Here is a 144,179-nt window from a genome sequence, read left to right as displayed (position 1 = left end):
GTCTGTCCCAGGTGGCAGCCGGGTGAGGGTGAGCGTGTTGGGGGTGGGGTGGGGGGTGGGGGGTGGGGGGGTTGATGCTGAGGGTGGGTAACCTGGAGGTGTGGATGACGTTGGAGAGGCTGTGTGGGTGGGAGAAGGCTGCGGGCATGGGGGAGCCTGATGAGCCTGGGGGTGATGCAGGTGAGAGAGGGGACAGGGCAGAGGCCAGCTGGACGTGCAGCGGGCAGGGGGAAGCTTAAGCCTGGGTGGGTGGAGGTGGATCCAGGGCGGGCAGGGAGAGGTGAGACCTGGGCTGGGCTGGGCTGCTCGTCAGCGGCGCGCCACAGGCAGCTGATGGCGGTGTGGAGGACCATCAGTCTCCAGCAGGTGATGGCGGGGTGGAGGAGCAGGAGTGCCCAGCAGGTGTTGGCGGGGTGGAGGAGCAGGAGTACCCAGCAGGTGATGGCGGGGTGGAGGAGCAACCGTGTTCAGCAGGTGATGGCGGGGTGGAGGAGCAGCCGTGCCCAGCAGCTGAAGGCGGGGAGGAGGAGTAGCAGGCTCAAGCAGGTGATGGCGGGGTGGAGGAGCAGCCGTGCCCAGCAGGTGATGGTGGGGTGGAGGAGCAGCTGTGCCCAGCAGGTGACGGCGGGGTGGAGGAGCAGCCTCCAGCTGGTGATGGCGGGGTGGAGGAGCAGCAGCCTCCAGCAGGTGGAGGCGGGGAGGAGGAGTAGCCGTGCCCAGCAGGTGATGGCGGGGTGGAGGGTGAACCGAACCAGGAGACACGGATGCCAGGGAGGCCAAGGTTGTCTAAGGGTCTCTGCAGCTCTCTGGGCACCACGCCTCACTCAGCTGTCACCGATGATCCAAATGGCTATGGAGAAAAAAATAACAGGTTTGGCCTAGCTGTTTCAAGTACAAAATCATACATGAAGTGGTCAAGACAGGTATTTGGAACTTACACTTGCTGCGTTGTGTAGCTGATGTTGAAGACACAGGCTGCCATGGTGACCTTTTAACAGATCTAAGAAAAAAATTTAATAAAAGAATTAAACTTAAAAACTCCCAGACCTCATTTCATGATTGCTAATCAGCTATGGCTGATTTATTGTTTGTATCACAGTGAGTTAAACTAATTAATATATTTTTATTTCTATTACACATGCATACTTTTTAACTGTTATTTTCACATGACTGTTATCAGGCTGTCTTGTTCTGGTTCTCATGAAAATAATTAAGCCCGAGCAGTGAAGCGCTGCGAAGGCCTATTGTATCTGCTCTGTTTCTTTTTCTTTCTTTCTTCCTTTCTTTTTCTTCCGCGTCTTTGGATGGCCTTTAGGGGGTCTTAGCATATCCAAAAACTCACCAAATTCTGGCCCAATATAGAAAGTGCGTGAAATTTACATATTTCACTGGCAACGTGAAAGTTGGTAAAAAAATGTTTCGACAGCGCCCCCTGGAAAATTTAAAATACCCCTCCGCTTTGACCTTTTTTCATAGTAGAGTGATGAAATTTGGTACACTTGTAGAACTCAACAATACGCACAGAAAAGCCTCTTGCACCCATGGTCAATATCAAACAGGAAGTCGGCCATTTTGGACTAAAGTGGCCATTTTGACCCCGTTTTGGCCATTTCTAGGGTCTATATTTGGTTGAACAGTTTGGTCATTTTTCGCACGATCGTCTCAAAAATAGTGTGCGATCGAACAGAAGCGATGGACGATTAAATTGAGACAATAAAATTGACTTTTCGTAAATACTGAAGGGGCGGGACCTGGCCTCAAAGTTCGAGCACTCGCCAAAAAAATTCAAATTGCTATCATTTCATAAATGAAAGAATTACAGTTAAAGAAATGTTCTATGGACAATCGTCATCGCCCTCCGAAGACAAATGAATGGTCGATTGATGATGTCACATAAGCTCCACCCCCTCAGGACTTAAAAGGTCAAGTTTTACTGGGAAATTTTCCAAAATTCGCCCTTTCAAATAATCACCCCATATTTGTAGCAGGTAACTGAAGACAAGTTGGGGTTGCTTGGCGTCACTTTTTGGGAGTTTTCTGCAGAAGGCGGGGCTGTGGCGGCGCGGCAAAGTCAGGCGTACGGACGTGGCCTTACGTTTGCCTCCCATTTCGTCATTTCTAGAGATATTGCCACGAAACTTCTTGGGAGTGATCCTAGTCCTGCCCCCCAAAAAATGTGATGTGAACATCCGGTGGGCGTGGCCTATTTTCTGAAATAGCGCCCCCTAGGACCATTAAACTGCCAGCCCCAAGCCATGCTTTGACTGAGGAGTACGGAATTTGGTACACTAATGTGGTGTTTCAGGCCCTACAAAAAAGTCTCTTGGAGCCAAGTGCAAAGTCGCACAGGAAGTCGGCCATTTTGGTCCAAGTACTCGATTTAGTGGTTTTTGCACACGTTGTTTGGAGAAGGATTCTCCATCACCCTTTTCAACAATCTTCTTCAAACATCTGCTATACACTCTTAAGACATAGATGAAAAAATTCAACCGTCGGATTTTAAATAAGTATAAAGGTGTGGGCGTGGCTAAGCCTCAAACTTTCACCTGTCGCCACGCCACTCTTTTTTCACAGCTCCCTATTGGACTCCTTTTAACCAATCACCAGCAATCACTGGCAAATAGCAGCAGACAAGTTGAGGTCACTTGGTCTATAGTACTGGCAGGTTTCGAATAAAGGCGGGGCTTTGGGAGCATGGCGAAATTCGCCATCACGCCATGGAAATACGTTTGTCTCTCATTTCTTCAGTCATTGTGACATTCCCACACAATTTCTGATGAGTGATCCTACTCTGACCCCTAATAGAATTGGACAGCTGAAGTTTGTGGGCGTGGTTTATTTTCTGAAACAGCGCCCCCGAGGACCATTAAAACAGTCAGCCCCAAGCCATGCTTTGACTGAGGATCACAAAATTTGGCACACTAATGTAGTGTCTCAGGACCTACAAAAAAGTCTCTTGGAGCCAAGCGCAATGTCGCACAGGAGGTCGGCCATTTTGGTCCAAGTACTCGATTTAGTGGTTTTCGCACACGTTATTAGGAGAATGATGTCTCGTCGTCCTTTCCACCCATCACCTTCAAACTTCTGCTATATACTCTTAAGACATAGAGGAAAAAATTCAACTGTCGGATTTTAAATAAGTATAAAGGTGTGGGCGTGGCTAAGCCTCAAACTTTGACCAGTCGCCATTACGTTATATGACTTAATAACTCCCATGTGCATGATCAGATCAATTTCAAACTTTGTCTGTGTGATCACTGACCACATCTGAAGACAGTGACAATGTGGACAGCTGACATCACCTAAGCCCCGCCCCCTGACTACAGGAAGTCTACTGTTTTATGGTGAAATGCCCATATTTGTCCCCTCTAATTTAGTCAACATGACACTAAGGTCATGCACTGTCTTCATGATGTTGTAATGACCAGTCAGATCTGATAGCTTTTCAGAAAGGGAGGGGCTTTGATGCCATGGCGATTTCTGGCGTGACGCTGTGACCTTACGTTTGACTGTAACTTCCACAAACAGCCTCCAATTTGCCCGAGACTGAACATCACATCACCAGTGTGGTAAAGATAGAGTGTATCCTAGTGGTGAGACGTGTAATGGTGGGCTCAGAGGGGATGCTGAGTCGGGGTGAGGTGTGGACGAGGAGGCCGTTCACGGTTTCTGGTGTCGGGGTGGTTGACTTTCTGTTCCGCCAGACGTGCCCTGGTGCCCTCGGCTGCCGGCCAGGATGGAGAAGCATGGAGCTGGGTTTGGAGAGCGTCGGGGATGGAGCGGAGGGGGTGCGGAAGGAGGGCGAGCAGCTTCGCTGCGAGGGCCGAACGACGCTGCTTGCAGCTTTAATTCTGTTTCTTCCTGTAAGTTATCTTGTGCTTACTTCATCTGTATAATGTCTCTTTACTTTTGGTGAATTGTACTGAGTCCAGAATAAATGCTACTTGGCTGTACAAGATACAAACAAGGATTACGTTTTGGAAATATATGAAAGGTATTTAGCTTGCTAATTTATCTCAAATACTAGTAACTACCGTACATTCTGGACTATAAATTGCACTTTTTTTCATAGTCTGGCCGGTCCTGCTACTCCGGAGCAACTTATATAACAAAATATGTAGGCTACACCGCGCTGCTGCGGGCCGACTCCGACCCAAGAATGAGTTCCCCTGTCCCGCTGGGAGGTTTCAAACACCGCCTTCCTCTGCTGGAGACCGTGGCGCGCTGCTGCGGCGCATTATTCGGTTATTGTTACCAGTACTTGTCTTGCAATGTCAAACGCTTTGTCTCAGATTTTGTAAGAAAAATAAAATTTCCCCCCAAAATACGACTTATATATGTTTTTTTCTTCATTATACATTTAATGGCTGGTGCGACTCAGGAGTCTTGAAAATACGGTACGTGATAAATAGTGAAAACTTGCTCAAAGCAAAATATATTTTCATTACGGAAATAACTTATAAACTTACCGATTTAATATTTTTTATTCACAGAAGGGTACTTCTCATGAAAAAGCGCCGCAAACCTCCACCTGAACTCCATGCGGTCGATGGGTGTTCCGCAGAGTTAGCTCCGGTTGTAGCTAGGTGGCTACATCCGTTAGCTCGGCTTCCACCTCCGCGTTAGCTTTGGGTTAGCCAGGGTTAGCTTCAGGTTAGCTTGTAGCTTCGACCGGGTGTCGTCAGTTGATCCCAGTCTTACAGCCCCACCCTCAGCTCCTCCTCTCTTCCCTTTTATGGAATTGTCTTGGACAGAACCTGTGACACGGTCAAAATGGCGGTGGTGGCCACCTCCCATTTTAGTACAAAAACTTGTTATTGGAGTCTATGGAAACCCATTGTCCATATATTAATGTCGATGGTCGTCCCCTACTTTATGAAGCTTATGAGACTGACTTCCCCTGGCTTGGTGCAGGTTACCGGGAAGAAAGTAAGATAGGAGGTGACACCTGTTCTTCCCACCATCCGCCGTCTGACCCCTCTGAAAACTGCTCATACAGCCAAATCACACCAATGAGAGCAGAGTTGGAGGATGTACAACGTGAAAAGTTCCTGTTACAGCAATCACATGACCAGATGAGAGCTGGGCTGGCTGATTTCCAGGCACTTCATGCTAGTTTGCTGCAGCTGTTGGACCGTGCGGAGAGTCTGCAGCTCAATCCACCGACCAGAAGCCCTGCTGTTCATCTCTAGCCACCCCCTACTGAGGAGGAAGAGGACTGGCCTCTACCCCCTCCTCCGTTTGCATTCACGGAGGAACCTGTCCCCAGTCCAAGCCCAGTCACAGACCGCATCAACACGATGATGAAAAAGCTTCAGGCTCAGAAGAGGGAGTCTATGACTGCACAGGCGGGTCGGATCATTCCCCCACCTGAATCTAAGCCGAGGTTCACGTCTCCTCAGCTAAGGCCCACCTACCCTCCAGTGCCGCTGTTGGGTATTTTTATAATTGTACCTTTTTGAGGCCTAAAAGATGCCCATTTTGTGTTATTAACGCTTCATGAATCTCTTGTGTTTGTCAACTGTGGCTGTTTATGAAAGGTTGAGCAGAGAAGCTTGTTTGCAGTCAAGGATGTTGATTGTAGATTTCCAAGGAAACCTCTGTACCTCTGTAACCTGAGAAGGCCCGCCTTCTCCTCCATCCTTTGTGAATAAAGCCCCTGACGAACTGGGAGCACATGGGAGTGACGGGGAAAAGCCTCGGAGGAGGTTTTTCCCTGCGTTACCTCTCCATTATTTTGGGGACTCAGGGTAAAACGTCTTCCTTGTTGTCATGTGTGTTGATTTTAGGTTTCAGGGTTATCGAGATTAAATATCACTTAAAATTTAATTACCTAACATTTGGTGGAGATGCCGGGGCATGCAGAGCTGGTGACCTGAAGGCTTTCCCCAGGAACAGAGGGGGGCTGGTTAGCACCATGGAGGGGTTTCTGCGCCCAGCTCTCGCATTACGATTCATGGACATTACAAATAATCTCTCTTTCTCTGTGTCGTCCGTTAAGGTAATATGGGATAAATCTAAAATTACCTATCAAATGGTGGACCGTACGGGGACGCAGAGCCTAGCGGTGGAAGATTGTCTCCAGGGAGCCGCGTGGCGCCACTTCATCATAAGTCCGGGGGACTGCAAATTGTCTCATCGGCCGGCTACATAGCTCTGCAGACAAACTTTCATCAACAGGCTCTCGCGCTCGGAACTCAGGACGAATTTACAACGTGGAGGAGAGTAAGTTAATTAATTAATTCGTTAAGTTAATTCATTAATTTGCGTCTGTTTCTTTAACCACTCTCAGTGTGGTTTAAGTTGATTGAGGTGGGCCAGTTGCGGCCGTGTGTGTGTGTGAACCTCTTGAGTGTGTGAGAAAGTTTGGTTGATGACCGGAAAAAGACGTGTGAGATTGTTTGGCTAAAGTCGTTTTGAGCCTGTTTCTGATAAGGCAGACGATGGAGCAGCTCTGGTGGAAAAGCTCCGGACCGGAGAGCAGACGGCCAGCTGAATAGCACGCCGGGCAAGGGCGTCAGTTTGTTTTCAGAATTGCTGGGGACAATAACCATACACTTGAGTGGGGTTTAAAAATTGCTGGGGACAATAAAGTAGGCTAGCACAGGGGTCGGCAACCCGCGGCTCTGGAGCCGCATGCGGCTCCTCCATCCATCTGATGCGGCTCTCTGTGCTTGTAAAATAATGAATGGATATTTAAATAAAATGCTTTATATTTTACTGCATTAATTTTACATCTGTATGCCAATTCTAAATGTAAAGATTGTCTGCGTAAACCTGAACAGTTCCAACCCGGTCTTACTGTGAGACCGGGTTGACGCGTCACGCTTGTGCGTAATCATATGCGCTTCTGAGCTGCTTTCTGACCTTCCCCACCTACAAAGTTTAATTACAACAATCAAACGTGACAGAGCCTGGATTTGTATTCTGAACAGTCTAAACATGTTTTAAAAAGAAACGTATGACAAAAGTGGCACCTGCTCAGTAAAACCACCAACAGGGTGAAAAATATCAAATATTGTAGGCAGAGACGGGCTACAACTTCTGGATCCATTTTATATAAATCATTTTATTGATTATCTTCTTATGAAAGATAACTTTGACGTACACGAGCGACCAGGCGCGTTGCAAACTTTTCAAAAGTGTGGGGGATGTTGTCTGTGCCTAAAATAATTTTATGTTATTCACCTTGTTAGTTTAATTTCCGTAATAGCGGAGCAGGTGCGAATTTTTGACGCGTCACACATGTCTCTGTTTTAAACATGTTTAAACTGTTCAGAATACAAATCCAGGCTCTGTCTCGTTGGATTGGTGTAACTAAAGTTTGTACTGAATGAAACTTTATATTAAACCATGTTGAAAAGAAAAGGATCCATCAAATCGTTTTTCCCTCATTTACAGTCACGGAGTACAGCACAGTGCGCATGGCTCTGGGGTTAATCAAGTTTAATTGTTTCTCTTTTCAACAATCTTCACAAGAAGGCAAAACAGTTAAATGGTAGGTTACAGATATTTCCATTTGACTGTTTATTTTGACGGATAAACTCAAGGATGTTGGTTGTTTTCCTCCCACTGAAGCGGTCTGGAAACCCGGTCTCTCTGAGGGATGTGTCACTTGGAAAAATGTTATTTTTATGAAATTATGAAACTTTGGCTGAACAGCGCTTGTTCCCGTCTCTAATATGGAGACGCATGACGCATCCAGTCTGAGGCAGAATAGCCTCTTCACCTCAGAAAGCACCTGTAGAGACATTTGATCACGCACAAAGTTTTTGTGGAGCAGAAGCGGTCGGGCCACGGCAGGTGGAATGTTCCTAGCCTACATGAAGTGAAACATTAATATGTTACTGGACACGCTGGTCTGGTTGGTTAGACCAGTGTTTGAAGTGGAAAACACACACACACACACACACACACACACACACACACCAATTAAAATAATGCTGATAGCGTGGACTAGAAGACAGGTGATGGTTTACGTATTTAAATGATGATCAGGCTTCTGTAAAATGTAATCTCCATCCACATCCAGACAGAATTATCCTCTAATTGCTCTGCTCTTGTCTGGGCTGATCAGCTGACGGTGTGCACGGCGCGCCTAACTAGCGGCTGATGCACATTTTACGCATTTGGAGAGATGGGCTGGATGCTTTGCTTTTACTGGAAGATGGTCCACTTAACGCACGGGTGTAGACTACATATTAATGACAAATGAATGAAAATTAAATTATGAGTTTTTACTTCATATTTTAGAAATAAAAATGATGGGGGGAAACATTTATGATGTCTTTTTAAACTAAATTTTCTAGCGCGACCTGCCTGCTTCACTTAAGTCACTGCTTATTAAGGTCCGTCCAGAATTACCGTGGCCCACCGAAAAAGGAAAACCTGGCAGCAGGGCTGTTATAAACCTCTGCAAATTGTTGTTCTTCACTTTATGAAAATCAGACTTTGTACAGCTAATGTCAAGATGTAAAATTATGAATTCAGTCAAGCTCTTCCGTCCCTCCCTCTCCTGCTCTCCTGGAAACCGGAGATCAGCTGTCAGAAGCGGGAGGTGAAGAAGGAGATGAGGCAAACAGAGTGAGTGCGACGTAAAGAAACCAGACTGGTGTGGAGGTGAGCAAAACAGCTGGAAAAGTGTGGGTGCTGAGTCCCCCACGGGTGCAACGCCCATGCGAGCGACCGGTACCGGCTGCTGTCACCTGGTTGTGAGCAGCTCTCTGCTGTCTGAGGGTAGGCCCCGCCTACAACGCCGCGGCTGCTGCGGTGTTTTCTTTACTGTGGGAAATGGGTAATAATGGCTCTTTGATGGGAACAGGTTGCCGACCCCTGGTAGAAGATCTGAGCTGGTAAAACAAAAATCCTCATCAGCAGGCTTTTTTGAAAGTGGGGGGGACACAGCTGCCAATCACAAATATTGCCGGGGACATGTCCCCGGCGTCCCCGGTTAAAATGACGCCTATGACGCCGGGAGAGTAACTAAATTAATTGCACCTTTTTCCTAGTGACTGGACGACAGTGATTTTACGCTGGAAGTGATGTTTGCAATCCACGCATGAAAGACGTTTCATGCCCCGGCTGAAAAGCTGGTCTGAGAGCTGCTGGACCTTGTCCTGCACTCCGTTTACCTCAGTTAAAGCGCTATGATAAAGCAGCCGACCGCAGTTTGGCACAGGCACACACCCCCTTTTGCAGTTGCCGACAGGTGGGCTGTTTAGATCTGTCTACATGGAAGTGCATTGAGATGTTTTCGCAGCGAGTCTCGGCCTGCGCACCCCGCTCGTTTTGGGGTTACTGAACATGTATGTGAAATGTGTACTGGCTTGGCAGCATGCCTGCGGCACTGGGGGAGAGGTGATGTGTAGCCCCGGTAAAGCGGATTGCAATCTGAGAGAGGAGAGGCGAACGGGGTGAGGTTGTAATCCAGTCTTTTGTCTGCGTACATAAGACATCCCACGACGGAATGTGGGTGGTAATAGGGTTGGATTATGCAAAATCACTTATGTAAACTCATTGTTTTTCAGTGCTACAAAAATAATCCAAATTAATCACCGTATTTGGCTTAAAGATCTCAAGTCGGTCTAAATTCCCGGTCTGTGTTATGTGTGACATGGGGCTGCGTTCCCTTTTTGTGGGTGGGCTTGCCGTTTTCCATGTTGTGTATTGTTTAAGTTGTTGCTGGTGACTGGCATGCTTTCTGTATTTGTGTTGGATGTCGCTTTGTGGTTATTAATTTGTGTGTCAAAGCTCTGAATGGTGTGAGTGAAAGCCTGCAGGTTCGTTTCTGTTTGTGTATGACTGAAACTTTGAGCCAGTATGTTCTGTGTGACACCTGCTATAGGTTCTGTGTTGTCCCGGTCGGTCCTGGTCTGTTCCGTTCTGTCTGTCTGTGTGTGTGTGTGTTTATGGGATATAGGAACAAAGGGTAAGAAGTGAAGAGACAGCGAAGTGTTAGTTTATTGCGGTGGGGGATTTGGTAAGGCTGCAATCAGATAAGGAAAGAGTGTGAGAGGTTAGAAGAAAGGCGAATGGAAGAAGGAAATATTGGACAGGTGAGGAAGGAAAGGATAGATGGAGAGGAAAGAAAGGCAGAAAGGGAGGCAAAGGAGACAGGTGGAGAAAAAAGAGAAGGCAATAGGAAGTTTAAAGAAATGTTTGAGGAAGTGAGAGGGCATTAGAACGTAGGGAAAGAAATGTTCGGTTCTGAAATCTTTATTTTACATTTAATTTCTAAGATCTTTATGGTCAAAATTCTAATTAGAAATGAGCAAAAAGTTCGTGAGTGAGTGAGTGAGTGTGTGACAGACAGAAAGGAGGTGTGATGATTAGCTAAATACTATCTGAAAAAGTCATTGCTCTTATCTGCATGATAACTCTTACTAAACTAGTAAACAAAATGACTTACATAGACAGAATGTTAAGGAAATACAGTTAAGCAGGGATAAATACATCCATCCTCTAACTCCTTCAGCTTCACCGGTTGAAATGGATGGCCAAATATGATGGAAATGATTCACACGATTGCCTCAAATTAAATTAGATATTCTGGTCTACAGGCCTTTTATTATTTTATTAAAATAAATTAATACCCTTTCTAAAAAATCATGTAGTTTATTAGAAAAAACAAATCACGTAGGTTTTAGACCTAAGTAGGCCCCTAATCTTTTATGGATTTGACCCCAAGTTACAGAATTAGAAGGGAAAATTCATGATTTTGTGTTTAAGAGGTACATAACCTTATAACTAGCTTTTGCCATTTTAGCATGACAGACTCTTTTACCATTCCAGCACAGCTCTGGTTTTGTCAGACGGAAACAGATTAGCTGTGAAGCAGCTAATCTGGGTCCGAAGATACCTTTTTATAAACCTTAAAAACTTCCCGTTAAATGTGTCTTGTTGTGTCTTGTCAACCATTGATAGATTAAGTTACTGGTGTTACTGGGTCAACTTAATGACATGAAATGGTGATTGAATCAACACAGTGTTAGACTTTGCCTGTATGTTATTCCTATGCAAATCTTGTTTGAAATGTAAATATCAACTCAGCCCCTGCAGACCATAACTGCTAATCGTAATCCCAAGAATTTTATTTTATTTTACTCAACAGTAAGGCTGTTTAGTAACTATTTCAACATTTGAGCTATTATTCCATCATTTATTTTCTGTTTGGGTTATAAGGTTTAATTGACAAATTGGTTACACTACAAATTTGAGTGACTTCCCTTTGATTAACTTAGATCCTGTAAATGTGTGAGAAGCCTACCTCCACAGGAGGGGGTGGTGTAACTGATAAAGTGGCGTTTGAACCCTTTGATTACCCTACAATTGTGTTGTAACACTCCTGTGAAAAAGTTGGAGATGGGCTGATTCTCCACAGCCATTATTTACATTTAAATTAGAATGCCTCCTGCCTGAATGCAAATGTTTCCTGAGCAGCTAAATCAAGGCTAGACTAGAAGACTCCGTGGTCCTGCTTTGAAGCCTCTGTGACGTGATTGGTTTAGCTCTGCCTTGGTGTGATAGTGTGATAGAATCTCTATGATTAAACTCCTTTTGAGAGAAGCTAGTTTTAAAGAATTTGTATGTGTTTTATTTCATTTGTGATAAATTATGGCAAACCTTACCAATTTTAACCAGACATAAATTTTGCTTAAGAATAAGATGTTGTTTATTGGGGAAAATTGTTGGGGTCATCCTTCAGTGGCTGCCCCCTACCGTAAGATTATTGGATTCATTTTTCACTTTGTGAAGTACTAATGAAACTTGATTAACAGGAAGAAGACCTGAGCGCACCCTGAAAACAAGGAACTATGAGCCCATTGAACTCAGGAAAATAACACAAGTGTTATGAGTACACCTTCATGTGCTGTGTGCAGCTAACTGACAGACCTTGATTGACAGATGATAAGGATCACTGGCTGGTCTGCAGTAGTTTCTGCAGAGAACATCAATCAATCAATCAATCAATCAAAGCTTTATTTATAAAGCGCCTTCCGCAACCCTGTCAGGAAGCCCAAAGCGCTGAACAAAGGACACGGACAAGAAACGTTGTGCCCCAATGACATCACCCTCAACAACCAGGAAGGTATTTGATTCCAACACAAGATGGTTGCTATGTCATGCCTTGCTACTCTCCGAATGCAGGAATGGCTCAGACTCAGGAGGAAAGTGTCGATGACAAGACTTCAGAGGATCTGAGCTCCTTTGTACAGGCAGCTGTGGAAGTTGATGCAAATTGATCTGTCTGTGGCACCCTGCTGTGGTTTTGTGACTTGTAGGTGTGTTCAGAAGGAGGTGGAAACCTGCAGACCAAGATGGAGGGGGCCAGTGACTGAGCTGCTAACTTGCAATCCAAGATGGAGGAGGCACAAAAAACATGGGTGAGCTAATGTTACACCAAGAGCCAAGTGGGTCAGTTAGCTCAAACTGATACCAACCTGTGAGCTGATGTAAAACCACAAACAACCCTGCTGTGGGCCAGTCAGCTCTTAGGAAGTGACCCAACTCCATCCTGCGTCAACACGTCAGCAGGATGACGCAAAGCTGAGAGCACAGTCTGTGACTGAGATATCACACCTGAACTGGAGATGAGGTGCAGAGGTCAGACACAAAGTTCGGAGGAAACCAGTACCACGTGTCAGCCAGCCACTGAATATGCAGATCCTGTGACACCTGTTCAGTCCTACAAGACAGCACAGGAGGTAACGACAGATGTGGAGCAGAAGATCCACCAGTGTCCAGCTCCTCACCTTGAGATTTACATGCATTTTTCATGACATGTGTCATGTCCTCTTGCTCTGGGTTTTGTTGACGGGATAATGTATTTAATTTTTATTGTTATTACTCAAAGGTAGCATTCAGGGGGAATAAATTAATAAAGCTAGAAATACAGGATAAAATTGGGTTTGATGTCTGGTTTAATTTTGAACTAAGATTCGATTAATTAATTGGTCATTTCAAATTCCAGGTTGGTAAGGTGTGTCCTAATTTCATGATAATGTGTTTTATTGGTTTCATCTTTTCTTGCTCAAAAAGTCACATCAGGAGGGAATGTTGGGTATTTTTATAATTGTACCTTTTTGAGGCCTAAAAGATGCCCATTTTGTGTTATTAACACTTCATGAATCTCTTGTGTTTGCCAACTGTGGCTGTTTATGAAAGGTTGAGCAGAGAAGCTTGTTTGCAGTCAAGGATGTTGTGGATTTCCAGGATGTTGATTGTAGATTTCCAAGGAAACCTCTGTACCTCTGTAACATGAGAAGGCCCGCCTTCTCCTCCATCCTTTGTGAATAAAGCCCCTGACGAACTGGGAGCACATGGGAGTGACGGGGAAAAGCCTCGGAGGAGGTTTTTCCCTGCGTTACCTCTCCATTATTTTGGGGACTCAGGGTAAAACGTCTTCCTTGTTGTCATGTGTGTTGATTTTAGGTTTCAGGGTTATGGACATTAAATATCACTTAACATTTAATTACCTAACATTTGGTGGAGATGCCGGGGCATGCAGAGCTGGTGACCTGAAGGCTTTCCCCAGGAACAGAGGGGGGCTGGTTAGCACCATGGAGGGGTTTCTGCGCCCAGCTCTCGCATGACGATTCATGGACATTACAAATAATCTCTCTCTCTCTCTCTGTGTGTCATCCTTTAAGGTAATATGGGATAAATCTAAAATTACCTATCAGCCGCCTCCAAGTGGACACCTCCCTCCACTGCAACCACTGCCAGCTCCGACTCCGTCCCCATCCACTCCTTTCTCCGCCTCCCAAATGCATAGACCCTTTGGCTTGGCTGCCGCCCCGGATATGAACTACAGGGGGCCTCGTCCAAGCATTCCCAAGCTCACACGTCGTGATCCAGGAGAATTTGCCCGACTGAACATGGCGCTAGAGAACTTACTGCCCTCGGAGAGTTCAGAGCTCTTCAAGTACCAGGTCTTGTTAGATCACCTCCACTTAGAGGAAGCAAAGTTTTTTTTTTTTTTTACCGTGTCCTGTCTGGCTGTGAAGCAAGCAGAATTGATGTCTGAATGCTGGTAACAAGCCTTACAGATTTACTCTCAGGTGGAGCATTAAAGCGTTTGCTTTTAATGTCACGCCTGATACTTAAATCTTTATTGTTATTGTTGTTGAATGCTTTGTAATTCCGACCAGACACGGAGACAGAGGTGAAAGAGAAAGGAAAAGAAAAGGTGGGGAGGGGGGGGGGGGGTTTCCACAAAAATAAACAATAACGAACAAGATTCTGCTTCTAGACCTGCAGAAAAAGACAAAAAAAAAACAAAGGGACACAAAAAAAGGGACACAACAACAATACAACAAGATCTACCTATCACTGCGTCAACTTGATGAAAAGAAAAAAAAAATATATATATAATCAACATTGCTTAACTGAAGAATCACGATAATAAATCACAACGCATTAAGTGCCCACCATAGTCTTAAGACCTGTGTTTAACGTGCCCAAGCCCATACTTTTGAGAGCACCATGTGAGCACCTGTGTGTGTACACGCGCTTGTTTATTTAAGGTTTCTCTATAGGAGCGTCCAACAGAGAGTGTGAGGGACCACAGATCCGCCCCCCAAAGATGCGCAGGAGACAGGGGGAGCTCCAAGTCCCAGAGATCCAGGCGCTGCCCCAGAATGCAGGAACCCCAAGGAGACTGCAACCAGGAAGGCCCCCGCCCCCCTCGAGAGGCTCAGAGGATCGCCCCGGGGGGCCACAACCAGCAGCCGGCAGAGTCCCTGGAGATATCAGCGGCAAGCCCACAGGCCCACCCGCAGCCTCCCACCCCCTAGCCGGCCGAGCCCGGGACCCAGCGACCTGGGACCCAGGGGCGACCACCCCCGCCGGGGACCCAGCAGAGCCCAGGGACCCAGACCCCACCAGGCAGCCACCGGGATCTAACAGGCAGATGCCAAAATCTTAAACCCCCAGACCCGGTTGCCACGAACACTCAGGCAGACCAAGGCACAAGCCCCCACACTAGGTGTGGCAGGGGGAGGGGGGACAGAGATCTATATCATCAAGAGAAGTTCCAGGAGAGGGGAGGACCCAACGGCCCCACCTGACATATACAGTCATACACAAACACAGTCACACGCTCCCTCCCTCATGCTCACACATGCACATACAACCCAAGACTTACAAAAATGCACGCCGGACACCCACTCATGCTCCCCATACACACCCTATTCACTCTGGTCCCGGTACTGCTGCACATTGGGTACAACTATCACCGGTAACCAGAGTTTGACCCTTTCTGCTGGGGTGCTGATGAGCAGGCTCCCCCGCCCAACGCTGAGCACAGCAACCCACCACCCCAGGCCCCAACCAGACGGCCAGATCTCCCTCCTAGCCTCCAGCCCCAGGAAGCCTAGCAACAACAGAGGTGGCTAAGACCCCTAGTCTCCCTCCGCCTGCTCCAATATAGTGTTGTGTGATCATGAGGTGTATTCCATGGCTGTGGTGAGTGGGCAGTGCGGGCATCATCCGGCATATGCCAGCTGATGCCACCGCACCACCCACTTAAGTAGAGGAAGCGAAGTTGATAGCGGACGCTTATCTCCATTCTGCCACGCCCTTCAGTGACACCATGCATGCTCTTAATGACCGGCTTGGACAGCCCCATCAGCTCGCCCTACGGAGTATTGCTGCTGTCAAGGACTCACCTGACATCTGCCCAGGGGATGCAGTCACCTTCGAGCAATTCTCTCTCCACATCCAGTCGCTCGTGGGCATGCGTAAGACTTTGGCCACGGATGGGGAGGTCGAACTCCAGTGTGGCTCTGTAATGATCTGAAGTTGTATATTTATACACTGTAATTAGATCTAAGTAATTAATCAGAAGTGGTTGTTTTTATCATCAGGGAGTTTACTTAAACACTCTGTATTGACTGAGAGACAAGAAAAGAGAGAGAGTTGGGATCTTTTAAGAATCTTTAATTTCTATAATTATAAATTCTTACAATCTACCAGGACTATCTCAATGATGAATGAATATGGATTTAGATGTTTCGTGTTGGTGTGTGTGGGTGTGTGTTGTTCAGAATCTCTAGGCTGACGTAGCGAATCTGGTTGTTATGACTAGGCTACCACGAGGCTTCAGAAGCTGATGACATGAGCCGCCATTTTGTGCCGTGACTACTGTTGTTCAAACGACAGAAATTTCCAGCTTGACAGTTCTCAGCTTAAAGTAGAAAGTACAGCTGGCCAGCCTGTAACTTCCTTAATGATGACGATGGAAATCCTTAGGACCTCCACATGAACGGAACTGAGGTTAACATGGAACTGAGTATAAAATGGCGTTGCTTTGTTTTATATCCCCTAATTGTTTACCAATCTTAGTAAACCGGATTGGACACATTAAGTAAACATCCCAGATTCTCTCTACGACAGACGAAAGTTCTGATTGGTTGAAAACAATGTATCATGCGTTTCCATGGTAATGTAGATCAGTCTGTCTGGTGCAGCCCTGTTTATTCATTAAACACATAACATCTTTATTTCACAGATCATTCACCTGATTAATGATCAACATATGCTTTGATTAGCTTATCACAAATAAAGTACTTTGATTAATTAATGAAAAGCGTTGTTCTTCTCTTCTTCTGTCTCTTCTCCTGGAATGTAAACATACTGAACCAAGTGTCCGACCTTGGTGATGTTACTGTGTGAAGGGGCAGCTGTTAAGGGCAGACCATTATAAGATTCATAACGCTACAGCTCCCATGTGGCTCGACTCCTGGGTAAACTCCCTCCAGAACAAAGAGCTGATTTCCGTCGGTGCATGTACAGCCATTCTGGTCAGGCATACACTCTGATCGACCTGTCTACCTGGTTAAAGTACGAATCCTGGTGTTAGGGCTATGACGGTTCGCCCACTCCTATGATCACCAAGGAGAAACGTGATGTCAGACCAAGTAGGCGCCCTGTTGCGGTTCTTCACGGTGCAGAGACCTCACCCAGGTCAGTAGGTACCACTCCAAACAAAGCTAGGCAGCAGCCCTACTGCGACTTCTGTGATAACCATGCTCATCACCTGAGTCAGTGTCCAGAGATTGTTAAGCTGAGTCAAGAACAGCTCACACACTGGATAAAGACCAACAAGAGGTGCTGGCGTTGCACTCGCTCCCATCAGGACGCCCAGTGCACCCTCAAGAAACCCTGCTGCCTGTGTCAGGGTCGTCATTTGCAGGTCCTTCACGATGTTAATTCCAAGCCATTACAGACCCTAAGCCCAGCGTCTGCTCCCCCATGAGAAAGTGAGAATCCTACAGGCGTCCTGTACCTCGGGCGTCCTGTACCTCGACCGTCCTACAGAGAGCAGCCAAGTTCTGTTAAAGGTTATCCCAGTCATTCTGCACCATAATGGCAAGACCTTGAGCACTCACGCAGTTTTGGATGATGGGTCAGAGAGGACTGTGCTGCTGCCCACTGCTGCCCAGATCCTTGATCTTCAAGGCATTTGCGCACTATCAGACAAGATGTGCAAATTCTGCAAGGCTCATGTGTCTCATTCGAGATCTCTGCGGGTGGCAAACCTAAGCTCAGGTACAAGGTCCGCAACGCCTTCACCGCTACCCGTATCGACGTAGCCGAGCACAGCTATCCGGTGGAGTCCTTGCAGCGGAAGTACAGACACCTCAGAGGCCTGCCTCTCCAGGCCTTTAAGAAGGTCAAACCCCTCCTTCTCATTGGCAGTGACCACCCACAGCTCATCACTCCAACTGAAGCTGTTCGTCTCGGTCCACCGGGTGGTCCCGCTGCTATGCGCACCAGGTTAGGGTGGACACTACAGGGCCCCTCCAGCCTTATCGGTTCCTTTTCGCTGCCACAACAGTGCCTATTCACGACCGCCATCCCTCGTCAGATGAGTGAGTTACTCAAACATGTGGAGAAGTTATGGCAGGTAGATGCCGTCCCAGTACCAGAAGGCAAAGTGGTTACTCGGTCAAGAGAAGATAACTATGTAGTTAACCTGCTGGAGCAGAAGACAGTTTGTGTGGATGTTGAGGGCATCCACCGCTATGCCACCCCCTCCTTCGCCACCAGAACATGGCACACCTTAAAGCTAGCCCTAATGTAGTCGTTCCCAGTTTGAGGAGTGTGGAGAAAAGGCTCCAGAAAGATCCAGAGCGGGATAAGATCTACGGCGCGGAAATAGAGAAGTTGGTCCAGGCCGGTTCGGTGGTTAAGGTGGCCCCCTCTGAGGTTGCTCCAGCAGATGAGTCATGGTACATCCCTCACCACCTTGTTAATCACAATGGCAAAGATCACCTTGTGTTCAACTGTGTTCCAGTTCCAAGGCCAAGCCCTCAACAACCATCTTCTACCTGGGCTGACCCTGAGCGCCTCGCTCCTTGGTGTCCTCCTTCACTTTCGTGAGCATGCCGTAGCCATTAGTGGTGACATAAAGGGTATGTTCCACCAGATTCGCCTCCTTCCCGAAGACCGTTCCCTTCTGCGGTTTGTGTGGCGGGATCTACACCCTGAGGCACCTGTGGCTGTCTATGAATGGCAGGTCCTCCCCTTCGGTACAACCTGCAGCCCATGCTGTGCAACCTTCGCTCTGCAGCGCCACGTCAGGGATCACACTGACAGAGATGATCCAATACGTCACTCTGTGGGACAGTGTTTCTATGTTGATAACCTCCTTCAGAGTGTACCAACCCCTGAAGAAGCTTGGGACCTAGTGGACCGGCTAAGAGCCCTCCTGTCTTCTGCTGGATTTGCCTTTCGCCAGTGGGCCAGTAATGAACCCAGCACCATTAGCCACCTACCTGAAGACCTCAGATCCACAAGTGCAGGACTTTGGCTCACTCAAGACAAATCAGACACCTCCGAGCCAACTCTGGGCCTTAGCTGGCACTTCCCCACGGACACTTTGGGGTACAAGCACCGCAAAGTCAGTTATGGCGCCCCCACTATGCGGAACATTTATAAGGTTCTCGCAAGTCAGTATGACCCACTTGGCTTCATCCTACCGTACACTACCCGAGCCTAGATGCTGGTGAGGCGCCTTTGGGATCAACAGAGGGGGTGGGATGACCCGCAGCTTCTGCCAGAACTGCTACAGCAGTGGGAAACCTGGGAAGAGGAGTTGTCATTTCTTGCAAAAGTCCTGCTTACTCGCCCTTATCTCCCAAAGCACATCACGGAGTCAGTCAGTGAGACAGATTCACATATTCTGTGATGCGTCGGAACAGGCTTATGGTGCAGTTGCCTATATGAGAACAGTGACGGGTGATGGCAGCTCCCATCTGGCCTTCCTGATGGCCCGTTCCCGTGTTGCCCCTAAACGCATTCTCTCCATACCCAGACTCGAACTGTGTGGTGCCCTCTCTGGAGCGCACCTCTCCCGTCTCCTTAGAAATGAGCTCACCCTGGACATGGAGAGAATAGTGCTGTGGTCTGACTCCACCACTGTACTCACCTGGTTGATGTCCGAGTCATGCCACTTCAAGGTCTTTGTTGGCACCCGCGTGGCTGAGATCCAGGAAGTAACTCAAGCGCACACCTGGCGCTATGTGGATTCAGCCCAGAACCCCGCAGATGATATAACCCGTGGGAAGGCCCTTTTGGAACTGGCCAGACCCAACAGATGGAGTCAAGGGCCTCCTTTCCTGCTCCTAAGTCCAGAGCAGTGGCCTCCAGAGCCAAGCGGCACCCTGGCTGAGCCACCAGGCTCATTTGAGCTCTGCAAAGAGACCTTTTGTGGAGTTTCTACCACCTTTGACCCCGCCACCTCGAACTTCAGCGGATATGACACCTGGGCGAAGCTGCTGGAGGCGGTTATTACGCAGTTGCATGGGGCGGCCAGAGGCGGGGGAACTTCATCAGCTCAGGACTATATTCAAGCAGAGAAGCACGTTTTGAGAGAAGCTCAAAGGGAGAGCTTTCCTGAGGAGTATCAGCTTCTTAAAGAGCAAGTAACATCTAAATTAACTTTTTTTTGCTGATGAACTGTATACATGAGTGTCTAATAGTGTTTTAAATGTGTGTATTCATTATTTTAGCATTTTGGTGCATTTTCTTTAAAAATTAAAAATTCTGCCTAAATACCACAGTATAGCTCCACCTTCAGCTTAAAACATAGAATTTGACTCATTTTGAATAAATTTTAGCCAATGGCTAAAGAGTAAGATACTACGTAAACCAGTAGAGTACTACGTAGCAGCTCTGTGGCAACGTTATAAAAGCATCGGGAGTCTCGGCCACGCCTTGTGGCGAGTTGGGAGTTGGATTTGCATGTGAGTGTAGGAGGTTAGCCGTAGTTCAGCATTAGCATATAGCATTAGCATATCCTAGTCTTTAGCATAGCTTTTAGTGTTATACATGCTTATTTAGTGTTAGCTTGGCTGTTGGATATTGTAGTTTAGTTACTGTTTGGCTGTTAGTGTAATTAGGAAAGTAGTTCAGGTTTAGTGCTCCATATCGTGTTAGCATGGTGAGATGGTGTAGTGTAGTATGGTTGCGGAGCTCTGTCGGGTTGCACTCCTTTCCGCTGGACTTAGAAATTAGGCGCCAGTGGTTGCGTGTCTGGAAAAGATTCAGCTCCCGCCTGGTGCTGTAGTTTGCAACCAGCATTTTACCCGCGATTCTGCACGTCTCCGTTCCAAGAGGGAGGCTGTGCCCACCGTGGCTCTTCCGCGATTTAGATACAGCCCACCGACTCTGCTCCCCCACCATGACGGGCTACAGTCTGAGGTGAGTAAGCTAAATAAAAGTTTTAACATCTTCTAAAGACAATTCCCTTCCTAAATGCAAAGTTTGAGAGACGTGGTTCACTCCATTTAGCTAATATCAGCCTGCACTGCCTTCGGGCTGATTCATCAAGTTCACAAAATAAGGAACGGGATGTAAGGTTAGAATCAGCGGCGAATCGGAACATATCTCGAAGCCCTGGCCGACAAAACGGTCCACATGACTGTCAGGCTCAGAGAAAATTCGGGTTGTTTTTGTGTCAGTCGGTAATTCTGCAACAGTGACTCTAGCTAATGCAGCACTAGTTGACAGACAGCATTACAGCGTGAAATCCAGCACAGCGTGACCCGGGTCCGTGAGGAATTCTGTTCAGGAGGTCGCATTTCAAGCTCTCCACATCATATGTGACTGACTTTTAAGTTATAATAACATCACACACTAGGAATGTTATAAAGCGCCTATATGGGACAATTTCTTTTGTATTTTATTTGACTTTATAAACATCAATGTGCTTCTATTTTTTTTTTTCAGGATAAATCTACCCAAGACACTGGCTGTCAGACTGATTTAGTAATCTGCAAGAATGCACTTGTCCAGGCTGACGTGGTGTTACCCGTAGCAAAGGTGAATTATTTTTAATAATCTTCTATGTAAACATTTTATTACCTTCTAGTTTTAATTTGTTTTACAGATTGTTACACGTGATTTTGTGCTCTTTTAAACGTTTATAAATGTGCTGTTTCTTTGTTTTTTATAGAGCTCACAGCCTCAGTGTCTTGTGACACAAGGAAATTCATCTTCCAGAAGGTCCCAGAGCAGCATCCACACCTCCTGAAAAGACCAAGATGTGAGGTGTCTGCTGTTGATTCCAGCTTCCACCTCAGTGACAGTGCAAGCTCAGTGAACTGTTCAAGGTAAAAAAAATTAAAACATTTCTGAATTTTTAAGATATTAACAATTAAATAAGTATGTGATTACATCATGACATCATGAAGGAGGCTACTGATTCTGGCCCTGTGACACTTGGTGGTGACGTGTGAGCTGATTCACCTGGTAAATAACTTTTAAATTAAATATTTTGTTTTTGCTATCAAAAGTAAATTAACTAATAACCTGCATTACTGCAGGACACTCAGCAAAATATGGACTCTACACCATGAGGCAGGCACACGTTAATAACTCTATAAGAGCACATAAGGTGAGCAACACCACATATTATTTTTATTACTGTACACTGTCCTGGATTTGTTTTCTTTCTGCATGATTTGTTTTATTTCTGCATCTCATCATTAGCCTGGCTGATCACCTGATAACTCCTGTCATCTGGTTATGACAGCATGAGGATGTCCTCACACACCTGTCATCTGGTTATGACAGCATGAGGATGTCCTCACACACCTGTAACCTATCAGCTCATCTGGCAGAATAGAGAGAGAAGAGACAACACCACATCTCATGTTCCTGGAAAGCCTTCAGCCTTCCTTCGATGACTGAGAACCTCCATCAGCTCTGTCTCCTGTCTGCCTACAATTATTATAATAAATATTGTGTTTGACACGTTTTTTGTGCTGCCAAATATCTCATTTTGATTCCAGTTTTGATATTTTAATGGATATTTATAAATTACATTAATTGAATTATCACACTGTCGCATGTTTAACTAGCTCTATTGTGATGAATTAAACTAGCACCTCACTGTTAAAAGCTCGTTTTAATTTCAAGCATGTTTAAGTATTTATGGACATGAACAAAAACAGGAAATATATAAATTGAGATTTATTTAATTAATATAACAAATAAGGGGGAAAGAGTCATTGAAAGGCACGTTCTTCTGGAAGCTCCTGATCCTGACGACACCAGCAGGAGACCAGCTGCAGACACCAGAGGACCACCTGCAACCAAGAGCAGCTAGTATCAGTAAATAAATAATGAAATCAGGGCAGTTTTAGTGGGCTGAACACATTACAGAATCATTTTCTCATGGGGTAGTTTCATAACTTTATGCAGCAGACTGTAACTTGAGCCCAGAGCTGCTATCCAGCACGTTTCTGTGGTTTTCCTGCTTTAACGGGTTAGATTAGCTGTTAAGCAGCTCAGCTATTTGCTGCTGATTAAAACCAGGTGTGTTGAAGCAGATAAATCTCTTAAACATGCTGAATACTAGCTCTAGGGCCGTGGAGTCAAACCTTGCAGCTAATCCAATGCTATGGCTAACGGCTACTTACCATTCAAAGATGGTTCTGTTGGGTCGGTTCTGGTAATTTCAGGCAACTCACAAGCTCAAAACAATAAGGCTCAGGTCCGCTTGTCTCCTCCAAATAGACTTGGTCCCTTTCTTCTCGAGTGTCTGTGTAAGGAGGGGGAGAAACGTCCTCCACTTCTAATGACTGCTCAGAGTGAAGGGAGTTAGCATCGTCTAGTTAGCCGTCGTCTTCGTCACTGCCGCGGCTCCGCCCTCTCGGTCCTCCAGGCAACGCCTACCAATGTTGCAGTTTTTAAAATTGATACGTGGGTGGGGTAAGACTCTGAGGCACACTTGACATGCACTTTAAGCAGGGGAAGTCTGTCCATCGCAGTAGTCATCTCCTCGCACTGTCCCCTGAGTCTGACCGTGAAGATGAGGTTATCCGTGTAGGGGGATGTCTCCGCCGCTCTGAAGATCTTGCATTTACCAACTCGCACCCCTTAGTTTTGGATCCGACACATCCGGTCACCAGCTTGCTCATTCAGGATGTCGACAGTCGTTTGCATCATCCAGGACCAGAGAGAGTTTTTGCGGGGATTCGGCGCACTCATTGGATCCTGAGAGGCAGGGAAGCGGTTAGGCGTTTCCATTGGACCTGTCTTGAGTGTCGCAGATGGAAAGCCCGACCAGCGGTACCCAAGATGGCTGACCTGCCAGTGGCGCGCCTTCGCCTTTACAAACCTGCCTGTTATTCGACAGGTATGGACTGTTATGGACCCTTTGAGATCAAAATCGGGCGCCGTGTGGAGAAAAGGTGGAGCATCATTTTTAAGTGCCTTACTATCAGAGCGGTCCACCTTGATGTCCTGACCTCCATCGACACAGATGCCTTCCTAATGGCACTTCGTCAGTTCGTTGCCAGGAGAGGGACCTCAGCTGAGTTGTACTCAGACCAGGGAACCAACTTCCGTGGAGGAGAAAGGGAACTCCAAGTTGTTGGGTATTTTTATAATTGTACCTTTTTGAGGCCCAAAAGCTGCCCATTTTGTGTTATTAACACTTCATGAATCTCTGTGTTTGCCAACTGTGGCTGGTCATGAAAGGTTGGACAAGGATGTTGATTGTGAAAACTGTACCTCTGTAACCTGAGAAGGCCCCGCCTCCTCCTCCATCCTTTGAATAAAGCTCCTGACGAAGTGGGAACACATGGGAGTGACATGGGGAAGTCTCGGAGGAGGCTTCCTCTGCGTTGACTCTCCATTGGTTTGGGTTCTCAGGGTAAAATGTCTCCCTTGTTGTCATGAGTGTTTATTTCAGGTTCCAGGATTATGGAGATTAAATATTACCCAACGTTTTGGTGGAGAATGCAAGCATGCAGAGCTGGTGGGCTGAAGGCTGAGGCTGGAGCAGAATGGGGGCTGGGATTTCTGCGACCAGCATCTCACATGTTGATTCGCGCTCATGGACATTACGAATGATTAATCTACTCTCTCTCTATGTGTGTGTCGTCCTTTAAGGTAATATGGGATAAATCTAAAATTACCTATCACAAGTAGCTTTCACGGCCATGACCGCTGACCTGCAGAAGCTCCTGGCTCCCCAGAAGATCGTCTTCCACTTCAATCCACCAGCGGCTCCTCATTTTGGGGGAGTGTGGGAGCGGGAGATTACATCTGTCAAGACGGCGCTCTACACTACAGTAGGATCTCAACCCCTACAAGAGGAGGTCCTCCGTACGGTCCTTGTGGAGGTGGAGGGCATCTTAAACTCCAAACCACTAGGTTATGTCCCGTCCGACATCAGTGATCCTGATCCAGTGACCCCCAACTGTTTTCTGATGGGGCGGCCTGATGGGGCACTTCCTCAAGTTATTTACCCTAAAGAAGAGCTCCTGAGTCGCCGCAGATGGAAACACTCTCAGGTGCTGGCTGACTACTTCTGGTCTCGATTCATCCGACTGTACCTTCTGAGCCTACAGCTTCGCCCGAAACGGCTGTCATCCCCCGCAGATATCACAGAAGGTTTGGTGGTGATGATCATAGATCCTCAGCTACCCTGCACTTCCTGGCTCCTGGGTCGCATCTCCAAGGTCCACCCCAGTCCCGATGGGCACATCAGGTCTGCTGACGTCAAGGTGGGAGACAGGACCTTCACCCGACCACTGGCGAGGCTGGTGGTATTGACTGCCCTCCCGGACGAAGACAAAGGACAATCACAGTGACTTTATGAGAGAAAATACCTTTTGTTGTGAGCAAATGTACTTCATACATTTGGGGGCGGCTGTACAAAAGGCCCCATAGTTGTGAGTTCTCCTTTCTATTCTGTTCAGTTGTTGACCTGTAGTTGCTTAGAGTGACCTGTAGAGGTCACCCCACCAATTTGGATGGGAGAGGTTTTTGGACAGGTGGATACATGGGTGAGATCTATATGAGTGTGTTCGCTCCCGCTTACCAGCAGAGAAGTGGTCATTTCATGAGAAGTGTGCATTACTGAGCAACGTAAGTCTGTGATGTGTGAGGATGTGCGGATAAAATGTGTTTGTGACTGTAATCAAAGTTAGAGGGAAATGACGATGTTTCTGTTTGTGTCGCTAGCGAGTGCTAAGGGAAACTAAGCTAAGTTAGGCTAGCTCTCCTGCCATGTGATTGGGGATAATTGGGTGCTGAGTTAGATCAGTGGGTTTATATAAGAGATGTGGGTAATATCTGGTTTATGGTAGCAAAGGGGACGTTGGTTTATTTCCTACCTGTGTTTCTGCTGATGTACTATCAGTTACTATTTTGAACATTTTAGTGATGTACTATTTTCTTTCTGTTCATTTCAGAGACCACACACACACACCTGTACCTAATCTTGTATGTAACACCTGCTCCTCCGACGAGCCTGTTACCTTTGACTGTGTGGAGGCAATACAAGCATTTAAACCATCCTGGGTGTCTTCGGTGTCTTTTTCCTGAATCGCCATCCGGGCCTAGAGTAGTGTTCTGGCCGACACTCCGGGGAGTGGCAGCTGCAAACCGGAATCAACACCTTACAGTCCTCCCCTTCCGTGTTATCTACCTAACATGTGCATCTGCACTTTATGTTGTCATTGTCTACACATGGGCAGTGTTGGGAGTAACGCCGTTTAAGTCTAACGGCGTTCTTTTATAGGTAACAGAATAATCTAATTAATTACTTTTCCCGCCGTTACAACGCCGTTACCGTTACTGGGGACGGAAGGTTGTGCGTTACTATGTGCTTGTCGAACGTTGAGCAACAGGCTTTCTGACCGCCACACTTCAGCTGCAGCAGGGAGAGAGAGGTGTCGGCGCGCTAGGATGATGTCGATGCCAAAACAACCAAAACAAAGTGGAGACTCACCTCTCACATCAGGAAGAATCTGCGTGTTTCGAGCGTTATCCGTTCTTTCATAATCTGTTGTTGAATTGTGATCGGCAGAAGCTTTTCCGGTTCGCGCCTCACTTTTTACAGCAGCGGCCCACGTCTTCTTTAATCAAGACGTCGTTTCTGTTACTGATAAGGAAATGCGTGCATTAAGCAGCGCGGTGTGTAGAAGCTGTCATCAGCTGATCAGGAGCTAGAGGTAGATGTTTTCATCCAAGCGCATCACGGCCCGTGAAGAACGAGGAAGACGTGATGAATATCTACGGCTGCAGACCCGCAGATTCGCTGCTGCAGGTGGGAATCTGCAGCAGCGAATCTGCGGGTCTGCAGCCATGCCCTTCTTGGCGTGACAGCGGGACATCCCGAAGGTCTGCTCACCTGTTCACCGCTCAGATGTCCTGATCTTCTGCCTTCCTAGATCATCCAGCTGTAACCTGTTTCTGATCATGTCTTTAGCCCCGCTGTAACACTGATGCATCAGTCTCAAACGACATGGAGCTCAGGTGTTATTAGATCTACCTGTGTGTGTTTACCACCCAGCTTCAGCTCTTCTGTTGTTGGGTCTGACCCACGTTAGTACATTTAAGTTCTCCATCAGATTTGTGCCTCTTCTAGTGTCATTTTAAAGGATATTTATTTATTTATTTAACCATTACTAGATTACCAGCAACAGAAATGCTACTAAAAACACAGAATAATGTGAAGCTGGAAAAATTAGAATACTGTGCAAAATTACATTTATTTCTGTAATTTAACTAGACTGAGAGACCGTTTAAAGGCTCGGGAACCTTTACAGGTGTTTCTACTTGCAATTTTAAATTTTAGCTGATTGGGGTCTTGTTAAATATCACACAGTGACCTTTTAATAGTCTAGATTAGTGTAATGTTCCTATTAGTAGTTCCTCCTGTTAAGTGCTTATTTATTGAAATTATTCAGGTTTATAAAAACATTTGGACATACATTTTATTATGTTCCAGTCAATAGTCATTTATATTTCACTATTGTAGTAATTCTTGCATTCTTTAATGAAAAAAGTAACTAAGTAGTTATTTTTGTTGGTAATTAGTTACTTTTATGATCTTGTAACTCAGTTAGTAACTGAGTTACTTTTTTGATAAAGTAATCAGTAACTATAACTAATTACTTTTTTAAAGTAACGTTCCCAACACTGCACATGGGACAGTGTGAAACGTAATTTCAATTCCTTTGTATGACAAGCACATTTGAAGAAATTGACAAATAAAGTTTTCTATTCTATTCTATTCTATTCTATTCTATTCTATTGTCTTCCTCATGTGTTCCCAGATCTACAGCCCTTCAGATCATCTCTCCCAGGTCCTGTGTTCCTTCAGTCTTCCCCAGTCACCCCTATGCAGTTTTTATAGTTTCAGCTTTTCATTTTATTAGTCTCTTTAGCGTGTTTTTTCCCACCGGTGTTTGTAGTTTTCCTTCCCCTTAGAATATTAGTTAAGTGGTTGCTTTTCTTGTCTTTAGGTTTTACACTTAGGTCATATTAGTTTCCTCCCTGATTAGTTAATTGCTTTCACCTGGTTCTCTCTCCACTCACCTGCAGCTCATCTGCCTCCCATCATGCCCCAGTGTATAAAGCCCTGTCCTTGTCTAAGTGTCTTGTCGGTCCATTGTGTTTGTGTCAGCGTTGTTTTGTGCTCTATGTGAGCTTTGCGTCTCATCTCCAGGTTTTGTGCTCTAAGTGAGTTTTTGTTCTAGTCTCCAGGTTTTGTGCTCTAAGTGAGCTTTTGTTCTCCTGTTGTTCAGGACTTTGGGTTTTTGGCTTCCTGCCCTTTTTGGATTTTTTTTGTTCATCATCCTAATAAAAGGATTTACTTTTAAAGCGCTCCTGCCTTGTGTCATCTGGGGTAATCTGCATCTTTGGTCCTAACAACCTCCTCCTAACCTTCAACATGACAGAATGGACCGACCACCCATGTTACGTACAGTGCCCCTTTTCGGCCACAAGATGGCCTCAGTAGCATCTGCCTCTGTCTCCCGGTGCCCAGCTGTAGGCAATCTGACAATCACCTAGTTCAGCTGTCAAAAGCTTCGCTCTTGCTCTCTGTGAAGGAGAAGGTACAGGGAAGTGTAGACACGGAGGTGTTCTCTCTACTCTCTTCTCCTCGGGTGCTTGAGCTTGTGTGGTTGCTTCATGGTAATTTGGTAAATTCGTGGTTTAGACTCTAGATAATTAGGATTTCTAATATTTTGACTTTGGACTGGCCTTTGACTCCCCCTTTTGGATTCCCCCTGAGCGTCTCTTGTTAACAGGACATCTCTTGTTTAGTAATTGTAAATATATTGAGATTAGTGTTTTGTTTAGTGTTTAGTGTACAGATATTGAATACTTTAGTTAAACATATTTTTTTTCCTCCCAGCCCTTTTTGGCTTGGTGCTTTATGTTTAACCTTTTTCCCTTTTATAGGCGCTTTGTGTTAATAAAAATCCTTTGTTTGAGACACAAATTACTCTGTTTATTATTTACCTACACACCGCATATCTTTCTCCCTCTACCACATCACTCCTGGCGAGCTGGGGGACGTAACAACCCAGGACCCAGCAATGACCCAGATGTACCGTTATTATGGTGAGCCTGAGAACTGCTGGACATTTATCCAGGATATTGCCAGCTGTGTGGACTTGAACGCATCTGAGTTTAATAAGGTTTCAAACCTGGTGCTCTGCCTGGGAGGCAGAGCCCTGCGGTAGGCCGGCCAATATTTCGACATCCATCCCATAGAACTGGGACGTAATTTTGGGGGGGGACGGGTGGGACATGTCCCCCCCACGTTTTCAAAAGGCAGTTTTGGTCCCCTGCACTTTTTTCCGTCCAAAAACAATGTTACGCTCCATTAAATGGATTTGGTTGAGCACTAGGACCGACACGGAAACCGGTTTACTATTAGACCCGCCCAAAAGCTAATCTATTGGCTCTGCTGATACTTGCTAACGTATTATTGGCTGTTGCTGCTGTCACTCCAAGTTGGAAACAGTCAGAACGTGCTCACGTTGTTTTGCTAGTTTGGAGCCGCTAGGGAACACCGGTACTGAGTCACATCGTCAACTAGACGCTGTGTAATATCAGAGCTCAGCTCAGCTTCCATTACATAACATTTGAATAAGTGTTCATTTGTGAGTCTTTGGTAGTTAGGCACAGCCAGGAGGCAGCATGTCAAGAAAACGAAAAGTGGATATAAGAGACTTCTTTCAAAGTCAAAACGTAAGTTGGACATGTGACACCCCTGCATTAAGCTCACTCACCTCCTCCTTCACACACATACTCAAAACTAACTTTTACAAACTCATCTCCTCCACATAACTGACTCCTCAGACACATTTTGTTCGTATTATTATAATAATTATTTTTTTATTGTTACTATTATCATCATAATTATTATTACTAGTAGTAGTAGAAGTGTAACTTCAAAACTTTTATCATTTAACTTTATTGTAAACTTATCTATTGCAATGTATATTTTCACATTAAAAAGCTCTGAAAAATGAACAGTATCATCATCGTCAACAGATTTTTTTAAGCTTAATGCAAAGATGTACACTTTTCATTAGATTTATCTTATTTTTTCCATTTATTTTTTGTGTGTTGAAATGCAACAACTGTTTAAACACTTTTAAGGGAAAAAACATATTTAATATGTTTTTATACACTCAAATGTTAGGGTGATGATCATGTGTAAAACATTAGTTCAGCATGTCCTCTAACACAGCAAATGAACTAACGGCCAGATCTCAGGAGGGACCGTTTATGTATAAATCATTTTTATACTTTTGACTAGGCCTGGGAATGTAACAAATTTTGCTGGACGATATTTTGTCCAACAAATTGTTGATGATAAACGATATTGTCAACATTATCTAGACCAAAATAACCACTAATATAATGTTAATATATCATAATAATGCAAGTACACCCTTTAAAATGCAACAAATAAACCTTCATTTAACATTGAAATGTCCAGAACCAGAACTTCTAAATGAATAAAAATAACAAACAAAAATTGAATAAAAAAGGAATCTCACTCCCTGTTAGAAAATGTTGCACCAAAAACAATAAAAAAGACCCAAAACAATAAATACAATGGCCTATCCATTGTCAACAGCCAAAACTGCACTTCAATAATGAATGAATGAATGAATGAATGAATGAATGAATGAATGATCAATTTATTCAGTCAGTTATCTTAAGATAATGTACATTAACATGTCATACAATTAGATACAAATACCATTTCTCACTAACATATGCCTTGTTTTTTATATGGTGTCTATTTGGTATATCATGACTGAATAGGTTTAGGCAGAAGCAATAGCTTATATAATTGCCTAACCTACTTACAAAACATTTTTTTAATTTCCCGCAATGAACCAACAACCCAAATAAAAGTAAAACACAAATCCATCCATCAACATCAAATTAATACTCTTCAAAAATATTTTTACAGATAAGTTTTTTAAGAACTGAAAGAGAAGTTGCTAATTTTAATTCTATTTTAGCCTCATTCCAAAATTTTACTCCCATTAGAGATACATCTCCTTTTCATGCCCTTTTTGGCTTTTTGTAGAACAAACATACATACACCTCTTAAATCATATTTACTTTCCCTCTTTACAAAGAACATTAGTATATTTTTTGGCAGAGCTGTTAATTTTACTCTAAACATAAATTGCATTATTTTATAATAATATAGATCTTCTAATTTCATAATCTGTGATTTTAAAAACAACGGGTCAGTATGAGCATAATAATTGCTCTTGTTCATAACTCGAATAGATTTCTTTTGTATAGTTTTTATTTCATGTATATACGTTTTAAAAGTTGAACCCCATATTTCTATACAATATGCCATGTATGGTTGTATTAGTGAACAGTATATTAGACGTAAGGCCTTATGGTTTAGTATGTCCTTCAGCTTATATAATAGACCCAAAGATTTGGCAATTTTTCCTTTTATGTAATTTTAATGATGCTTCCAGGATAAGTTAGAGTCAATCACAACACCAAGAAATTTTATTTCAGACACTCTTTCACTTTCAGTATCTGAAATTGTTAATTTAAAGTCCCCATTTTTTACCTTCTTATTTCCAAAAATCATAAATTTAGTCTTTTTTATATTCAGTGATAGTTTATTTACATCAAACCAAGATTTGAGGATATTTAACTCTTTTTCGGCCTTCTTTAAAAGTTCTTTTATATCTTTACCTGAACAAACTAAATTTGTATCATCTGCAAACATTATAAATTTGAAAAAATCTGCCACGTTACATATGTCATTTATATATAAAGTAAATAATATAGGACCTATTACTGAACCTTGTGGAACTCCACAACTTATTTCTCTAAATCCAGATTTTATATCTTTAATTTGTACATACTGTTGTCTGTCTTGTAAGTAACTCTCTATCCAGGACTTCGCTATTCCTCGTAGGCCATAATTTTCCATCTTTTTCAATAATCTCCTGTGGTCAATGGTGTCAAAAGCCTTCTTTAAATCAACAAATATGCTAATAGAGAGTTCTTCGCTTTCACTTGCTTGGGCTATTTCTTCTACCATCTGCATTATCGCATAGGTAGTGGTTCTGTTTTTTCTAAATCCATATTGACTGTCACTTAATAATTTATTTTTAGTAATATATACGTCTAGCTGGTTCACAAATAATTTCTCGAGTATTTTTGAAAATTGTGGAATAATTGCTATTGGCCTATAGTTTTCCATAGAATGCTTATTTCCAGTTTTAAATGTTGGGATCACTTTTGTTATCTTCATAGTTTTAGGAAAATGACCTTTTTGTAGTGATAGGTTATATATATATGTCAATGGTCTCACAATAGAGAATATAACTTCTTTTATAATTCCCATATCAATTTCATTTATATCTGTGGATTTTTTGTTTTTAAATTTTCTTACTGTATTCACAACGTCAGTCTCACTTATCTCATGTAGAAACATTGAGTTGATATTACTATTTATCAGATTATTAAATGTATCTGCATCAGGTGGGACTGCTATCTCATTTGCTAATGAGGGCCCGACGCTTACAAAAAATTTGTTAAATTCTTCCACTATATTTATTAGATCATTTACTTTATGATTTGAACTATTTAGAAAGTAGTTTGGCCATTCCAAAGTTGTCATCCTTTTTTGAATTATATTATTTAATATTTTCCACGTCCTACGAGTATCGTTTCTGTTTTTATCTAAAATTTCATCATAATATTGCTTCTTTCTGATCCTAATAGCTGTAGTTAATTTATTCTTATATTTTTTGTAATTGTCTTCATTTTCACTTGTCCTATGTTTGATGAATTTTTCATATAATACCATTTTCTTTTTACATGCCTTTAACAGACCTTCTGTCATCCACAGCTTTCTTTTATAATTTTTCTTTGATAATAAATAAAAATAATAATAGAGTTGTACATTTTTTAACTTTGATATATATATATATATATATATATATATATATATAGAGAGAGAGAGAGAGAGAGAGAGAGAGAGAGAGAGAGAGAGAGAGAGAGAGAGTGAGAGAGAGAGAGAGAGAGAGAGAGGATGGAAAAATTATTGAGATGGGCACGTGACGTGTCAAGGGGTCTTTACATAACACCCCCCACCCCAAATCCGCACAAGCCTGCTGTGTCCCCCCCACTTCTGAAATCAAAATTTCGTCCCTGCCATAGAAGAAGTTTCATTTTGGCCATTCGCTAAAGAGCTGCTGGCGACCTTCGGCTACAGACCACCACCACCATCCATACGTATCTCCACAACACTGATGTGCCAAGTCTTCACACCCTCGCCTGTTCCTGGCAGCGCCACCTCCCCGTCTCCGGTGGGCCGTCACTCCTCACCTCCCTCTGTTCCAGCTGGCACCATCGCGGCATCTCAGATGGGCCAAGTCACCTCACCTTCACCTGGTCCGGACAGCGCCACCTCCCCATCTCTGGTGGGCTGTCACATCTCGTCACCCTCTGCTTCAGCTGGCACCATCGTGGCACCTCCGATGGGCCGAGCTTCCACTCCATCACCGGTTCCTGACAGCGCCACCTCACCGTCTCCGGTGGGCTGTTACATCTCTTCACCCTCTGCTTCAGCTGACACCATCGTGGCACCTCCGATGGGCCGAGCTTCCACACCATCACCACACACATCCAGACAGCGCTGCCGCATCCTCTCTGGTGGGCTGTCATTCCTCCTCATCCTCAGTTCCTGCCGACGTCATCCCCGCACCTCCGAGGCGACGCACTCATCGTAAACGTCACCAGCAGTCTCCTGAGGCCAAAGTTGTGCTGCCTGACCAAGAGGTCCGTCTGGTCCAGCCTGTCCACGAGGCTCCGGTCCAGTCCGTCCACGAGGCTCCGGTCCAGTCCATCCACGAGGCTCCGGTTCAGTCCGTCCACGAGGCTCCGGTCCAGCCCGTCCACGAGGCTCCGGTCCGGGGGGGGGGTTTCCTTTTTGCTGCTTATCGCGGCTGCTGCTGCTGCTGCTGCTGACATGTGGACGTGTGGAGAGTCCCAAACCCTACCACCCCACCAAGTGGACACTTAAGCCTGGCTTATGCTTCTCCGTCAGCTCCGCAACGGACAGACACACATGGATTGATGGAAGCGTTTTTGCTCTTTTACTTCTGCGTCTCCTGAGTGTTGCAAAGCAATTGCCCGGCAGGACCAAAGAGGGCGTAGCGCTGTTCTGTGGTATCCTGTCATGTATCCGGTCCAAGATCGTTTGTTTATATTGTGTTTTTTGTGTATATAAGAGACTTTTAACACGGACATATTTGTCTCTCATTCTCCCACCGCTTCATGCGCTCCCCACCTCTAAACCCACGTTTCCTGTCATTTCCGTCCACAAATAAAATGCTTGCTGCGCATCTTTTCACTCCTCCAGTCACGGGAGGATGAAACGTTCATATTTTTAGAGTTTGTTCGTGAGGCATTCTTCAAGCTTCTCCGTATCTGCCGCTAGTTAAACTCGGCTCTCTTTGCAATGGCGGCGGCGCTGTAAACAACAGCGGCACCCTGACCAATCACAAGCTTGCGTAATCTGTTTCGTTTGACGGATGTTTAAAAAAGTGGGCTCGACTCCGTACGTACTTGCGTGCCTGCCGGATCCCTATGCAAGGATGGATAATGGCGTTGCGTGTGCTCCGCACTGACGCAGATGGAGAAGCATAAATCAGGCTTTACAGTGGTGTGAAAAACTATTTGCCCCCTTCCTGATTTCTTATTCTTTTGCATGTTGTCACACAAAATGTTTCTGATCATCAAACACATTAAACCATTAGTCAAAGATAACACAAGTAAACACAAAATGCAGTTTTGAAATGATGGTTTTTATTATTTAGGGAGAGAACAAAATCCAAACCTACATTTCCCTGTGTGAAAAAGTAATTGCCCCCCTTGTTAAAAAATAACCCAACTGTGGTGTTTCACACCTGAGTTCAATTTCTGTAGCCACCCCCAAGCCTGATTACTGCCACACCTGTTTCAATCAAGAAATCTCTTAAATATGAGCTGCCTAACACAGAGAAGTAGACCAAAACCACCTCAAAAGCTAGACATCATGCTAAGATCCAAAGAAATTCAAGAACAAATGAGAACAAAAGTAATTGAGATCTATCAGTCTGGTAAAGGCTTTGGGACTGCAATGAACCACAGTGAGAGCCATTATCCACAAATGGCTGCAACATGGAACAGTGGTGAACTTTCCCAGGAGTGGGCGGCTGACCAAAATTACCCCAAGAGCGCAGAGACAACTCATCCGAGAGGTCACAAAAGACCCCAGGACAACAAGAACTGCAGGCCTCACTTGCCTCAATTAAGGTCATTGTTCACGACTCCACCATAAGAAAGAGACTGGGCAAAAATGGCCTGCATGGCAGATTTCCAAGACGCAAACCACTGTTAAGCAAAAAGAACATTAGGGCTCATCTCAATGTTGCTAAGAAACATCTCAATGATTGTCAAGACTTTTGGGAAAATACCTTGTGGACTGATAAAACAAAAGTTGAACTTTTTGGAAGGCAAATGTCCCGTTACATCTGGCATAGAAGTAACACAGCATTTCAGACAAAGAACATCATACCAACAGTAGAATATCGTGGTGGCAGTGTGATAGTCTGGGGTTGTTTTGCTGCTTCAGGAACTGGAAGGCTTGCTGTGATAGATGGAACCATGAATTCTACTGTCTACCAAAACATCCTTAAGGAGAATGCCCGGCCATCTGTTTGTCAACTAAAGCTGAAGCGATCTTGGGTGCTGCAGCAGGACAATGACCCAAAACACACCAGCAAATCCACCTCTGAATGGACGAAGAACAACAAAATGAAGACTCTGGAGTGGCCTAGTCAAAGTCCTGACCTGAATCCTATTGAGATGCTATGGCATGACCTTAAAAATGTGGTTCAAGCTAGAAAACCCTCAAATAAAGCTGAACTACAACAATTTTGCAAGGATGAGTGGGCCAAAATTCCTCCAGAGCGCTGTAAAAGACTCGTAGCAAGTTATCGCAAACACTTGATTGCAGTTATTGCTGCTAAGGGAGGCCCAACCAGTTATTAGGTTCAGGGGGCAATTACTTTTTCACACAGGGCAATGTAGGTTTGGATTTTGTTCTCTAAATACTAAAAACCATCATTTCGAAACTGCATTTTGTGTTTACTTGTGTTATCTTTGACTAATGGTTAAATGTGTTTGATGATCAGAAACATTTTGTGTGACAAACATGCAAAAGAATAAGAAATCAGGAAGAGGGCAAATTGTTTTTCACACCACAGTATGTTGTGTAATGTCGGAAGTCTGTTGCATTTCTGTCTGAGGTGTTTTTTTGCATAGCAAAACCTCCCCTCCCTGTGGAGGGTAATGTCATGGCTCGAGGTAAGTGTCTAACCCAAGACATGCAGAATCAGCACACGTAGTCCAAAGCAGTAAAGTAAAATGTCTTTATTATAAAAATGGGAACTGAAACCGCACAGGGAAGTCCTGTGGGATGAGCAATACGGCTCGAGTCTCTGAGGTGCTCAGGTTAATCAGGAGAGGAGGGGAAGCCGGTGAGGACGCTGGGCAGAGGATGAGAGATCCAGGAGGGGTGAGGTAGCAGAGGGAAAGCCAAACAGAAACAGCGGAGGAGGATGGGACGTGATGAGTATGTTCCAGAAAACGAAGACAGCGAGGGTGAGTAGATGATGAGATGATCCTGAGCGAGACAAAAACAGGCGTAAGGGATAATCCAATTCCAAATACAAAATACAATCCAAGGTCATAAATCCACTAGTCGAAGGCGAGTCAAAACACGAATTAACAAGATCAAAGTTCAGAGTCGAGTGGCTGGTGCTACCTAAACTGGTGCAATCATCCGGCAAAGTGATGTGTCTCCATCCTCCTTTTGAACCCACGTCCCTGATTGGGAAATCTCCTGCAGCTGCCGCTCCCCCTGCTCCTCAACTGTGGAGAATTAGCTCAGAGTCTGGTGAGAGGAGAAGGTGTGACTCACCTCTGCCCAGGAACATGACAGTGCCCCCCCCTCAACGGACGCCCCCCGGCGTCCTAGCACCGGATCTGGAGGCCTCGAAGTCCGAGATGAGAGAGGGGTCCTCGATGTTGGACCGGGGAATCCAGGAGCGTTCCTCCGGGCCGTACCCCTCCCAGTCCACCAAATATTGAAGACCCCGACCACAGGGGCGAGAGTCGAGGATGCGCCGCACCTTGTATACCAGCCCCCCTTTGTAGAGCTGAGCAGGAGGAGGCGGAGCCGGAACCGGGCACAGAGGGCTGGAAACGACGGGTTTGATCAGGGAGACATGGAACACAGGATGGATCCGAAGAGACGACGGGAGTTCCAACCGCACGGTCGTCGGACTAGGGACTGCCGCGACCTTGAAGGGACCAAGGAACCTAGGAGAGAACTTCCTGGTGGTCGCCTTCAGCGGGACATCCTTGGACGACAACCAGACCATTTGACCGGGAGAGTAGGTGGGAGCAGGACGACGGTGTCGGTCAGCCAGTCGCTGATTCCTTTCTGCGGTCCGCTGAAGAGCCGACCTCGTGGTGATCCAAGTGCGGCGGGCCCGACGAAGGAACTGAGGAGTGGTGATGGTGGCATCTGTATGAAGGGGGAACAGAGAGGGCTGATATCCGAGGGAGGACTCGAAGGGAGACTGACCTGTGGCGGAGGAGACATGGCTATTATGGGCATATTCGACCCAAGCCAAATGCTCACTCCAGGTGGATGGGTTGGTGGCGCAGACGCAGCGAAGCATGGCACCCAACTCTTGGTTCATCCGCTCGCATTGTCCGTTGGTCTGCGGATGAAACCCCGAGGTCAGAGCCACCTGGGCTCCCAAGGCGGTGGCAAACTCCCTCCAGACACGAGACACGAACTGGGGGCCTCGGTCAGAGAGGATCTCTGTTGGGATCCCATGCAGACGAAAGACATGTTTAATTAAAAGCTGGGCCGTGACGGCAGATGTAGGGAGAGCCTTTAACGGCACCAGATGACAGGCTTTGGAGAACCTGTCCACAACAGTTAAAATGACACTAAAACCATGCGAAGGTGGCAACCCACAAACAAAGTCCAAGGCAATATGGGACCAAGGACGGGACGGCACTGGTAGGGAACAGAGTAGGCCTGCTGGAGACTGATTGGTACCTTTTTGTTGGGCACAGACATGGCAGGCCGACACATACTCCTTCACGTCTCTGTAGAGGGAGGGCCACCAGAAAGATCGCCTGATCAGAGCCACAGTACGTCCTACTCCAGGGTGGATTGAGAACCTCCCGGTGTGAGCCCAGTGAATAACCTTTCCTCGTTGTGCCTGGGGAACAAACAGTCTGTTGGAGGGTCCGTTACCTGGGCCAGGATCCACCTTAAGGCCCTCCAGGACCTGGTCTCTTATGGGCCATGTTACTCCAGCAACGATGCAGGAGGCAGGCAAGATGGTGCTAGGAGCCGTCTCATCTTAAGAGGAGTGCTGGCGAGACAGAGCGTCAGGCTTTGTGTTCTTTGATCCTGGTCTATAGGACAAAACAAAGTTAAAGCGGGAGAAGAACAAAGACCACCTATACTGTCGAGGGTTCAGTCTCTTTGCCTCCTTGAGATAGATCAGGTTTTTATGATCAGTCCAAATGATAAATGGTAGTTCAGCCCCCTCCAGCCAATGTCTCCACTCCTCCAAAGCCAGTTTTACTGCCAGTAACTCCCTGTCCCCCACGTCATACCTGCTCTCGGTGGGTGTCAAGCGCCGTGAGAAGAAGGCACACGGATGAAGTTTGTGGTCTTCTGGGGATACCTGAGAGAGGACTGCGCCAACCCCGGTGTCAGAGGCGTCCACCTCCACAGTGAACTGCTGCTTGGGGTCTGGTCTGGAGAGGACTGGGGCCTCGGTGAACCTCCTCTTCAGAGTCCTAAATGCAGCTTCGGCTTCTGGAGACCAGGAAAAGGGCTTAACAACAGAGGTTAGAGCTGTCAGAGGGGCTGCGGTCTGGCTGTAATTGCGGATAAACCGTCTGTAAAAGTTTGCAAAGCCAAGAAACCGCTGCAGTTGTTTCCTGGTGGCAGGGGTAGGCCACTCAGTCACTGCTTGGACCTTGTCTGGGTCCGCCCTCAGCCGTCCACTTTCTAAAACAAAACCAAGAAACTTAACTACTGAAACATGAAATTCACATTTCTCGGCTTTTACAAATAGTCTGTTCTCCAACAGCCGTTGGAGTACCATCCGAACATGTTTCTGGTGTTGATCAATGGACCTAGAAAAAAATCAAAATATCATCAAGATATACAGATACAAAGTCATTAATGTAGTCCCCCAACACTGAGTTCACGAGTCTCTGAAACACCGCTGGAGCATTAGTGAGGCCAAAGGGCATCACCAAATATTCAAAGTGCCCCAGGGGTGTCTTAAAAGCTGTCTTCCATTCGTCACCTTGGCGGACTCTGACCAGGTGATATGCATTGCGGAGATCCAACCGCGTAAAAACAGTGGCATCTTGCACAGGTTCAAAGGTTGATGAGAGTAGAGGGAGCGGGTACCTGTCCTTAACCGTTATTTGATTTAAGCCCCTGTAATCAATACAAGGGCGAAGCGACCCGTCCTTCTTGGCCACGAAGAAAAACCCAGCTCTCAGAGGCGAGGTGGATGGCCTGATTATGCCATTGGCTAGGGCCTCTGTAATGTATTTCCTCATACTGTCCTGTTCAGGTTTGGACAGACTGTAGAGGCGGCTGGTTGGGAGCGGAGCTCCTGGCAACAGGTCTATTCCAATGTCAAATGGACGGTGAGGTGGCTACGTGGCTGCTTGATCTCTACTGAACACTTGCTGTAAGTCATGGTACTCACTTGGTACCTGGGTGAGATCGGGCGGCTCCACAAGAGTCTTTTCAGAGTCCTTGGATCCAGAGGAAGCAGAGGTCAGGCAGGTAAGATGACACTCCAGACTCCAGGTCTCCACACGGCTTGATCTCCAGTCCAAACACGGGTTGTGTACCCTAAGCCAGGAATGGCCTAGAACTACTTGGTTCTGCGGGGAGGGAAACACAAATAATGAGATCATCTCCGTGTGGTTACCTGAGACCTGGAGCTGGAGTGGTTGGGTCCGGTGGGTGATTGTGGCCAGGGGCCTCCCATCCAGGGAGGACACTGTTAAAGGTTCCGGCAGTGGAACAGTAGACAGTCCCCAATCCCGCACCAGTTGAGGGTCCACCAAAGACTGTTCACATCCTGAGTCTACTAGAGCAGTCGTCCGGTGGCGACGACTGTTAACAGTCAAAGCACAGTCAATAAGAAAACGGGAGGTTTCTTTACCTGAATGACTGCCCACCAGAACTCCCGGAACTACTGGTGGGCATGCCCTTTTGACGCCGCAGGGCAAGTGTGCACCATGTGTCCTGGTTTTCCACAGTAAAGGCACAACCCTTTATTGTAACGATGTTGGCGCTCCTCTGGAGTAAGGTGGGTACGTCCCACCTGCATGGGCTCCTCGGGTGAGTCCAGAGGAGGAGACCTATGGGATGGACGATGTGCTACAGGTGGTGACAGATCCCTGAATGGTGTCTTCTGAAGCTCCCTGTGTCTCTTGTCGATAGAGATGCATAATGAGATCAGTCCGTCCAGGGTTGATGGCTCGGGGCACAGAGCCAGCTGGTTCCTTATCCGATCGTTCAGCGCTTCGATGAATGCTGCTTTAAGGGCATCGTCTCCCCATGATGTCATTGCAGCCAAGGTCCTAAACTCCAGAGACATGTCAGCCACTGACCTTCTTCCCTGCGAGAGGTGCAACAGTCTTTTTCTGATGTCAGTGGTGGTCTCGGAACTGCAAAACGTCAGTTTAAAATCCTCCAGAAAGTCTGGGTAAGAACCAGACAGGAAATTAGGATTTCTGCTCTTAGCCTCCGCCCACCGAAGCGCCTTGCCTCTAAGTAGTCCAACAATAAACGAGATCTTCATTGAGTCAGTAGGAAAAGACCTCGGGGAGTCTTCAAACGCTAGGCGGCACTGTAGCAGAAACCCAAAGCAATCCTCGAATTCACCGGAGAAGGTCGGACATTGCCGAGGAGGAGCCGAATGGAAGTGGGTGATTTCCGGAGAGCCGAGCGCCTCCGGTCCAGGTGAAACCACACCTCCCGAGGCGTGTGCGTGTCGTTCTGTTCCGAACGCTGGAGCGGCGGCTGTCGCTGGAGCGGGGACGGAACCCGAGGCTGTAGAGGAGAGCTGCTCCTGAAGCTGCTGCAGGACGGTCTCCAAACGTTGATAACGTTGGTTGGTGATATTCAGCTGCTCCATGAGGACGGGAAGTGTCTGCTCTTGTTGGGACATCCGGGTAGCCAGATCCGAGAGTGCTGATTCCGCTGGATTAGATGTGTGGCCGGATGATTCTGTCATGGGTCGAGGTAAGTGTCTAACCCAAGACATGCAGAATCAGCACACGTAGTCCAAAGCAGTAAAGTAAAATGTCTTTATTATAAAAACGGGAACTGAAACCGCACAGGGAAGTCCTGTGGGATGAGCAATACGGCTCGAGTCTCTGAGGTGCTCAGGTTAATCAGGAGAGGAGGGGAAGCCGGTGAGGACGCTGGGCAGAGGATGAGAGATCCAGGAGGGGTGAGGTAGCAGAGGGAAAGCCAAACAGGAACGGCGGAGGAGGATGGGACGTGATGAGTATGTTCCAGAAAACGAAGACAGCGAGGGTGAGTAGATGATGAGATGATCCTGAGCGAGACAAAAACAGGCGTAAGGGATAATCCAATTCCAAATACAAAATACAATCCAAGGTCATAAATCCACTAGTCGAAGGCGAGTCAAAACACGAATTAACAAGATCAAAGTTCAGAGTCGAGTGGCTGGTGCTACCTAAACTGGTGCAATCATCCGGCAAAGTGATGTGTCTCCATCCTCCTTTTGAACCCGCGTCCCTGATTGGGAAATCTCCTGCAGCTGCCGCTCCCCCTGCTCCTCACCTGTGGAGAATTAGCTCAGAGTCTGGTGAGAGGAGAAGGTGTGACTCACCTCTGCCCAGGAACATGACAGGTAACTCTGAAGTGCCTTTTTTTCCTCCACCTGATCCAATCATCACGTAACCCCTCTGTTCTCTATTAAGGAAGCGCAACTCAGGTTGTGAATGACCACTGTCACCAATTCCTGTCATGTGTCTTTGCCTATGTATGTCTGGTCTCTGAATAAAAATCTCCTTCTGGGATTAATAAAGTCTCTTTGAACTGAAATGCCTTGAAACAGCCCTGGGTGTGCGACTGAGTTTTGAAGGTGATCTGAACCGCATAAAATGTATAAATATTACATGTGTATAATTTATTGTTTAATACAGGTAAAAACATGTAGTGGAGATAAATCTACTTATTTTACTTTTCAACACTTTGTTTTGTTTTCTTGTTTTTATTTAACTATTTTCCTGTCCTGTGTGTCTCTCATCTTCCTGCATCTCCTCTAAACTCTCCACAAAAACTGCTGCCTGGATTCTTACTTTTTCACCTCATCAGTTACTTTTGAGCAGATCAAAGGGATCTCCTGAACGCAAAGCGGAGTGCGCGTTTCAATGCTGCGTCAGTGAGGTGAAATCACCGCAGCACAGGTGATGAGCTCCGCAGTAGCAGAGCTCTTCAGGCACGAATAAGACAAAAAGTAGAGAACATGTGCGGACATGAACAATCGTGTGTTAATTATAGTTTTTTGGTTGCACCACTTTGAGAATGGACCGTGAGCAGGACACTGCAGCCTGGAGCGCTGCACACCAACGATCATCACTCTGCCGCTCTCTGCTGAAAAGAGTCCATAAATGATGTAATATAGGTAGAAAAAAATTTTCTGGCTCCCCTGGATGTGTAGGATATCCAGCTCCCCCATAATTCGATCCCTGCTCCTGGATGAAAAACCGGACATTTTCATCAATACAAGAACCACGCCGGACGGAGAGTGAAAAGTGGACATGTCCGGGGAAAAGAGGACGTATGGTCACCCTAGTTTAATACAAATTGGGAGACTACAGATACAGTATTTTGCTCGTGCCCTTGCTGCCCTGGGCCCTTTAGAGTTCGTGGACCCCTGGGCAATTGCCCAGTTGCCCACATGGTTAATCCGGCCTTGAGATGGGGGTGACTGTTAGGCAAACAAATAAGTGATAGTAACTTCTTCAGGGCTCAAATAACCATCTTCCTCTGGTGAGACAACACCCATAATGAGCCTTTTAAAAACCACAAAGGCCAATTTTAGTTTCCTATTTTATGGAAGTATTTTGTGCAATGGGACTTTTTATTTAATTGTTTCATTCCAGGCATTTTCCATCTATTTCGATAAGGGAATCCTCAATATTTTGTCTGTGCTAAGGTTGCAAGATTACACAGATTATATTGTAAGCATTACACTTATAAAATCCCAATAACACACCCAATAGTGTGATCAAAATTCTGTATTAGTTATAACTGAATATCTGTATGAAGTTTGTAATTAATCACTTGATGTGTGTGGGGGTAAGGGTTGGGGGGTCCTGGCTCATCTTGGACATAAGTAAAGGGGTTGGGAGCCACGGATCTAGGTGATAATCCACCTCCAAAATATTTTCATGTTTTAGATAATGAACATTAATTCCTGAAAAGAAGTGGGAAGATGATATATTTAATTCCACCTTCATTTACACATAACATTATCTGTCTGCTTCACTGCTATTTGCATAAGCGAAAATAATAATCCTCATTTTCTAACCCAACATACATTAAGTGTAATATTTCAATACAGATTTAAAAGGTTAACCAGTGTGGCATACTTATGTTAGGTTTAGCATTGAATTCCAACTATGGTAACAAATAATAGTAACACTGACAATATTCACAACTGAGGTATACTTAGTACTAAATAAATAAATAATGGAGAATGACCGCACAAAACACAAATAACAGCTATGGGAGCACATTCAAGACCCTTCCTAATAAAACCAGTTCAAGAAGTCTAAACTCACTGAAGCATGTTTTATTTTTATTTTCTTAAAGCCCTTCTCAGCAAACAGTATTATGCACTTAAAGTATCTGATGGGTGACTAATTTATAAGGGTGGCCTTTGTGGGTGCCACTGAAAATTCACCACAAATTTAGTAAAGCTCCATGTCATACATCAACTAGACAGGAGATATCAGTTAATTTCACCTTTGCTTTATTCATCAAAAACACAACAGAAAACTAGTTTCAACCCCAGAAAAGATATTCTGTTTCTCAAGTGGAGCCATCATGAGGCAAAAGTGAAACTAAGATGCAAACTCATCATCTGTAGGCTATAGGCTTGTGAGAACTTGTGACTTTTAACATTTGATTTGACTTGTTACAGTAAAAAGGAATCTCCTCCACCTGCCTGTAGACCTTTAGCATTGCTTAACAATTTATTCAGAATAACAGGCGATGTTAGGCTTAAATAGCAGTTGATGATGTTGTTATTGACCTGTAACTTAGAAGACTTCCAAGTTTCATTTCCTCTTTGCATCAAAGCAAAGAGAAGTGAAAAATTCAAACAAGTGGGTGGATTGTGCAGGCGCATTGTACTATAATATTTTTGTTAAATGTACAAGGAACTGGTTTTGTCAAGAGCAAAGTTTATTGTGTAATAACAGTGTTTCTGAAACACTGTTTCAACAACTTCAGTCCATGTTTAAAGGTAAGATTATTCAGTTTTAAAAATACTTGTAAAAATGTAAATGTAACAAAATCCCATTTTTGATGTCACAAAATAAAAAGAACAATCTTTACTGCTGAGGTCCAAATCAGGAGGCGTAACGAATAAGTGTTTTTTCACCAGTATAACAAAGTGAAACATGAAAAATGAGAAATAAAATCAGCACTTTTACTTTGTATTTGTCAAACTGAGGTCATTTTAAAAACTAGACATTTTACAAGTTATTTCGACTGAAGGAAAATCGAGTAAGTAAAACTTATTCATAAAGCACCTTTCACAGATAAGGACATCACAAAGCGCCGTACAATAGGTAAAGACTGGATGGAACATTGCACACAAAGAAAAAGTATCACAGTAGGAAATACACTGGGAGAATGTGACATAATAAAAATCAAATAAAACTTTCACTTATGTTGTTGTCATAATGCTTGAGGTTATCAGATGACAGTACCATCCTCATTCGATTCCAGAAAAGAGGTTGAGCCCTTGGGTTTCTCGGCCAGGACAAAACAGACTTCCGGCACAGTCTCTTCCTCAGCTGGAGGTACTTCAGTTTCGGAAACATTTCATCCAGCAGAACCAGTACAGCTGCATCAACCTTTTTATAGAAAGTTTCAGAGTTAATTTGGGGGTTGTGACATCATTCCAGAGAAGTCACATGTAAAACAGAAATAATAGTCTAGAAAAGTCTGTTACCTTCTCATCTAGAAGCCTCTGCTGAACCATGAAGAAAGCTTGGCGGGTCACACCGTTTACCACCTCACATCCATTTGCACCCCTGGACAGTACAAACACCGTCTTCACACTGTTGTGTACAGCATTGTGTAGATTGTCGATACACGAAAGGCCAGGAACCCAGTCTCTTTCTTCCAAGCAAAGTTGAAACCTCCTGTTGCCTGCGTTTTCCAGATTAGCAGTCATCTCAGTGTAAACCCAGTCCCTCACAGCCACATTCCCAGTGTCAAACACTACAAAAGCATCATAGTGATGACCTGAATCAATACCAGGCAACTGGGAGTAGCCTTTGAGTCCTGCCCAGAACACTTGCAAGCAGTACCAGACATCCCAGCCATAGAGATGCTTCAGCAGAGGAAGAATGGTAAATGCCACAGCCAAGAAAGAAGACACAAAGAAGCTTAAGCTTCCATAGATATCCTGGCAGGAACGCTGGTCCATAGATAGTAGAACCTGTCCTTGCTGTGACTCTGGGAATTCACAGCACACGTGTGTTGTTAAATGAGGAATCTTTACTGCAGTGGTGCGCAAGTAATCAGCAAACCAGGATGTATTGCAATCACATTTAAAGGGGTTGTTATCCAGGGTGAGGATCTGAAGGTGGCTGCCATTTATAAAGGGAGCAGGGAGATGCTGGTGGTTCAACTCTTTAATCTGATTGTGACTCAGAAACAAGCACTGCAAGGACTTTGCTTCACTAAAGAAATTATCTGGAATGGAAGTAAGGTGATTGTGACTGAGGTCCAGATGTAAAAACTTGTCCCCAAATTGTATTGCTTCGGCAATCAAATCACTTAGGATGTTATAACTCAGATCCAGGTGGCGTAGGTTGCTAAGAAATGAGATATTTTGCCAGGGGAAATATGTCAGGTAATTGGTGCTGATTCGCAGACTGTTAAGGCTAACTGGGAGGTTACAAAGCACTTCTGGTGATACTGACTGCAAATGATTGTCCGATATGTCAAGGTATTCAAGTTTTGTCAGATTTTGGAAAAAATAAGTGTACTTATTGTTGTCGGAACCCCACATAATGTCAAGATTATTACCATTAAAGTAAAGGTACTTCAAAGAACTGCTGATCAGCCTTGAATCTATCCGTGTCCCAATGCCATTGTTTGCCAGGCTTAGCACCTCTAACTCAGTCAGATTTTGTAGAAACTCAAACCGATGGCCCATGCCCCTCATTTTAAAATGAAAGTCATTGTTACTAACATCTAAGAGCTTCAGTGTTGATCTAAGTTCACTGAAGATATCTTTGTCATAAAAATCAAGCCTATTGTAAGACATATTAAGGAAAATCAAGTTTTTCATTTTGTCAAACAGGCCAGCTCTCAACCTCTGGTTCATGTAATTGAAAGAGAGGTCTAAACAAACCACATTTTCCATTCCTTCAAACACATTTTCCTTAAGAGCTAAAATATCATTTTGAGAAAGGTCAAATGTCAAATAATTTTTACAGTAAATGGATCTTTGGTTCCACAGAGATGGAGTCTTACACACATCTTCCTTTATTTCCTTAACGTTTGGCTCGTTAGATTCCCAGACATCCCTTGTAGAAGTTGGCTCTCTGTCAATTATCATAGCAGGCTTGTCCTGGAAATGATCTATATGCAAGTTATGGTTCTGACAGCCGCCTGGTACCGCAAACCCAAATGATGATTCTGAGCAGCATGGCAGAAAATTAAGCATGTTTTGGGAGAGGACTACGTAAGTGAGAGACGATAACTTCTTCAATGAGGCCAAGTTACAAGTGATTATGAAATTCATTCTCAGTTCCAGTAGTTGAAGATGCTCAAGTTGGGACAAAACTTCAAAGGTTTTATCGGGAATTGTGTGGAAAAAGTTACCACTCAGCAAAATAGCTTCCAGACCAGATATATTTCCAATATAAGGGGAGAGGACCAGCTCTGGAAAGGTCTTCAGAGGTTCGTAGTTATAGATGAGGCTAATCCAAGTGAGGTTTGTCAACTCTCTGAAAAAAGTGCCGTTTCGTATAGCATATGACAGAAGGTTGTCAGAGATGTCCAATCGTTTTAAATTCTTCAGCGGTGTGAAAAGGCCCTCGGGAAATGTTTTCAGTGAATTCCCTCTTAAGCTGAGGTAGAGCAAGGAGCTGTTTTCACAATAAAAGGAGTTTGGATGCAACTTCAAAGGGAGATTTTGTGGGCATGGAAAGCAGGGTCTTGCTGCATGGTCACATCGCTGACAATTCCACTCCATATTCAGGGACTTGAGGTTAGTCAGGTAGGCGAATGCTTTTTCTGGGACCTCCGTGATTGTATTCTCCCTTAAATCAAGTAGCTCAAGTGAAGGTGGCAACCACTTTGGGACAGCAGTCAAATTGTCATACCCCAGTGTAAGATTTTTAAGCTTAGGGAGCTCTCTGAAAACAGTCTCATTTATGAAAAGGGATTGGTTACAAGGGTTTGCATAAAAGCAGTTTTTGGTAAGTAACAGAACTTCGAGAATTGGGGTATTTAAAGGCACAAAGATATTAAAAATGTGATTATTCTGCAGATCAAGAATTTGTAAACTTTCTGGTAACAAAGGTATGGAGGTGAGGCTATTTCCTGACAGATACAGAGATGTGAGATTTGTCAGGTGTTTGAAGGCATCAGGGTAGATCTCCAGTTTGCATTGGTCTTGATCCAGGGTTCTCAGGTTGCCTGGCTGACAATTGCCCATTAATATCAGAGTGTTTAGGTTTGGGACACCTGTGAAGGCATGGTTGCTCACGAAGTCTATTTTAGTACGACTCAAATCAATCCCAGACACAGTGTTGGACCTTATGAGGGGAATGTGCTTGAGAGGTCTGCTGGAGCAGTCCACAAAGTTGGATTTCTCATCTGCATCACATGGAAAAAAAATGGTACTTAACGTCCTTCCTAATGTTAGAAACTGACTGAAGATGAGGATAATTTCCATCAGAGCCTGAAAGTGGGGGAGGGGGGGGTCTGGTTAGTTATTTGTCAATGCATTTGAAAAGCCTAACAAAAGGATTTGACATAATATTAATTTCTGAATAATTAAAGCTTCTGCAGTACCAGCAACTTTCAACAATTGCACATCATGTTCAGAATTTTCTACAGGTAAAAAAGAACGTAATTTCCAATAGTTATTGATGCTACTTACCATAGCAAAAGCAGGATAGAAAAACTTCAACAATTAAAAGAAAAACTGTCTTAAAGTCCAAATGGAGAGAGCACAGGTCCAGATGAGCGTTTAAACGTTTGTGCAGTGAAAAGAAACAGGATCCAAGTACATGCAGAAGTGAAAGTATTTGGTAACGTATCTGGCAGCTTGCTTCAAACCGCGTCACGTACTGTTAGTCGTATTCACAAGGGACATCAGGACCAACTCCACCTCAAGGGTTTATAAAATGCTGCATGTTTTACAAACTGTGACATTCCTGATATAATTACATTGAAAGGTAAGAAAACCCTAATTTTTAGAAGCCCCAGGCTGTTGCTTGTGTTACCACAGAGCCCAGTATTAGTTCCTAACATAGGAGCTTATTTCAGAACATACACCAGCTACTGCTGCAACTAGGAAGTTGTTTTATATGATTTTAAAAATCCTTTCAAATCAGAACCCATGGTCATGGATTCAAAAAGTGGTCTCAAATTCAAACATCGAAAAATCTGTTTATTAAGTACATTAAATCATCAGCAGACAGTTAACATAAAAAGTAAATCATTTAGTAAAAAAAAAAATTACCTTTAGAAAAAACTGACATAAAGGTTTTTTTTTTTAGCTTAAAGCTTAAACATTGAACAGCCCTTTTGCCCTTACATTAATTTAAAAACAAAAATGATCATTCTTACCCGTAGATAAATTATGGGTAAAGTGTGTTTTGTTTGGAGAGCGATTACTTTGGCTTTAGACTGGATAAAGAAGAGTCTTGTAATCATTCAGCTCACTCATGTGTATAACTTCAACTCTTACATCACAGATTCAAGTGCTGTATAATCCACAAAGCGATGTTCATAAAACCATCAGATTCTGCGTCCACCTTGGAGAGAGAATGGTTGTTTCCTGGGTACCACAGCAGCCTAAGCAAAACACACATCGGAGTATTACTGACGGAGCAGCAGCTAAATCTGCTCCACTTTTCCTTTGTAAACAAACAAAAAAAGGTTATGTGTGTGTTTTCTTACCGAACTGGAATCTTTCTTGCCTTCAGAGCCTTGTAGTATTCGATTCCTTGCTTGTTAGGGACGCGCTTGTCATCCTCTCCTAAAGTAAGCAGCACTGGTGTTTTAACCTAAAGGCGAGGTTTCATTTAGTTACGTTTAAAAAAAAGCAGTAAAATCAGAATCATGAAACATGAAGATTTCTTCTGATACCTCAGGGATGTATTTAATGGGGGACTTGTTCAACATCTGCTCCCAAACAGCAGCATCTGGGAGACATTCAGGACTGTATTCATAGCCTGCCTCAACCATGCACCTGCAAATATCATAGGTAGACACTTGTTACAGAGTTTTTTGCATTCAAAGATCAACTTTACTCATATTTTTAGAACATTTGCGGTGGTCTCTAGTAGGAATGAATGCCTTGTAAGACACTTTCTTGGAAGAAAAGCCCAAATGCACCTGTTTGAGGACGTAGAAGTCAGATGGCAAAATTTGGTGTCTTATTTCCTGCTATTTAATGCTAACCTACCACTGACTGTTTGCTTTGCAACGTTGTTGTTTGACCTCCACAAATAACACAACCCTGAAGAGTTCTGCCATGTTGTGGAGTTGCTATTGCTAACAATTAGCTTCTACTAGCCAATTAACTGTCTGCTCTTTCCTGGACACCAAGCAAAAAACAACTTTCCCAGTTTCAAGCAAAGGCGGTTGAGTCCATGAATGTTAAGTGAGAGTGCGACATAGATCTGTCAGTCTTTTCGGAACTAAGCGATTTTCCGTGCTGATGCAGAAAGTAGGGGTAAAAGACTATTTTCACGTTCAGCCTGCATGTTAAACTCAGAGTTCCTGAATGTTTAAAAAAATATTAAGTAGAACATGGTTCCTCAGTAAACCTGGTCTTTAAATGATGGATTTCTACAAAAAGAACGGTGGAAGGAATTACCAGTCTGGGATGTCTGTGCTGCCGATCATTGAGGCCAAGTTTATAACAGGGTTGCGGGCCACACAGGCCTTGTAGAACCCTGGGTACTGGCCAATTAGATGACATGCTAGAAACCCCCCATGGGAACCACCAGAAACTGCAACTTTGTCCTTGTCGAAATGGGGACATTTCAGAACCTCTTCAACAGCTTGCTGGTGGAGAAAACCAAAAGGAAGAAAAACGATGACAGAACAGCTGTAATCAACATGGAGTCAAAGAAAAAAACGAAACAAGAAAAACCCAATGAAACAGCTGTTGCTAGAACTCATGAATTACAATAAACTCTGATTGCATATGAAACTAGAATAAAATTACAGTGCAAACTAGGGATGTGTATTGGTGAAATTCAGGTGATACGATATGTATCATGCTACAAGGGATGTGATACGGTATGTATCAAGATACGGGGAGACGATACGATACGTATCACAATACAGGGGAGGCGATACGATATGTATCATGCTACAAGGGATGTGATACGATATGTATCAAGATACAGGGAGACCATATGATACGTACCACGATACAGGGGAGGCGATACGATATGTATCGCTGTACAGGGGAGACGATTCGATATGTATCGCGATAAAGGGGAGATGATAGGATAAATTGATACATTCAACTAGACGATATTAGCAATTGTTTTCGTTCAATAAAGAGTCCAAACTGATCATTGAAATGTTTAACATGAGGTATCTGAACCATAATAGAGGGATTTACATTTCAATAGTGGAAACTAGGGCAGATACCGACACCAGCATCGGTAAAAGTGAACTGATTTCAGGAACCGATACCAATGCAGTTGCCTGAAAGTGGCTTCACTGTAACTTGTCATTTCTATTCACCTAATATTTTAGTTTTGTGATCATTTCTATTAATGTAAATATTTTTTTATCTACCTCACAGTCTTTTTCTGTTGAAAGCTGAGAAGAAAATCAAACCTGCATTCCAATTCATTGCATTATTTTGCGTGGTAGAAGTATCAGTATCGGTAATCGGTATCAGCGAGTACTCAGATCCAAGTATCGGTGTCTTATTGGTTTGGGAAAAAGTGGTATCGTTGCATCCCTAGTGGAAACAAAACCCATTGCACACTGATGCCAACTAGCGATCGGCGTTTGAATTGCACCAAAAGAAACACAAGTGTTTGCATGAAAATTCTTCCAAAAACTCGATACACATCTTTTGAATATTGATATATTATCACAGGAAAATAATATCACGATATATTGCCACATCGATATTTTCTTACATCACTAGTGCAAACTGCAAATAGATTCAAAAATGTTCAAACTAGAACCCAGATTTGAAAATATTTAGTTGGCATTGGTTTTGTTCATACCTGAACGTCTCTGACATCCTGGGTACCAACATTCCCACACAAAGACAGAATGCTGTCCTGGCCGTAACCAGTAGAGCCACGGTAGTTCACTAAAGTTATAAAGGAACACACAATGTTAACAGGTACTAACACCTGAATAAGCACTGGCGTTATATCATATGGTTATGTAAGTGGACACGTGTAGGAGCTAAACCAGATCTTGAAACCGAAGGAAAACAAAATCCAGTTTGTCCTTCATCGGGTTACAAAATTACTTTATGACATTGATGTATGCAAATGAAACAGAATTAAATGTAATCTACTAATAAAATCTACCTTAACCAGAGAATTCATCAGCTTAAGAAAAGGGATGCAAATGTCTCCTTCCTTTTATGCAGCTGTATAAAGTTACAGGAGCATTACTGTGGTGCTTTTCAAAGAGGAACAAATGTGAACAACACAATGCATCACAGATTTTATATAAGGTAGAAAACAAAGAAGGATCAGAAGGATGTTTCCACTTCTCAAAATATTTTATCACGTCTCCTCTAACCTTTAGGTTTCTATTATGGGAACATTTAATAACTGGTTAAAAAGGGGGAAGAAAACAAAGTTCAACAAACTATTTTAACATGTGAACTTTTTACTGTTTTACACAAAAGTACTCAAAAGAATACTCAAATTTAACTTCCAAAAGGAAACATATTAAATAAATATACGTTTTATTAATTAAGATAATTTAGTTTTAGTTTTCTGCTATAATGAAGAAACTCTAGACTAAAAGAAACGTGTTTGAAGCAGCTCAAGTTCAAATAATTATTAAATCTAAGCACAAGTGTTCATGAAGTAGACCTCCATGTTCTCTTACCCAGTAATACAGCAAAGCCCATTTTGCACAGCACAGAGTAGGACAGGAGCCAATCAGCAACGATCACAGAGTGAGGACCGCCTGGTGGAAGAAACACGCTGGGAGTTAATCAAACTGCAACATCAAAAAATTATAAGCATAAATTAAACAGATGTAAAATATATTTTAATGTCAAATAACTATAAGCTCTGTTACAACACACTCATCTTTCTTTAAATGATGTAGGGACAAAAGGCACCATCGTCATAGCAACCACAGCCACTTTCATCACGAGTTAAATTTAACTGAACAGATCCAACCAAGCCTAATAGCTCAGCCTGATTACTTTATGTTCATGTGTTTGGTTGATGCTTTTATTAAAAAGTGACTTACGAAGGAGAAAATAACGATTGATGGTAATGGAGTACGGGAAAAGAAGTGTGTTTACATGTTTGTGTCACAACATTAAGATGGTAAACCTATAATTACTTATATTTATTTAATTTAGACCAGATGACTAACAACAGATGAACAAGAGTCACAAACCATGAGGGGTGACGATCAGAGGCCGCTTCACATTTTCCTTTAACTCCTTCGGTTTAATCAGCAAAGCTTCAAAATCAAGGCCCGCTGGAACACAGAAACGTTTGTTATTATGGTTAATATCTGACGCTTTGCATTTCATATGATTAAAATATGACCTAATCCTTATCCATCTAAAGTCTCCTTTTGCATGTTGGGACTCAGAAGATAATGTGAATATGTTTCTGCTCTAATGATGTTGGTCGATTTGATTTAACTCAGCTCATGTGCACGTATAGTCAGGGTTTGTAAAACCGAATACCCTCCCCGCCCATCTAGCGCATGTAGCACATTCATGGGCACACCAAGCCTGTAGGCGGCAGTGGTTCCCCAAATCTTCGACATCTTTGGCGAAAAGCATTTTTTGGAATAACTACGCGTTGGACAATAATCGTCCTTTAGGTTGTCCTAAGCCTGTGGTCTTCTTGAGCACTTATTGAACTTGTAAAAACAGGTAAGCAAGCGTAAAAACAAGTCACACACGTGTTGTCGGAGCATTTTTGTTGCAGGCAGTGACATTGCAAAACCTAACATCTCGGTTAGCTCTGTCTACAAGCACTGGAGAGTGCACAAATCTCCACTTACATTTGTTTTTGACGATGCCTGTCGTCGCTTCGTGTGGATGACAGGCCAAACAGTAGAAAATGATTTTTGTACGACACATGGCTACGAGTGTACAGGCCTCTGAATCTCGAGGTTAAGAGAACTAATTCATGTATAGGTCCTTCTCAAAAAATGTTCATATTGTGATAAAGTTCATTATTGTCTGTAATGTACTGATAAACATTAGACTTTCATATATATTAGATTCATTACACACAACTGTAGTAGTTCAAGCCTTTTATTGTTTCTAATATTGATGATTTTGGCTTACAGCTCATGAGAACCCAAAATTCCTATCTAAAAAAATTAGCATATTTCATCCGACCAATAAAAGAAAAGTGTTTTTAATACAAAAAAGTCAACCTTCCAATAATTATGTTCAGTTATGCACTCAATACTTGGTCGGGAATCCTTTTGCAGAAATGACTGCTTCAATGCGGCGTGGCATGGAGGCAATCAGCCTGTGGCACTGCTGAGGTGTTATGGAGGCCCAGGATGCTTCGATAGTGGCCTTAAGCTCATCCAGAGTGTTGGGTCTTGCGTCTCTCAACGTTCTCTTCACAAAATCCCACAGATTCTCTGTGGGGTTCAGGTCAGGAGATTAGGCAGGCCAATTGAGCACAGTAATACCATGGTCAGTAAACCATTTACCAGTGGTTTTGGCTTTGTGAGCAGGTGCCAGGTTGTGCTAAAAAATGAAATCTTCATCTCCATAAAGCTTTTCAGTAGATGGAAGCATGAAGTGCTCCAAAATCTCCTGATAGCTAGCTGCATTGACCCTGCCCTTGATAAAACACAGTGGACCAACACCAGCAGCTGACATGGCACCCCAGACTATCACTGACTGTGGCTACTTGACACTGGACTTCAGGCATTTAGGCATTTCCCTCTGCCCAGTCTTCCTCCAGACTCTGGCACCTTGATTTCCGAATGACATGCAAAATTTTTCATCTGAAAAAAAAAAAAAAAAAAGTACTTTGGACCACTGAGCAACAGTCCAGTGCTGCTTCTCTGTAGCCCAGGTCAGGCACTTCTGCCGCCGTTTCTGGTTCAAAAGTGGCTTGACCCGGGGAATGCGGCACCTGTAGCTCATTTCTTGCACACGCCTGTTATGGCTCAGAGCCATTTGGGTTTTTCCCAGTGTGTGTGTGTGTGAGAGGAGATGCAGCACCTGGCTCCAATCTCACTAGATTGCCTCCCGGTTATATTCTCTCAGCTGATCCTGATGACCAGCAGCAGGCCAGCAGCATAAAAGTCAGCCAGCCCTCAGTTCAGGGAGCAGCAGGCCAGGGAGGTTCTCTCTGGTCTGTTGTCTCCTCAGCAGCTTTTGGTTTTGTTAAGTTTTATGTAACAACTTTGGTGGGAGCTTAAAACTCTCTGTGTTTAACCGTTCGCCTTTTTTAGGGGTAAAGGGCACTTTACCCCTTCGCTTGCTTTTATTAAGACATCACTCGGAAATTAAATTATGTGATGGTTTTTCGTGGTTTTTGTATTAATTTGGTCAATATGAGAGTTTAGTTGTTACTCGTTTCGCGTTGCTGCTGATGTGTCTTGTTAATCTGTGTTTTGTGTTTATATTTATGTAAATAAATGTTGTTTTTGTTACTTTTAACACGAGAACATGCGTCCTCATTGTTACCCCAGGCCCCCTAGACAGCCTGGATCGTAACAACGCCTGTACATGGTGGCTCTGGATGTTTCCACTCCAGACTCAGTCCATTGATTCAGCAGGTCCCCCAAGGTCTGGAATCGGTCCTTCTCCACAATCTTCCCCAGGGTCCGGTCACCTCTTCCCGTTGTGCAGCGTTTTCTGCCACACTTTTTACTTCCCACAGACTTCCCACTGAGGTGCCTTGATGCAGCACTCTGGGAACAGCCTATTCGTTCAGAAATTTCTTTCTGTGTTACCCTCTTGCTTGAGGGTGTCAATGATGGCCTTCTGGACAGAAGTCAGGTCGGTAGTCTTACCCATGATTGCGGTTTTGAGTAATGAACCAGGCTGGGAGTTTTTAAAAGCCTCAGGAATCTTTTGCAGGTGTTTAGAGTTAATTAGTTGATTCAGATGATTAGGTTAATAGCTCTTTTAGAGAACCTTTTCATGATATGCTAATTTTTTTGGATAGGAATTTTGGGTTTTCATGAGCTGTAAGCCAAAATCATCAATATTAGAAACAATAAAAGGCTTGAACTACTTCAGTTGTGTGTAATGCATCTAATATATACTGTACGAAAGTCTAATGTTTATCAGTACATTACAGACAATAATGAACTTTATCATAATATGCTACTTTTTTGAGAAGGACCTGTATATACTTGTCCAAAAAAACACAGCGAAGGCAAAAACTATATGTAGCTTCTAACTATTACACTTTTATTTTTGTAGACAGGTTTCGGCTAACGCTGTAGCCTTCCTCAGAGCACTGCCGATGTCGGTGGCGTTACTTCATCAGCAGTGCTCAGAGGAAGGCTACAGCGTTAGCCGAAAAAAGTTAAAAACAAATCTTCTACTATGCCGTGTTTAAAAAGATATTACTCTAAAAACACCTGAGTGAATAATAATTTACAATCTTACGGTATTGGCTGTTGTCTTGCTCTGAGGCAGGGGTCAAAGTCAGGATTTTCCAGTCAATATCTGGTAAGGTCTGGGAATCTTCCAGAATGATCCAGACCACTTCCTCCTGAGTGTCTCTGCCTGGAAGGAAACCCACCCTCTGCACACAAAAACATCCACCTCAGTGACAGATGGTCCTCCATCACATGAAGTGCATTTTTGTGCTCCAGTCTATTTTCTGTGAATCAAATAAAACTGTTTTCTCATTGACAGCAACAGTCCTACCAGACTAGGAGGGTAGTTAGGCGATGAGCAGCTGACCACCATTAGATCTCTTTCCATGTTCAGCAAGCACCAGTTTCCCATTTCAGACTCTATGAACAAATACAATAGGACAATGTAGTAAACGGTAGTAATCGCAGTAATACTTTAGAGTGTACAGAGACTAACTTGAAGTCAGATTGGTGATGCTGCCTGTGCTCATATCCACCATTAAGAGATCCTGTAGCACAAACATGGATGAGCAGAAGGAAATGTTTTTAAAGGATCTGATTGGTCTACTTCCTCCTGTCTGGTTTAACCTTGCGACTGCGCTGAGGAGAAGCAACAATCACATGCTGGCTATCAGCTGACCAGCACTGAGGTGACAGCTGAGTGCTGTAGATGCCAGTGAAGCCATCTGTATCAGCCCAAAACACAAAAAGACACAATTTTGTAAATGCAAGCCTCAAAGAAGAAAAAGCTGAGTTTAAAACTGCTTCCTCACCATCTCTGGGTCGACTAACGATGTCCACCACCACAGAGGTCTTCTTAGTGTACCAGTCGTACTGAAAATAAAGCATCAAACGTCTATTTATGGTTGTGTACGTGTATTTAACTGTTGAGAGAAGATAACTGTTAAATAAATGATGCATTTGTGTTCCTTCTCACCATACAGAGCTTGTTGCACTGCATGTGCGGTCCATACACAGCACATTCCAGATAGACAATCCGGCAGTGATCTGGGCTCAGTCTGGGGGAAGAAACTGAACTGGTTCCTGAAGAAAGTTGCTCTATTGAAGAAAACAATCACATACAAACACATGCATAATAAAGTCTGCATTCATGACTAAAATCATAATAAAACATAACAGAAATTTTCAAGCAGACCTAAAGCACAGTTTGATCTAATTAAAAGTTAAGCATTGTTGTAGGAACTAATTGTTTTCCAACATTCCGACTCACAGTTTGAAGCTGCAGAGGCTCCAGACCTAAACAATAAGTGTCTGATATGTGCAAACACAGTTAACAAGTCATTTACAAAATAGTCTTGTCAAAACTGTAACTAATTCCAAAATACATATGACTAATGTGTGATCAGTGTCCAACAGGCACAGCGGTGTGTGACTGGAAAAGGTTTTAAAGTTAACGTGATTATAAATGTTCTACAAGACGACCATTCGGTGCTTCATGACCCCCAGCAGGGTCCAAACCTCAACTTTAGGAAACAATTATTAAATGCATCAAGTTTCTAATATAATCATCTGGTGTTTGAACACTTACTTTTTATAAAAGTTTAGGACTTTCTTTTTTTAAAAGTGCTTTTGCATGTATTACACCCTCTGGAGGAGGATCTAGGAACTACAGGGAGCAAGATCCACTTTTTATTATTATGCCATGGTTCAGGCTGTAAGAGTAAACACACACATGTAGATAAATACTCATCATAGAGTCTTTTAACTAGTTTGATTAAAGGGTTACTAGGCAGTTTTGCTTGCTTTTAGCACCCCCCTAGTGTCCGTTATTAACTCTAAGGATCATTTTAGCACACACTGGCTCAAGAAAAATTATTTCATTGGTAAATGGCCTGTAATTGATATAGCACCTTCTAGAGTATTGGAACTCCCCAAGGCACTTTACAACACAATCAGTCATTCACCCATTCACACATACATTCACACCCTGCTGATGATGAGCTACATTGTAGCCACAGCTACCCTAGAGCTCACTGACATAGGCGTCACCGGTCCCTCCGACCACCACCAGCAGGCAAGGTGGGTTAAGTGTCTTGCCCAAGGACACAACGACTGCGACAGACTGAGCGGGAATTGAACCTGCAACCTTCTTTGTGGTGCCTTGGTCTGCCTGAGTGTTCGCGGCTCCCGGGTCAGGAGGTTTAAGATTTTTGGAGTCTGCCTGATTAATCCCGATGGCTGCCTGGTGGGATCTGAGTCCCTGGGCTCTGCTGGGTTCCCGGCGGGGCTGGTTGCACCTGGGTCCTGGGTCGCTGGGTTCCGGGCTTGGCCGGCTTGTGGGTGGGAGGCTGCGGGCGGGCCTGCGGGCTTGCCGCTGATATCCCCCGGGACTCTGCCGGCTGATGATTGTGACCCCAGGGGCAATCTTCTGTGCCTCTTGGGGGGGGGGGGGGGGGGGGGGGGGATTTTCTGGTCGCAGTCTCCCTGGGGTCCATGCGCTCTGGGGCAGTTCCTGGATCTCTGAGACTTGGAGCTCCTTCCATCTCCTTACGCATCTTTGGGGGGCAGATCTGTGGCCCCTCACACTCTATTGAACGCTCCTATAGAGAAACCTTACATAAACAAGCGTGTGCACACACACAGGTGCTCACATGATGCTCTCATAAGTATGGACTTGGGCAGTTTCAACACATGTCTTAAGGCTGTGGTTGGCAATAAATGCACTGTGACTTATTATCGTGTGATTGTTCAGTAAAACAATGTTCATTTTATATTTCCTCATCAGGTTGATGCAGTGATAGCTTGCTCCTGTTGTAATGTTGTGTGTCCCTTTTCTGCAGGTCTAGAAGCAGACTCTTGTTCATCATTGATTGTTTATTTTTGTGGACCCCCCCTTGTTTCTGCCATTCTCTTTCAGCTCTGTCTCCTTGTCTAGTCGGAATTACAAAGCATTCAAAAAAACAATAACAATATAGTTTTAAGTACCAGGTGTGACGTGATTATAAGCAGAAGCTTTGATGTTCCACCTGAGAGTAAATCTGTAGGGCTTGTCACCAGCATTCAGACATCAATTCTGTTTGCTTCACAGCCAGACAGGACACGGAGAAAAAAAACAAAAAAACAAAACAAAACACTATTAAAAATGAAAAATAATTAAACAAAAACTTGCAACCTTCCAGTTACGGGGCGAGCACTTAACTCCTGTGCCAGCATTGCCTCTACATTTAACTAATTCATTGCCAGCCATTTCCTGATCAGAAGAGCCCTTCACTGCCAGCGTTTTTCAGCATTTTTACTGCTTTTTAAAGAGTCACAGAACGATGCACGCTAGGATGATGTCGATGCCAAAACTACCAAAACAAGGAGTAGACTGACCTCTTACATCAGGAAACATCTGCCCGTTTGGAGCGTTATCCATTCTTTCATAATCCGTTGTTGAATTGTGATCGGCAGAAGCTTTTCCGGTTCACACCTCACCTTTTTTACAGCAGTGGCCCAAAACGATCTCCTAACACATGGACTTTCTGCTTCCTGATCACGTGATGTGTGACGTATGCGGCTGAAGATCAGCTTTAGAGCTGGGATGTTTGTTCTCACGATGCAGGGGCTCGTTCCGACGCCCACACAGTAAAAAAAAAAGTGCAAATGACGACTTTAGTCGTCATTGGTAGTGAACGGTTGGATTTAAAATTAAGACTTTTGTTGTCAATAGCAGTAAATGGGTTAAAAAAAAGTAAAAAAAATTGGATAGTATCCCTTTAAGCATTTTTTTTGCATCCAAACATACTTATAAGACTGGACTAAACCTCACAAGTGCCCCTGATGTCAGGTGGTTAGTAAAGATTTGTGTCACAAACATGCTCTACGTCTAAGCTGAACAGCATAAGCCCCTCAGAAGCAGCCATTACTCACCGCATTTTCCACCAGTGAGATCCACATAAAACAGAGACGACCTGACAAAGAACATTGGAACATGAGTTTTCTAAAGCACGAGCCTACAAGGAAGCTGTTGGAACTTGTGAAAAGGAGGGTAAAAGCACCTTCGATTGGGGCTGTACTTGATGCCAAGTCTGAAGGGTTCGTGCCACCACCCAACAAAAACCACACCTGTGTCACCAGGTGCCCAAAAAGCCTGCAGAGATAAACATAAAACACCTGAATTATTAGGTTTACTGGGGTATCGGCACACAAGAAGTCCACAGATATTAAAACAAACCTGTCCAGGAGAGATATTTTCTGGAACTCCTTCCAGCACAGAAACAATGCCACCTTCAATGTCTAAAACACAAAGCACTGGATGGCTCTTATTCACAAAGGTCTCGCCCCAGTCCTCGTGGTAGACAAACTGCTCCCCCTGCAGGGGTACAATTAAAACATCTCAATTATGGATCTTAATGTGAAATGAATTTAAAATTCTAAATGCTTTCTAGTAATTAAACAGCAATCACTTTCACAGTCTCTTTTTTCTCCACCCTGGTCGCCTCCTCCTCATCTTCAATTGAGGACAACTCTGGTGGCTCTGTCTACAAGGAGGAAAAGGAGGAAGAAAAACCAGCAGGATGTGAGTAATTTCTGTTTGGTTGCATAACGTCATTAAAACCAGATAAACACCTAAAGTAGGGATGCAACGATACCACTTTTTTCTAAACCAATACAATACCGATACTTGGATCTGACTACTTGCCGATACCGATTGCCGATACTGATACTTCTACCACACAAAAAAATGCAATGAATTGGAATACAGGTTTTATTTTCTTCTCTGCTTTCAGTAGGAAAAGACTGTGAGGTAAATAAAAAAATGTGTTAATATAAATGATCACAAAACTAAAATAGTAGGTGAACAGAAATGACAAGTTACAGTGAAGTCATTTTCAAGCAACTGCATTGGTATCACTTACTGGTATCTGTTAACTTTTACCGATACCAGTACCGGTGCATCCCTAACCTAAAGATAAAATCATGCTTCGTTGAATGTTTTGCTGCAGTATGGGAAGTGCTGTTGAGGAATGTTGCTCATGAAACGAATAGCAAAATATTTGAATTGGACTCAAAAAGAAACCAACCAGTTTGCCACGTTTCTCTTGACGGCATGAAACAATATTTTAAATGCATTATATCAGACTGGTCAGTGAGTTTTAGATGGCAGTTTGACACCAGGGTAAAAATACATTTTGAACATTTTTTTAAAATAAAATACAAAACACATACCATAGTTAATCCTAACTGGTACTGTAAAATATAGCAATTGCTGGTTTGCATTTTACATTTGCTGTGTCAGTCAGGGTAAATTCTGTGTCTCCCTCCTCCCTCGCATCAAATCAGAAAATCCCACCTGGAAGAACGATTCGGTCTTTGGTCTCTTTTTTTCTGCCACATACAAGAGATGGGTCTCAGAGTGAGACCAAACCAAGGAGCCAAACTGATCTGAGGATAGAAAACAGCATAATTAACACAGGGAGATGTAGGGGTGACTTTGGGAATGAATGAATGTGTGCTGTCCCTGTGGAGGACTTACCGTCTTCATACACTTTTCCATGCTTTTTTAAAGCAGTCAAGTTGATGCTCTTCATTTTTATGTTTTTACTCCAGATCTGAAATGTCATGAGAAATGTCAAAGAGAATCGGTTTAAAATTTAAGCAATCAAAAGGTTATGAGCATGCACAAAAACGGGATAAAAGCCACAAAAAAGGCACTAAAACAACATGAATCCCAGAGCACCACACACCTCCAGAAACTGCGTCTCCTCTCCTTTGACTGTGAATTCTCTGACAACTGCTTTCATCTCACCAGAAGGAGAATCCTTACTCAGTATTCTGACATAAGAAACACAGTATATACTTCAGTTTGCTCCGATTTAAGTGGAAAACTGTCTTTTAGTTCTATAAAAGACGGTTATACGTACTCTCCTTTGATTTCAGTGCAGTTTCCCGAGGCTCCAGAGAAAACCACCGACTTGTCATCGTGGAAAACAATGTACTGCCTGCAAAACTTGACATTCTCATTTCTCTCCAGGTCCCGCTGACTCCATTCTGTACGTAAAAGTAAACACATACTACAAACATAAAGATCATGGAGGAATCTGAAGATTTTAGAGGAACAGAAAAGTATTTGTACCTGTGTAAATGTTGCTGTATTTGCCTCCATACTGAGAGGTGATGACAGGTCCAACATCTGCTCTGCTCAGAGAAGGGAAGAGGCTCAGCTCTCTGTAGAGTTTGGCAATTTCCTCCGGTTTGGTGATCACCTGACAGACAGCAGAAGAATAACTGCGAGTCAGTGAAACGAGTCGGCTAAGCGAACAATGACCTATTCATCTCCTAGCTAAGCAGCTAACTAAGTATGGAGGTGGTTAAGTAAAAGGTAAGGACATGAACAGAGCTCGGTTCTTCAGAAATACTAATTGTCTGGTTAGTTATGCGATGTGATCAAGTAATAACAGAACTAGCAAGTGATTAGTAGCGTACTGCTGATAGAGATTTGGCTGAACCGACCTGGAACTTCCTGTTGGAAACTAATAATTAACACCGTGCATGTTTGCTAGCTTGACTTGAAAGCTGTTCTAGATTTACAGATAAAACGTTTGTCTTGTGTTATTTATACTATGTCAGTCAGTAACAGTTACCTGTAACTCCATAACAGGGATGCTGTCTGCCGCTAGCCTAATCCAGTCAATCCTGTCAGTAAAAATTGAGGAAACATGGAAAAATGTGTTGCGCATGCGTACTGTCAATACTCCCGTCGTGCGTCTTATAGAAATACAGCACCTAGATCGATTTTCAAATGAGATTTTCATAGTTTTCAGCTTCTACATAACTTCTTTCTGTGCTTTAGTTGCTAATACGCAGAAACAAGTGGTCATTTTTTTAAAATTTAAGATTACTTTCATTTTTATTCATTACATAATTGATCTTATAAATCAAATGCAAGTGTTATCATAGTAATGGCGGCCTTACAGTTGAAACCGTTAAGACACCAGTCTAATGCTTGTCAATTTAGTATGATTTTCTCCAAAAGTCCAGGATAAAGCAGAGTATTCTTCTTTTTTATTAGTTAATTAAGATGTTTGCGTTATTTGCTGTTTACTAATGTATATAATAATGCTTTAAACGTGAGGCAAGTGCGTCACATTCACATAAGCGTCTTCAACATAAACCTTAATTTAGAATGGGATACAGAGCTTCATCATTTACATACAAGTACAAACAAATAGCCACAAGTTTTTTGTACCGGTATTTGTATTGTTTTTTTTTACGACCAGGTGAACAGTACGCCCCCTCATCTGGAATAAAAAGTGTGTGCGTGTGTAAGAGTTGGATTGCAAAAGAAAATTGGAGTATTTGTAATTGTTTTGCATTTATAGAATAAGTGAAAAAAAAAACAAAATTTCAAATCCTGAAGTGATTTTCACCTTGAATATAAATGTTATGGTTGTTTAGGCAAACGTTGTCCCAGCTTATTCTGGTACCAGCTGGAGGTGGAGGAGGTTCACACAGAGCCAAGATGGCTGACTTTGAGGAGCCGCTGTCAGATGAAGAAAAGGTTTGAAGTGTTTACTATCGTTTTTATATTGTAGTATCTGTGTTTTATGTGTATGTGCATCGAATAATATCCACTAAATAAATAATGTCAGGTTTTATTTATCTACAGAAACGATAAACGTGTGGTCTGAGCTAGCATTGCTTGAACTAGCCCATGCTAGTGAAGCTTCTAGCTAGCAGCGGTATCAAATGTTGGACAGCTTTAATCACCGGAAGCTTTGGAAACTCTTGTAGTTTAGTAGAAGAATTTAGTCTTGTTTTTAATAAGCCGTATTTGAATATTCACTATAAAATTACATAAGGTGGAAGGTGTCTCCCTTTAAAAACGTCAGCTAACTAGCAGCCACTGTTAGTTTGTTTCAGATTTCTGGGTCAAACATATTCAGTTGCTAGTGCCTGACACCAGTTTATGCGCCTTTTAGATATATAGTGTCGCTTTACATGAAACCAGAGGCAGCAGGGCTCAACACCAGTAGGGGGAAGTTCACAAACCAGGAATATGATATTGGACAGCCTTCCTGCTCCGCTGGATAAAGAGACAAAAACCACCTCATTACCAAATAGGTGGTTTTAAAACTTGAAACAGGTCAAGTGACATTCCTCCAGATAAAACCAGGAGCCTCGCTGGTCTTTGGGCCTCACAAGGGGGAAGTAGATGGATAGTTGACACATCTGCTTCTCGTTTAGTGTCTGTTCTGTGGAAATTGCATATTTAAAATTGTATTTTCTGTCGCAGTTTATTCTATTTTATTAAATACAAAAGTAGGTGAGTCACACTCATTATGGTCAAACCCACTCTTGATTATTTAAACAAATACTAGTGGTTTTATACAGTTCATCTGAGTTTTTTAAAGCACACAGTTGTCTTTATTATTGTGTTTGTTCTTTAACTATATTAAATTTACAGATCTGCAGGAGTAAATAAACCACAATATTTTAAATGCTGTTGAAAAACTTTCATTTGACCAACTGTACATTAGCTATTTACCAAATCTGGGACTGACATCCTATTCTTTTTTTATCATCACATTTTGCAATCAAGTGTTTTTAGTGATCACAGTAAAGAGAGATGGGTCATTTTTCAGGGATTGACACTTAGAGGAAACAATCAAAACTTCATATCAAGTCTTTACCTAAACGGACTGCAGCTCTACATGCTAAACACCAGCCATGGATTTTGTTGTTTCTATCATGACTACATATGAGTTGCATTTAACTTGTTTCTCAGGTCCGTATTGCAGCCAACTTTGTGACCCATGCTCCTCCTGGAGAGTTTAACGAGGTCTTTAATGGTAAGATGTGGTGATTATATTTGATCAGTCTTTAAGATGAATATTCCAGCAATTCTGAGTGTTGGTCTAAAGCTGCATTTGACTGTATTTATCCCACTAAATGCATGTATCCCACTAAATGCATTGAATGTAATCTAAATAACTTTTGATCATTAGTAGTGAATATCTGAATCCCAGGATGTCTGGAAGCCAACTTTAGGATTGCGTCTTTGTCAGAGTTGATGTTACACATTAACTCACATTAAGGGCCAGACTCAGTTGGCAAATATAGTAGAATTGAATGCTGTATTTGCTACCACCCCACTGATGGCTGTAATTGAGAGGTAGCTAATGGGCTCCTTGTTTTCCAGTCCATTTTGTGACAGCATCCATGTTCACTCAGTGTCCTGGTAATCAGTCAGAAAACGCCTCGATCAGGACTTTAATCAGAACATTTCTTGTTAAAAAAAAGAGTATGATGGTGAAATAATGTGATAATTATATTGTATACATTTTTTTTATTATTTTACAAACAAGATTTCTTTGTCCAACTAGATGTGCGGCTGCTTCTCAATAATGACAACCTTCTCAGAGAAGAGGCTTCTCAGTAAGTAATATTTGACTTGTATCAGAAGTACAAATTGTATGTCACCCAACATCCTTCTCAGGCAATTAAAATGAATAATGCACGTCTCACAGAGTGTTGATTGTAAGACTTAGTTTTAAAACATGTTCTGAATGCTTAGTTTCCTTGTTTAACTGTTTTTTCTTTAATGTGTGTTCCCAGCTCCTTTGCCCAGTACAACATGGATCAGTTCACTCCTGCCAAAGTAGAGGGATATGATGAACCAGTAAGTTTCCTTTTTAAATCCCATTTGGGAAAGGCAAGGCTGTAAATTAGATGTTTCAGTCTATTTTGTCTCTTCTTTTCAGGTCCTGATCACAGAGCACGGTGACCTGGGTCAAGGACGCTTCCTGGACCCCCGTAATCATTTATCCTTCCGGTTTGACCACTTAAGGAAAGACGTCAGTGATGTGCAGCCTTATGAGGGAGACGGGGCTTTGAGGAGCTGGAGAGATGCATGTGATACTGCCCTTAGTGCCTACGTCAAAGAGCACTACCCTACAGGAGTCTGTACGGTACGACACACACACGCACGCACACACACACACACACACACACACACACACATAAGGAGATTTGCATCCCTTACCGCATCCTAATGTTTATAAAATCTGCATTACAGGTATATGAGAAAATGGTTGATGGTCAGCAGACGGTTATCGCCTGCATTGAGGGGCATCAGTTTCAGCCGAAAAACTTCTGGTAATTTTTCATCAAATAGTTGTTTAAAATCATATCTGAAAATAAATAAATAAATAAACATGTTTATTGCTGAAAAACTGGAATGGAGATAATTTATTTTAGTCTCATTGGGTTCCTGCCTGATTATAATAGGTTTCTGTTTTCTCCAAAGGAACGGTCGCTGTAGGTCAGAGTGGAAACTCACCCTTGGTCAGTCCACTGCCCATGTGGTTGGAGTTTTGAAAATCCAGGTTAGTGCTGACACACTTGAAACAAGTAAAATTACTGACCTTTAACTCATTCACTGCCAGCGTTTCTCACCGTTTTTACTGTTTTTTTAAGAGTCACAGAACGTTGCGCGCTAGGATGATGTCGACGCCAAAACTACCAAAACAAAGCGGAGACTCACCTCTTGCATCAGGAAGAATCTGCGTGTTTCGAGCATTATCTGTTCTTTCATAATCTGTTGTCGAATTGTGATCGGCAGAAGCTTTTCCGGTTCACGCATCACCTTTTTTACAGCAACGGCCCAAAACTATCTCCTAACACATGGATTTTCTGCTTCCTGATCACGTGATGTGTGACGTACGCGGATTAAGATCGGCTTTAGAGCTGAGATGTTTGTTCTCACGGTGCGGGGGCTCGTTCCGACGCCCACACAGTAAAAAGATGCAAATGACGACTTTAGTTGTCAATGACAGTTAATGAGTTAATGAGATCTATTCAGTTTTAACATTCAAAAAGGACCCATGAGGGTAACATAAATCTGTGCAAAGGACCATTTCTTTTTCTTCTAAATGTGTAAGTCAGTGATTTAAACACCATTTTATTGTTTTAGGGAGTGTAGCATTTGTTATTGTTTGAAACTAACCCCGGCTTTCCACAGGAGCCGTCAGCAGCACGTTACTGCAGCAGCACGTCATAGCTGCTGATAGGAACCGCTGTGGTCAACAGAACCTTTTCCACTGGAGCCGTCAGCAGCGCGAGTCGGCCGCGTCTCAGGAGCAGCATGTCGCGGCCTTTACGCGCCGGTTCTATTTTCTATGCGCGACACCTCTGAAACGGGTCAAGTTCGACATTTTTGGGGAAGGAAAGACAGGAAATCGGACGCGGAAATGGAGAGAAGCTCACGAGATTTTCAGAAGAAAGAACGTACTGTCTTCCGGTTGCTTTACTTTAAAAAAGGTTACTAACTGTGCGTCCCCGTGAGAAGTTATCACCTAGCTAGCGGTCTCCTTTGTTTTTCAGGTCCGTATTGGCGATTATAAAACGGACAGAACATAAAACACAAACCATGTTGTAGTTTTTTCCTGCTTGTTGTTGTGTTTACTGACGAAGTCACTCGTGTGACTTCGTGCTCTGTCGGTGACAGCTGCTCCCCTGCTGCTTCGCGTCTCGTGGGAAGGGCCAAGCAGCAGCTAGACGTGCTGCTGCAGTAACGTGCTGCTGACGGCTCCCGTGGAAACCCGGGGTAAGATTCAACCTCGTCAGACTTCACTGGTTCAGTTGGTCAGAACTGATATCTGCTTTTCACCAGACCAGAGAAGAATAATCTTTGGCTGTTTGCTTGTTAACACTTTAATGCTGTTAGCATTGTTTTGTTTTTGCACATGAAACGAAAACTGCTGGATGCCAGAATGGAGACATTTAATCCTTAGTAGAGTCATTGTAAGTGTTTATCATGTCTGGAGCAGTTATCGGTTGCATCATTAAAGGGAAACGGGAAGACAATTTGTTGTGGGAGCCTTGCAAATAGTAAGTGTGTTTGTCATGGGAGTTGAACTCGTAGCAGAGCAGAATTTCTCTTAATTTCCCCCTGGGATTAATAAAGTATCTTTGAATTGAATTTGAACGACACAAATATCAACTAATCTGTGCGTTTGTTGCTGGTAGATCAAAAATATGTCCAGGAAGTTATTCAGCTGCAGCTTCGATGCAAAATGGATTTGTCATGTTAGCAACATGTCAGAAGACAGAAAAGGTGACTGGGCGTGTGTGTTATAGCGTTGAACATCAAAGACATTAGGACCAGTCAGTAGCAGCACCCGTGCAACAACTCTACTTTTATCTCACGCTGAGTAAGAAGCAGCGTAACAGGCTGTTGGCCACTGTGGCTCACAGTGGTTCGCCACCAGAGTAGTGGTATCGGCTTGGGCAGTATTATGGTAATACTGTACACCGTGGAGAAAGTTTAACGGTATCAAAATATTGATACTGCCCAAGTTTATAATGGCATTGTGCTCAAGTTGAAATATTTTTTCTCGTCTTTCATTAAAATAAAAGCCATGGGTGTTAAATAACCTCATGAATGTAAAAAATAAGTAAATTAGACGTATTTTTCTAATCACCAGTTACCTGATGGCCTTCCTGTTTCTAGGTGCATTATTATGAAGATGGGAATGTGCAGCTGGTTAGTCATAAGGAGATTGAAGACTCGATACCTGTGACAGTAAGTAAAATGTTCTTTCCTTTCATAGCCTGTTTACATTTACTTATTGATCTTTTTGTTTGTTTTTTTAACAGAATGAAATTCAAACAGCAAAAGAATTTATTGACATTATCGAGAGTGCAGAAAATGAGTACCAGGTAAGGTGCCTAATATTTACTATATGGGTTAAATGTTAGCTAACATCCACTGGTTTGATTGTATCATATTTTTTATTTACCTTTTCAGACTGCGATTAATGAGAACTACCAGACCATGTCCGACACAACCTTTAAGGCCCTGCGTCGCCAGCTGCCTGTCACACGCACCAAGATCGACTGGAACAAGATTCTGAGTTACAAAATTGGCAAAGAGATGCAGAATGCCTAGAAGAGGAAGGGACCGGGATTGTGCACACACTCATGGGTCCACCACCCATCTATATATGCTCAAGGACTAACCAAAGCATACTTTATTAATATGGGGCAAGGAAGTCATGAAGGAAATTGTAACTGAAGATTTGCAGACTGTTAGGCACAGATATTTGTCTGCTGAAAAGAAGTGCAGTTATTAAAAAGGAAAATAAAAAGTTGGGAGTTAGGTGTTACTTTTGGAGGGGTGATCGGTGCTTGGACAGTGTGCAGGGCTGTGCTCAGGAATGCTTCGTTTGAAGGATTAAAAAAACACCTTCAACTGTTTCAAGGAACCACAGGACTCTTAAGTTCTAATGGTTTGTCTTAGTAACACTGATGTGTAGCGGTGAACAAGTCGCTGCTCTCAGCACACAGGGCACAAAGCAGCTGATGAGAGAAACCAAGCACATCGTCACAAACCAGGGTAAATATGGTAATATATACGTTTAGGTCTTTTTTTTTCCCTTTCTTTTTACTGTTTTTGGCATCATGGCTCCCATTTTCTTTGAAACTGAAAACCAAGGTAAAGAATTCATCATATGATCAGGAAGAGAAATGTCAGTTGTTACATTTAAATTAAGTCTAGAGTTTTGTGCCATCAAAAAAGTATCAAACTAACCAGATTTGGGAAGAGCACACCCATCGACATGACCCTGTTATACAGGTGCTCCTGCACCTGGAAGTTTGATCTGAGGAAACGGTGACCGGTTTTCCGTCGTGCTCCGCTGACGTATCATCTTCCCATTCTGGAAGATAAAACCTTTGCTGCTGCATCCATGCTTAACACACTCGGTTTACTTTCTTAGGCAACTCCCTTATTTCTGTATAGCTTTTCTTTTATAAGAAGGAAAACGCATTAACCAAAAATTATTGCCAAAATCTCTTTCCTATGGTAAAGAAATCCATCTCATATTAATTTGCCTTTTTTTTTTTTTTTGCTTTTGTCGGAGTCTTAGAACGTTGCACTCAAAACTGTAACTAAACTAGTCAACGCAAAGAGAATGGAAAGCAGCTGCCATATGGCAAGATGATTAACTGTAAACGTAACGTATTCCTGTTGGGCCGTGTCATTTTCTGTGTTACACAACTTCTGAGTAGACTGACTCTGGATCAGTTACGTGTTAGCTATGCTGTGTGCTGTGTTCAAACCTTATAATGTACTACAGCGGTGTGCCGATCAGTTATGAACTTCAAGACTGTACTCCCCTATTCTGTTCAAATAAACGGACTGGACAACTCCAAACTTTGTGACCAATTTTAATTTAAATCTTGATTTGTAGCTTCAGCCTAAACTTTTTTTTTTTATTAAAATGTAGAAAAAGCAAATATTCTAATAACCCCAAACAATTTATGGGATGAAACTTAAATCTTTCATTGAGCTCTCAAAGGGTTAAAGGTATACTACGCAGTTTTGGCTAGCTTTTAGCAGCCCCTAATGTCCATAAAACCAAAGATAACACTTTTAATCTCCTTGCTGTGTGTTTGTTTTTAACACCTTAATATTATAGCTGAAATGTCTCCTAAGCCTTCATTAGTGTCTACAGAATCGGTTCAGCATTAAATCAAATGAGCTGTGTTAACGATGTTAAACGTGATGAAAGCAGACTGCAGCGCTGGCATATCAGCTCCACATAACCAAGTCCAACAGGGACCGGACTGGCATGCTGAAGTTGCAAGTGTGGTATTCTAGCCACAGTGGGCGGTATGGTCTAAGTGACATTTCATTAACTCTATAGCGGGGATGGGGAACCCTGGTCCATCGAGGGCCACTATCTAGCATATTTTAGTTTCAACCCTGCTTCAACACACCTGATTTCAATCAGCAGTTGATTAACAGGCTTCTGCAGAGCTTGATGAGCTGCTGCACAGGTGAATCAACCACTGAATCAGAAGTGTTGGAGCAGAGACTTGCAGGATACCGGCCCTCGAGGACCAGGGTTCTCCACGCCTGCTGTAAAGGGCCATTTTTGCACATCTGGCTAAAGAAAATTATTTAAAAATATGCAAAAGTTGCTAAGTATCCCTTTAACACATGGACAAGATGCTCAGCTGGGCCTCATATGGTAATGTGCATGTACAAATTTACATGATTTGGCTTCCTGGATGCTAAGAAAATACTGAACTGAACTTACTAAAATACAAAGAATTTACTGAAATAATGTGACAGGTTACTGCTATTAAAAATAGAAAAGCTTTTATTGACCAGTAAATTCAGTATCATCAATCCTCAGATTTTTGATTTTTTTTAATGAATTGTGACATTTTTTTTAATGAAACAGAAATAAACTTTCCCTGCAGTAAAACAGAAAGTTGGAGAATTGATGCAGGACCGCTCTGTTTTCAGAACAACACTGATAACAGCAACAACGGTACGAGTGTGTGTGACGTTCATTGACAAACACAATGAAACATATTTACAGCAGTGAAATAGGTTTCTGGGTCATCTCCACATACATTGCATAAGGGCTCATTGAAAAAAACCTGTAAAAACATATTTGCTCTGCCCCGCACTTTTGCTTTTTTAAACAGCCCTTTATTTTTTTCCTTTTCTTACCATTTGGTTTTGAACACATCTAACAAACAGGAAATAACAAATACTTAAAATCTTCAAATTTTAACAATAATTCTACATTAAACTGCAGTTATAAAATGATGCTAGATCCAATAAAAAATCCTGAATATTTTTTGCTTTACAGGTGATCATATAAATGTGAAGGTGAAACAGCCACTATCTACTATCGGGGGCGACGGTGGCACAGGAGTTAAGTGCTCGCCCCGTAATCGGAAGGTTGCAGGTTCGAGCCTCGCTCAGTCTGTCGCTGTCGTTGTGTCCTTGGGCAAGACACTTCACCCACGTTGCCTGCTGGTGGTGGTCGGAGGGACTGGTGGCGCCAGTGCTCAGCAGCCTCGCCTCTGTCAGTGCGCCCCAGGGCAGCTGTGGCTACATCGTAGCTCATCCCCACCAGTGTGTGAATGTGTGTGTGAATGGGTGAATGACTGATTGTGTTGTAAAGCACTTTGGGGGGGTTCTAGGACTCTAGAAGGCGCTATATCAAATACAGGCCATTTACCATTTACTTAGACTTCTTGGTGTGTTGATGAATGATTCTGAGTATACGAGTCAGTGAAAAAGTAGCAACAATGTAAGTTAAAGTTTCTTTTTGCTCTGATAGTTTGTATGATCTGGTCATTAGCTGCTGGAGGATAAAAGCAGGTCTGATTCCTTGGTTCCATCTTGCCCACTGTTGCTGTGCCCACAGTTCCCAGTCAGCTCTGGGAACAGGCTGGTCCGAGCTGAGTGACTTGGCGAACCCGGGGTCGGGCTCATGCCTGGTTTCTTGGCTGGAATTGGAGGAGGATGGGTCTTCTCTGAGCGAGGAGTGAGAGGGGAGCGAAAGCCTGGAGATAACGGCGCTGAAGAGGGCGACCTCCCCCCTGGAGACGAAGGTGCTAGACTGCGGTAATCTGTGCCAAACGGAGAGCTGCTGATGGAAGCCAGCTTGACTCCTGCCTGCTGGCTGGTAAAGCGGGACAGAACCTGAGTGACGGTGCTGCGGGCCAGCTGCTTTGCTGTGCTGTGCTCTGGTGGAGGGGTGGAGCAGGTGGTCGGGGAGAGGTCTCTGGGGGAGAGGGGGCCGCCATGCTGCTGCTGCTGCTCTAGCTCGGCCTGACTCTGGAACTTGTGGCGTGCAGCCTGGAACCGCTGGTTGACTCCGGCTTGATAGGCGGACTGTAGGAAACCTGGGCTTCCCAGACGTTTAGCTAGAACCGGGGAGGTGACGGGGGAGCAGGACAGGGAGGATGAGGCAGTGCTTGTGGGGGAGTGTGGGTGAGGATAGGGGTGAATAGGTGAATGTAGAGGTGCTACACTTCCATTTTCCACTCCATTTTCTGCTCCTCTCCCCTCTTGTGCTGACAAGTCTGTCTCTTTATGAGCATTAAGGCCGTTGACCTTTGACACTAGAGGGGATTTGGGAGTGACGTTCATCCTTCCATCGGGCTCAGTCTGAACAAAGGTGGACACCATCACTGGCTCACATGGCGATTCATTCATCTCCATCACATCCTTTTTCTTCTCCTCTTCACATCCTTGATGTTCAGCCAAGCTCTTCCTCAGCTCTTGCACTTGTTTCTCAAGCTCCTTTCTCTTCTCCTCCTCCACTTTGAGTCTGCCTTTCATTTGCTCCCGTTCTGCGTCAAACTCTGCCAGCTGCCTCTCCAAGCGAGCCTCCAGCTGGACCGCCCTGCTCTTCTCATTCTCCAGAACCGCTTGGAGTTTCTCCTGGGCGCTTGTCTCTTCCTGCAGCAATGCGTGAAGTTGCGAGACTTTCTGAGCCTCTTCCTGAGCCTGGCTGTTGGCCCTCTGGAGCTCCAGTGTCAGATTTGAGGAGAGCTGCTGCTCCTGGGACAGCGACTCCTCCGCCTTATCCACCACTTGTGCCTGTTCCTTCTCCAACCGCTTGACTGTGGCACACTCCACCTCCAGCTGGAGAGACACAAGACGAATCAGAGCTTCCATATTTAACCACAAGGAGGCAACAGCTGTCTGTTTTTCCCTTTTATAAATACTCTAAAAAAGTAAACACAACCGCTTTATTTTCTTTGTATCTTTTAAAACCTGTTTTGAAACGCTTATTTAAAAATGACAGCCTGCCAATAAATACTAGAAAAGACTGATTTCTTTCCTTTTTCTATGATTTTGTTTAATTATGGTTCTGTCTAATAAATGGTCTCAATTCAAAAAAAGGAGGAGACAAGAGTCACTGTTCATATTTCACCATAAAATATGTATTTGCTTGCAGCATGTTAATGGAAACATGAGTTTGTAGGGAATGCTCTAGAGGACCGAAAGCCTTTGATAAAGGGAAATAGGAGGTGGTGAAATATAATCGTGCCATTCAACAAAAACAGGAGAGATCCTAAGGAAGAGGCTCAGGAAGCCTCTGTTACATAAGGCTGCTGAGTAATTGTGTGCTCACTGTGTGTGTGTGTGTGTGTGTGTGTGTGTGTGTGTGTGTGTGTGTGTGTGTGTGTGTGTGTGTGTGTGTGTGTGTGTGTGTGTGTGTCGCCTGACCTTGCATTAGACGTGGACATCCATTATCTCAGGTTTCCTGAGGCCATAAAGCCCCATGGCTGCTGGGTAACTAAACAATGGCTGCCTCTTCCTCATCTGTTTCCTATGGAACAGTTTTGTGCTTCTTCTTACGGTAAGCATGTGTGCGTGCATCTGTGTGTGTGTGTGTGTGTTATTTAAAAAGGAACAAGCTCGCTCCACGCTACTGAGTTACACAGCGGAGCTGCACCAATGCTTCCCTGCTCTGTCACAGAGTTTAAAGTCACAGCTAGAACAAAAAGTGAGTTCTCTCTTTTTCTTCTATAGTTTTTTTTATTTAGCACACAAACAAGCAGGCAGAATGCAGGTGAAGTTGACATTTGACAGCTATGCGTCAAGCATAAACCAAGCTTTCACCTGTTGGAGCAGTTTATCTCTTTCTGTTTTCAGCATGAAGGTGAAATCTGCCCGCCGTGCAGAGTCCTGAGCATTCCGCCGTTTCTCCTCCTGCAGATCAGCTAACATCTATAAAAGACACAAGTTCATTATATATATATATAAATATATATATACAGACACACACACACACACACACACACACACACACACACACACACACAAACTATTTACTTTATATTTCCTCAAAAGATGTAAGATTTTAGATCCACCTGAAAGCAAATGAAGGGAAATGCGTCACGTCTCACCTGTGTGTGTGTGTGTGTGTGTGTGTGTGTGTGTGTGTGTGTGTGTGTGTGTGTGTGTGTGTGTGTGTGTGTGTGTGTGTGTGTAAATATTTTATAAGCTACAAGATGGATTTGCAGGAAACTTGAAAAATAATCACTGGATATCTATCTACACCTAGGTCACTTTTGGAGTCAACTTAGGGCAGAGCTGCCACAACTAATCATTAGTGAACACAGAATGGTGATATTGGCTAAATTGATGTAATATTTGGTGCAATAGTAGCTGAGATACAACAATAACATATTCTGAGAGAATTCTATGCGTGTGTGTGTTTTGCCACCTACCCTCCTGTGTCTGCTTTCTGCAGCAGCCAACTGTCCCATCATCCGCTCTTGCATCCTCTTGCAGTGAGTCATGACCAGTTTCAGCACAGCCAGAGGATTTGGTCCCACAGCCTGGCCTTGCAGATGTGCTTGAGGCTGTGAGTGTGTGTTCTGTCGCTCTGCGGCCTCGCTGTCGCGCTGTAGGGCCAGGAATGGATCGCTGAGGTCATACTGACCGTAACGCTCCTGGATGAAAGCATCTCTGTGCTGGGCCTGATGGATGCACATAAACACACAACATATGTGTAAATTAGACACTGGAGTAAATGAAGAAATCTGTGTATGTTTGTCAGTGGATGGGTCTGAGAGGGTGGTGTGTTCTTTCTGAACCCCTGTATGTAGGAATGTGCGCGCGTGTGTGCAGGAAATGAGGGATGTTATTGTCAGCATGAGCGCAAGCAGATGGCCGTTCCTGTCAACCCAAACACAAAGAGGTGAGGCGCTGCTGTCCAACCCCCCACAAGGGGCAGATGTTAACTCCTCCCTTGGGATGCAGGGGTGAAGGACTGAGTCATTAGATGTCTTTCCTACTCACTCACACACACACACACACACACACACACACACACACACACACACACACACACACACACACACACACACACACACACACACACACACACACACACACACACACACACACGGAGAAGCTTGAGATGATGGGTTAGATTAAACCTAAACTAAAATACATTTGTATAAAAAAAAAAAAAGGTCACAAGAAACTAAATCCAAAAGTCAGCTAAACTCATTTTACTTTGCTCCATCTAAGTGGAGCAGGTTTTACTGAAACACGATGCAGGGCCTCACTGACCTCGGTCCTGGTCACAGTGTCATCAGGGGGTCTCATTAGCCGCATTACGACTAGCTGGTTCGGGTTTTTAAGGCACTGGGGGTCAGCTCAGAGTCCTTATTAAAGCACATGTGATGTGAAAGACATCACCCACATGCCTTCAGGACACTGGTGTGTTTGTGCTCATGCAGTCTTCTTTAGAAACTTTAGTTATCATTCTGGTAGGTTACTGCCTTCTATTGAAAATGCTATTTCATCACCCAAAAGGGCATTTGCACTGTTCTTTGGAGTTAACTAGAGTTAATTAATGCTTTATGAGTCATTTAAAAACACGCTATAATGCTCCTGTTCTTAGATGCAAAGGTTTGCTGGAAACCGCAGAAATGCTGATTATTATTAATGATATGCACTAGGGTTGGACACTAGTTTAACAACATTATGTATCAATTGATAGACGTATGGCGCGATAGAAATAAAAAATGGGTCAATAAAAAGTGTCCTTTCTTTTTTCTGTATTAGCCTATTGGGTAGTGTCAATGTTACTCCCAACCAATCAAAAACAGACCAAGGCAAGCTCCATCACCAAGGCTTCCCCAAACCAAAATAGACAACAAGGTGCCGCAGCAGGGAGCAGTGGAGGAAATTATCCCATAAAAAGGTTACAGTAGTTCACCAGCACAGCCATATTTTGGTTTTCAGAAGTCTGATTAAAAAAAAGACCATGGTTAATTGAAAGATTTGCAGATATAGGGGGTATGGGGGCGGCCTCTGCGCTACCGCAGACTTCCGTTTATCTTGGACATAACTTGCTTTTTATTGCAATTGAAGCCGTGATCGTTAAGTTTTTTTAACAAGCAGCTCCTAAAGGTGCCTGTCCCCATCAGTCCCTGCGCAGTCTCTGGTGATCTGAGCTTCAGCTCTAACAGAGAGGCTCATGGAGCTCTGCGGCACTCCAGTTTTCCACTTCAGCTGATTTTATTCAAAAAGCAAACCTTATTGCCTGTGTTTACTTTAATTTTCAATAAATTTGCCAGCCAGAGCTCAGCAATAACTCCCCACGTTATCATGACATCTGCCTCTGTTGTGCCAGGGCGTATAGGACAGACCGTTACCGCAATATTACTACCAAGTCTGTATGGCGCGTTTATAGACATACCATTGCGGTAATATTACGCCAATTTGCCGGCATGGCACCTATCGTCTATTTAATGCAGGAGATAGGTGTAGAAGACTGTTTTCATGTTCAGCCAGCATGAAAAACTGAGAATGACCAATAATCAGAAATAATCATTAAAAATGTTTTTTTCAGTCAACCGCACTTTTAACTTTGTCGGTTTGACAAATGTTGAACTAATATTTGATGTGACAACAGCTGAGTTACTCTGAATGCTAATAACTTGTACGACATGCTATCTTCAGGACTATAATTCATTGAGACTGTGATCATCTGAATTAAAATCTTGGCACAAATGATAAAAAGCAACATGTCATCCTTCAGGAAAGTCAAGGTCATATTCATCATTTGCTTCCCGACTTTGTTTAAACAGACGTCTTGAGAGCCTAAGTGAGGATTTAGCTTTTTCATGTGAAAGAATGATCGCAAAGCCCTGCCTTGTTCACCTTTTCCTGATCCTCTAAATATGAAAGTGTTACTGCAGATTAATTATTTTCTGTTTAAAATTCTATATATTTGTTTACAAATAGACGTGTATATGCATTTTAATGGATGTAAAATTTCGAGCTGGAGACAAAACAGCAGCTTTCTATGGTAAGAGTCTTTTGCCACAATCTTTAAATAGAGCATTAGGGCTGCTCTTTATGAGTGCAGAGGCCCATGAGGATCTTTTTTTCCTGTCAGGATAGGTCGGATCATAATGACAGGGTGTGTGCTGCTTTATGAGAGGGCACAAAAACAAACCCGGTCGGTTGTTGGACTCTCATCCCTGCCCAGCTACTGATGACAACAGTCTCTTAAATAGCAAAGTCGTGGGAAAGAATACATTAAGCATGAACAATTTAAAAGTGTACTTTTGTATTTTCAATGCTGTTGCATATGAAATAGATGTGCTGGAGCATGCTAGCTGCTAATGGATTCCAGTTGCCATGTGAGAACAAACCCGAGGCTTTGTTTTCACCTGAGAAAACTGTCAGTCAGTTAGCGACCGCCTTGAGGCAAAAACATGGCCTCAGTGTACTGACAAGAGTCACCCGTTCCATTTTCAAAGCTGCATAACGAAGGTTTTGGTTGTGATGGACAAAAATCACAGTTCTAATGTTAGAATATATATCTCTGATTACTGATGTATTCATCAATCAGATTTTGATCTTTTTTTATGTGTTGGACTTTAATTTGTTTTTATATAATGTCTATGCTATTTTTTTTTTCCTAATCTCTACATTTTTACTTTATGTATTTATTCTCCATCTGTTGCTCTTTTCTGTGCAGGCTTTGTCTGAATGCGCTATACAAATATAATTCATTATTATTATTATTATTATTATTATTATTATTATTATTATTATCAGGTTTATCTGGCTGCCCACTGGATTATGTGGAGAACATTTGTGAAAGGAGGATGTTGGCGAAGTTGACCTCCATCTTGGAAAACCCCTCCCACCCATTGTATTCCACTGTGGAGACCATGGGCAGCTCCTTCAGTGGCAGATAGAGAGCCTAAGTCATCCCCACCTACTTCCGCACCATGGGTCCCCAGAAGAATGAAATAATGAATGCAAGTCAAAGGGGCTAAAAACGCTATTTTTTAATTCCACTTGTTTTGTACCATGGATTTCACATATGATGTCCGTGATTTTTAAAGATGCATTTTAATACCAAGAACGTGCTCATTCTCGAACAGGGGGAAACACTATTATAGGTTTTGTGTGAAAATAAGTCCAGGACTACAAATGTGCTTCACGAATGTGACGTCATCGAACCAGACACGGAGAAAACTGAGGAAAAACAGATGTAAGTTCAGCAAACTTCCCACAGGAGGAAAGAACCACCATAAGTCTGGCCATGTGGTAAGTAGCAGCTACGTTAGGGGAGAGGAGATTATGTGGTCATGTCACATGTGCAACGTGCCAATCTCTATTATGTAGTCACGCTAATTACGAACTTTTACAAGCTGATAAACCTCAAAGTACATGACTGGCGTGGTCAAAACACCGATCATTCCTTTTCATTTAAATTGCAGCACAACATATGTGTGATCCAGGGCGTAAGGCTAAGCGGATTAGAAAATTGCGTTTTTAGCTCCGATGACTTGCATTCATTTTTTCGTTCTTCCGGAGACCCATGAGCCGACCGGAAAGGGAGGAGACGTAGGCTCCCTACTGAGACATACAAGATGAAAAACAGGACACTACCATAGGTCATTCATTCCCACTGCATTAAGAGTGTATAACTCCACAGTTGAACTGGTACTGGCATTATCTCTTTTCACGCTAACATCCGAGCTTTATTCAGTAAGTGTGCAATACCTGGATGCACATTTGTATGTCTGTGTTCTTTATGCTGGAAACTTAACCCTTTAAGGGCCCGTGGTGACACTGGTGTTACATCCCATTTCAAGCATTAGCATAATTGCTTCTTGAGTCTAATATTCAAGTTTGACATTCAGTACATACATATATAAAATTTTATTTAACTTCTGTATTTTAATTTATGTTTTTCTACATTTTGATGCATTTACTCTAATCGGTTTTCTATTTCAAAGGGGTTTGGGTCCTTATGGGTGAATTTTCTATTCATATTCATTTTCTAATTGCTGAAGGTTACAAAAATAGCCTACTGCCTTTGTGTATTTATCTTCATTATATTTTCCTTTTCTCTGAGTGCATGTGCTGCCTTAGCGAGTGATTTTCCCTACTGCGGGATCAATAAAGTCTATTCTACTCTTATCTTGGGATTTTTGGGCACACCTACAACTCAAACTGAAGGTGTCTTAATTACGCGATAATGACAAAATAGAAATTCTAGTCTAATACTAACAATGCTAACAACCTAGGCAACTAACTGGGATCTAGTCTCAACTAACCAAATACTTTCCCTAATTACGAAAGTGCATGAATCCCACATCTCACAACTATGAATTAACCCTTGCTGGCACTTTCTATTTCTGATTCTAGATGGACTCAACACTGGCATTTGGACCCTTGCCCTGGCCGCATAACACTGGCCCTAACCCTAAGGCTAGGGCTACACAACTCTGGTTAAAATGAGAATCACAATTTTTTTTGTTGCTTAGAATTGAGCTCACGAGTCTCTCACGATTTCTTTTCCCCACAATAACTATTTATTGCACTTATTACCTGCACATCAACTTCGTAACAGCTGTCACTGAACATGAAAACAATAAATGCCTTTCATCATCTCTTACGTACACAACTTTTGAATAATTTAAACAATAACAATTTTGAACATTATCCTCTCTGCTTGTAAGGTGATAGGAAAGGTAGGCATTAGGTATGTTTCTTAAAATGTAAACTACAATTATTAACAAAATATACCATGACAACATGATTGTTGTTGACCATGGCAGGACCACAACAGAGAACACAGTCCTTTTTTATCTAGCCAGCTGCTTGAAATCATTGTCATTTGGAAATGAGATTGCATACAAGTATGAATTGAGATCACGATTTTTTACGACTATTTGTGCAGCCCTACCTAAGGCCCATAAAAATGGCCCTGTTCCTTTATCCTAACCCTGGTTCCATCCCTTTATCCTTGCCATCTTTTTTTTTTTTTTTTTTTTGCTTCTTTTCTTTATCACTAAGCACAGCACATGCCAAAAACTCAAAGCACTGTTTGGGTTTCACTCAACTGTGCACATGCATCCACAGGACTTAACTGTCTCAATGCACGTTACCCAGCACATCTCAACTCACTGGATTGATTGCCGATGGTCTCTCGGCACAACCACCTGCACTTGTACTTCCCATAAAGCCAGATTCCAGGTGTTCAAGATTGGACCTGATTTTAAGTGAGCGTACACACCTTTGGTTTGCGTACCAAACTGTGTGGAGCCATCGGGCGGCAGGGGGATTCCATTGGGAACTATCTCACAAACCTAACCCTAACCATCACCTGTGATCGGTTTCCTTGCAATGTGATTATAACAGTTGTGTGAGTTTTCATCATTAACTTTGAGACGCAATCAATAGCATACAGTGCGCATTGTTAGCATGATGAAAGACTGTAGATTTATTGAAAAATTTTGTTTTCCTAATTTGGTGCTGCGTTAGTCCTAAAAATATGGAAACACATTGATAACCCCTCTTAACGCCCTATTTATAAAATGTAAAAGTCAGTCTGAAAGGCATCAGGTTAAAAATGGAACATGAGTAAATATGCGTTATTAAACATGAATACAACACCTCTCAGTAAAGTAAAGAAACAGACGTGAGTTTTTTTTAAATGCACTTTAAACCACTTTGGTTTGACATTCTCAGACTGAAGGAATCAGAGCCATTGGTCTGGTTCAGCAAATTCGTTTTTACCCGTTAGTGTTTATTAGGGCAATAGGAAAAATTCATGAAAGTACTTATTTCACTTATTATGGGGAGGTTGATAACTGCTGCCTGGATGACTTTTTGATGATGGAAAGTGGCAAAACTGCTACGTCTAAAGAATTCTGTGGGAACACATGTGGCAAGACTGTTTAAGAAGTTTTAAGGTAAAAGTGTGAAAAACAATGTCAAATGCTCAATAAAAGTACACTTATTGCATTTTTATGTGCACATTTTGGTTATTCTTGCACCTTCCTATAAAAGGTGCAATAACAGAATTAAAACATACTTTTTGAGACTAGACTAGTTTGTTCCAGGTGTGGGATTTTCTTTTAAATATGTTTTAGTATCTAAATAAAAAAGTAAGACACAGAGGATGAGAAAGACGAGGTTTTAGGCCTTTTGAAGTTTAATTGTGTGTTTAGGGTTCAGGCTATATCCTCCACGCCTCCCACCCACACATTAACACTGATGGCTCTGAAATAACTGAGATAACTGAAAGACACCGAACACAAAATTTCAAAGTAATGTTTAACTGGTTTTCATCATCAGCAGTGAGGAATGAAACATGGAAGCAGCTTGGGTCAGACACTGGTTTGCTCTTAACTTATATTATGACTGGGTGGAACCATGAAGTGAAGAAGGGAAGAATTAGTAACAAATTAATCTGCAAGGGCCACTCATTGACAGTGACACACATGCAATACTTGAGAAGAAATTGGCTTCTTACTATATCAGCCTTGGCTGTTTGGTCTGTCATAGTTTTGGTTTTATTTTGCATAGGGCAGATTCGCTCCAGTTCAGAGCGAGAAGAGCGAGAGTGGGGATGGATATCAGCCATGATTTTGAAGTTGGTAAAAGAAAAGAAAAAATACTCATTCAGTGTTTTTCTCAGCAACAAATCACAGCTGCAACACCTCTGATTTCTTGATTGCATCTATAGATCTACTTAAACAGGCCAACACAGGCTATTTTGCATTGCAGCAATAATATAGACATTACATTTAAAACCCACTTTTTTTATTTGTTTTTGTCGTACTAATGTCATGTCTAAAACCAAAACTGGGCTGTGACTCTTCCGTAGTAACATAAAAACACACTCTTATCAGAACAACCCACTCCTGCCAGGCCCTATTGTTTGTGTAGTCAGGAAAATGTGTCAGTCTGCAGAAATGGAAGATTTTAAGATTACAGGATATGACATCATGCACACAAAAGAAAAGGAATGCAGCATTGTGACCAAACAAACAAACAAATATAGTAAGAGTTCTAAAATTAGCAATTAGGAAATTCTAGATGGAAGGACTCGTTGAGTGAAGAGTGAACTTTGTGCTTTTAAAACGAGAATAGCATCTGATCCCTACAGACAGAGACAAATGTCAGCTCAAAAGACGTGCCACACCACTTGGAATGCTTGAACTGTTTGGTGTAAGTTCTCAGGAATGTTCCCTCAAGGAAAGCAGCTAATCTGTTTTGTTAGCATTAGGAACTGTTAACAGTACGATCAGGAATCTGTAGAGACATGTCCCAGAGGTGACGCCACCTCAGCTTGTATGAACACTGATGCAGGTTCAGGGTTTCAGGAGTTGGAGTTAATTCATGCACTAAAGCAGAGCTGAGTACTGGGTGCGCTTCGCTATGGAGCGAAGCTCGGACGTGGTCCCCAACAGTCAGTAATTAGCTGTAGGGGCCCTCAGTGGGAACAAGGGAACTCAGTGATTTGGGCCTACAACTCGGCACATCCTCTCCTCGGTAAACATAACAGTCTGAGTGGATCAACGGAGACCACCAACAAATATGTGTGTTTCAGTGAGAGAAGGCGGACAGCGTGCAAGGGGAAAAAAAGCAACCATCCAGTGCACTTGCCCTCAGGGCATGACTGAGTTTTGAGTCAAACATAGAAGGCTTCAGATTTCATTTGCTGTGGTTGCCATGGCTTTCTATCGTGTCCTGGCACTGAAATTCTTTCATGGTTACGGCCACAAAAGCTTCCCAGATAAGCCTCCTCAATGAGGCCAGATGCATTGCAGCAAGACAGTCATGGCTAGCAGTTTGTCTTAAGATTCACAAACACCACCTCAGACAATGAGCTGAGCTTTCAGGGCAAGAGCAGTTTCACCTAATACTCAGGGCAGCTGCTGGTTGGGATTGTGTGAAGCAGCCAGTGGCATGGAGAGAGCTAATTGGACAAGGCATGCACACTAAAGAGCATTGTTGCTGAAGGAAAGCTGTGCTCTCTCGCTTCATTGTGAGTGCACACAGAATGAAATTAAAGGCCTAGTCTTTCTTAAAAGCAGCTTCAATATCAGAGTTTTAAACTGGAATAATTTGAAGGAATGATGGAATTATTGCTGTTTTGGTCAAACCTTGAAAATGATGTTGTGCACAATCACGTAAAACATCTTTTGAATGATTAACGTACCCTAACACAAAACTGCAACTCAGTATTAGTATGACTGACAAGGTGTCAGCCAAAGGGTCAGTTTGCATGAATTGGGTTGATTCAAAAAGTTAATCAGTTGTAGAGGCATGTGGAACGATTACTCTCCGAGAGTTTTATTAGAATTCATTATGAAGCATTAATTCCTCTAATAATCAGATTATGCACCTATAGACTTTTTTTTACTCTTTTGCGTGAAAAGAAGGAATTTTTACACCAAACTGCGAAGGTTGGTGTCAAAACATGAACTTGAAATGGTTATCCATGATCGTGCCTTTATCTCCTCCCATCTAGATTACTGTAACACACGCTTCACGTGTTTTAGGCCGCCTTCAGTTGGTACAGAACTCTGCAGCGAGGCTCCTAACTGGAGCAAACAGAAAAGCACGCATCACTCCTATTCTAATGTCTCTGCACTGGTTACCCGTTAACTTTAGAGTTCATTTTAGAATCCTGACTATAACTTTCAGGGCTCTACATGGTCAAGCTCCTCCCTTTATTGCTGAACTGTTAAAGCCTTATGCTCCAACCCGAGCCCTCAGGTCCACACACCAGAACCTTCTAGAAGTTCCAAAGAGCAGATATAAAAGTCGAAGTGATCGCTCCTTCCAGACTGTTGCACCCTGACTTTGGAATGATCTTCCTTTATCCTTACGCAGCGTTGACAGTCTGGACACTTTAAAAAACAGCTAAAGACCCTTTTATTTAATGCTGCTTTTACCTAAACCTTTTATTTTCTTATTTTTAACTCAATTTTTTTATCTTTCATCTGTTTATGAAATGTTATAATTTTATGACTTTCTTTTTCTGCTGTTTTGAGACATTATGATTTTATGAGTTTGTTTTATTTTGTTTTGATCTATGTGAAGCACTTTCTGATTCTATATATCTGTGATAAGTGCTATATAAATAAAATTTACTTACTACTTACTTATATCGGAAAGAAAAAATGCTCCAACATTAGAAGAGACGGGGCAATGTGCACTTTAGGGACTCAAACAAGTTGTCTGGGTCACCGTCTGCCCACAAAGTGCACACAGCATGAATGTTTAATGTTCTAGTTTTTCTAGTCACACTCGTGGCCTGTTTTCAGCATTCCAAACTCAGCTGGATACAGGCCAAACAACTCCTGCAATGTTCTGACGTGTGCACACATGACAACATACCTCATGAGCTTCGAAGTCACCTCGTTTAACATTAACTTCTCAAAGCATCAAGGAGATTTTCACTCAAGACACCCTGCACAGCCCATCTGCACACACCATACAGTAATGTCCACATGTGACTGGAGTCAGAGACTGGTCTGACCAGCAGTAATGATGTGGTGCAATAAAAGGCCTTGGAACTCAACATGGGGCCCCTGTTCCATTGTCTCTGTGAGCTCTGCTTCCTCAGGTTCCTGTTTGCACGTCCCCTCCCTGTGAGCTCACACTGTGTCAGCTCACTAAAGGCAGAAACTTTCAGAGCTAAAAGGGTTCAGAGCTGTTCTTTTTAATGGATAGCTAAGATGACGTAAAGACAACCAACCACCCTGAACGCTCCTGAATGTGTACGGCTGTGGAAAGAGTGTGGGGTTTGTAGTTTCATACTCACTCTTAGGGTGTGGATCACTACATCCTGAGCTTCCAGTTCTCCCTCCAGAATACTCAGGAGAGACAGCAGCTCTGCTCTGCTTAGAGCCTCCACATTCATCTTCTCCACCTGAAGCAAGAAAGACAGGAAATGTGTAATAAATCCAACAAAGAGGACAATAAATCAGTGTGAGGTTTAGAAATGTATGTGTGTGTGGCATGCATGAGTATTTGCTGACATTAGTGGAGAAGTAATTTACAATGGGACTCGGGTCCCATCTGTGGTCTCAGTGGGTCATAAACAGGAAGCTATTAGCATATTTGCACATTTGGAACTGAAGACTGGGACTTCATTCAGTTCCTCCACATCCCACGACAGTTAGACACATTTCATTTGTTTAAAGGGATACTATGCAACTTTTTCATATTTTTAAATCATTTTCTTGAGCCAATATGTGCTGAAATTACTCTTTACAGGGTTGATGAAATGTCACTCAGACCCCCACCGCCCCATGTGGCAAGAATACCGCCCTTGCAACTTCAGAGTTGCCGGTCCAGTCCCTGTTGGTGGGGGGAGCTGTAGAGTGGAGCAGACATAGTGGAGCTAGAGTATGTATGTTCTAGAGCATGAACACAGCTTATTTGTTTGACTTAGCGATGAGCCGCAGCTGTAGAAGCTAATGAAAGCTGGGGAGACAGATTAAGATGTTAGGAAGACAAACTCACAGCAAGGTTTCATTATCAGTTTAACCACAGTGAATTATTAATGGACACTAGGGGGTGCTAAAAGCATGCAACACTGCCTAGTATCCCTTTAAAACTTTTTTTAACATCTTAGTCATTCTGCACCTAATCTGCTTCACCCTGTGATTCATCACTGCTGTTTCTGTGCGATCACACAGACCAGACAGTACACACTTGCTGACCTCATCAGTAAAAACTGGAAGAAAATACAAAAGAAGCACCCCAAAGTTCTTCTTTTTAAACATTAAATCCACTCCTTTGAATGTTTGCTACCTTGAGGTATATTTATGTGTTTGACGAGGTACGTGTGAGTTGTGTGATAACAGAAGCTCAATAATAATCCCACAAAACAGTTTAATAAAGTTACTCAGGTGCCGGATCAAGTCACATGGCAGAACATTTTCTCCAAAATGTTGCTCAACTCACTGAGGGTGATGAAAATTGTTCTCCAGGTGGGTCAAGTATCTGAAATGGTCTGATTTAGGCTAAATCAGGTGCCGGTACATGCGTGAAACAGTTATTGTTTTCATTATTGCTAAATCAGAAAGTAGCCTTGCAGGGAAACACCTGCAGGAATCCAGGTTTTGTCTGGATTAAAAGTGAAAGCATCACTTCTCACTGCCTTGAAAGCTGTTTACTTCTTTACCCAGAACGTTCTCCAGATCACCAAAATTCCTTGGTGTTTTTCGTGGCCTGCCGCACATTCACATGGACCAGTTTTTATTTACTAGTTTCCAACATCTTATGGATTTTTAGAGTTTCCAGTCTTGCCCAATCACAGCTTTAGTCCACTCTCCCATGCTAATGAAAATATCAGAGTGCTTTTTTGGCTGTCGGCCCTGATTTCTATTTGTCACCTGATACACTGCATTTTTAAATCCAGCCACCATGGGAATTAATTCCAGCATTTCAGGGATACCCACACCATGGGAATCATCACTCAGAAGTAAATAACCGAAAACCACTTTGCCTTGAAACGATGCAGTTTGGATGTGTGAGCGAGACTAGACAACAAGACATTGTGATATTTTAGTGAAACATACTTTTTTTTCCCATTGCTGCTCTTCATTTTAACGTTGATCCTCCTCAGATGGAGAAAAGATCAGAGTTTACTCGTTCTGAGCGAGAAGCTGTGATTCTTGCTGCAGATCAGTGTGCTCTGTGTTTGCTCTGGATTCACTAGGATCCACCTGCCAAGGGCCTTTGTCTGACACATGGGACTGTCATTATGATCTGAAATGGCCCCATCTTAGTGACACAAACCTCACAAAATCACCCCATTAGCTATCATCTATAGACTGAATCTTGTGAAAATGGTAAAATCAATAGTGGATCATTGTTTGACTGAAGCACTCACACCCATTTGCTTGAGATCTGAACTCGACATAAATCTACTCCTCACTTATTCATTTTCAATACATTTTCAATACATTTCAGTGTTTTTTTGTTTTTAATAAATAGCATTAACATGCAAAGTGTAACTCAATTCAGAACGATAAAACCGTGCTGGTGAGACCTGCCTACTTTCCCCTTGTTTTTCCTCTTTCTCTCTTAAAATGAATCCAAACTGCAGCTACGGTCTCCAGAAGCCCGTTCGTGGGTCCCTCAGCCCACCGTGTGAACATACCTTCATGCGCTCTTGTCTGCTCGCAATAATTGTTCTCCAAAAACCCAGAAACGGGACTCCACACCATAAATCAATGCACTCCACTGTCTGTCACAGGCGCTCCTGCTCTCAGGCGAGCGTGAACAACAGAAGCTCACTGACGAGGCGCCCAGCCAATCAGAGAGGCGAAGTCAGAACATCTGACCAATCGCTGCACAAGCTCTCGGTAAAGAGGCGGGGCAAAGGGCGTTACCGGCTCTGTGGGATAAACCTCTTTGTTTCGGACGTCCAACGTTGGATCACTGCCCACTCGTGTTCTGATTATGTGATTTAGCAGTTTGTTCCAATTAGGGAAAAAATTGGATCAATATATCGTTATTTTATTTTTGTTTTTGTTATTCTAAGTGAACTAGAAGATATGATAAAACATGCCATTCTCCAAAAAAAGAAACATTCATTTACTTGAAAATAAATTAATAAATAAAAAATAGGTAACTATTGCTAATTATGCATCTCCTCTGAAGGCCAGTCAGTGGATGACGGAGCTGGTGAGCTCTTTGTCATGATGCTGTAACCCCTCTTGGTGGCCAATCGATGGTATCACAACTCAGCAGGGTCACCAGTCAGTTCAAAACACCGGAGGGTCTTCGCACAGGGTTTTATGACATATTCACATTAAGCCAAGCCAACTTTATTTATAAAGCATTTTAAAAACAACCCCCACTGACCAAAGTGCTGAACATAAAAAAATAAAAGACTGACTTGTATATATGTTGGGGCTTTGCCACCAAAACAAATTCCTAGAAGATGAGTCTCTCACCTACATCATATATGTATATATATATATATATATATATATATATATATATATATATATATATATATATAATGCATTGAACTTATATAGCGCTTTTCTAGACACCCAAAGACGCTTTCACACACTCTCACATTCACACACTGCTAGTGATGGTAAGCTACTTGTAGCCACAGCCGCCCTGGGGAGGTCTGACAGAGGCGAGGCTGCCATTTGGCGCCGTCGGCCCCTCTGACCACCACTAACACAGGCAAGTTGGGTGAAGTGTCTTGCCCAAGGACACAGCAGCAGGATACCCCTGGCGGGAGCTGGAATTGATCCCATGACCCTCCGAACATGAGGCAACCCGCTCTACCACCTGAGCTACTGCTGTATATATAGCAGTAGAACATCTGATATATAGCAGTAGAACATCTGACCACACACACACACACACACACACACACACACACACACACACACACACACACACACACACACACACACACACACTTTTCTTCTTCATTAATTAATCCAGTTTCAGCAGATTAAACCTGAAAACAGTTTAAATAAAAACAACACCAGAAAACACATAAACACAGAGAATTTCTGTCATAATGCAGGAAAATAAAATATTTAACCAGGTCATTGCTGTTAAATTTCTAATCCCACTTTGTCTGTGAAGTATTTGTTTGCTCCATTTGTCTTTTTCAGGAAAATAAGCCTCCCTGGATCCAAACGTTTACCTTTCATTTATGTAGAACAAGCAGGTGACCCACATCTGATAAACTGGTACAACAATATGCTCACAAAAATGCCCTCAGTGTATTTTTAGGGCATGCATATTTTTGGCACAAGCTCAAAAGTAATAATGAGGTAAAATCAAGGTCGGAGGATTCTTTTGCAACATCCCAAACTTTAACAAACATGAATTTGATTTTATAACAATTGTGAGGTAAGCATGTTTCTGTCCGTTTGGTTATTTGTGTTTAGAGTACACCCTTGGAATATTTTTGGTTCATAACTTTTTACTGACAGAATGAGAAACTTTTTTATTTTTTTAAAAACATAAATGACAACAACAGGAAAAAGCTCCCAAAACTAAAGAATGAAACCAGACTTGTCATGTGGAAAAGATGTCAAAAAGTTAAAAATGTAACAATATAAATGCTGGGTTTTAAATTTTACATTTTTTTTGTTAGTTTGCTATAACAGAATTATTGCAAACCTCAAAAAATACACTACATATAACGCGTGCACTCAAAATCTGAAAATGTGGGTAAATGGTGTGTTGAATTGCTGTCGTTTGAATTATAGTGTTAAGTTGAAATGCCAATAATAAAAAGAAACTTCTGCTTGGCAACTGTTGCCACCTTGTGATGATTAAGTGGTATTACAACACAAAATGTTTATTTTTTTTAATGTTTGTTTGGGTTAAACATTTTCACTCTGTAAATAGATGGTTAATGGCCTGTTATTATAGCACCTTCTTAGGATTCTACAACCCCCCAAAGCGCTTCAGAACACAATCAGTCATTCACACACTGGTGGGGATGAGCTACAGCTGCCCTGAGGTGCACTGACAGAGGCGAGGCCTGCCAGGCACTGGCGCCACCAGTCTCTCCGACCACCACCAGCAGGCTAGGCGGGTTATGTGTCTTGCTCAAGGACACAACAGCAACACACACACACACACACACACACACACACACACACACACACACACACACACACACACACACACACACACACACACACACACACACGCACGCACGCACGCACACATACATATATATGTATTTACATGTGTGTGTGTACGTGTGTGAATGACTGATTGTGTTCTGAAGCGCTTTGGGGGAGGGTTGTAGAATCCTAAGAAGGTGCTATAATAACAGGCTATTAACCATCTAGTTACAGAGTGAAAATGTTTAACCCAAACAAACATAAAAAATAAACATTTTGTATTGTAATACCACTTAATCATCACAAGGTGGCAACATTTGCCAAGCAGAAGTTTCTTTTTATTATTGGCATTTCAACTTAACACTATATTTCAAACCACAGCAATTCAACACACTATTTACCCACGTTTTCAGATTTTGAGTACACGCATTATATGTAGTGTATTTTTTGAGGTTTGCAATAATTCTGTTATAGCAAACAAACAAAAAAAAATTAAAACCCCAGCATTTTTATTGTTACATTTGTAACTTTTTGACATCTTTTCCACATGATAAGTCTGGTTTCATTCTTTAGTTTTGGGAGCTTTTTCCTGTTGTTGTCATTTATGTTTTTAAAAAAATAAAAAAGTTTCTCATTCTGTCAGTAAAAAGTTATGAACCAAAAATATTCCAAGGGTGTACTCTAAACACAAATAACCAAACGGATAGAAACATGCTTACCTCACAATTGTTATAGAATCAAATTCATGTTTGTTAAAGTTTGGGATGTTGCAAAAGAATCCTCCGACCTTGATTTTACCTCATTACTTTTGAGCTTGTGCCAAAAATATGCATGCCCTAAAAATACACTGAGGGCATTTTTGTGAGCATATTGTTGTACCAGTTTATCAGATGTGGGTCACCTGCTTGTTCTACATAAATGAAAGGTAAACGTTTGGATCCAGGGAGGCTTATTTTCCTGAAAAAGACAAATGGAGCAAACAAATACTTCACAGACAAAGTGGGATTAGAAATATAACAGTGTAACGTGAGGAAGTATGGGTTTCTGTGCCAAAGGTCGTATTTGCCCGGCTGGGTCAAAGCTGGCACCTTCACCCACAGATTAAGACCTAAGCCGCCAGCAAGTCTGAAGGACTCCACAACAGACGAACATCTGCATCTCCAGAAGAAGGACTTCAACCCACAGTCTAGTCATAATAAAACAGAGTCTTAAGCTTTCTTTATTTCATTAATGTTAAATAATCATTTTATCACTTTGCTCATTATAAATGCATTTTAATCAAATGAATGATTATTAAGCTTTGGGTAATAATAATGAACTATAATGAATCAGTATACTTAATTAAATAATATTTTTGAAGATGTTTAGCGATGACCTTCACACCTGCTCACACAGGTCCGTATCCACAGTAACTCAAAACATATTTGCTCTGACGCACAACAAGTTTGCTTTGGGAAGAGAAGTGGTTTTGGTAATGAGTCAGAACGAGAGTGAGAACGGAAGAGAGCGGAAGTGCGGAACGAACGCCACGGGGAAAGGAGCCCTGCCGGCTCCTTTTCTCCCTCCACGCTATTTCTGTCAAGCCAGACAGAATAGCTGATATGCAACCAGCTAACGCAGACTCGTCCCAGAGTCTTTTGATTTCTGAGTTAATTTAAACTTGAGAAAGCGCATCTGCCGGAACGCTTCAGCAATGTGTACCGAGGTCAACTCTGGACTGGACCGCCAGCACACCTTCGTCTTCTCTGTCAGCCAAGGTGTCATCTAGAGAAACATCCTCCTGTGAGGTCCGGATCTAAAAGAGGGTCCTAAGTGCGGTGAGGCAGAACACGATAGATAGCGTTCTGATGCTGTTTTCTAATAAGAACTAAAGTTTAATTGCAAAACATCATTTTTCACTCAGTTCACCTTCTCTCTCCCGGAAGCAATCTCAGACACCTGCATGCACGCATTCATAATCCCATCATCCTCAATCTTAGCACATCCAACACAAGGTCTATTTGAGTAAGCTTAAAATATCAACTGTTAAAGATTGTCCAACAAGGTTGCCAATGTTGATTGTTTTTCCCATGATTGTCATTTCAAATCGTTAGTTTAAATTGAAGAATTAAAACTCTTAAAATTTAAACTTGCCTTTTCATTGAACTGAAACACAGACAAACGGATATGATCGTCAGTTTATCGATGAAAACAACCTTTGAGTCTTCTTATCTCTATAACATTTGGTTATTAATTTGTAAAAATTATTATTCCAGATTATTATGTAGAATGGTTTATCTTTCATAAAAGAGCCAACAACCATTACGCTACAACAGCAATGACCTGGTTAAATATTTTATTTTCCTGCATTATGACAGAAATTCTCTGTGTTTATGTGTTTTCTGGTGGTGTTTTTATTTAAATTGTTTTCAGGTTTAATCTGCTGAAACTGGATTAATTAATGAAGAAGAAAAGTAGATGAAAAACACATTTGTTCCGTCTAAGAACACTGGAGGGGTGCATTTACAATTAAATGATTAAATCTATAAAATCTAAACTAGATTTTTATTGCTTCAACACACTGGAAACATTTTAGTATGGCATTACTTTAATTTTAATAATAAAGTATAGATTTTTTAAGTTAATGTTGAATCTTTTTTTTCTGTTTTTTTCCCCTGGATTCATCAGCTAGTAATGAAAATCTTCTTGATCACTAAAGTAAACAGCTCTGTGACTGGTTTTCTCACCTTTATTGACATTTGTCTTGTTATGTTTCACAGGAGAGTTTCTAAATATTACTAGGCAATAATCTGAACACACAATCAGCTGATCGTGTTTACTGGGAATGCACATTTATCATGGAAGTGATGAATACTGTAATTAAATATTAGAAAATTATAACATTGAACTTATGTGTGGTATTGAAACTACATGCATGGTTATACACTGAAAAAAATAAACAAATCTAATTAAGATTTTGTCTTCTGACTGTTTTCTTTCCTAGCTGTTTTGAACATATGTTGGCAGTTTGACTTGATTAAAAATTAACTAACCATGAGTAAGGAACTTGTGTTTTATTATGGACGGCCTTCTGCTGCTTTTAGCGCACACTGGTCTGTAAAAGTGCTAATCAGTACCTCTTCTAAATGGAATGCAGCCCTCATTAACGCAGCGATTATAGTGTCCCTCTTTCAAGTCAAAGTGCAACTAAGTTAAACTCTTGTCTAGGCTGACAAAAGGCTTTTAGCTTGGGTTTATAAAACTAGCAAACAACCAACTCTGAAGCAGAGATTAGATGTCCTCCTCTCCATAAACAAACTCAACCACTTCTAAGTTACTTTTCATTTCTACATTAACATTATTTAGTAATGAAATAGTGTGTAACACTTTGCAGCAAGGGTCCCTTTATTAATGTTATTTAGTGCATTATTAGGCATTAATTAACAAACTGTCCCTTTATCAATGTTACTTAGTGCAATAATAGGTATTAATACACAGTCCCTTTGTTACTGTTACTTAGTGCATTAATAGATATTAATAAACAAATGGTCCCTTTATCAATGTTACTTAGTACATTAATAGGTATTAATACACAAACAGTCCCTTTATTAATGTTACTTAGTGCATTATTAGGCACTGATAAACAAACAGTCTCTTTGTTAATGCTAGTGCATTATTATGTTTCTTTTTATTAGCCCTAATCCTTTATAAATCAGAAAGAGGGCGTGTGGATCAGAAAGCCCTGCACATATTTTACTGTGCTTTACTGCTGCCATATATGAGTTACTGTGTAGAGGTCTGGGGAAACACATACAAAAGTAACATACAGACGATAACTGTATCACAGAAAATGCCCATTAGAATAATAAATTATGTGGTGTACAGGGACCATACAAATGCACTCTTTGTCGAAATGCAAGCTATTAAATTCCAAAAACTTGGTGAAGCTCAAAACAGCGCAAATAATGTATAAAGTAAGAAATAAATTGCTTCCAAAAGAAATCTGTTTATTGTTCAACGAAATAGAAGGTGGGAGGGAAATGGAATTTAAAAATACAAAGTGCTAGAACAACTTTAAAAACTATGTCAATCGCGATTGCAGGAGTTAAATAATGGAACAGTCTAACAGAAGAGATAAAAGAAAGTAAAAACATAAACCAGTTTAAAGTTAAATATAAAACCGTAATTTTAAATAAGTATAAGAATGAAGAAAACAGGGTTAACCCAGAATGGTAAATGTGGCTGGTTATGCTGTTGTGCTTTTTTTTCGGTGTTTTTTGGTTTGTTTGGTTTTTCTTTTTTTCTCCATAACTCGTGAATCTGCAAATTTACACATTCTCTGTTTTCCATATGTTGTTTTGTTTATTTATATATATATATATATATATATATATATATATATATATATATATATATATATATATATATATATATATATATATACATATATATATATATATATATCATATGTTGTTTTGTTTATTTTTTATATATTTATTTTTCATATGTTGTTTATATATATATATTTCATATGTTGTTTGTTTAATTTAAGACTGAAAGAAAATTAAATTAATAAGAGGTAAAACTTGGGTGTAGGGACAAATAACTAAGTAAATACTTCTGCCAACTCCTTTTCAAACAAATAATGGGATTATATTTTGTAATGATACATGTGTGAAATGTTTGAAATAAAAATGAACTGAACTGAACTGAACTGAACTAAATCCTCAAAATCAGTGACCATATCTGCTAAAGTCATCCTGTATCTGTAACCACTGGTGTTGGGAAACTTTAGCTGGTCTTTGCCACCAACCCAAACATTTCTTTACTAAATCATCACCAGACAGGAGACTCGAGTCAACAGGATCCATCACCCAATGTCCCCAAACCAGATGATTAAGCATGAGTACAAAAAAAATGTTATTTACTTAGTCATAAAACGCATAAATAAAGTAAAAGAGATTGAATCATCCAGGACAACAGGCAGCCCGATGTTTTTACAATTTGAAAGAAAACACACACACACACACACACACACACACACACACACACACACACACACACACACACACACACACACACACACATATATATATATATATATATATAAATGTTTTGCTTTGATGTGAAGAGCTAGCCTTTGGCTGTTGCTGGGTCAGCTGAGAATAGAGCTGTTTTCCTCATTCATTCCCTTGTACTCATGTGATCCCATACGCATGTATCAATGTCAACACGCGCTCTATGTGTGTGTGTGTGCGTGCGCGTGTGTGTGTGTGTGTGTGCGTGCGCGTGTGTGTGCGTGCGTGCGTGTGTGTGTGTGTGTGTGTGTGTGTGAGAGAGAGAGAGAGAGAGAGAGAGAGAGAGAGTCAGTGCGTTCTACTTGACACATGTCCATTTCTCTGCTCAGTGCTACAAGGGGGTCAGTAATTTGGTTTCTCACTGTTTTGGTTGACGTCAATTTCGAGGAAAGAGGAGTTTCTGTGCAACGGAGAGAGAAATGAGGTTGTTGAAGGAAGACTGAGAAACAGAAGGAAATAGTGAAAAGACAGATAATAGATAATACATTTGACTGTGTTTTAAGATTCACCTGGGTTGTTTGTTAGATACAGGAGAGCATGTAGGAAATGGAGTGGAACACAATGGCGTCTGTGTGGCCAATATGAGCTCCAGATGCTGTCTGACAGGAAGTGATTAACCTGTTAATGAAGTCTGGTGTCTTCCTGTCACCCCTCCCCCTTAAAGGCAATTTGTGACGTCGATATGAGTACCTGCCAGTCTGAGCTCATGGCAGGAAGATCGAACTGTAATAAGACTCCCAGCACGCTGGCATTTATTTACTTGTTTTAAATCATAGTTGCTCTAAAATGAACGTAATTAATTAAACACACCGCAAAGTTATGTTTCACCACAAGCAGAGTGGTCATACATTTCCCGGTTTGTTTGATCATTTCAAGAAGATAACCTGTTGAATGTCATCTTCTATCAACAGCGATGGTGTGTTGGCGTGTCTCTGCTTGTAAGCAGAGCTGGGTGAGTCATGCAGGAGGACAAAGCCTCACCGCGGTGGCTGGACAAGAGACGTTTAAGTTTGAGACCTTATAACTGTTGCTGCAGGATTTTATGGTGACAATGGTTTGTTGTGGGTAATTATGCAAAAGAAACAACAAAAAATAATCTTAGATTACCTTCGCACAAAAAAACAAGACGTTTGACTGCACCCCAGCAGGGGGCAGCAAAGGGTAATTTAAAATTGTTGCATTCAAAAGTGAATAGTTTAGGGAATAAAACTTCATCTTGCGTTTTTTTTAAAGTCCTAAAATACCATGGATTAAATAAGTTCACACCACTTTCACACTCTTTATTGCATCACCATCCTCTCGAATGAAAGAAAGTGATGAGACATGCACTTCCAAATACATCTTGTTTTGCTTTTAGCTGATCATTGCTTATTCTTTTTTTTTCTCTCTGCAGCCTGCCGCAGCTTTTATCAATTATTTTTAGTCTCCTACATTAGTCTAGATGCAGTACTCTGGAAAGTGTCTCACAGGAGCATCCACTGAGTCACGGTGGGAGTCATGCAGGGACAGTTAATGGCAGTCAGGTTGGTGCAGTGTGCAGGATGCACCGGGACCCCTAAACCCAAGGGAGGTGAGTAACATTGGGACTGCTGCAAAGTCAAGTACCTGCATTTCAGTGGTGGCAGGAGGCACGGTTTAGGTTTTGTGTGTGAAGGACACCAGACAGAAAAACTAAAGAACACGCTGATGAATGAACACACACATGCAGAACAATGACAGTGATTCAGTGGCCTTCAATTATCACTAAATGTCCTCTCGTTCACTCTGTCAAAGCACTGTTTGATTACACATGCTGGAACAAAACAAGGATCCATTTCCTGTCAGGCCCTCCAGAGTTTTGATGGGGTTAGAGAGTTTATTACAGCACTTCTTGTTTTACTCAAGGAAAGTGCAGACTGAGCAGCTTGGTCCGTGAACTGCACATAGATCTCCCCTGTAAACACCAGGACTTGATCACTGCCACAAGAACAGGCGTTAAAATGCTGAATCCACTTGCTCCACATTCAGCTGCAGCTCCAGAAGACAAGAGGTACAGGTCCACCATGTTGTGTTTATAAATTTAGTTTTGAACAATCAAAACTAGAAAACTTTAAGTTGAGTTGTGACTATTTGATCCACATCCTAAACTTGACTTTGGACCTGAACATTTAAATAGCTTTTTATCAGTTTATCACGTATAACTATTTACAGTTCAAAGGGCAAGTAGAGGGGACAAGGGGCAGCAGTAGCTCAAGAAGTTAGGCGTGTTGCCAGTAATCAGAAGGTTGCAGTTTCGATCCCTGCTCTGGACAGAGAATTCTGCTGTTGTGTCCTTGGGCAAAACACTTAACACATCTTTCCTGCTGGTGGTGGTCAGAGAGGCTGGTGGTGCCTGTGCTTGGATTAACCCTAACAATTAGGATTAACCACAGGGTTAGCCCCAGGGGGCGCCACCCTAACCCTTAGGGTTGACCCTAATCTTTTGAATTAGCCCTGGGGTTAGAGTTAGCCCTGACCCAAAACTTCTGTCTAAGATTCTTCAGTTCAATCTGTCTTGTTTTTTGCCAGTGTTTTTATAATGGCTCAGTCAGCAATAAACAACTGGCCAGATGATTGGAATTATGTTGATGACAGGAGCCCAAAATGCAGATGCTGAAGCAGATGAGTTTAGAGGAGTCCAAAACCTTACCATTAATTAATGTCTGTTGAGGTAGCAGTAAAAAGAAAGATGCAGATAAAAGTTGGAGCACAAAGACAAATACAAAACCAACAGTAAATTATAAAATAAAATAAGCAAGGATCAGAGAAAAGACTTGCAACTATAGCAACAATGAAAAAACATGAAACGTGAAGTAAACCGTGTAGACAACAAAACTAACACGGACGGGGAAACCAGGGAGTTTACAGGTGAAACTCGAAAAAATAGAATATCATTCAAAAGTTCATTGATTTCAATAATTTCACTGAAAAGGTGAAACGAATACGTGAAATAGACATGTAAAGCCAAATAGTTCAACCCCTTATTTGTTACAAATGTGATGATTATGGCTTACAACTTATGCAAACCCTATATTAAAAATCACAGACAATTAGATAATTGTGAAAATGTTCAATATTCTAGACTCAAAGTGCCACATTGTAATCAAATAATGAATCCAGAACACCTGTGGAGTGTTCCTGAGCCTTTAGATGGTCTCTCGGTCTAAGATGAATTACTGAAATAAAGGAACTTTTTCACCACTTTCTAATTTTTCCAGTTTCAGCTGTATGTGATGGAATGTGCGTTACTTGGTTTAGTTTGAAACTAATCGAAACCGCAATAAGGCTCGTGATCTGGCATTTCCAGGATAAGGTGATTAGTAAAATAATCTGTAGTTTGAAATTATTGTTGTTGGAAAACAACAAGTAAAGTGCAAAACTATTACTTTCAGCATCACTTATATGCATTTCTTACCTTCCTTTCCAGAATATTTTTTACAGTGGCTGTAGATAATGATGTTATTTTAGACTAATTCCTGCTGTGTGTGTGCGTGTGTGTGCGTGCGTGCGTGTGTGTGTGTGTGCGTGCGTGTGCGTGCGTGTGTGTGCATGTGTGTGTGTGTGTGTGTGTAGGCAGGTGTGCGTGTGTGCATGCGTGTGTAAATACTGTGGACAATACACAGTTTAGTGTGTGCAAATCCCCTTGTTCCATCCAGCATTCAGTGCCCTGACATTGATCCCTGTTTAGGATTTTTAGTAATGTACACCAAGTACAAAGAACACACATGATGACACAGATGTGTCACATGTGCCATGTTATCATTACATTATGGGATAAAAACATTGTGCCTGCATGCTGACGTGTGTGTGTCATCTCAAATTGCACTCAGAGTCTGTAATCCCCAAAGTAAAGAAGTGAAAAGGTAACATTACATGCATTTGTTGGATTAGAGCTCGGTCGCTCGTGTAAATCCATGATGGGCAGACTGATGGAAAATCTTGTAATTCTCTCTAGTCTCTTCTTTAACCTCACAAACAGAGTGCAGCAAACACAATGAATTAGAGACAGCCCAAACCTAAAGAAAGAGCTTATTTTGTCAGCTTCCCACATAAGAATAAATTACATCACATCAGAGTGGATGAGAGGAGTTTGATACTTGAAAACAGTTTCTTTAACTCCAGTTCACAGGATAACGACTTTTCATGAGGATTTAATTTGTTTATGTATGCATTTTTCTTGTCTGTAGCCCTCGGGTTGTTTTAATACTGTAAGTGAGTTTCATGAGTACTTAAAGAGAAGACCCAGAACACACTGGAGGGACCATGTCTCTCGACTGGCCAGGGAACACGATGGGATTCCCCAGGAGGAGCTGGTCAAAGTGGCTGGTGAGAGGGAAGTCTGGGCCTCTCGACTTTAGCCTGATTTATGCTTCTCCGTCTGCGTCAGTGCGGAGACACGCAACGCCATTATCCGTCCTTGCGTAGGGCACGCAAGTACGTACGGAGTCGAGCCCACTTTTTTAAACATCCGTCGAACGAGACGGATTACGCAAGCTTGTGATTGGTCAGGATGCCGCTGTTGTTTACAGCGCCGCCATTGCAAAGAGAGCCGAGTTTAACTAGCGGCAGACACGGAGAAGTTTGAAGAATATCTCGCGAAAAAACTCTAAAAATATGAACGTTTAATTCTCCCGTGACTGGAGGAGTGAAAAGATGCGCAGCAAGCATTTTATTTGTGGACGGAAATGACAGGAAACGTGGGTTTAGAGGTGGGGAGCGCATGAAGCGGTGGGAGAATGAGAGACAAATACGACCGTGTTTAAAGTCTCTTATATACACAAAAACACAATATAAACACACTATCTTGGACCGATACATGACAGGATACCACAGAACAGTGCTACGCCCTCTGTGGTCCTGCCGGGCATTTGCTTTGCAACACTCTCCAGGAGACGGAGAAGTATGAGAGCAAAACGCTTCCGTCAATCCGTGCGTGTCTGTCCCTTGTGGAGCTGACGGAGAAGCATAAACCAGGCTTTAGGCTGCTGCCCCCGCGACCCGACCCTGGATAAGTGGGCAAGAATGGATGGTTGGATGGAGTTTCTTGAGTAAAAATCTTTGACAGAAAAACCAGAAGGAAAAAAATAACGAACTGGTGCAGTGAAGAACTGACATCCGAGAATTATTGGCAAGCTCATTGGATTTTACTTCCAGAGTGATGTAGGTCATTAACTTTCATAGTAATAACCCAAAAACAGACAAAAAGTAGTTTTTCTTTACGAATGTGAATGTTTTGTGTTTGAACACAAGTTAGAAAGTCTGTCGTTAGGCGGATGCTAACAAGTACATTATTTATGTTGGGCAAATTATTTCAATACACACTTTAAACGTGACTCACAAGGACTTTAATGTTGGTTTCTGCAGAAAGAACACAAACATAAATCTGACCTTTTGTAAATACCCTTTGGATTAGTTCTGATCAAACTGACAAGGCAACAAGGGGGTCATTCAAAAAGTGACAAATAACTCCAATCTAAAAATAAACAAATACATTTGTAGCAGTTTATTTAAACAATAATTTGCATGAATTTTGCTAGGTTAACATTTAATTATTATAATGAAATTTCAGGCAGAAGAACAGCATTTTTTTTTTGCCTGGCAAGCCATCCTATATATGTAAGTATATAGGGAGCCTAAGTCACGCCCACCTACTTCCGCACCATGGGTCCCCAGAAGAACAAAAAAATGAGTCAATGGGGCTAAATATGACATATGATGTCCGTGATATTTAAATAAGTATTGTGATCCCAAGAACATGCTTATTTTTGAACAGGGGGAAAAGCTATTTTAGGTTTTGTGTGAAAGTAAGTCATGGCAGGGGCGTGTCCAGGGAGTGGCCTTGGGTAGCACATACCACCCTTGGAATCTGATTGGCCACCCCAGGTGTTACCACACTGAATTCCCTTTAAATAGGCTTTTCATTGTCCACAAAAGGCTTGAGGTAAAACAAAAAAGCATAACCACTGGTGCCACATATGCACAAAGTAGTGCCTCACCTGGGCCACCCCATTTTAAAAGATCTGGACACGCCACTGAGTCCAAGACTACAAATGCATTTCACGAAAGTGACGTCATCGAACCAGACACGGAGAAAACCGATGGAATAGGGCTGCAAGTTCAGCAAACTTCCCACAGGAGGAAAGAACCACCATAAATCTGATCATTTGGTAAGTAGCAGCTAGGTTAGGGGAGAGGAGATTATCTATGCGACGGGCCAATTTCTAGTTTGTAGTCATTCTAATTACGAACTTTTACAAGCTAATAAATCTCAAAGGATGTGACTGGCATGGTCGAAACATCCATCATTACTTTTCATTTAAATTGCAGTACAACATATGTGTGATCCAGGGCGTAAGGCGTAAGATTAGAAAATAGCGTTTTTAGACTGTTGACTTGCATTCATTTTCTCATTCTTCCGGAGACTCATGGTGCCGAAGTAGATGAATGGGCCATTCCCATCTGTACCGGGTCGGCCCGGACCGGGTACTGTAGGTTGTTTACATATCTGGGTGGCCTGGTATTTTTCTGGGCCAACCAAGGCTCATTCTCAGCCCTCTTCTCGAGGGGGTCTGCTTCAGGCCGACCAGGGCCAACACACCCACTGCTGACAGCAAATTCACACCTTCCATTAGAGCAAGCCTCTGATTGGTGGGTAGAATCAGCCCACATGGACTTAAGACAAGGATGTGTGGAATCAACCGGGCCAGGCTGGGGCCGACTGGGGCTACCTGGCCCGGGCCGACCCGGTACAGATGGGAATGGCCCATTATAGGCTCCCTTTAGTCTGGCCAAATGAAACATTGAAACAACCAAGTCATGTGGTGGGATCAACGGTTGTTTCTCCATTTGTCTCTGCATGCAACTGGACAGGGCTAGGACCAACTGGAACAATGACCAAAGCGACATCATCACTAGGGAAGTCAGTCAACGGGCACATCAAAGAAGAGGCGGATACATCCTTTTTCAAAATAAGGGACTTGAGTACTTTTATCTGCTCATGTCTCAAAAAAAAAATTTCAAGCAAGTTGTTTTCCAGAGCCGACGACATCTTTGTAGTTTTTCTCCATTGCAGCTCTAGCATTAAGCGCACCCAGTAAACGTACCGATTAAAGAAGAAGGCTTGAAGATAAAAACAACTCTATATAACAGCTGGATGCAACTAAATCAGACTTACCAAAACCACTGAGTGACAAGCTGGAGAGCTAGGAGGAATGAGTCTAAGGCCTAGTCCACACGTAGCCGGGTCTTTTTAAAAACGAATATCCGCCCCTCCACAAACTTGCATCCACACCACCTCGTTTTAAAACAAAACTCCGTCCACACGTACCCAGATAAATATGTTGTTAAGGACATGCCAGGCCTGTAGGCGGCAGTACTTCCCCCGTTCTTAACCTCGTTCTTCATCTGTGGTCTTCCGCAAGGAGCAGTAATTCCGCTTGCAAAAACAAACAAGCAAAGAGCGCTTGGACAATTGATAAAGCGAGCGCAGCTCTGAAGGCATCCATGCTGTCGGCTAGTGTAAACACAGGTCGCACACGTGATGTCAGCATTTTTTTGTCGCAGAAAGTGACGCTGCGGACCTTAAAACTCCGGTTTTGCCTGTCCACACGCAGACACCCAAAACGGAGAAAACGCAGATCTTCACTTTGGCCAGAGTTTTTAAAAAGATCCTTTTTTGTGTGAAAAAACTCCATTTTCGTGTGGATGACAGGCCAAAATGTAGAAAAATATCTACGTTTTGGTAGATCCCCGGCTACGTGTGGACAGGGCCTAAGAGAACAGAAGATGAGTGAACTAATTAACCTGATGAACAACTGACCAAAGACACTGGAGGGCTGGGGAGCAAAGAAATACCTAATCTAGATCACTGAAAACCGAGACTGATATTAACCAGGGAAACTACAGAGACAGGAACCAAAAGGCCAGGGGAATCTAAATAACACAGCCAAGTGAGGTGACCTGGGGCTGGGCACAACAGGACACACAACATGACATGACAAAAGCCAATCAGCAAATGTTAAGTTGTCACACTGGAAACAACAGAACTGTGGGGTATTTTGTACACACACACATCAAAGCTAAATGACAAATAACCTAAGAAAGTATTAGTTAATCGTCCTCCAGCCTGTTAGACCAGAGATGGACTCACACAGCCTCCCACGTTGACCCACTATCCATCATCACTGCTGCCTCAGTGGGAACCACAGTGATCCACAAACCACTCAGGTTAACAGCCTTTATTGCTCATTGGAGCTAGAAGAAACCTGGTGTGGACCTGTGACAAAGATTTAAGTTTTATTTTAGTCTGAACCGATAGTTTCACAGCATCTATTTAGTCACAGCATTTCCTGTTTACTGACAGATGATTGCATTGTTGCTGTTTTGTTTTCTGTCTCAGCTACAGTGCTGTAAGCAGAGTTCTGGATCTGTGTATGTGAGTTTGAACGTGCGCGTTTTTATTTTTTGTTTGCACATGTGGCACTCTGCAAAAGAACGCTGATGCAATCTCTGATGTGTGTGTCTACGAGTCAGGTAAAAACCCATGTTGTTAACTTATTTATGCATCTCTGACAAGGCTCTGCTGCCTCTTTGAATAGCCCAAAGTCTGAGAGAAGTCAAGTGTAAATAATTTAAAGTTGCAACACAGAACACTGACTCGATAACAAGAAAGCAATAATAAACTGAACCAAGAAGCTACAAAAACTAGGAAATAATCCGTTCCTTGGCCTCTGTCATTGCAAACAAAGAGTACATAGCTGTAGATTTAGAGTGTTTAGATGGAATTTTTGTGACTGACCAAATACTTATTTTCCATCATAACTTGTAAATAAATAATTTTAAATCAGACAATGTGATTTTCTGTTATTTTTTTCTTTCATTTTGTCCGAGGTATACCTTTGATGAAAATAATAAACCTCTCTCATCTTTTTAAGTAGGAGAACCAGGGGTGCCTCCAGAGAAATTGGAAGGGGGGGGGGGGGGGGGGGGGGCAGATGGGGCAAAAAACAGTTTTGAGGTGGCACACCACATTGGTTGTTGTGGTAATTCTGGGAGAGTAAGCCTGTGGCGATGTATTGCATTGCTCCTTTATTCAATTTTATTTAAAAAAAAACTGTATGTATCCAAAACATATAACTTAAATTTTACAAACACAAACATTTCAGAAAAACAAATTTCAGTTTTTTTTTATTTTATTTCAATTTCTATTTTTAAATATATATTTTTTGTTTAACTCACCTGTTGCTGTTTCCACAAAAAATATGGAGATATAAACTTTTTTTAAATGGTAAGCAGCAGAAACACATGTATTTTTAAAATTCTGATTATTTCTTCACTCATTAATTGTATTATTTTTATTTTGTTTTACAGTTATGTTTTGAGTAAACACAATAAATTTAGGGTTTGAGTGAACATCAATATGATTTATTGACACTGGCTTTTCCTGAGGGGGCATCAATTTCCTACCCCTTGGGGGCGCCATTGAGGAGAACTGGCACAATTGGAGGCTGACTAAATACCCTTTGCCCCACTTTATATAAATCATGTAAATAAGGGCAGCTGACATTGTTTTCAACTTAAGTGAGCAACATCATTTTACCTCCTGTCAGAGTTTTACTAGTTAAAAGCTCATGTTCGGTTACTGCCCCCATTCTAAATATAATCAATCTATGCTTAGTAAATGGGTATGTACCACAAGATTTTAAGGTTGCTGTAATCAAACCTTCACTTAAGAAGCCTTCTCTGGTTCCAGATGACTCAATGAATTATAGACCAATATCTAACCTTCCATTTTATCCAAAGTCCTGGAGAAAATAGTGGCCATCCAAGTGTGTGAGCATTTAAACACTAATGATCTGTTTGAGGAATTTCAGTCTGGTTTTACAGAGTATCACAGCACTGAAACTGCATTAGTGAGAGTTACAAATGATATTATCATGGCCTCAGATAAGAATCTTGTGTCTGTTCTAGTCTTGTTAGATCTCAGTGCTGCCTTTGACACAGTTGATCACAATGTTCTTTTAGAAAGACTTGAACATGTTGTAGGGATCAAAGGAACAGCGTTAGGCTGGTTTAAATCCTACCTGTCTGACAGATTTCATTTTGTAAATGTACATGACAAATCGTCTTCATACTCCAGGGTTACTTGCGGAGTACCACAGGGTTCAGTGCTTGGACCAATTCTTTTTACTATATATATGCTCCCAATTGGTAAAATCATTAGACAGCATGGGATAAACTTCCACTGTTATGCTGACGATACTCAGTTATATTTATCCATTAACCCTGATGAACCTAATCGGTTGGGTAGATTACAGGCTTGTCTTCAGGACATAAAAAATTGGACGACTCTAAACTTTTTGCTTTTAAATCAAGACAAGACGGAAGTTCTCATCTTTGGACCAGAAATCCAGAAAAGGAAATTGCTTAGCCAATCGCCTGACCTGAATGGCATTACATTAATCTCCGAGAACAAAGTAAGGAACCTTGGTGTTATCTTTGACCAGGACATGTCATTCAAATCCCAGGTTTCACAAGTTTGTAGGATTTCCTTTTTCCACCTTTGTAATGTTGCTAATATTAGAAGCATACTTTCCAGGAGTGATGCTGAAAAACTAGTTCATGCATTTATTACATCAAGACTGGATTACTGTAATTCATTACTCTCCACATAATGTAGTTAAAAGTCTTCAGCTTGTCCTAAATGCTGCAGCTAGAGTTCTGATGAGAATTAAAAAGAGAGATCATATCTCTCCTGTCTTAGCTTCCCTATATTGGCTACCTGTTAAATTCAGAATAGATTTTAAGATCCTTCTTCTCACATATAAAGCTTTTAATAATCAAGCTCCATCATACATCAGTGATCTCATTGTTCCATATGTTCCTAACCGAGCACTTCGCTCTCAGATTGCAGGTTTACTGGTGATTCCCAGAATATCTAAAATTAGGATGGGAGGCAGATCTTTTAGTTATCAGGCTCCTCTCCTGTGGAACCAGCTCCCAGCTTTAGTCCGTGAGACAGACACTTTGTCTACTTTTAAGAATAGGCTTAAAACAGTTTTATTTGATAGGGCCTATAGTTAAAATCTGATGTTATCCTAAATCTGGACAAGTGGGGGAGTACAGGGAGGTGGAGTGTACAGTCGGTAAAGACGGCTCTCCCTTGCCCTGACTCCAACATGCCTCCATCGAAATAGGATAGATTATCCAGAGTTATCTCTGTAGTTATGCTGCTATAGGCTTAGACTGCTGGAGGATACACTGACAACTTTTCACACTCTACTGCTTTCTTCCACAGTCTGCTCTTTAACTGTACTATTTTCTGCAATTTCAGCTGTTAATTTTATTTTCTCTGTAAGTGTTTTTTCTCCCCAGAAGAAGCTACAACGACGTTCTGCTGAGCTGTGGTGGCCTCATGGAGGGGGCCATCGACTAGCACACTGCTGCTAACCACTAAAACATTCTCCCTCTCCTGATAATAACTTTTTGCTTTCCTTGACGTTGGATGTGCTAATACTAGTTTATCCGTTTAATTATAGATCCACTAGGACAAATACAATAAAGTTTATCTTCCACCAAATAGAATATTTACTAAGACATCACAATATAACTATAGATACATTACTTGTCTGTGTGTGTGTGTGTGTGTTTGTGTGTGCGCGCGTGTGTGTGTGTGTGTGTGTGTGTGTGTGTGTGTGTGTGTGTGTGTGTGTGTGTGTGTGTGTGTGTGTGTGTGTGTGTGTGTGTGTGTGTGTGTGTGTGTGTGTGTGTGTGTCTGCTCTGTCTTCTCGATCCCCAGTGAGTCGTGGAGGATGGCTGCTTATACTGAGCCGGGATTCTCTGGAGGTTTCTTCCTGTTAAAAGGGAGTTTTCCTCTCCACTGTCGCTTTATGCTTGCTTAGTATGAGGATTGCTGTAAAGTCACTGACACTAGTCAGTGACCTTGATGCAATTTGCTGGGTTCCTTATATAGGAAACATTATTTCTGATTGGCTTAATGAACTGACCTGAATTGGAATGTTTTTTTTTTGTGAAGTGCCTTGAGATGACTCTTGTCATGATTTGGCGCTATATAAATAAAATTGAATTGAATTGAATTGAATGTTTGTTGTTGCACTCTACAACCTGAGAGCACATTCATTCCTAAACATGGAAGCTTCTGTAAACGGGGTATTTTGGCTTCACTTTTGAACAACAGAAGATGTCTAAGACACTTTGTCCATTTTATATGTCACTAAAGCTTTGTTTCCATTGCTGGAACGTCAGGGTAAATTCTGGGAGGGGGAAATTGACCGGGAGATATGTTGTCCTGGTACTCTCAGCTGCTGTGTCTCCATTCAAAATCAGCCTTTTCAGAACTTTGCACAGATGTCAGCATATCACGAGTGCTTCGGCAGTGAGCGATGTCACTGATCAGTGCAAAAACACGTCCACAGTAACATGATTAACATTAAAAGCATTTATTCTGTCTAAGCAGTGGCGGCTGGCCAGTAGAGGGCGATAGGGCGCCACCCTCCCAGTTTCCCCAGTGTTTTAAATTTTTATTTAAAAAAATAAATAAATAAAATTAACAATAATCACATATTCTAAGTTAATTGTGTGTTTTGTAACAAAAATAAATCATATAAATATATTTCTATATTGGTCTCTGCCGGTCTCTGCCGAGCTCTGCCGAGCGGTGGAGGCTGTGGGCTGTGTTTCAATTGCCCAAACGGGACGAGACCAGTCGTCCACTTGCTGACAAGAAAATCAAAGGGTAGGAATGGGAATGTATCCAATCAGCGTCAACGTTGTTTCAGAAGCATGATGGGCGATAGAGCTACCGCCAAAGGCTTTCGTTAGTGCTCGGTAGAACTCGGAGATTCTCGACTCCAGCACGTTTTTGGTCGTGACTCGTGACGGTCGTGACGCAGACGTAATAGACATGGACGCCAGTGCACCTACAACCAGCAGCAGCATGGATACCGGATCTCAGCAGCCACTGAATTCAGTTCGGTCTCTTCTCCAGTATCCGTTCGAGAGGAGAACTATGGTGGAAAAACTTAATGTCAAAGAGCTTGGACCAGATCAGCCCGACGTAAAGATAAGCCAGCAGGAGGAGGAGAGAGGTAAACTGTACACACGAGGCTTCTGGGAAGGCTTGGCTAGCTGGATGCAATCACGCTAATGTGTTATTTTGCTTTCCAAACGACTGTGACAGATGAGGCATGGATTGAGTCAGGAGTTACAGACATGAAACATTTTTCTGAGAAGGTGAAGAAACATGAGTTATTCCGGGCGCATATGGACAACACGGTGAAGCTAGCTATGCTAGGCAGAGCTAACATTGCCATGCAGCTAGAGACGAGGGACGCAGGCTTGCAATGAATAAACACAATGAAGAAGTGGATCAGAACCGGCACATTTTGTCCAAGAGAGAGATGTCAACACAGTGTATGAGCACAAGGATGACCTCCTCAGATTTTTCCAGATGATCAGAGACTCGGATGACTTTGATCCAATCACTGAGAGAGAGGCAGGAGGCTTTGTGAGAATGCTGGAGGAAGAAGATTTCGGCTTTCTGCTGGCATTGTGTCACAAGATCATGCCACATGTGGACATGCTGTTCAACCAGCTGCAGAAGAGGAACATTGACTCTGTCTCCATCACAGGGGTCATCCAGAGCTTCACCAACAGCATGCAAAAGATCAGGTACATACTTGTTTATTTAATATTATTGTGATGAAATTCTCCAGTATGTTAGTTTCACAAACAGTAATGTGGATGTGGACCATTTATGGTCATGTTATTTTATGTGCAATTTAATGCAGTATTTTTCAAACTTGGTCCGCAAGGCAGTGTGCCAATAGTCAGACACACGTGGATTAATCCCTTTGTCCAGTGATGTAAGACAGGAAATAAAAGAGCTGTGCTTAATTCAGGAAATAGTGAAGTTGTGCACAAAGCTCAGAAAGCACAAGTTTGTTTAAAAAAAATAGCACAGCCCCACCAAAAATATTTTTCAGCAGCCGCCACTGTGTCTAAGGATATCATAATTTAATCCAATCAGAGGAAAAGAACAGCTGTGTGATGCAAAATGTGACATTCAATGACCAGAAGAAGTGCCGTTTTTACAACGCTCTGTGAATCACAATCACAACATTAGGAAATTGCTGCGGAACTTGGTCCAGGAAAAAATAAATGATGAGCAAAAATTAGAATTAAGAATAAACACAATAAAATGATAATAATATAGGGAGAGAATAATTAGAGAAGAAGCAACTTTATACAAGTCAGTATAGGTACTGGTCAGAGTGGGTCGGCTCAGGTGCAAATACAACACTAGGGTCATATGAATGCAACAAAGCTGCTGGAACGGTAGGTCTACGATTGACATTCATGAGTCCGATTGCAGAAGGGAAGAAACTGTTTTTGTGGTGAGAGGTTCTGGCCTGAATGGATCGGAGCCTCCTGCCAGATGGGATCCTGTCGAAGAGACTGTGTCCAGGGTGAGACGGGTCTGCTGTGATCCAACCTGCCTGCCTCATGGTCCTGGAGGTGTACAGATCCTGTGTGGAGGGGAGTTTGCAGCCAGTGACCTTCTCAGCAGTGCACACGACGCTCTGCAGCCTTTTCATGTCCCTGATGATAGCTCCAGCATACCACACGGTGATTGAAGAGGTGAGGATGGACTTGGTGACTGTGGTGTAGAACTGCCTCATCGACTCTACTGATAGGTTGAAGTTCTTCAGCTGCCTCAGAAAGTTCCTCCTCTGCTGGGCCTTTTTTTATAATGGAGATGGTGGTGGGCTTCTGTTGGGTACCTTTTTGAGACCTAAAAGATGCCCATTACACATCATGAATCTCTGTGTTGGCTGTTCATAAAAAGGTTGAGCAAGGATGTTAATTGAGAAAACTCTGTACCTCTGTAACTTGAGAAGGCCCGCCTTCTCCCCCACCCTTTGCTTGAATAAAACCACTGAAGACTCTGAGGACTGGGGGAGTCGCCTGGCACCATAGCTCTGGAGAGAGTTATGTGTCATTTCGGTGATCTCCCCCTCATTTGGCTAATTCAGTGTAAAATGTCTTCCTTGTTGTCATGTATGTTTATTTCAGGTTCCAGGGTTATGGAGGTTAAATATTATCTAACAGATAATTGGAGAATGCAGGTATACAGAGCAGGTAATATGGGATAAAATCAAATTACCTATCAGCTTCCACTTGAGGTCCTGGGTGATGGTGGCGCCCAGGAAGCAACATGAGTCCACCATTGTGATGGGAGTGTCAGACAAGGAAACAACAAAGTCCCGTGAATTAAGTCGTTGTGGGGGAATTACCCCATGTCTCCCAGTGTTTTCCGGTGAGTTTAATTTTAAGCGCAATCAGTGTTTATTGCTTTTGGTTCGATTCTGCTTCACCAGCAACTCTTCTAATTTTGCTGCTGTTGGTTGTTTTGTACGGAGCCCCTCTGATGACATGGTCCAAAAAATAAATAAATTGTGCCCACGAAATACTAAATTGTGGCCACGAAATAGTAATTCGTGGCCACGTTATAGCTATTTCGTTATAGCTATTTCGAAATAGCTATAACGAAATAGCTATAACGTGCCCACGAAATACTTATTTGTGGCCACGAAATCGCAGGATGAGGTAATCTGCTGACCCCGCCAGTCACCAGTTGTAAGTAACTGTGGAAAGGCTCTGTAAATAAGTGATTGTTCATGCATGGTTTTAATTTGATTTTATAGTTTTATACTGCATGCTTTTATTTTGGCGTACCAGCAGAGGAAATAAGGGAGAGCAGAGAAGGCCAAACGACTTTTTCTTGGAAACTGACAGCATGCTGTAAGACCAAACAGACAGGAATGGGCCTCTACACCCTACCTTTTGACAATTAAGCGCCTAGCTGGAATTGGGAACAAGGTATTGTTTGATGCATGTGTTTTATGTGGATTGATGTGATTTTCTATGTATGTTGTTGTGTTTAAAGTGGTTAAATGCACAACAATGCTAACAGCCATCTCAACCATAGAGCCAGGTGAACACCCATGCTAATACTAGCCTTTGTGTGTTTCACATGCTTGGACTTAGTTTTAATATTGGTTTTAGCTTTTAACATGTTTATGCACATTTTTGATCTCACTCAACTTATTAATGTAGACTCAATAATATTGTAAATGGTTATATGGCATAAAGGTCATCTTTGTAAGAGCTCATTATAATTTCATTTATCTGGTTTATTTAGCTCTTACGGTGTTTCAAGAAAGAAAAGGTGGATTTGTGTTCAAAATAAGGATACCAGCTGAACATGAATAAAAATTCCTTGAGAAACATCAGTACGCTTCACCATTGTCTGGCTGGGTTCGCTACAGTAAGAGCTTGACCCTCATCAAGCCTGATGATCTGCTGCCACCCTTGACGAGCCATGATGGGGGATCTTCATGCCTGATCTACACTAACCCAAGCAGCAGACACAAGGATTTGGTGCAATGGTCAAGTACGGTAACAGTTGGAGATATTGAAGCTGAACTGTGATTGATCTGCAATTATACAGACTATGGAAGAAAGACTTTGTGAACTAAATCAATGAACAGTTAAAATTACCTGCTCAACAAATCGCAAAGAGGAACTTTTACAGCATTTGCATGATACAACTGGACAATTTATAGCTAAGGACATTTTCCCTTTCACATTGGACTTTGCGGTATAAGTTCTTTGAAAGTTGTTTTTTTTTTTTTTTACTTTTTGCATTTGCAGTTATTGATGATCTTTGTGTTTGTGCATTTATCCTAATTATTTGGGTTTTATGCTGTTTTTATGCTGTTCTTATTGTGTGGTTTGACCATATTAGTTAAAAGGTTTTCAATCAATTTTAAAGGTTTAAATCTTTAGTCAATAATGGCAGAGTCAACTACTGATAAAGAGCTGGAAAAGCAAGTTCAGGAGCCACGGAATGAGCTCCCCATACCCACAGATCCTTCTGTCAGGCTAGGTTTGGAGGACAACGTTGAGACTAATGGTGACTTACTTGAAGGTCTCCGTCGCTCTGAACGTGCACGAAATCCCACTGAGAAGATGCGTATGCACCTGGATGAAGAGGCCAAGAAAAGAGAGAAAAGGCTCCTATCCATGTATGAGAAATGGAAGCTGCAAATTCGCAAGGCAAGAAACCAGCTTAAGGTGTACATGCAAGAGAGTGAGCTCTGGCTTCTTATCGAGGAACTTAAGAAGAGTCAAATAGACATAACGAACATATACTCTGAAATTCGAGATCTTGCTACACCTTCCACTGATATCAGAAGACGAGTTGACACGTGTGTTTCAGTGACCACCGAAATCATCAGCATTGCTCACAACAGAGCGATAGACGACAAAGCTGAATTTGATGAAAACCAGGAGAGACACTGCCTTCACGAGCTGCTCTGTCATGACTATGCAAAATCCATTTATGGATCTGCCTCCTCCATGACAAGTTACAAGTCAGACCATCATTCAGTCACATCGTCGTTATTAGCCAAGCGGGCGGATGCAGCAGCTGAACTGGCAGCGAAGGAAGCAAGCTATGAGATGCTACAAGAGGAAGAAAGACAAAGGGAATTGATACGAGAGTTAGAAGAACAACATCGTAAGGCTCTAGAGGCTCAAAAATCTGAATTGGAGCGATTACAGGCAAAAAGGAGGTGTGGGCGGCCCGAGCTAAACTGAAAGTCTACGATAAAGAGGCAGAAGGTGACGCATTCTACAACACTAACAATGAAAGTGACAAGGAAACAAAGGAAGTGCCTGTTACTGCAATTAACCCCCCTTATGCCACCACACCCTCAGGTACTGATATCTCATCTCTCACTCGGGTCTTTCAAGACAGCCTAGCCTTAAATAGGCTTCCTGCTCCAGAGCCATTTGTTTTCAGTGGTGATCCAATACGGTTCATTGAATGGAAGGCAGCATTTACTTCACTTGTTGACCAAAGGTCAATCACTCCTGCTGAAAAACTTTACTATCTCAAAAGATACGTTGGTGGGCCAGCACGCCAGGTTCTGGATGGTACCTTCTATCGAAGTGATAATGAGGCATATCAAGATGCCTGGAAAAAATTGAATCATCGTTTTGGCCAGCCATTCGTTATTCAGAGAGCATTCAGAGAAAGGCTTTACAATTGGCCAAGGATTCAGTCTAAGGATGCTGAGGGGCTTAGAAACTTCTCAGACTTTCTGAATGCCTGTCAAGATGCCATGCCTCATGTCAAGGGACTTGACATATTGAACAACTGTGAGGAAAATCAGAAACTCGTACATAAATTACCAGACTGGCTGACCTCACGCTGGAACCGTCTAGCTACACAAAGCTTGAATGAGAAGCAAGAATTCCCCAGTTTCAAGGAGTTCGCCAGTTTTCTGTCAACTGAAGCGGAGACTGCCTGCAATCCCATTACATCTTTGTATGCTCTTCATCTATCAGACTCAAGCACTGAAAGGAGAAATGTCCAAGATGAAAAGAGAAACAAAGCCAGTGCTTTTACTATTCAAACAGTTGCAAATGAAGATGAACAAAGGTCAGACTACTGAAAGGCTAAGATTTCATGTATTCTTTGTCAAGATGCCACACACCAACTTCATGGATGTCCCAAATTCACAGAGATGTCATTGATCAAAAGACGGACTTATGTAAAGGAGAAGAAACTCTGCTATGGATGTCTAAAACCCGGTCACGGCGCAAAAGACTGCCACCATCGTCATTACTGTGACATCTGTAAGGGAAAGCATCCAACAGCCCTTCATGACTCCAATTATGCTAAAGAAAGACCTTCAGAAATGGGAATAAGTCATGGTCCTGCTGCATCTTCGCTCAGTTTAGCAGCAGAAGGTTCATCCAACTCATCAATGGTGATACCAGTGTGGGTATCTTCTAAAAATAACCCAGCTGCTGAGAAACTTGTCTATGCTCTTCTCAATACCCAGAGCGACACTACATTTATCGATCAAGCAGTGAGTGATGGTCTTGAGGCAGACAAACATCCAGTTAAGCTGAAGTTGACCACCATGAGTGGAAGGGATACCGTTATCACATGTGAGTGTGTTTCGGGACTACGTGTAAGAGGATACAGTTCCGCCATTCAAGTCAATCTGCCGAGGACCTACACAAAGGACTGCATACCGGTGAACCGTGCTCACATTCCTACTTATGAGTCAGCTAAACAATGGAGTCATCTCACAGAAATAGTTGAAGAAATTCAACCACTTAAAGACTGTGAAGTGGGACTCCTGATTGGCTACAACTGCTCTCGAGCCATGGCCCCAAGGCAAGTCATTTTAGGAGGAGATGAAGAACCCTATGCTATACGGACAGACTTGGGATGGAGCATTGTCGGACCGTCTTCACATGGTTATGATTCACTGAGCAGAAGTAGTTTCTGTCATAGAATCGCTGTTAAAGAGCTACCTCCTGCAACTCCTGTCGATGTGATCTGCATATTGGAATCTGACTTTAATGAAGGAAGCGAAGATACCAAAACAGTCTCACAAGATGACATCATCTTTCTCAACAAGCTAAGTGAAGGCATAGAGAAAAACAGACATGGTCATTATGAAATGCCTCTGCCATTCAAAATCAGACCTAACCTGCCTGATAACAGAGATGCAGCGTTGGTACGCCTTAATCACCTTAAAAGGAAACTGCAACGAGACGAAAGGTATAAAGAGCAGTACATCAGATTTATGGAGGAGGTCATCGAAAGAGGAGAAGCAGAACAGATTGAGAATGGTGGGAGCGATGGGGAAAGATGGTATATTCCCCATCATGGTGTACGCCATGTACAAAAGCCAGACAAACTTCATGTTGTGTTCGACTGCTCAGCCAGATATAAAGGTACCAGCTTAAATGACCATTTACTCTCTGGCCCTGACATGTTAAACAGCTTGAGTGGAGTTCTCATACGTTTTCGTCAACATTCTGTTGCACTGATGTGCGATATTGAAAAGATGTTCCACCAATTCTATGTTGATGAACCTGATCGAAATTACCTTCACTTTCTGTGGTGGAAGCAAGGAGATTTGAACTCAAAGCCAAGCGAGTTCCGCATAAAGGTGCATCTGTTTGGCGCAGCATCCTCCCCTGGATGTGCTAATTTTGGGCTGAAGCATTTAGCTAAGGAGAATGCCAACATCTATCCTCAAGGCTCTCAATTCGTCATGAGGGACTTCTATGTAGATGACGGGCTCACAAGTGTGGGAAAGCAGAAGACGCTATTCAACTTGCCAGAGAAGCCCGTGAACTTTGTGCCACTGGTGGTCTCAGACTTCACAAGTTTGTGTCGAACAACCGTGATGTCCTGGAGAGTATACCACTCTCTGAACGAGCAACAAATGTGACAGATATGGATCTCAAGCTTGACACCCTTCCATCAGAGAGAGCTCTTGGAATCAAATGGGATGTAGAGTCCGACCATTTTAAGCTTAATGTCAGCCTTAAAGAGCAGCCTGCAACACGCCGCGGTGTCCTGTCTACAGTGGCCTCCCTGTATGATCCACTGGGCCTTGTAGCACCAGTTCTGCTTAAAGGGAAAATCATCCTTCAAGAGATGTGTAGGCGTGGCACAAGCTGGGACGATTTCCTTCCCGATGAGCTCCGTCCAAAGTGGGAACAGTGGAAAAACAACCTGTCTCAACTGGATGATGTTGCAATGCCCCGCCAATAGGTACCTGCTGGATTCGAAAGGGTTTTAAAGACAGAGCTGCATCATATCTCTGATGCCAGCACAAAGGGCTATGGTCAGTGTTCATACCTCAGACAACAAAATGAAGATGGAGATGTTCATTGCAGCCTAGTCGTGGGAAAGGCTCGAGTTTCACCCACAAAACTCACAACTATTCCACGATTGGAACTGACGGCGGCCGTTATTTCAGTGAAGATGAGCAACATGCTAAAGGAGGAATTTGGGTCTGCGGACATTGAGGAATTTTTCTGGACCGACTCAAGGGTGGTTTTGGGATATATAAAGAACGAAGCAAGGCGATTCCACACCTTTGTGGATAACTGTGTCCAGAAGATTCAGCTTGGCTCAGCCCCTCAACAATGGAGATATGTTGCAACAAATGACAATCCTGCTGACCATGCTTCTCGGGGCCTGAACACCAGTGAGCTTCTGTCATCCAACTGGTTCACTGGTCCAGCATTCCTGTGGAACAAGTAAATGAAGCTACCAGCAGACGAAACTCCGGATTTAACAATCGGAGATCCAGAAGTCAGAAGTGCCTTATCTCTCACCACAGGAACTGTGGAGCAAATCAGCTTGGCTGATCGATTGTCTAAGTTCTCATCTTGGCCCCTGGTCATCAGAGCTGTTGCACGCATTTTAAGGCGTATCAGAAAAAACAAGTCGGACAGTCTGACAACTGTAATGGAACGAGAAGATGCCGAACATTGCATAATCAAAGACTTGCAGGAAAATACTTATCAAGAGGAGTTGAAACTTTTGAACAAAGGGATTCGGCTACCATCTAACAATCGACTATACTCACTTGATGCATTCCTTGATCAAGACGGTATCCTCAGGGTGGGAGGAAAGCTGAGCAACTCCTCTCTTCCCAGCTCCGTCAAGCACCCTGCGATCATCGCCAAGAATCATCCCATCACAAAGATGTTGATCGCTCACCATCACGAAAGAATGGAACACCAAGGTAAAGGCCTCACCATTAATGATATTAGGTCCAGTGGCTACTGGATCCCAGGAATGAACCGGGTTGTAGCATCCTACATTCGCCACTGTGTCACCTGTAGATGGCACCGGAAGCCAACTGAAGAGCAAAGGATGGCTGATTTACCCCCTGAACGTGTGGAACCATCGCCGCCTTTTTCCTTTTGCGGAATGGATTGCTTTGGCCCTTTCGTTACCAAGCAAGGAAGAAACGACAGCAAGAGGTACGGTCTTCTTTTCACTTGCCTCAGCTCCCGGGCCATCCATATCGAGATGCTTGACAGCATGTCAACAGACTCCTTCATTAATGGTTTGAGATGTTTCATTGCTATTCGTGGCACTGTTCATCATATCAGGTCTGACCAAGGGAGCAATTTTGTTGGAGCCAAAAACGAACTCAAGGAAGCTCTGAAGGAAGTTAGCGCAGACCGGCTGGCTGCATTTCTTGCCGAGAGACAATGTGACTTTGTCATGAATGCACCTCATTCAAGTCATGTTGGAGGAGTGTGGGAGAGACAGATTAGGACTGTGAGAAGTGTCCTACGGTCTACACTTGTCTTGTCTTCTGGTAGGCTAAACGATGCCTCATTGAGGGCCTATGAAGCCATGTCAATCGTCAACAGTCGCCCTCTGACTGTTGACAACCTCAGTGACCCCCATAGTCTCGAGCCACTCACGCCCAATCATCTCCTGACTATGAAATCTACCAAGGCGTTACCTCCCCCAGGAAACGTTGTCAGGGAGGACATGTACAGTAGGAAAAGGTGGCGGCATGTCCAATACCTGGCAGAACAGTTTTGGAGTAGATGGCGAAAGGAATATCTTGCCAGCATTGCTCTCAGACAAAGGTGGCACACTCCAAGAATAAACATGCAAGCTGGAGATATCGTACTCGTCAAAGGAGATGATGCACACAGAAATGAGTGGAGATTGGGGAGAGTTTCAGGAACTACTACCGATAAAGACGGACTCGTAAGAAGAGTGAAGATCTGCCTTGGTGACAGAAACCTTGGTAAAAAGAGGGAGCGTTTCCACAAGATGTCAGAAATTGAGCGCTCAGTCCAAAACCTTGTCCTGTTGTTAGAAACAAGCTGAATTTGCTCCTGTACTCCTTGGCTCACACTACCGCCTTCGATAGCATCTAATCTAAATTCAGTAGATCTGTTTATAAGGCTAGGTACTCCTAAGAAGGTTAATTTTACTTGAGAAATCATTTGTGCTTAATGTGCACAGTAAACTGTTTCATTGCTCACTCATGATTGGTGGGAGTGTAAGTAACTGTGGAAAGGCTCTGTAAATAAATGATTGTTCATGCATGGATTTAATTTGATTTTATAGTTTTATACTGCATGCTTTTATTTTGGCGGACCAGCAGAGGAAATAAGGGAGAGCAGAGAAGGCCAATTGACTTTTGCTTGGAAACTGACAGCATGCTGTAAGACCAAACAGACAGGACTGGGCCTCTACACCCTACCTTTTGACAATTAAGCGCCTAGCTGGAATTGGGAACAAGGTATAGTTTGATGCATGTGTTTTATGTGGATTGATGTGATTTTCTATGTATGTTGTTGTGTTTAAAGTGGTTAAATGCACAACAATGCTAACAGCCATCTCAACCATAGAGCCAGGTGAACACCCATGCTAATATTAGCCTTTGTGTGTTTCACATGCTTGGACTTAGTTTTAATATTGGGTTTAGCTTTAAACATGTTTATGCACATTTTTGATCTCTCTCAACTTATTAATGTAGATTCAATAATATTGTAAATGGTTATATGGCATAAAGGTCATCTTTGTAAGAGCTCATTATAATTTCATTTATCTGTTTTATTTAGCTCTTACGGTGTTTCAAGAAAGAAAAGGTGGATTTGTGTTCAAAATAAGGATGCCAGCTGAACATGAATAAAAATTCCTTGAGAAACATCGGTACGCTTCACCATTGTCTGGCTGGGTTCGCTACACCAGTAGGGGAGCTGTGGGTATAAAAAGCAGACTCGGGCAGTGTTTCCTTCCTCGTTTACGGAAGTAGCTGCACTACCCAAAATAGAAGCTGTATTTTGGAACAGTGGCAGCGTAAGCTGGATGCGTGTGGATCGCGGTGAGTATTCTGATCTGCTGTTAAAAAGCAGATTGGTGATAACTGATATAGGCTATATACAGACAGAGGCGACATTTGGAAGCCTGACGAAAGCTGTAACGTTACCGCGTGCTGTTGGAAAAGAAGCGTGCTTGCCTTCTAGGTGATCTATTGCTGTCGGCGTGGTATGTATGTGCAGCACCCCCCCACCTCCCACCCCACCCACCCCCCCGCACGCTCAGTATGAATATTCTTTTCTTGGGTTAATACAGTTTACTACCATTTTTCTTTTTAGGGCCCAAGGTGTTGTGGTGCTATGACAAAGTGTTTTTGAGTCACTGCTGTGACTCCCCCCTCAACCGAGGAGCGGTTCGACAGAGTGTACCAAACTACTGGGATCTGTTTGGGCCGCCGCTCACTCGAAGCATAACCGAGGATTTTAACCAGTGCTGGTGCTCCGCCGCCAGATGTTCTCCCACCCAGCATGTTGGTTGGAGTGGAAAGGGAGATCCTTTCTCCCCTCTGACGCACGAGAATTCTGGAGCACTATTGTACATTTTAACAGAGTTTATTTTATTGTGGTTTTTAACTTTGATTTGTTTTGTCCATGCTGGAGCCAAGGGCGCATGGTGGCAGTGGTTCTTCTGTGTGCGAGTTGGTGTGGGCCCTCCTTCACATCTGTGTGACTGTTCACTGGTGCTTCGGGTGATTTTTAGTATTTAGTTTGTGTTGTTGCTAGAACCTCCAGTGGGTCCACCTTACCTTGGTAAGCTCCAGCCTGGTAATACTAATTATTTTCTTTCCCTTGTTTTAATTCTTCCTTTCTATTTTTAAATTAGTAGTTTAAATTGCTGTCCTTTTAGCAAAACATGAAATAAAATTGTGGACTGTGCGTACACCTTGTTTCTGCCGCCTTTGTGAGAGCATTGAACCTATGTGTGCCTAAAAGGTACCAATTTTATTTTCCTTGGGTGAAATTCCCAAGGTGGCGTTGTTTTAATCTTTTTACTTAACATTCTGTTTAGTACCAGTAAACCCCATACCACCTTTGCCTCGCCACATTAAGATATTAGCTTCTATTTTGGGATGACGTATTAAAGTCGGGTCCGCTCCAGCCAGTGACTCCAAACCTGACCACAACTCCCCTTACTGCAGCTTTTGTTATTCCAGTCCGCAGGGCAGCGGATCGCAGATTCAGCCACACCATAAAACAGCAATAGGTCGGTCTGAGGCAAAAGTGAACCTCATGGCTATATCTTTTCCCTACAGACATTTGATTACGCACAAGTAGGTGATCAGCTCAGGTTTACGCAGAGCAGAAGGAAGGAGAGCGCTCTGGCCGCACAGGTTAAACGTTCCTACTTTAAGAAAACCGTTAAATTGCATTTTTTATGTGCTACCTGGGCACTCTAAATATTTATTTAAAATGAAATCAAAGTAAATTGTAATGGTATCGAATGTTTATGAATTATTATTTAAAAAATGAAAGTGATGGGGAAAAAGGTCGATCTATGACAGCTGCAGACGCGTTCCAGCGGAACCACGGCTCACGGGTGCACAAGTGAGCACATCTGGGCTGGGCAGCTATTTCGTGGCCACGAAATACTATTTTGAGGCCACGAAATACCTATACGTGGCCTCAAAATAGTATTTCGTGGCCACGAAATACTATTTTGAGGCCACGAAATACCTATACGTGGCCTCAAAATAGTATTTCGTGGCCACAATTTATTTATTTTTTGGACCATGTCATCAGAGGGGCTCCGTAGTTTTGGACGTCTGCTGATGTAATTTCCTACTGAGTTATAACCAATCAGCGTGAGTTAACCTAAAGTTCCTACCTACTAGGGCTGGGGGTAAATGATTATTTTTTAAACGATTATTCTGACGATTATTTTATCGAATAGTCGACTATTCTTATGACTATTTAGACAATTAATCTAATTATTATTTTTCTATTGCACAGTTAATAAAAACCCAAAAATCTCTAATAAATTCCTCAAAAAAATTGATAAATTGTTACTGTAAGATAATAAACACTACAGGCCTTCCATTTTGTAAAACACTGCTTTTATTGTGTTGGTTGGTTATGTTCTGGTGACTTGTAGAACTTGGGAGTGCAGGCTGCTGCCTGAGAGGTGGTTGGAGATGGAGTGTCTCCATGCTGCTTTGTTTTGGTCAGTTATGTGCGTGAGGCGAGTGGTGTTACGACCCTTCCTGGGGAGTTTGGCTCATGTGCAAAAAGGAAGGGACAATAACGGGATTTAAAAGTTAAAATGATGATCAGGTTTATTTACAACTACAAAAAAACATAAACCTTTCCATCCACAGGTTGGGAATAATAAAACTATTTCTGCCTGTGGGGAATTAAAACAAAAGTACAAATAAGTAGGGATGTCCCACTGGGCAAAGATTACTGGGTTCTGGACCAAAATACGAATCTCCAAAGGTCCAACTCTAAACTGGGTGGTTAAACCAAACTCAAAGTGATATCTTAAACGAAACCAAAAACCCACAACACTCTAAATGTAATAAAAGGGAGATCTACGCCACAAAAAAAGATGAACTCTAAACCAAAACGTAACAGCTTATCCAAACGCAAGAAGCTGTTAGCGAAGATGCTAACAGTAGCTTTACCAAAGTTACGTTAAAGTTACCAAGTTTAAATGAACCAAAAACACCCAGCAGCAAACAGACCAGCATGGAGGAGGGACTGCTACCACCAAAACAGCTCTCCTAATGTCTGAAAGAAGCTCCCTTATGAAGGGAGAAACGCTCCCGGTGATGTTCTACATCTGCGGTAGAGACGGAGCAGCGCATCTGACCCCGGAAGTTGTTGTCTGTTGCCGGGAGACGAAGGCAGGCAAAACAGGAAAGGAATCTAGTAGTGGACGGACATTGTTCCGGGTCTTCGGTATTTGGCGGAGATGTTAGTGAAGGTGGAGAAGAGGGCGAACTAGAGGAAAAACAGGCAGATTCCTCTTCTATTTACAAACTCCTGTGGATGCAACAAGTGGGCGCGGTGCGTCGACTACCGGATCTGACGTCGACAAATTTTTAGAATCGAGTCGTCGACGTCATCGAGGCATCGCTACAGCCCTACTACCTACCCCTGATCAGGTACTCAGAAAGTTCCTGAAGACAGCCTGGAAAACAACTGTTCGGCTAGCCTGGTCAAGTGGAGAAGTGGATGTCAGGAATTTCCTGAAAATTTACATCGGAAGTTGTTCTGATAATGGAAATGCACCTTAAGTAGTAAAAATTTACCTCAGACAATTACTATATATTAAAAATGTGATGCAGATGCTTTTCAGAAATACTCACAATATTTGTAGTTTTCCAAAACACCCTCTGTTGTCCAATCCTTAATCCAGTCAGTTTTTGAACAAACTAGCAGAAACAACATTCACTGCATCCTCTGAGAGCTCATTAAAACCCTTTATTGCATCCCATAATTCAAAAATATATACACATAAAGTGTATGTGTGCGTACGTTTGTGTGAGGAACATATCAAAGTAGTTCCAAAGGTTTTTAGGTCTTTCTGTTTAATGCAAGCCTCTGTTGGAAAATATGTTTTCTTGCCAGTTCTTGATGTTGCCCATCCACATTCCTCAACTGTTTCGTGGTACTTTCAAGTTTTGCATCACTTCAGAGATGTCACTGCAGGCAATGCACTGCTTTGCGTCTTCCTTACAGTGAGAAGATTACTAAGTACTTTCCCTCCTGCTTAGCAAACCACTCCTTTACTCACATAAAACAAAACTAAACGAAACAAAACAAAAAAAGCATAAATACTTACAGTGGATGGAGCATTTTGGTGTGTTGGGGAGGTTTCAGAGTTTAATCTCAGTTGGCTACGTAGAGTTGCGCCAGACTGGATCAGATGTGTTCAAACTGAATGTCAATAAACAGGATCAAAGGATATAGTGTCTTTGCATCATCAGTCTCCTGCAGCTGAGGGCAGAAACTGACCCTCTGTGATCAGAATAAACTTCTACGTTTGTAAATATACTCAGCGGATCACCCTGAGTCATGAGATTACAAACATCTTCCAAATGTGTCTCGTATAATGCATGGATTGGAGCATAAACCATTTTAATGTGAGATTTGTTATCATGCTTGTTTTGTTTCTGAGACGTTCACAAAGATGAACAAGTACAATTTATGAAGAATTTAAAGGCCTACTATGCAATTTTGTCATATTTTTAAATCCTTTTCTTGAGCCAGCATGTATACAATGTCCCTTTACAGGATTAATGAAATGTCACTCAGACCCCCACAGCCCACTGTGGCCAGAATACAGCATTTGCAACTTCAGAGTGCCAGTTCGGTCTGCTGGACTTGGAGCTGACATACCTGGTGCTGCAGTCTGCTTCCAGCACATTTCCTGTTTTAAATCATGAACACAGCTGATCTGTTTGACTTAGTGATTAATCACTCCTGTAGAAGCTAATGAAGGCTGAAGTGACATTTCAGCCGTTAAATGAAGGTGTTAAAAAAACAAACGCACAGTGAGGAGATACGTTTTGCTTTTGGTTATACTACACGGACAGTAGGGGGTGCTAAAAGCAAGCTAAACTGCAAAGTGTGCCTTTTAAGAAAAGTTTTGTTTCACCAGAAAGAAACAGTGTAATGAACGCTATCATTTCTCTTCAACAACATGAACACAGCTGAGGCAAAACAAGAAGACAACAAGCAAAATGACACAAGATGATCTGTTTGCAAAAGTTTTTAAAAAAGCGAGACCTGTGCAAAGTCCAGAATGGAAAGAGCTCTCCTCAACTTCATCCATCAGGAGCACAGGGGTGTTTCTTCACACCGTTTAAACCGACATGAGAGAAACGATGAGCAGGAGAAATTGTAGACGCTGGAATGTAGATTGTTATTCTGCGTCACTCTCATCTCTCCATGACTGAATCTATTTCCTCAAAGGAGCCCGGAAAAGCTTTTAGCTGGCACTCGAAAATGCACAGCACAAAAGACACAACCACGCTGTGATCGAAGGTCATGCTATAAAGTGTCATGTGGAGAGTCAAGCCTTTGTATGACGCTCTCAACCCACTGCTCCACCATGGAGACCTTTCTACCTTCCTGTTCTTTTTCCTTTTCACCACAGTGCAGTCATTGTGAGGCTACCCCATAGACAGTGCCGCCACAGTCACCCAGACTGTAACTACATAGTCTGTGTGCTTCATGTGGTTTTAGGTGCGTTTCTGCATGAAATGAGGAAAATCTGTCAGTGAAACTCCCATTCTTCCCCCAGCAGTGTAAACACGGTTTGTAAATGTGATACAACTGACCATAAACCCAATAACAGAAAACCCACAAGCAAATAAACAGTTTTAAGAAGGCACAGCCAACGTCACATGGAAATCATGTCTATATTGAGTCTGTCGGTCAAGACAATATCTGTAGGACGTCCAGACTAGGTCTTTGTACAGTGGGTTATAACCAAGCCCCCACAATGCGGCTCTAAAAATGGTCCCATCCCAGAAGTAAGAGAAATTGCAGTTCCACCATCATCCGCTGGGGGCTGGTGCCAGAAGCGAGCAAATCCTCATTGACTCCCATGTTAAAAATGCCAATTTCACAGCAGAAATAAACATGTTTACAGCCTGGTACCAAAACATGTTTTTTGTCTAAATTATCTAGTTTACACTCATGACAACTCTGAGGGGGTGAATTTTTTTTCTCACTCTTCTGTTTAAGTGTATTGAAAGCCTAAAATTATGTATAATTAATGAGCATCCGACACACGTGTCCGCCGCCTCAGACCCACGTGACCACAGAGCTAGCTCCGTGGAAAGGCCTCAGTACAGCCTCGGTCTCTCCTGTAAACTGTTTCGGGATTTTGAGTCTCTGTGCTTGTGAATTCTGTTTTGGATATTATTGGTGCAATTGTTGGACAAAATGACTTGCTGTGGTATTAATTGCACTAATAGAGCGTCCAAGGAGTCTCCACTTCATTTTTTTCGGGAAGTTAAAATCTATATTTGTATTTTATGTCACTGCCGCCTTTAAACTAGCTGAGTTTACCGAAGAAGCTATCGGTTAACTATCAGTTTAACATGTAGCATGTACTGTTTAACCATGACATTTAAATGTAAAATACGGTAAAATAATTAATAGGGCATATTTCGATGGGTAAAAGGGTAAAACCCAGTGCATTTAAGAAAAAAATGGGTTGAAATATGACGGAGCACTTGGAGGGACACTTCTATGTCCATTCTTCCATCCGGTAATCCTCAGCGGTCAGGCCGGGCAGCCTGACCGATGCGGCGCCTAGCTGCTACGCGGTCTGACCGCTCGTGGAGCTCTCGGACTCGGAGACAGATCTGACCAGAGAAATACTGCAGCTCGGTGAGAAGTCTATAGGGCATACAGCGTTTCCCTTAAATCCCACCGCCACGCCGACAAGATCCCAAGTTTCTTTGCTTTTGTTGGCACTGTTTACCGAAGAAGCAGCGGGAACTACTATGTTGTCGCTTGTGATCACAGCCGGCGGGCAGCAAGGACGAGCAGGCCGGGCAAGGTGAAGTTACCGAGTTTAAAATTAGAAAGGTAGCAGTGGATATAATGCCTTTTGGTTTACATGTTTCAGTAGCATTAAGATAAACGAGTGTTGACGATCTAGACAGGATTTCCTCCAGTGCTTACTAGGCCAGGTTTCGCTCCCTCCACCAGGCTAATCATCACTTCTTCATGTAAAATTTAGTTTTTCATGTCTGACTTTAACCGCATCTAATACTTTATTACGGCGTGAGCGCAACAGCGACAACTTAATATCGATGTGTGAGCAGCCTGAGAGGTAGGGTGTTTTCATCTGAACCCTTAAAACCTCCAGCAGGCTACGCTGCACTATTGACGTGTTAGCACACGGCGCTAACAACTTAGCAACGTGACATGTCTCTGAGAAAGCGTAAAAACACGGATGCTTCTTCTGAAGCGGGAAAATAACACTTCTTCTTAAGCAGAGCAGGATGTTGCCTCAGCTCGTTCACGGCCAAGCCGGACTGAGCTCGATAACATTGACCAAGCACAGCCACTGGGCCGTTGTAGCTGCCACTGGGCCTACTGAAAGAACACCAGCAAGTTTCATCACACTCGTAAAGTTTGTTTTTGCTGGGGACCCCCTGTATTTTACTGCTCCCTCCTGCAGTCTTCCCCTATTAAAATTTAAAATGATTCTGTAAATTCCGTGTATCAATAGAAAAAATGTCTGCTTCTGCCAGCTGCAGTAAATGTAGACTCCATATAATAAATAAGAGGTGCATTCATCTGTGTATCTCCTTTGATCCGCATTAGTGATATTTTCAGCACTAGAACAGTGAATCAACAGATTCCTGAGTTTGTTAGTAATTTTATTTATTCGGTGCATCTTTCCTATTCTATTTTTCTCTTAAATGAGATCAAATCAGTGCTTCTATGGGTTGTCTCCTCTCTGCACTAGAAATTTTTACTTTATTTAAAGACGTGTCATATTTTCTCCCCAAGCCTGACCTGACCGCAGATATACTGCAGCTCGGTGAGTTGGTAGATAGTGCTTGATGTTAGAAATCTGTATGCCATCAGATAAACTCGCTCTTTTTTTGGGGTGAGGCTTATATTGCAGTACGCTCGATAATTTCCGGTAAGTATTTTAAAGCCATATACATAATTAGTTATTTGTATGAAGTTTTCCTCTAGGTGATCCAGAGAGGCTTAACCTTTGGGTGAGCAACCAAAGAAGAGAGTGCTGGACTCCCAATTCATTCTCCCGCTTATGCAGTGAACACTTTGAGAGTCATCACTTCACCACAGACTCCAGGGTACAAACACATTACTTCATATTTTGGTTGAGATTTAAAAAATTGAAGCATTAGCTGTATAATATACCGATGTTACATTGCTGTGTAACTAGAAGAAAATCTTCCCCACCCTTGAATTGTCTGTGACTAGGGCTGTTTAGTTGGGAAACAATCATGTTATTAATTTCCATCTAATTCTATGGTTAATTACTCAGAGAAACCATTTAATTTTTGGACAGTCTTTAATGTGTAAATTTATGTATTGGGATGAATGACAAATATTCATGTTAAACTAAAATGTTAGGCATTTAGGGGGAAAAAACAAAATAATAAACATTATACAGATGTCAAATAAATCAAACTGTAATTAAACTATATATTTTCAAAGTCTCGATTCTGGATAAAATCCAACAACATATGCTTTATAAATAGCAAACACTACACATGCCTTTTACACACACACACACACACACACACACACACACACACACACACACACACACACACACACACACATGCATGCACGCAAGCACATTCACTCACACACACACAGTGCTCTGGTGTACCAGTGTGCTCTTCAGAAGCTTACCTTGTCTGATGTGTGTATATGTGAATCTCTCTTTTTTTTAATTAAGTAATTATGTTTTTTATTTTATTTTAGGGGAGAGTTTGTCTGAAGGACACAGCCGTACCTACAATCTTCTCGTCCTTTAAGGTCAAAAAACCTCTTCCAAGAAGGGAAGAACAGGTAAGTAGGAATGACAAGGTAAGTTTTGAGAAGGTTGCAGATGTAGATGCAGGTGTACACAGTGCCATAAAAGTTGGTGTTGATCTGAGCAATATATTGATGTGTGAAGAGTCACCTCAAGAGGTCTTTGATACTCAAAATCTAACACATGATGCCATTCCTCTGCAAGCAGTTGAGTGTTATACTGCTCATTCTGGTCACAGTGTTCAACACCAGAATGAGTTTAACGCTGTGCCATTACAGCCAAATAGCATCCTGAGTGACCATTGCTATCAGATCATAGAGTCTCCCAAAATGCTTAAAAGGAGAGTTCTCTCGGCAAATGAAAAGGTACGCGTAGTTCAGAAAAAGCTTAGACTGCAATCCCGGAAGACAAGGAGACTGAAGGCAAGAATTTCTTCCTTGAAAAGTGTCACCAAAGTTCTTCAGAAGAAGCTTTTAATATCAACTGAATGTGCCTCTCTTCTTGATGGTTTGGATGGTGTTCCAAAAGAGTTCTTTCAGAAAATGAATCAGAAGAAAAGATCATCTTTTTATGAGAACTTGTAGCAATTTGCAACTACGCTGCATTTTTACTCTCCTAAGGCTTATGACTATGCTAGAGAACACTTTCACTTGGCTTTGCCTCATCCACAGACCATTCGCAACTGGTACAGCAGTATCTCTGCAGATCCTGGTTTTACTCTTTCTTCATTTACAGCTTTAAAAAGGCATGTTCTTGAGAAGAAGAAGGAAGGAAAAGAAACTGTTTGCTCTTTGATGTTAGATGAAATGTATATTCATAAGCAAACTGAGTTTGATGGGAACCAGATTCATGGCTATGTTGACATCGGAGCTGGTGAGATTGAAAATGTTGTTGCGACACAAGCATTGGTCATCATGGTTGTTGCCATCAACCAGTCTTGGAAGCTCCCGATTGCCTACTTTCTTATCAACAGCTTGAATGGGAAAGAAAGAGCTAGCCTCATTCAAGAGAGTCTGTGTAGGCTTTGTGACATCGGAGTTAGGGTTGTATCCTTGACATGTGATGGCCCCTCCCAAAACATGGCCATGATCGACTTGGTGCCAATCTGGACATAATGGACATGAGATCATACTTTGTCCATCCAGCAGCTCACACACAGAAAATCCATGTTCTCTTGGACCCATGTCACATGCTCAAGCTTCTTCGCAATGTCTTTGCAACTGTTAAAGTTATTGTTAGGGAAGATGGCCAGCTGATACATTGGCAGTACATTGAGGAGTTGCACAAGCTTCAGGAGAGGGAAGGCTTGCGTCTTGGCAACAAACTCAAAATGGCTCACAATCAGTGGCAACATCAAAAAAATGAAGGTTCATCTTGCGGCCCAAATCTTTAGCAGCAGAGTGGCTGCTGCTCTTGAGTACTGCGAGCAATAACTGAGGTATCCACAGTTTAGTGGATGTGCAGCCACAGTTGATTTCCTGCGCACAGTTGATGCTGCTTTTGATGTCCTAAATAGCCGCAATCCACTTAGAAAAGGACACAAAGCACCCATCACACCAACAACTAAAGAACATGCCATGGTCACTTTAAAAGAAACAGAGTCTCTCCTCAGAGGGCTCAAAATCATAGGGAAAGACAACAGAGTAGTACATTTGCATTCCACACAGAAAAGGACACCCATCTATGGTTTCATTGCCTGCTTTAAAAGTGTGATCGGCATCTACGAAGACCTTGTAGAGCATCCAGCTGCTCTTTGTCGATATCTTTTACTTACAAACTCAGTCAGGACCCCTTGGAGCTGTTCTTCTCTGCAATCAGAGCACGTGGTGGTCACAGCAACAACCCCAATGTAAGGCAGTTCAGAGGGGCATACAAGCGTCTTCTTGTAAGGCACCAGGTTAAAAAGGGCACAGGTAACTGTCTTCTTCGTGACAACACAGCTATCCTTGACTCTACACCAGCAACTGTGAACATTGCACGCAGGTTGGATGTGGTGCCTGTAGAAGCACTTGTACTTGACGATGACTCTATCAGTGATCTTCCAGATGTCAACAACCTGTCTGAGTACAAGGAAGCAGCGATTTCTTACATCACTGTCAAAAAGTTGAAGCAGAAGATTACATGTATGCCTTGCTCACAGGCATTGACATCGGAAGAATAGGTGCATCCACTCTTGGCTTTGAAGGACAGAGGTGAATTACAGAAACCATCACAAGGCATCACTGCAGTTTGCCCTGCAACAGAAAGATGCTTCCAGCGGATTCTTAAAGCCAATAGAGGAAAGGCTCCACGTGGAAGAGGAACTACAGCAGCCATTGTTGCCCAGGTTGTCACTGACTGTTCAGAGAAAAATCTCTTCCCGCAGCTGCACAGCCACATGTTTGACATGTGTGCGGAAAGTAATCATGTCCATGTGCTTGTAAAGATGGCTTCAGCGTGGTACTGCAAAATTAGATTAAATCATATAGCACGGCAGGAGACGGACCGGATAAAAGAAGGCAAAACTGTCTGCAAGAAGCACACGAAATTAATCAATTTTTATGGAGATTAGAGAAAAGCTGACCTCGTCATATCTTTTAGTCTGTCTGTACATTTTGTTATGTGCTTGTCAGAAGTTGTGACCATGAACATTTTTCTGATATTTGCAGACAGAACATAACATATGAAGAGCCTTCCTTTTATTGGACATCCTTTCAAATGTTACTTAGAGCCTGCATGAACGGGGCTTATGTATACACTGACGAAGCTCTTTATCCTTGAAGTTTGACCCCAACATACAGGATGCTACACTAAGTTGTAAATGGAGTTTTAAACAGTCAGGCACTGTTTCATTTACTGTTACATATATGTTACTATCTATCCCTTAGAGTCTGCATGTACGGGACCTAAGGTGATATTCTAACATTTATGTAAGTGAACACTTGATAAAGTTCAGAGTAAAAGTTACAACATGCAAAATGCATATGCAACCTTCTCAGGTTTCTGAAATATATTTGAAGACAAATTTCTTGATAGCTTGATGTTACATTGAAGAAAAACATAAAATATCTTAAAACTAAAATCATTTTGATATGTTATTGCACAGATAAGCTGTATTGTTGAATCCCAGCAGTATGGGGTTTTCGGTTTGTTCGTTCTATTTTGTTCCTAGCAGGTATTCATTTTCTCTCTGCGGTTGAGTTCCAGCCAGTTCACCCCCAGTTTCAGCTGCTGAACGTCATCAGCTTATCTGAAAGTAAGATTTAAGAGACCCTATCATCTTTGGTGATCTCATGCCTACAAAACATCCGTTGTTCTAATGGTGAAATTAATTTAAGCTGATCTTTTACCTACTGACCTCTTTAACTTTATTCCTGTTCCTAATTACAAAGAAACACCTGTGCAGAGATGTTTTGAAGGTGACAGTTTCTGCTTATTAAGCAACAATTGACAGCTACAATAAAGCCTGATTCATGCTTCTCAGTCAGCTCCAACAGGGAGAGACACGCACGCACGGACGGGGACGTTTAGCTCTCATACTTCTCCGTCTCCTGGGGAGTGTTGCAAAGCAATTCCCGGACCGGACAGCAGAGGGCGGAGAGCTGTTCTGTGGTATCATATCATGTATTTGTCCAAAATAGTGTGATGATATTGTGTTTTTTGTACATAAGAGACTTTTTAACAAATTTGTCTCATTCTCCTACACCTCTTCATGGGCTTGCTACCTCTAAACCCACGATTCCTGTCATTTCCGTCTACAAATAAAACGCTTGCTGTGCATCGTTTCACTCCTCCAGTCACGGGGAATAAAAACGTTCATGTTTTTAGAGTTTTTTGCGAGGTGTTCTTCAAGTTTCTCCGTGTCTGTTGCTAGTTATCCTCGGCTCTCTGTTTTTGAGTGCGCAATGGCTGCGCCGTAGACGACAACGGCATCCTGACCAATCATCAGCTTGCGCAGTCCGTCTCGTTAAATGGATGTTTAAAAAAGTGGGCTCGACTCCATGCGTACTTGCGTGCCTGCTGGGGCTCTACGCAAGGACGGATAATGGAGTTGCGTGTCTCCGCACTGACGCAGGAGAAGCATGACTCAGGCTTAAGATCAACCCTCCTATATTCATGAAACCAAAGAAGTCCAATTGCCTTCTTTAAAAATCCATTTGATGTCATACTGAACAACTGTTGTATTTGATTCTAATTTTAATTATTCTGTTTCAGGTGGCAATGCTGTGTGATTCCTGTGTCCTGTGGCCCATGACCTGTGTCAGCCCGGTTCTGGATGTGGCCTTGCTGAGTTCTCTGTAGCAAGGTTTTCTGGCGCTTGGGGCCGTTCCAGAGTGCACCTGATCCTTGGCGGTCTAACACTTCACATCCCAGCACACGCATGAACACATGCTTGTTGATGTTTGTTGTTCATGATGTTTGTGGTTCATAGTTTACATGTTTATAGTTGTTCATCCCACGTTTTCTTGATGACTCCTAGAAATGTTTCTTCACAGGTGCAGCTGCTGGTTGCTGTTTTTATGTTGGTTTCCTAGTTGTATAAATTTTTCTCTTATTTACTTGTTTATCCTCTATCAGCTGTCTTTATTCCAGATTGGTTCAGCATTTACATGCTGATGTGGCAATACATAACCCAAACCAATATTACTCAAGGGGAACCTCGTACACATTAAGGCTCCTCTTCATAGAGCAAATCTGTTCAGCACATTCTGACAGACAGACCACCATTCTTCTGTCATGTTGCTGTACAGGACATTATTAGTTTTTCTATTTAAAAAAAGTAGTATTACATTTAAAGAGCAATAGTTTCATGTTATCATTTTCCAACACTTTCTGTATACCTGTATTTTGTTGTTTTTCAATAAAGAATGACAAATTATTTAAGTTTGGTTTTTGTTGCACACAAATATCTGCAAAGCTAATATTTACATAACAAGTATGATTGGGTTTTGCAATACGGCACTCTGTTTATTTTAGTAAGATTTTTAAACCAAGTATAGTTATTAAAGAACACATTTCTATTGGCTGCTAAGAAACTGTTGGGATTTTAAATGGGCCTGTTGTACAAATAACTTGTAAATGATTATTCCTCACTTTGTAGTCTTAACAAAAGAAATTCCAGTAATTGAGCAAAAACATTTATTTTTTACACTACATTTTATAAAACAACAGGGCACAAAGTGTCGACACATTAAAAAAGACGTAAAATGTTAAAATGGACCCAGAGAGCTGCAGAGTGAGTGTAACATTGCGGTTTGAAGGAAGAACAGTTCAACAGTGTAATGGCTACAGATAAATTACATCAACACATTAGCTATAACAGTCAGGGATATGTTTATCCTGTTTGCCTGAAAATAAATCAGTCATAAAGGCCAAATTCAAAAGCAGCGAGACTCCCACCTGGAAGTCTTTCACTGCTTTTGGAGCTGGCCATTAAGACAATCGGCAATATTAGTTAAAAATATATCATTTCCCCTATTAGTGAAATGAACTCTGTCTGACAAAAATATCCCTGGACTGTCATGTCTGATGTGAGGATGCACAACAACTGCACCATTTAAACTAGAAATAAAAGTAGCCATTACACTGTTGACGAACCTCCGGGCCTTCTCAATTTTGGCAGGTTTTACACCTGCCCTCCATCTACGCCTTTGGCTGATAGACGACATGATGATGGTCATATGAGGGTGGAGAAGGTGAAGCCGGTGCAGGTCCTCCTTCATCATGTTGACCAGCTTCACACTGCTGACCACCCCCATGTCATTGCCGCCGCAGTGAATGAAGAGGACATCAGGAGCTGCTCTTCCATGCAGGGAGTGAAAAAAGGGGAGAAGGTCTTTCCACCTCAGTCCGCCCCAACCAAACCAGGAGACACAGACGTCAGGGAGGCCAAGGTTGTCTCCGACGGTCTCTGCAGCTCTCTGGGCACCACGCCTCACGTAGCTGTCTCCAATGATCCAAATGGCTATGGATAAAAGATAACAGGTTTGTCATAATTGTTTAAAGTACAAAACCATACATGAAGTGGTCAAGACAGGTATTTGGAACTTACACTTGCTGTGTTGTGTAGCTGATGTTGGAGACACACAGGCTGCCATGGTGACCTTTTAACAGATCTAAGAAAAAAATGTAATAAAAGAATGAAACTTAAAAACTCCCAGACCTCATGTCATATTTACTAATCAGCTATGGCTGATTTATTGTTTGGATCACAGTGAGTTACACTAATGCTAACATATTTTTATTTCTATTACACATACATACTTTTTAACTGTTATTTTCACATGACTGTTATCAGGCTCTCTTGTTCTGGTTCTCATGATAATTCCGTGTCTTCCAGTAAGTTATCTTGTGCTTACTTCATCTGTATAATGTCTCTTTACTTTTGGTGAATTGTACTGAGTCCAGAATAAAGGCTAGTTGGCTGTACAAGATACAAACAGGTATTACGTTTTGGAAATATATGAAATGTATTTAGGCTGCTAATTTAGCTCGAATACTAATAACTACCGTATTTTCCGGACTATAACTCGCACTTTTTTACATTGTCTGGCCGGTCCTGCTACTTATACTCCGGAGCGACTTATATAACAAAATATGTAGGCTACACCGCGCTGCTGCGGGCCGACTCCGACCCGCCCAAGAATGAGTTCCCCTGTCCCGCTGGGAGGGTTTCAAAAACCGCCTTCCTCGACTGGAGAACGTGGCGCGCTGCTGCGAGCCGACTCTGACCCAAGAATGACTTCCCCTGTCCCACTGGGAGGGTTTTAAACACTGCCAGCATCTGTTGGAGCCTGTGGCGGGGTGCTGAGGGCCGGCTCCAGCCCAGGAATGAGCTCTCCTCGCCGGCCGGGAGGGTTTGAAACGCCGCCATCCTCTCCTCTGCTGGCTGGAGACCATGGCGCGCTGTTGTTCATTCTGTTATGGTTACCGGTGCTTGTCTTGCAATGTGAAACGCTTGGTCTCAGATTTTGTAAGAAAAATTATAAAATGTCCCCCCAAAATATGACTTAAATGTATTTTCTCTTCTTCATTATACATTTAATGGCTGGTGCGACTCAGGGGCGATAGCCCGGAAAATACGGTACTGAAAACTTGCTCAAAGCAAAATGTTTTCATTACGGAAATAAATTATAAACTTACCGATTTAATACTTTTTGAATTCAGGTACTTTTCACGAACAGGCGCCGAAAACCTCCACCTAAACATTGTGTGAGGTTCAGGTCGATGGGTGTTCCACAGTTAGCTCCGGTTGGGTTGAAGCTAGGTGGCTACATCCGTTAGCTCGGCTCCCACCTCCGCGTTAGCTTTGGGTTAGCCAGGGTTAGTGTGGAAATGAGTTATGAGACCAGGATTTGTTTATGGGAGCTTTTACTGGTTACTCTCAGCAACTTACACAGCCATGTTAACCGGGTAGCTCGAACGCGTGGTACATACGAACACCTCCTACGTCACATCTACGGTGTCTGTTAAAGTCCATCTGCAGCATAACTCAATCATTGGACCAACTGATCTACATCCTCTCCTTTTAGTTATTACCATCAATGAAAATCAAAATATGCTATGTATAACAAAATTAAATACTAATGACCCACAATCCAAATCACTTTACAAAGTAGGAGATGTGAAATGGTGTTGAACATTAATTGGTGATTAACTAATAAAGTCTTGTAACATTTTTTTTTCAAACCCTTATAACATTCTTATAACTTTTTTTTTCTTTTTTTTTAATCAAACCCAAATGTCCAGGAACATAAACATGAATCTGGTTGTCTGACATCACAACTGAATACTGGATAGATAAGAACCATCAACGTAGCATTAATACATCACCTTCCATTTTTTTTTGTTTTTTCTTTTTTTTTTTTAAACATTGTACTTGGGGTTAGGCTTACAAATGCGGCCTGAGCGTGTCACATAGGGATCATTACTGTGTGATATCTCGGTGGAAGAGCAAACTGCAGGAACTTGTGGCACGCTGGAATGGGGAGTGGGCGTTCCAACTGGTGGAGGTGTCTGCTGGGGTCCTAGAGCGGGGGAAGGAGTGTTCGGTGTGGCAGGATCAGCGGGATGGGGGCAGAGACGTGCAGGGCTGACCTGTCGGGGTGGTGGTGGCTCTGCAACGGGTAGGATGTGGCGACGATTTCTCCTATAGGTTCCTCCATTAGATTCGATGATGTAGGAGCGTGGTTCGCTGCACACCTCCTTCACCGTGCCAAGGCGATAGTGTCCCTTAGTAGCCTGCAACCTGACGACTTGACCCTCCGTGAGTGGTGGCAATGGGCAGCTTGTTGAGTCGTAGTACTGCTTCTGGATGAGCCTTTTCTTTTTGAGTTGCACGCTGATCAGCTCAGCGTCCTTTGGGGCCGGTTCCAGCAGTGTGGTGTTGACAGGAAAAGTCGAACGGGTTTGCCTGGACATTAGACGTTCTGCAGGTGATCCCAGCGTTTTATCACGTGGAACATTTCTGATGTTTAGAAGATTGAGGAAAGCGTCTGTCCCATCTCTATGAGATCTTTCCATCAAAAGCTTGGCGCTGCGAACGGCTCTTTCAGCTAGTCCATTAGACTGTGGGTATTCTGGACTGCTGGTTACATGGACAAAGTCCCATTGCTGAGCGAATTCTCTAAAACACTGACTGGTGTATTGTCTTGCATTGTCAGAAATCAGGGTGTGGGGTGCCCCGTGGACTGAAAAATGTCTTTTCAGTTTGGTGATCACAGCTGCCGAAGATGTGTCCTGGAGACGGTCGATTTCGAACCAGCCTGAGTAGGAGTCGACTAGCACCATGTACTCTTGTCCATGCCACTCGAACATGTCTGTGGCGACTGTAGACCAAGGCAGGGTAGGAACCGGATGTAGTTTTAAAGGTTCCTTCTGTTGGTGCGGTCGGGTGCTGTTGCATGCTGAGCAGGAGAGCAGTTTTGTTGTTATGTCTTTGTTCATTGCCGGCCAAAATACAGTGCCTCTTGCTCTGCGCTTTGTGGCTTCTAAGCCTGGGTGACCTCTGTGCATGATGCTTATGTATTCATGTTGCAGGGAGTCGGGGATGACAGTTCTTTGACCTTTAACAACAACACCATTCTCCACAATCAACTCTTCTCTGTATGGAAAGAATGGACGCACGGAAAGCGGAACCTGACGGTCTTTGTTGGGCCAGCCGTTCTGAATCACCGAGGTTAGAGTTTGCAGGACTTGGTCCCTTGCTGTGTGAGCTCGTAGCTCCTCCAACCTGGCTGTAGAGATGTAGCTGAGAGACATCACTTCGAAGTCATTGTTTTCACCTTGTGTTCGGGAAACACTGCTGCTTGGGGCTCGCGACAGAGTGTCTGCAAGGTACATGTGCTTGCCCTTCTTGTAGACCAGCTTTATGTCATAAGCTTGTAACTGCAGTAACATTCTTTGTAGGCGAGCTGGGGCAGTGTGGATTGGCTTTTTTAGAATTGTAACGAGGGGCTGATGGTCTGTTTCAACCGTTATGGGTTTCCCATATATGTAATCTCTGAACTTGGTGCACGCAAACACAACTGCCAACAGTTCTTTTTCGATTTGTGCGTAGCGTGTTTCGGTGTCTGTGAGCGTGCGGGACGCGTACGCTACTGGCTTTGCACCCTGCAGACATGCAGCACCCAGTCCATACCGTGAAGCATCACAGGTTAAAATCACCGGCTGTTTTACATCAAAATATGACAGGACTGGTGCGCTAGCTAAACAGGACTTGAGGTTTTCAAATGCCTGTTGATGCTGTGGGAGCCAACACCAGGCGGTGTCCTTGTGTGTTAAGTGTCTAAGCGGTGCTGCAATGCTGCTGAGATTTGGGATGAACTTTCCCAGGTAGTTAACCATACCAAGGAAACGCTGTACGGCCAGGGAGTCCTGGGGAACTGGCATGTTCGTGATAGCTTCAGTCTTTGTGGGATCAGCCCTGAGACCTTCTTTTGTGAACAGATGTCCCACGTAACAAACTTGGTCAAGACGAAACTTACATTTGTGGGGGTTTAGCCTGAGTTTAATCTCTCGTGCACGATCGAGCACCTTCTTTAGATTTGCGTCGTGCTCTGCAGCATCACGACCTCCCACGATGATGTCGTCGACTATGATTGCACAAGGGTAGCCGGCGAATAATTGCTCCATTGAGCGCAGGAAAACTTCACTCGCTGAATTTATGCCAAATGGCATGCGTAGAAACCTATAGCGCCCAAAGGGTGTACTGAATGTGGTTAGCAGTGATGACTTATGGTCGAGCTTTATCTGCCAAAATGAACTCTTTGCATCAAGTACTGAGAACAGCGTTGCACCTGCCATTTGGGTGGCAACTTCCTCAACGCTGCGCATTGGGTAGTGTGGTCTCTTTAAAGCAGCGTTTAGGTCTTTGGGATTAATGCACAGCCTTATCTCTTCTTTGTCTTTCTTGTGCGCTACCACCAATGATGAAACCCAGTCTGTGGGCTCTGAGACTGCTGCAATTACGCCTTTACTGGTCATATTATCGAGCTCCGTTTTGACTCGGGCCTGCATTGCTATAGGAATGCGGTGTGCTGGCCGGACAACAGGCTGCACTTCAGGGTCCAGGGTCATGGAGTATGTTATTGGAAGTTCTCCAAGCTCTTCACCGAACACATCACTGTACTGGTCATAGACAGTGTCGATAAAATCACTGTTAGTCTCTGTACCGACTTGGTGGACATGATGGCTCAGTGTGACAAGTCCTAGGCGTACACATGCTCGAAATCCCAGTAGTGGCACAACATCACGATCCACAAGGAAGAATGGTAATGTGTGTAGCTGTCCATCTAGTGATAGGGGAAGTGTGGCAAAACCAGCTGTTTCGATCTTGCTGCCCCCGAAGGCCACTAGGTTTGCAGTTTTATTGCATTCCAAAATTTGTCCCTCAGACAGCTGGAGAAATGTGCTTTTTGCCATTACATTACATTTAGCTCCAGTGTCGATTTTCATTTCAATAGGCTTGTCTCTTATGTGTAGAGTGACAAATCCTTCATCCCGGTTGCCTCTATGGGTGTTTATATCGTCCACAACCACAACGGGCTCGACACCATCCACATAGAATGTGTCATCACTGTTGCTGTCAGGCTGCTGTAACTCTAGCTGATGTACAGGTTGTTTGTTGTGGTATTTACCCACAAAGCATTTCTTTTTGGGATTTTCATTTAGAGGCTTTGATTTGCAGCATTTCTTGTAATGGTTCCATTTTTGACATTTGTGGCACTGCTGGCCAAATGTAGGACATTTGTCTCTCTGTGCAGCGTGATTTCCTCCACAATTGTTGCAGTTTGTGATGAGTTTCATATCGTGCCTGCTCGCAGGTTTATAATTTGTCCTGGGACGCCCTCTGGAGGAGCTTGGCTGCAGTGCATCCACCGCTGTGGCTGGCTGTTTTGTCAGAGCTCTCGTGTTCTCCTCGGTCATTTCATAAATGCGGCAGATAGAAATGGCTTTGGAAAGGGTTAAGTCACAGTCACGTAAAAGAGCCTTCCTTATGCCGTCATTATTTATGCCACAAACAATCCTGTCGCAGATTAACTCATCTGTTAAATCTCCAAAGTGACAACTTTTGGCTTTAATTCTCAAATCACTGATGAAGGACTCAATAGTCTCACCTTGTTTCTGATTTCGGGAATGAAACTTGTGTCTCTCCATTATTTTGTTGTACTGTGGGTTACACATTTCCCGAAATTTCTTTTTTAGACAGTCTGGGTCCTCTTTGGACTCTGCTGGATGAATGACTGCACCGGCCTGCCCGTCTCCTGTGGGTGGCGCCCTAATTTCTGCGGCGTAGATGAAGGAGCGTTCTCTTTCAATAGCTTCTGTTCCTGCTAGATTGGGGAGGATATAAGCTTTCGTTTTGTCAGGTTTGTCCGAGTGGGCTGCCTCAATAAAGATGTCGTATTCCCTTTCAAAAACACGCCAATTCTCGGCGATGTCCCCGTCAAAGACAAGCGGGTCTGGTCTGCGAAAACCCTCCGCCATTTTTTCTCTTGCTAGTCGGTTAGCCACTTGTAACGTATTCCTCTTCTGTTCAAACGAAGAAAAAAATGACGCTGGCTGGCGATAGATCCGTGACGTCTTCTGACACCATGTGGAAATGAGTTATGAGACCAGGATTTGTTTATGGGAGCTTTTACTGGTTACTCTCAGCAACTTACACAGCCATGTTAACCGGGTAGCTCGAACGCGTGGTACATACGAACACCTCCTACGTCACAACTACGGTGTCTGTTAAAGTCCATCTGCAGCATAACTCAATCATTGGACCAACTGATCTACAGTTAGCTTCAGGTTAGCTTGTAGCTAGTTCGCCCGGGTGTCGTCAGTCGATCCCAGCCTTACAGCCCCACCCCCAGCTCCTCCTCTCTTCCCTTTTATGGAATTGTCTGGGCTGGACGGAACCTGTGACACGGTCAAAATGGTGGTGGTGGCCACCTCCCATTATAGACAAAAAACGTGTTATTGGAGCCTATGGAATCGAATTGTCCAGTATATACAGTCTATGGTTATAACAGAAGAGACCAAAAAACAAATACATAAATAAAGCCCAATGAAATCTAAATATTTGCTGCTTCTGAGTTGTTTAAAATAGTGTTTCTGTAAATATTTTAGCCAAATTACATGTTTGCAAACAAGATGTGAGATATTGAAAAACTACAACCAACAACAGTTTAATTGCAGAGGTGGCATCTCAAATTAAATGAATTGCATTTGCTGTTTTCTCCTCATTCTTCATTGAGCCCTTTGTGCTACAAAAGTGTTGCAATGGTACAAGGTCACAAATTACAGAACGTTATTTCCCCACACTATACCTGAGCCTTAAGAAACGCTTAGTTGGCTGTGTAGATCTGTCCTCCTGGTTTTCACAACATCACATTTGATGCAGCAAACAAAGAAAAGTATTTATGGGAAGATACCAGGGTGCCGTGGGTTTCTATAAAAGCAGAAAGAAGAAAAAACAAAGCAGCAATGTATGCTCTGTTTCCAGATACCTTTAAATGAACCTCTAAAAGAACTTGATGTTGCCAATATTAAGCTTTTGTTTTTTAAGAATGGAAAAAAAGCCCAGCATTTCTCCAATAAATGTGTTTAGTTTAAGCTACGTTTATGTCATGGTTTTAATTTAGTGGTTGGTGTTAGTGAACCAAACTTCTTTTGAGTGTTTTAATTTTTATAAAAATTGTCCCAAGGAAAAATTACATTTTGATAACACTTGACAATAAGGATCCTTTATTAATGTTATTTAGTGTATTGTTAAGCATTAATACACAATGGTCCCCTTTATCATTGTTCCAGTTATTGTTAACTGTAAGCGTGCTTAAGGTTAAGAAAAAGGGCCAGGGCGGTGTCTGCTTAGTAATGTATTACATATTATGGTTAAGCAGTTATTAATGCTTAATAACACACTAAGTAATGCTAATAAAGGGACTAATTGTTAAATGTGACTGAAATATTTTTTTCTTTATCTCTGAAATCATTACACCCTCAACTTAAATGGTTCCTAAATAAGATGAGAGGTGGACAAAAGAAGTTGTCAAGAAGAAGAAAAAGGCAAGAATGAGGGAGACTGAAGAGGAACACAGCAGGATGGAGGACAAATGCAACGGAAGTGGTCTCTTTTTTTCATCCACTCTCTTTTTTTTAATGATAATTTCTGATTATATTCAGTCACTATGAGTTTTTCATGCAGACTGAACATGAAAATAGTCTCCTACATCTATCTCCTGCATTAGCTTCTGATAGAAAATAGATGGTGAAACACTAGTGTGACAGTGTGAGTGTCCTGTCACAATGTCCCGATTGATCATGCGCCCTGGCTACTTGGCCAAGGGGATGTCCCTTTGGCTGACTGGTTAGAGCGTATGTCTCTCACCCGGGAGTCTGGGGATCGAATCCCGCCCGGGCCCTCGTTTCTCTACCTTGCCACATTTGGCGTTGTTGGCAGGATCCATGTAGTACTGCCAAGTAGGTCCATGGATGTGAAGTTTGTGGCACCCTACGCGGGAGCACGAGGACATGCTTGTGGAAAGAGGGGGGAAGATGTGACAGTGTGAGTGTCCTGTCACAATGTCCCGATTGATCATGCGCCCTGGCTACTTGGCCAAGGGGATGTCCCTTTGGCTGACTGGTTAGAGCGTATGTCTCTCACCCGGGAGTCTGGGGATCGAATCCCGCCCGGGCCCTTGTTTCTCTACCTTGCCACATTAGGATCAGAAAAGCCTGACAGATCGAAATCAAGCGGTCGTTTGGACTCACCCATATTGACTCAAGAAGGCTGTTGATGTTTCAGCATCCAGAAACAGCAGCGAATGCCTCGCGTAGCAAAAGCTAACCTTTAGCATTTGCAACCAAACCTCACGGCAGAAGCTCCTCCAGGCTTGTGTAATTTATGGTGATTCGGCATCCATATCATACAGCAAACGGAGTTAGTGGTAGAGTTGTGTTGCTCTTATTCAAACCGAGGCAAGATGTCCAAATATCAGGAAATAAGACTCCAAACCCTGCTGTGTTAAGCTCTCCTCTGATGTGGCAGACTTGTCCGTGCTGAAACAAGCTCTTCTGGGCTTTGTTTGCCCAGAGTACAGCTTGCAAGGCATCCATTCCTACCAGAAGCCTTCCTACACCTTTAAGATCATTTTATGTATGAAATGATGGCGTCGTGCCTTGCAAGCCATTCTATGTATTTGAACATAAACACTGGCCAAGAGCCACTGACAGATCTCAGTCATGGGGAAGAATCTATGCTTGTCTTTCAAACTATCTTCACATGCTATTGGACAACAAACAGCATGACATACTCATGGCTATGGATGTCAGTCAGCAGGGCAGTTCACCATACACTGTCAAAGAAGACGCAACAACATCCCTTTTCTGAACTGACTTAAGTACATTTACCTGCTTTTTACTCAAAGAGAAACCCAAGTCCAGGTAGTCCGAAATTGATGCAAAAGCTGTTTCAAATATGCCGTCGTCATTCTTGTTTTTTTGCTCAGCCATGGTAACATCCTGCCCACCAAACAGAGCTCTGGGATTGGCCAGTCAGACTGGTCTGGCCTGCAGAGACTCTATAGAGCTCCGGACCCCACGTGACTCTCAGTTAGTGGACGCCATTTTGGCATGCAAAAAAGGTAAACAAACACGGATGTAACCATGAACATGAACGGGATCCGCTTGGATTTTACTTCGCCGGAGTTTACTTCACACTTTAAAACTGAAGAAATCGTTTTATATAGTCAGAAATTAAATAGACTAAACATCTCCGACCCTTACCGTGCCCCTGGGATACTTTTTAAAAACGCCAGAAGATGTCGGAGCGGACTTCTTACCGGCACAACACCGGACCTGGCCGGGGGAACCCCTTGGGAATCCCCCGGCCGGAGGAGCTGGGGAGAAGGTCTGGGACTCTCGACTCTACTGCCCGCTCCGACGCCAGAAGCTGTTGGAGCGGGCTTCTTGCCGGCACAACACCGGACCTGACCAGGGAACCCTTTGGGATTTACCCAGAGGAGCTGGCTCCGGCGGCTGGGGAGAGGGAAGTCACGCTACTGCCCCCGCAACCCGACTCCGGATACGCGGATGAAAATGGATGGATGGACGGACAAATAACAGATTTACACGTAAGTAGTCTCGGTGTGTGATCTGACAATTTATCAACCATTGCTTAAAAATTAAATACAGCTTAGCCGGTTAATTGCTGTGATCATAAAACACGGAAACGGCAGCACACAGAAATCACGAGGCAACGTTTTACGTGACGTTTACTTTTTGCTATGAGTAATAAGACAGATAAAGCCACGATAAAATAAGTTTAGGAAGCCCACTAATAATCGTAATAAAAGCATTTAAAATAAATACCACACACAGTTGAGGAAACGTTGGTTTAAGTACCTGATATGAAGCGGTCGCTGCATAAGTGAAAACCTTTACTCTCGGGATCGCACAGTTTCATTTTCGCCCGGTCACTAGCGCGTTTTATTACAATGATCCAACGTTTGCGGCGCTCCGGATCTTGGGGAATCCAGTAGATGGCTCATTCCTTATGTCGTCTGCGTCTGTTCTGCATCCTGGGGCACAACAGGAATCTACCATAGTTCCCGTTTGATTGAGTTTTCTGACAATAACAAATAGTCCGGCTGCCGGCTTCTGCATGCCAATATGGCGCCGTTTAGATTTGAACTGTTGCATGCCGGGAGATGTGACGTCAACTCCCGGAGCTCTATAGGAGCGTGGCTGAACCAACATGCAGAGCAAAATCATTTTGCTTCGGCTACTGTCCGTCTAGATTTATAGGTGTCCAGGTAAAATCTTTAAAATTAATACATTTGAGAAAATGCAGCATCAAATCTCACTCAAATTATACGTTGTGAAAGACTCACAGCTTCAAAATAAAACATCTCACATGTTGGGTAATTTTTATTTGTCCTGTATTACCTCAAAGAAAACTCAGAGCACACACAGAGGGATTAGATTGATAATTTGG

General features: G+C 42.7%; 4 protein-coding genes and 1 long non-coding RNA gene across 7 annotated transcripts; 2 read left to right on the top strand and 3 right to left on the bottom strand.

Annotated features, from left to right (window-relative positions):
• Positions 1-21,124: 21,124 nt before the first annotated feature.
• LOC139063352 (uncharacterized) lies at positions 21,125-22,271 on the top strand. Of its 3 annotated transcripts, none has more exons than XR_011516730.1 (3): positions 21,125-21,327; positions 21,461-21,901; positions 22,081-22,271. It is a non-coding gene; the product is annotated as an uncharacterized lncRNA (long non-coding RNA). The 3 variants fall into 3 exon arrangements; XR_011516731.1 differs by having other exon boundaries at positions 22,040-22,271; XR_011516729.1 differs by having other exon boundaries at positions 21,126-21,327; positions 21,997-22,271.
• A 22,345-nt stretch (positions 22,272-44,616) lies between these two features.
• Positions 44,617-48,728, bottom strand: tlr9 (toll-like receptor 9). The gene is made up of 3 exons (XM_015941813.3): positions 48,330-48,728; positions 45,159-48,128; positions 44,617-45,060 (listed from the first exon to the last, which is right to left on the bottom strand). Exons 1-3 carry the CDS (start codon positions 48,330-48,332, stop codon positions 44,854-44,856), a joined length of 3,180 nt encoding a protein of 1,059 aa, XP_015797299.3. The 5' UTR covers positions 48,333-48,728; the 3' UTR covers positions 44,617-44,853.
• A 93-nt stretch (positions 48,729-48,821) lies between these two features.
• Positions 48,822-62,925, bottom strand: apeh (acylaminoacyl-peptide hydrolase). Its single transcript, XM_015941814.3, has 23 exons — positions 62,800-62,925; positions 62,292-62,421; positions 62,080-62,206; positions 61,903-61,990; positions 61,692-61,767; positions 61,509-61,600; positions 60,622-60,696; positions 60,390-60,527; positions 60,214-60,305; positions 60,086-60,126; positions 57,150-57,271; positions 56,986-57,046; positions 56,801-56,898; positions 56,670-56,721; positions 56,505-56,593; positions 56,241-56,379; positions 53,030-53,113; positions 52,505-52,585; positions 51,658-51,746; positions 50,277-50,467; positions 49,544-49,646; positions 49,355-49,461; positions 48,822-49,249 (listed from the first exon to the last, which is right to left on the bottom strand). The coding sequence occupies exons 1-23, from the start codon at positions 62,893-62,895 to the stop codon at positions 49,144-49,146; spliced, it is 2,277 nt and encodes a 758-aa protein (XP_015797300.3). The 5' UTR covers positions 62,896-62,925; the 3' UTR covers positions 48,822-49,143.
• Positions 62,926-63,600: 675 nt separating this feature from the next.
• LOC107373675 (F-actin-capping protein subunit alpha-1) lies at positions 63,601-70,373 on the top strand. The gene is made up of 10 exons (XM_015941815.3): positions 63,601-63,716; positions 64,944-65,007; positions 65,542-65,593; positions 65,774-65,837; positions 65,920-66,126; positions 66,234-66,313; positions 66,465-66,543; positions 68,670-68,741; positions 68,816-68,878; positions 68,967-70,373. Exons 1-10 carry the CDS (start codon positions 63,678-63,680, stop codon positions 69,105-69,107), a joined length of 861 nt encoding a protein of 286 aa, XP_015797301.3. The 5' UTR covers positions 63,601-63,677; the 3' UTR covers positions 69,108-70,373.
• Positions 70,374-71,307: 934 nt separating this feature from the next.
• Positions 71,308-88,077, bottom strand: cttnbp2nlb (CTTNBP2 N-terminal like b). The gene is made up of 5 exons (XM_054745981.2): positions 87,937-88,077; positions 85,588-85,695; positions 75,212-75,463; positions 74,601-74,708; positions 71,308-73,616 (listed from the first exon to the last, which is right to left on the bottom strand). Exons 1-5 carry the CDS (start codon positions 87,940-87,942, stop codon positions 72,321-72,323), a joined length of 1,770 nt encoding a protein of 589 aa, XP_054601956.2. The 5' UTR covers positions 87,943-88,077; the 3' UTR covers positions 71,308-72,320.
• Between the last annotated feature and the right edge of the window lie 56,102 nt (positions 88,078-144,179).

Source organism: Nothobranchius furzeri, chromosome 15 (genome assembly GCF_043380555.1).
Source record: "Nothobranchius furzeri strain GRZ-AD chromosome 15, NfurGRZ-RIMD1, whole genome shotgun sequence".
Taxonomy (NCBI): Eukaryota; Metazoa; Chordata; class Actinopteri; order Cyprinodontiformes; family Nothobranchiidae; genus Nothobranchius; species Nothobranchius furzeri.
The sequence above is the reverse complement of the archived record's forward strand: the minus strand, read 5'-3'. Positions and strand labels throughout refer to the sequence as shown.

Excerpts from the sequence above, each read along its gene's own strand:
- tlr9 (XM_015941813.3), bottom strand. Across the intron at positions 45,061-45,158 it reads AGAGGCTTCTAGATGAGAAG|GTTGATGCAGCTGTACTGGT; the intron begins GTAACAGACTTT and ends TTCTATAAAAAG.
- apeh (XM_015941814.3), bottom strand. The coding sequence starts at position 62,895 with ATGCGCAACACATTTTTCCATGTTTCCTCAATTTTTACTGACAGGATT. Across the intron at positions 60,528-60,621 it reads AGAAAAAAGAGACTGTGAAA|GGGGAGCAGTTTGTCTACCA; the intron begins GTGATTGCTGTT and ends GTACCCCTGCAG. Across the intron at positions 53,114-56,240 it reads GCAAGACAACAGCCAATACC|CGGGCCTTGATTTTGAAGCT; the intron begins GTAAGATTGTAA and ends TCTGTGTTCCAG.
- LOC107373675 (XM_015941815.3), top strand. The coding sequence starts at position 63,678 with ATGGCTGACTTTGAGGAGCCGCTGTCAGATGAAGAAAAG. Across the intron at positions 65,594-65,773 it reads CTCAGAGAAGAGGCTTCTCA|CTCCTTTGCCCAGTACAACA; the intron begins GTAAGTAATATT and ends GTGTGTTCCCAG. Across the intron at positions 66,544-68,669 it reads TTGGAGTTTTGAAAATCCAG|GTGCATTATTATGAAGATGG; the intron begins GTTAGTGCTGAC and ends TCCTGTTTCTAG.
- cttnbp2nlb (XM_054745981.2), bottom strand. Across the intron at positions 75,464-85,587 it reads TAGTGATCCACACCCTAAGA|GCCCAGCACAGAGATGCTTT; the intron begins GTGAGTATGAAA and ends TGCATCCATCAG. Across the intron at positions 74,709-75,211 it reads CAGAAAGCAGACACAGGAGG|ATGTTAGCTGATCTGCAGGA; the intron begins GTAGGTGGCAAA and ends TGTCTTTTATAG.